Consider the following 144,179-nt stretch of genomic DNA (forward strand, 5'->3'; position numbering starts at 1 on the left):
CATTTCAGCCCGCACTGTAATCTTTACAACAAAAGTATCTCTCTTTTGAACACAACTTTCAATAAGCTTAATTTTCGCCAGCTTTGGAGCCATCCTAACATGGAGAAGGACAAGGGACAGAACTTGAACTCAGATGAGGCTGGCTGCTTGACAAATCTTAATCTTTGCCTGTTTGTTTTTAATAGTATCATTCTACAGAATTGTCATTTATTTTTTTCCCTGAGTATATGAGTATCAGTTAACATATTACAACATTACATTTGAAACATGAAGCAAACAGAAAGGCTCAGAGTGCTGTTAAATTCCTTTTGTGGAAAAAGTGACAAAATGTTTTCAAGTTCCACATTGTCCTTTAAATAAATCAGGTTATTATTACCTTCCAAAAATACATTTAAATTCCCATTCCAGTGTAAAGAGTAACACAAAATGTATTTATAATTATTGACAACAGGTTACCTTTATCTAGTTATAAAACATTAAATGATATAAATACCAACAAAATTTGTTATTTCTATATGAACCTGAAGCAGACTATTGCTACAATTTTAGTTTGGAGAATACCAACTTGGTAAAGTGCTTTCTTAAGCTTTACATTTTAAAGGATTTGTAGGGCTGGGGAGATAGCTCAGTTGGTAAAGCACTTGCCTTATAAGCACAAGGCCCCAGATTCAATCCCCAGCAGTGCAAAAAAAAAAAAAATGTTTGTATACGCGAAGAACGTGAATGTATCTAGTATATGAAGAAGCCAGTAGTGGTTAGTGTCACAATTGCACAGACATTCTTATGTTAATTATGTTTAAATTTTAAAGTAAAATTTAGAATCTATAGTGTATACTAATAATAATCACAGGGCTGCATGGTTTAGCAGTAATAGGAAAAATCGAAGGATAGACTTAAATCTCTAATACATTTAGGAAACTGTTAATGATCAGAAATTGACATAGTAAAATCAAACAGATATAGACAAAGTCTTCAGATGGCAGCATGGTCCTTCTATGTCACATATAATGTATAAAAGAGAGTAATTATTGGTTACTTTGCTGGTAAACATACATAAACTTTCATTTTACAAATTTTTACATAACACTTAGACAAGGCTCAGACAAACATAGTTCTAAGATGTATACGTATTTAAGGTCTCAACTATATTGTTATAACCTGAAATAACAGTTGTTTATCCAGTTATGAAATAATCATTTTAAAGACTTTAAAACAGGTACAAACCCTAATTCCTTTAAGACTTAATTTCCCCAAGTAATAAAACCTAACAGATACAAGAAAATTATTTTCATAGATAAGAGCACATCATGTTTCAGACTTTGCTTTGTATCAGTACATTAAAATTTGAATAACTGTGCTAATTATAGCTAATTTAATCACACACAAACTTTAAACTTTTTTTTAGTTGTAGATGGACACAATACCTTTATTTAATTTATTTATTTATATGTGGTGCTGAGGATCAAACCCAGTGCCTTACATGTGCCAGGCAAGTGCTCTACCACTGAGCTACAACCTCAGTCCCACACACAAACTTTTTGATATTTATCTTCCACAAAACTTCTGCAACATACTTAGACATTCTACAACTTGTTTCCATTCTTAGTTTTGTCCTCTCTTTCATCTTGGACTTTAGCACAAGAATATTACTTTACCATACAAAATACTTTCTCATCCAGAAACATCTCTTTTACCTTCTAATTTTCCAAACTAAAATATGTTTTCACACCTATAACTTTCTTATATCTCTTTTCTGGTTTCAGACCCTTTTTAAAATTCATATTCTGAAACAATTCTTATGAATATTTTCTATGCATTTAATTTACACACAAATTTCATCCCAGGAGAAGGATCAGACAATCTACATATAGAAAAACTGTACCTCAATCTTTCTTTTCTCCTAGGTTGCATTCAAGGGGTTGGAGCACAGGATATTTTTGAGCCTGACCTGTCTCTCTTATCATTATTACAATGCCATCAACTTTAAGTTCCCCACCATCAATTAATTGCACCCAGAGTCTCCTTTTGAGCCTTTTTCTTGTAGTAGGCACATTGATATGCAATGGAAGAGGCCCTTTCCATTCCTTTCTTTAGGCTTCCTTGAAGATCCCCTTGCAGAGGCTGCCAACAAAACAGGGTTGATCTTAGTTTCTGTGTCTTTTTCTTTCCTGGATGCAATTGTTTATCCTACCAGTCTCACCATGCATTTAGTTTGATGGGATACTGTCGTAGCAAGAATTGCTTTACCCCAGTGATGGGTATTCCCTAGTCAGATGGGGTGTCCTGTCAGATCTTAAAAAGTGAAACTAGGGCTGGGGTTGTGGCTCAGTGGTAGAGTGCTTGCCTAGCATGTGTGGGGCACTGGGTTCAATTCTCAGTACCACATATAAATAAATTAAATAAAGATTCATCAACAACTAAAAAAAAAAAGGGAATATTCCTGTCCCCAGGTCATAAACCGTGCTGGAACCTACTCCCAAGTCCTTTATGGCCAGCAGCCTCCACCCACCATGGGCAAAGGGGGCTGGAAGGCAGGGCAGAGACCAGGTTATCTTTGCCCATTTTTCTACAGTCTGGCCATTTTCCTGGTATTTTTTCCCTGGTGTCCTTGACCCACAAGGAGTTGATCTGCAGCTGCCTGGGGTCAGGCTGAACAAGAGTGCTGGAACTGCCAGCACTGGGTTAAAAAGATTTAAATCTTTTTTTTTAAGCCCTTTCTGCTGGTGTCCTTCTATCCTTGTATATCAGAGGCAGTGACTATTTTGCATGCTCAAATTAGTTTCCAGCTGTTCAAATTCCTTATCATGCAGTGGAAAAATGCCTGCACATACAGAATTTCTTCCATTTACTTTACCTCTGACACCAACTCCAACTGAAGATTTTATAATAATTCAGAAAGCCATTCAAAGACCAGATTGTCATAGTCAAACATCATTGTTTGCTAGCCTTATACCTATAGGTGGCCCAGTCAACCAAGATCTTTCCCAAGAGACTACCTATAGGATCAATGCAGTATTGCCCAGGTCCTGAAGGGCCAGTAACAGACACAATAATAAAAACACATAGAGGGACAGACAACCAGAAGGAATTCCCAAACCCAAGGCCATCAAAAAAGATGAGAATCTAGAACAGACAAGAAGGGAGTAAAATCCGTAGGTTCTCAAGTCCCACTTACCTATGACTCCTACACCATTGTTGTCACAGATGTTCCATGACAAGGAACCAGATGTGTGAAATCAAGAGTCTCTATGTACATACTGGGGGACTTAACAGCTGGCCAAGGGTTTCACAAATTTACTGTATTCAGTTTTCTTTTTCTCAAAGTATACTGACTGATACAGCAACTGTATAGTTCAGAGAGAGAAGGCAGGAGTTCCCTGAAACAAAAAGAACTTTGGCAGTTGCTGATTCAGTCCCTCAATCCCTCCCTTTACTCACAGGAACAGCATTTCCGGGTCAACTTGAGGCAAACTCACCCATCTCCTAACTCTCCAGCAGTGGGCTCTCACTAAGCTCCCTAGCCACCTTGCATCCTCAGCATGAAAGTAGGGTTGCTTGGAGCACCAGGCCTGCCCAAGAAAGCCAGAGTGGGAGCTACTATAGGTCCCATTTGATACCAAAACCTTGGTCCTTGTCCCCAAAACCAATCCAATAATAAGAACTTGGTTTTGAGAAAAAAGAACAAGATGTTTTTTGCTTTGCCTGCAAAGGAGAAACACAGGGGACTCCTGTCCCAGAAGATACGGTTCTGCCCATCAGGGGGAACAGGGGACTTTAAAGAGGTGACTTAAAGGAATCCTGTTTCTCTTGAGATGAGGGAGGGGATGATTAGGAGGAATTGATCAGGGAGGGGAAGAGTAGGTAAGAGAGAAAAAAATGTCTGTTTTACAGCAGCAAAAGTTTTATTCAAAGCACGAAGTAGACCATTATTACAGGGTCAGCCCAAGGTTTGGACTCTCAGCATCCCTCTGGGAAAGAGCTACAACAGTGATTATCCACAACAGTATGCATGAATGTCACTTTTGCTGTGGTATACTAGCTAATTGTAAGGGCAGCTCCCCCAACTGTATGGAAGTGTCCGGTCTCGGCCCTACACCTCTGCCTTTTCAGCTTGCTTACCTGACACAGTGGCCCCTGAGATAAGGATATCCTGTCCTCTCAGAGTCCCCCAAGTCAGTGGCCTACTGAAGTTCCTCCCTCTATAGTCTGTTCTGGGGTCAGTGTAGCCCACCCTTGGTCCAGAGGCTTGCATGGCTCTCCTTTTTATATTCAGACCCACAGTTCTCACAGCGTCCAGCACCTGTCTGGTGGGGACCCCAGTAGTTGATTCACTTCCTTGGGCAGCTGGGCACCTCTGACCCCCAGAAGTTAGTCTAAGCAAGTTGGATTCACCCGAGTACTGGTATTAACACTCGGTCAGGTTTGTAAGGCATGGGGGGTGGGGAGCCCACAAAAAAATAGAGCATAATGCCTTGTCTGGCTGTTACAGTGGGATTGCATGTTCTGAGTCCCACCACATGAAGCCTTCCAGGATCGATTTGCCAACTGATTGTCCTACTGACTGGGAAAACCCCATTCTATTTCTTTGATCATCACCAAATTCCCTTCCTTGTCACACTGTGTCGTGTGTTTGAGAATTTCAGATTGCTCAAAGGAAAGACTCAAACACATGAAGTTAGGGTTAAAGATGTCATTTTGTCAATGCTAGGACAGGCTGCATGAAAGGGCAAGCCTGTGACCTCAGGAGACAGTGGCATGGGGCCACCACCCAGAAAGTAAAGGAGGTAATGGAACTTACAGAGGAGAGATGGGTTAGAGATGGGGTTACATGTCTAGGTGGCATTGCTCAGCAGCAAGATGACGAATCTGTGGCAGCATCTGGGGGTGTTATGTAACCCCAGGTTTGTGTTTCTTCTGTGGATGGCAGATATTGGGCACAGTATGCAAAACAGGCAAGCTCTAAATGGCTAAAACTAATATTTGGGCTATATTTAAACAGTTGCAAGTGTAAGAGCTAAATTTGGCATCAGCAGACTTTGAGCTAATTGTTCCAGCCTGCTGTTAAAATACAGGACCATCTTTGACTTGTTAATGTAACATCTTTAATTTTTATAATGTGAAGAATATACCAAGATTATTTTTTTCCAGATGGAGTCAGTTGCTCAAGCATTATTTATTCCAAAAGACTATCTTTCTCCACTGAATTTCATTCTGGTCTTTGTGTTTGATCAACTGATAATCTCTGTGAGGGTCTGTTTCTAATTGTTCAATTTGTTCCAGTTATCTACTTGTCTGTCCTGTGCCAATACTTCACTGTCTTAATTTAGGTCTTTACATTGTTGAGTAGCATTTGTGATTTTCTCTACAGAGGTGTTACACATATTTTAAGCTTACCCCTACATAGTTTTTGCTTTATTACATTTCTTGTTGCTATAGTAAGTAGTATTCTAAAGTTTCATTTTCTAGAGTCCCTGATAGGTAGAAATACACTTGTACATATGGTTTTATGTATTGACATTTTATCCAGTAAATTGCTAAATTTACTCATAAATTTAAATAGATCATCTGAAGAGACTTTAGATCTTTTTACATTCATAAAAACATCATCTGCATAATTATGACCCTTTTATTTCTTCTATCCTTTATACTTTATATTTTTCAGTTTTTAAAAATTAATTTCTTGTGGATGTACATGATGGTGAGATTCACTGTGGTGCATTCATATATAGGAAAGTTAGGTCAGATTCATTCCACTCTTTCCTTTTCCTATCCCCGCTCCCTTCCCTTCATTCCCCTTTGCCTACTCCACTGAATACTTTATATTTTTGTCTTTGATTATTGCCCTGGCTAGGACCTCTCAGTCAATCCTAAGTAGCAATGGGGATAGTGCTAACAGATTTCCTTTCCTTGCTCTTGATCTAAAGGGAGCCTTACTCATTTGCCATTAACTATGATCTTTGCTGTAGGGTTTATGTAGAAGTCTTTTGTCAGATTACAAAAGTTCTTACCTATTTAGTTTGCTAAGGTTTTGTCATGAATAGAAATGTCCTTTCCATTCTCTTCATTCTGGTGGGTATACACTTTTTAAAAAAAATTAAGTGCAGTGTTTTTATGTCTTAGGAGAGAGAAGGCTAAGAAGTGCTTGTACTAAATTACTTTTAGTTGGAAACTTTAGATGTATTCTTATTTCTTTAAAATCCCTCCTGTATTTTTAATAATGTTTCCATTCCAGAAATTCCTAATGCTGGTTTTTGTTTAATTAGATGCCTTTCATGTGTATATAATTTAATATATTCTACTTATTTTGTTCATAAAAACTTATATTCTTTCAATTTTTTTTTGTATAATTGTGATAATGGGAATTGATTCAAGGAATTCCAGGGATGCTTTACCACTGAGTCCTTTTATCATTTATCTACTATTCATTCATTTATTTATTTTTTGGTACTGAGACTTTATCACTGAACCACATCTCCAGATCTTTTTATTTTTCATTTTGAAACAAGGTCCTAATAAGTTGAACAGAATATTACTAAGTTACTGAGGTTGGCCTCAAACTTGCTGTCCTCCTGATTCAGCCTCCTGATTCTCTGGAGTTATAGGTGTGTGCCACTGTGCCTGGCCCAATTTGTTAATGTTTTATACTTATTACTACTTTTTACATTATTGTGACTTATTTTACTGCTTTTACAGTAATAAATATTTTATTTCTTTCTAAATTTCACTTGTGATTTATACAGTAAATGCATTTTCCTTTTAATTTTTGCCACAACTTGCATGTTTTGATATTTAATGTGTACTCATTGTTCATTTCTAATATGTTCATAATTTCAGTTTTTCCTTTAATATAATAATAACTTAAGAGTGCAGAACTTTTCTGTATCTAATTTTATTGCATTGTGCCTGAACAAAATTCTCCTATGATCATTGGGGACTTTCTTTGTGATCTTCTATTTAGTCATGTATGTTTGTAAGTGTTCCTCCTGTGCATGCATTATTGGATTTAAATATGTGCATGTTCACCTATATCCACATATCACACATATATCAACTTAATAATTGTGTTATTTCAGTGAGTCATTGCATTTTATTCATTTACTCTGAGGAGTGTTAATTTCTCTAATTGCAGATTCATCACTATTTTTAACAGCTTTGTAGACTTTAAATTTATGCTATTGTGTGCATAAACATGCATTACCATCATGTCTTTTGATAAATGTTACCTTTTGTTAATATGCAATATCTTTTTTGTCCTGTTTAATGTTTTTCCCTTCAAGAAGCACAATAGCCGAACTATAGAACCAGCCTAGGTGTCTATCAGTGGATGAATGGACAATGAAAACGTGGTATGTATACATAATAGAGTTTTATTCAACCATGAAGAAAAATGAAATTATGGCATTTGCAGGAAGATGGATGGAACTAGAGACCATCATGTTAAGTGAAATAAATCAAACTCAGAAAGTCAAGGGTCATATGTTTTTTCTCCTGTGGAAGCTAGAGAGGAAAAAGGAAGACAAAGGTTGGGGTGGATCTCCTACAAATAAAAGGGAGATCAGTAGAAGAAAGGGACCAAGGGGTGGGAGACAGAGAGGTTGGGGGGAAATGCTGGGGAGGGATATTGACCAAATAATATTGTTATATTGTGTGCATGTATGAATCTGCAAATACCATCAATATGTACAACTATAACTGGACCAACAAAAATTAGAAAAAAATGTTGTGACCATTTCTCATTGTTTTGTTAGCATTTACCTAATTTCTTTAGTTTATTTTGAAAATTCTTATTTTTAAAATTATTTTTCAGTATTATGAAATATTTCAAACAGTCCAAAATGTATAGAGAAAAATACTTGGGTATTGTTGTGAACTGTGTTTGCTTCGCCTCCCCCCATTCATATGGAAACCCTGCTCCCTAATAGGATGGTGTTAGAAGGAAGTACTGATGGTGGAGCCCCCATGATGGGATTAGTATACTTATGCAAATAGAAAGAGACTAGAGCTGATTCCCTCAGCCATGTGGAGATACAAGAAGAAGATGCCATTTGCCAACCAATCTGCCCTCAACAGCTATCAGATCTGCTGGCACCTTTATCTTGGACTCCAAAGTCTCCAGAACTATGAGCAATAATGGTGTTTTTAAGCCCCAAGCCTAAGGTACAAGAGTCTCCCCTTCTCTGCAAGGGATAAGTTCCAAAGCCCCTAGTGGATGCCTGAATCGCAGAATGTACTGAGGCATTAAAATTTAATGCCTTTTACTTCTTAACTAAGTACTTGGCATACACCGTGGCCACAGCTTTTGCCAAATGAGGTGTAACAGCAAAACTAGCATAGATTACTTTGTCCTTCTTCACAGTTTCAGAGAGAAGATTCATTCTTTCTGTAGATTTTAACAACCTCAACATACAATTTTTTCTTATTAAAGAAAGCACTTCTGTCACTTCAGATGGAGCCAGCATGTGTTGTTGCAGGATCAGTGGCATTGAAGGATAAGGAAGGAAGGTGACTTTCAAAACCTAGATACAATTTCAAAAATCCCATATTCCCTAGGCAGGCCTGCCTTCCTCAGAGACCAGGCTGTGACTGTCCATATCATATCTCCATACACATTCCTCTGAGCAGGGTCCAGGTGCTGCCACTCCTCTCAGGTGAAGTCCCCATCTTCATCCTCCAGTATCACTTGTCTTGCAGCAACATGATGGTCCCAACCACAGAGGTCAGCCTGGGTGCTGAGGAAAAGTTGTCTGAGAACTTCTTGTTTCTGAAGTGCCAACTGGTGGCATCAGATCTGCTATTATTCTCCCTCCCCCACACCATTTTACAACCCAGATTGTCAGTCTGTGAACATCTCAGCCAGCTATTGGTCCACTCATCAGCCTGTGAACATTTTCAGCAGTCATTGGTCCAGATTGTCAGCCTGTGAACATCCTAGCCAGTCATTGGTCCACTCACCAGCCTGTGAACATTCTTGGCAGTCATTGGTCCAGATTGTCAGCCTGTGAACATTCTCATCAGTCATTGGTCTGTTATTAGCCTGCGAACTACTTAAGAATAGTTCCCCCACCATTTTCTCCCTCTCTCCTCCTGGCTCTCACTCTCTCTCTCTTCCTCTCATTTCTCTCTCACCATGCAGGGAGACACTCTGCCTGTTTGCTTATAAAATCTCTTTGCGTGAGTTCCCGCATCCAAAGGGGTTTCTGGGTGCTTTCACCAGCAATGCTCAGGGATGGAAGATTCCTCTCTCTCCTTCCCAGTAGAATGACCAGACCTGGCCAACATGGAGGTGGGCAGCTGTAGTGCAGCCCCTGAAGCTTCCCCTTTTTCAGCCATCAGAGGCCCCCAGCCTAAGCAGGTGACTTGAAATCTTGAATCATTTCTTCTTTCAGGTTATTAAGATCCCATATCAGATCTGATTTTCATGTTTGAGAAAGAGGAGCTTTGGATGGGAGGAAAATCTCAAGTCACTTAGATGAGTGGGCACTGTTAAGAGGAAGAAGTAGAAGATTTCAGTTGGTAAGAGGGAGGTCAACTCTTTTGCCACGTCTTCCTTAAAGGATGTGGGCCTCTGGTGGTTATTGCATGTGATGAGAATTCCTCCCATTAAAGGGCTTTCCCACAGCTGCCATTCGTGGCCTGCTTTTGAGAACTAGCCCTGCCTCCCTTCCTTTTCCTCAGGATCTGATTGCTACCCTGTTCAGCTGGAATAAGCGTTCTAGGATACCCTCTCCTTCCCACGCCGTCCTACTTTCCCTTCATCCAATTGTCATCAGCTATTCTCCTTAGGCATTCAGACATTTATAGTTTGATGCTTTTTCAATTTTGTGGGCTTTCGTTTCTTCTACATCCTTCTCTCAACCTTGAGAAAGCCCCAAACTATTTTCGTCTCGAGTTTTACAATCTGATTCCACCTTCCCGGATTTCAACTTCTTTCAAGGCTCACCATTAAATGACTCCATCATTTGCTTCTCTTTGTTCTCTCATGTCAAAAGGATAGAGTATTTGTTCTGATTGTTATTTTTAGAGGAAAAACAATTTATGTAGTTTGAGCTTATATTTAATAACCTTGCTAAATTCAATTATTCTAATAATTTTCTTATGGATCCTTTGGATTTGCTATGTACATCCTATCTGCAGAGACAAAGTTATTCATTCATTTCCAGCCATTGCTCTGTTTTCTTTTTCGTGCTTTATCACACTGCCTCACATGTTCAGTATTATGTTGAATAGATGTGGGCCTAACAGGCATCCTTATCTCTTTCACAGTCTCAGGAGTGAAGTTTTTTCCATTAAGTTTTACTACAGTTTTTTTATTATTATTATTATGTGTTTTGGAGTTTGAACCCAGGGTACTCTACCACTGAGCTCCATCCCAACCCTTTTTATTTTGAGACAGGGTCTAAGTTGATGAGGCTGGCCCCCAAATTGCAATCCCCCTGCCTCATCCTCCCAAGTAGCTAGGATTACAGGCATGTACCACCACACCCAGTCATTACTACATTAAAAAAATACTCTTTATGTGTGAATATTCATAAGGAATCCCACTATTATGTATAATTGTTATGCACCAGTAAATAGAAATATTTTTAAAACAGAAAAATAGCACTACCAGACTAATACTATTTCTTGTTTGATAATGTTTATATTGTGAATGGGTCTCAAATTTTATCAAACCTTTTTTTCTTTACCTTTATAGATCATTACAATGTAAATATATGATTATATTGACTATGTTATCAAATTTATAGCCATAAATCTTTTAAATAATTCCTATATTATCTTTTTTTGTGGGGGATGTACTAGGGTTGGAACCCAGGAGTGCTTTACCACTGAGTAACATCCCCAGCCCTTTTTATTTTGTATTTTGCTAACAGGGTCTTGCTCACTTGCTTAGGGCCTTGCTAATTTGCAGAGTCTGGTCTTGAACTTGTGTTTGTTCTGTCTCAGCCTCCTGAATCCCTTTAAATGCTTATACTATAGTGAAATGCACTATATCATAGACATTTGAAAATTTGTTTACTGTTTTTTTTTCCTGATTGGTCTGGTGTTTTGGAATTTTATTAATCTCTTCAAAGAACTAGCTTTGATTTTTCTATATTGTTTGTCTTCCAGAGGAAAAGGAAACAAGTAAGATGGATTGGGCATGGTGGCACACACCTGTAATTCCAGCAACTTGGGAGGTCAAGGCAGGAGGATCACAAGTTCAAGGTCAGACTTGGCAACTCAGTGGGACCCTTGTAACTTACCAAGACCCTGTCTCAAATAAAAAGGGCTGGAATGTAGCACAGTTTTAAAGCACCTCTATGTTAAAAATACCCCAGTACAAAAGAATGAAAAGAAAACCAAATGAAACAAATAGGGTGGAAGAGACTCATAAGGAGTGCTAAACATGGGTAGTGCCACACCACATTTTGTCACTTGTCTGCACTACCCTTCACTCCACTGTATCCACCACCCTCGGTCACTCACGGTGCCTGACATCACTGCAGTTACTCTATGCTGTCTGCATCACCAACATTCACTCTGTCCACTCAGTCTTATCTCCAAAACATTACCCATGTGCACCAGCACTCACTGTTCCTTCTCTAGTACTTCTCTCTACTGGGTATTTCCTGCTCCCTGCCCCACTCTCTTAGTCACTGAGAACAGGCCCTGTGTCACCCCATTTACCACACTTGGTCCCTCATTACCCTTCTCTCTGTTTCCCCTCACTCCAGTCCATTTATTCATATCTTGCAGTTCATCTCTGACCCTTTCCCTCTAGGCCTGTGCTGAATTCACCTCCATTTGCCGACATGTGGTTCATTGAGTTGTCATTTGTGTCCCAGGAAACAGGAGTCCAAGATTCATGGGAAAAGGCAAGATCCAACTCCCTATCTCTTTAGTGAAATCCCAAGAAGATGCTTCATCAGTAAGAAGATTGCTTTGTTTCCAGTGCTTTTGGGAATCTTCTAGCAGACTGCATCAGGAGCAATCCAGTCAGACCTACATTTCCTCTCCCTGCAAGGAACTGAATGGGATATGTCTAACTTACAGAATTCACTGGAAAAAAAAACCCATGGTTCACTTTTTATTTCTTACAGCATACTTCAGGGGAAAAAGAAGGTCTACAGGGCATAGACTGTCTCAGGTCTTACCCACCTGTTTTAATAAACTCAAACCTTGCCCATTCCTAGATTTTACATATGTTGGCTTGCCCATCCACCAGAGATGGCCCCCATGAGTAATTACATTAGCATGAGGGCCACAACTACAATTCACAAGCAGGACCTCTTGTTCTGGAGCAAACATCTAGTTATGTGCTTTGGGGTCATGATCATTCAGACCGTAGGTCTCAATCTAACTCTCACCCTGGAAAATATAAGCCATCAGCAGCAGTGTGACCATGGGAGCAGTAACTCAACCTCTCTATGAATTCATCTTTTTTTTTGGGGTGCTGGGGATCGACCCCAGGGCCTTGGGCTTGCAAGGCAAGCACTCTACTGACTGAGCTATCTCCCCAGCCCCTAAATTCATCTTTTATACCTCTTGTTAAAGGGGGGAGGGGGGCAATTTAAATCATTTCAAGATAAAGCAAGAGTGGTGAGCATTAATACAGAATCTTTTCACAGATGTCACTGTGCATACTAAATAAGAAATGTGTTCCAGGCTCAATTATTTTAGGTGTAGGTAGTATGTTCTCAGCTGGCCTGATAATCAACTATTTGGTACCCTCAGGAAAAGAATGCTTATGTGCCTTAGGAATTTAATGTTGTTCTGTGTGATTATTCAGTTTATCCACTCAAAATAAACTGAGCTCCATGTCTGGGAGTACAGATCAGTGGTAGAGTATTTGCCTCACCCTACTTATGGCCCTAGGTTCCAACTACAATGCCACAAAAAGAAATTCTACATTGAGTTTATAGGTATTAAACATTATGACTCCTGTATCTTGACTCAGACTTCATTAAAACAGAACAAATTATGCTTTTTAAAATTTTATTTGTTAATTGAAAAGGCAGTACATCCACATAATACAGTTTTTTAAAACTATGAAAGGATACACAGCTATCTCTCTCCCAGTTCCATGCCCCCAGCCACCCACTGCCCCTTCCCCAAGGTAATCAGCGTTACCAGCATCTTGCGTCTCTTTTCAGAAATTGTTTATGTATATACAATTATGTACTTACCATTTTCCCTTTCTATATACACACAGCAACATACTATGTTGCGCCTTGCTTTACTTCCCTAATAACTTGGAGGTTGCTTCACATCACTAACATAAATGATATACAAGTTTTCATTCTTTATCAGTTTTTTTCTATTTAGGAATCTGCTGTACAAATACATCACAATTTTGGGAAGCTGAATGTGGTGATTTCATATGGACAGCTTCCAATCTTTTCATAAACAGTGCATCAATGAACACCTCTGTGTGTTCATCATTTTGTCCATCTTGTAGTTGAACTGATGTCTTGAAAACCACTTGTGGTTTTGATTTTTTGTGAAACATTCTCTGAATGAAAAGTTTTTCCTGAACTTGCTATTTGCTGGAGGTTCATGTTGGGGAAGATCCCAGGAATATATTTTAGGAAGATCAGTTTTTCTAACAAATGTGATGCCCACACACACATTCATTAGTTCTTTCACTTTACTTTTCCCAAGTCACTAAACAGGAGATAATACAGGGTTCTTCACAAGGAAAAGTTCCTTCTTTTCTCCAAGGTGCCCCCAACGGTTCCTCCTATCAGTACAGGTTACTTTCTGCAAATAAGGTTTGTCTGAATATCTCCTTAATGAGGCCCCTGCCTGTTTCTTCTCAGATGCCAAATGGTCTAGAAAGCCTCCTACCTGCTCATGCCCTCTGTTACCATGGTTACAACTGCCTGTGGTGCTGTTCCTTGGAGTGTATCTCGACCCTCTGCTAAGAGTCCTAACCCATGCTACCTCTCATCTGTGGCCCTGCACTAGGGCTTGATTCCTCTGCCTCTGGAGGCCTCTGGTAGCAGCTGTCTCCTAATTTTGCCAAATACGGAGCTCATATTTCTGCTTCTTTTTCTCCTGTTACTCTTGGGTGAAAACTGAGATGAAAAGAAGAAAGGCCAACTTTACTTCCTGTGTTTAAACCAGAAGTCAGAACGTACATTTAAAATGTTAAATTGACACAACTTTCCTTCAGGGTACCTAACACTCACTTTACTCCCTAGTGTGCTGTGAGCTTTGACTTCCGGGTCTGGCTTCTCCCATAGGCCTTTTTTCCTGTATGGGTTCTCTGATGTACAATAAGGTTGGATTTTTGGGTAAAGGCTTTCCCACATTCTGTACACTTGTAGGGCTTCTCTCCAGTGTGCGTCCTCTGATGGACAGTGAATGTTGACTTTTCCCTGAAGGCTTTGCCGCACTCTGTGCACGCATAGGGCTTCTCTCCTGTGTGTGTTCGCTGATGGATTATGAGCTGGGACTTCTGGCTGAAAGCTTTCCAACACACAGGACATTCATAGGGTTTCTCTCCTGTATGAATTCTCTGGTGTATAATGAGCTTTGACTTTTCTCGGAAGGCTTTGCCACACTCATTGCATTTATAGGGCTTTTCTTCTGTATGAGTTCGCTGGTGTATGATAAGATAGGACTTCTGGGAAAATGCTTTTTCACATTCATTGCACTCATAGGGCTTCTCCCCTGTATGACCTCTCTGATGCAGCATGAGGTAGGACTTCTGGGAGAAGGCTTTCTCACATTCATTACACTCAAAGGGTTTCTCTCCGGAGTGAGTTCTCTGATGCACACCCAGGTTTGACTTTTGGGTGAAGGTTTTTCCACACACGTCACATTCATAGGGCTTTTCTCCTGTATGTGTCCTCTGATGCACAATGAGGGTCGACTTCTCATTGAAAGACTTCCCACATTCGGTACACTTATGAGGTTTCTCTCCTGTGTGAGTTCTCTGGTGTGTAATGAGGGTGGACTTATCACTGAATGTTTTCTTACACTCGTGGCATTCATGGGGTTTTTTCCCTGTGTGAGTACTGTGGTGTATAATCAGATCAAGCTTCTGGATGAAAGATTCTCCACATTTAGTGCATTCATAGGTTTTCTCTCCTGTATGGGTTTTCTGATGGACGATAAGGTTTGACTTCTGAGTGAAGGCTTTTCCACATTCATTACATTCATAAGGTTTCTCCCCTGTATGAGTCCTATAATGTATAATGACAGTTGACTTCTCTCTGAAGGCTTTCCCACACTCAGGACACTCAAAGGGTCTCTCTCCTGTATGAGTTCTGAGGTGTATAATGAGCTGAGATTTTTGGCTAAAGGCTTTTCCACATTCAGTGCATGCAAATGGTTTCTCCCCGGTATGAGTCCTCCAGTGGACAATGAGGTGAGACTTCTTGCTGAAGGTTTTCCGACATGCAGTACATTCAAATGGTTTCTCTCCATTTTTAATTCTCTGATGAAGACTAAGACCCTTCTTTCGCCTGAGGACTTTCCCACACTCTTTATATCCATAGGGCTTCACTACAGGATTTGATTTCTCATACTCAGTATGGAAGAATAATTTTGCACACCCATTATCATGTTTTTTTTCTACAATGCTCCTACCAAATAAGTCTACATTATCTACCATATCATTTCCAAATGATTCAAGTTTATGGGGTCTTTGTATTGGAATACCAAGGCTTGTACTCAGATGAAGTGTGTTTCCAAATTCATTATAGTCATGGCCATTCTTGATGGTCATTATTTTCTTGTCAGGGAATCCAACTTGCATCAGGAGACATTGATCTTGGTCATCCTGAGGCTGGCTCTCAAACTGTTCACCAACTTGGCAGACTTCTAGAAAGAAGTACAATAAATCATCTTGATACTGTAACATTAGGGAATAGAACTTCTTTAGAAATGCCCCACTCTATGACACTCTCACCTCATTTTAGCAAAGTCTCTGGAAATAATCTCTTACTCAACTTCTACCTACTGCCTTGTTTGTTGCCAAGATCCATCTTAACCCTGATACCAAGGTCTCTTACCTCAACTTGTATATCAGCTCTGGGGAACCTTATGGTCACATGAACTGTACCTGACTTATCCTGTTTCCATGTATTAAGAAAGGCAACAGCATGATTCTTGGACTGAAGTCTTATAACAACCCTGAGTTCAGATTCTCAGTGAATGACAGAAAAATCCTGAATAATTAGCCCAACAAAAACAAAACTCTAAAAATCTTTGCCCAATCTGGGTTTGCCAGTATATCCACCCAAACTTGTATTCAGTCCTTCAATCCCACCATCTCTACTCCTGTGTGAGCTATTGCCCCTAAAAATATACCTATTATTAATGCCAAACCCTTTCTCATGTTCCATTACCCACACAGCCCTGTTCTCCATATTTTGCTATATTCAAAATCTACATAACTTTCAAGAGGAAAGTCTATCTTTTCAAAAAGCTTACTCTGATCCTCCTATATAACTTAAATATTTAATAATTTCTAATATATTTGGTCATCTGTACCACTCATTTAGGTAGTTAAAACTGTAGAACCTTGCCTATATTTTCATACTTCATCAATTGCAAGATACACAATATTTCATTTATTTTTAACATGCCTGAATCCAGATAACACACACTTGCAAGCAATGATTAATAAGTGGCAATATTTCTTTTTTAGTGGTGTCTCTTAATATCAGTGGTATCTTGAAGTCACTAAAATGTGGTGTTTTTTGCACATCTATGTATTTTTAAATTGTTTTGTAACTTACTTTTCTACACTTTTCCCCAAAAACGTGAAAATTTTCAAGCATGGATAAAAGTTGAAAAAGTACAATAACTGCTCACATTACCACTAGGACTCCATAATGCTAACATTTTGTCATAACAGTCCTAAATTTTAAAATGGCTCATGCAGCTGTGGTTCTCCTTCCCATGACTTCCTTTCATTGGATAGCAAAGCACTAGTTCTTAGACAGGGATGAACACAGAATCACAGGAAGAGCCCTTTGTAAAATGTACTTAGAGGGACCCAAGCTCCACCCAAGGTCTGCAGAACCTGAACCTCCTTAGGGGGTCAGTATGCGGTTATAGGCTTAAAATAGACTTCTCTAAAATTAAATGCAACTTCCTGGTGACTTGTTTGTCTCCAAGATTAGAAACAGCCTCTTCTGATACAAAAGCTCCAAACTGTTATAACTTCTGAACTTCCTCACACAGCATAAAAACTCCCTCCGAATGAGGTCAGATTCTCTGGCTAACTAAATCTGCATATGTATATTTCCTGCCTTTGGTCCCACTTTGCCTCTTCTCTTATAAAAGCTTTCCTTACCCTTGAGCTTTCTGAAGATGGAGATTTGAGATATAAAATGTCTCTTCCTTCAAGGTTGGCATTCAATGAACCTATTTACCTGCCAGCATGACTCCAAGCATTTGTGGAGCAGTGAGTAGTAAAGCCCAGCCTCTTGCACCCAGCTCCAAAGTTTTGGTGAACTGCCAGCAAGGATCATGCCCTGAGGAACAGAGCTCAAACTGGCAGTGATCTGTAAGGAGGAGGGGACTCTATCATTCATGACTTGCCAAACCTACAGTTGGAATTTCAAGAAAAAATCCCAACAGCCACTTAGAGACATTTTTACATCCTGGGATTCTCCCCCCTCAATATCCCCTGCTTTCTTGCTATAGCCTCAACCACTAAAAAGAAATTTGTTGGAAGGGAAAAAAGGTTAGTTTGGCAAATGCCAAGTTCCTACTGGGTGTCCCCATCAGGGTGCACACTGAGAATTTTATTTTTACTCTTTGAGGCTTTGGACCTTGAATGGGTCATTTTGTGGTACTGGGTGATATGCAGTCCTTTGGGACTTAGATAAGCCATTTGGTCTCAGGGTATCTGTTGATGAGGTTAAAATGTGAAGGATGAAAATTTCCTGGCAATTCTATTGTTGGTTTGGAGAGCTCTTTTGGGTTTGGGTTTGGTTTGGAAAAAGATTACAAGATGGCTTATATATCTAAAAATGCATGCTGAGTTAATGTAACTGTTTTGTATATTTTTTACTTGATGATTGGCTTAACAGGCTAACACTCATGTCTGCAGCAACATATTTATCTACTAAAATAGGGAATTCCAATTCGGAAGAGCATATCCAGTTCCTGGTTTGGAAGGAATTATGGGCAGCTCTTTTGGAAGGTGCACATAATGTCCTGGTCATATTGAGAGAGATATAGAAGGGCTTAGGCCTCCAGGGCAAGATGGCAAGTGGGGAGGTCAGGGGCAGGTCTAGAACAAAGGAGCATGGCGAAGGTCTTCCAATGAGGTCAACTTCCTGCTTGTGGAAAGTGCTCCTAACACAAGCGGGGTACCCAATCAGACGGTACTTCTGTACTCAAGATCCTAAGGAGAGATCCAATAGATAAACTAAACAGACGTGATAAACTAAAACAGATCAGGGCATGATCCTTGCTGGGGTACAAATCTATAACAATGAGGAGTCCATGGTCAGGGGAGGAAATAAGGTAAGGAGGAAATTCCAGGGACCATAAAAATAACAGGCCAAAACTCCCCCACCGGATTCCCAGGTTGGGGACCTCTTTTCTTCAGAGAAGTCTGTATTTCTGTCTCCTTTACAATAAAACTACTTCTTGCTTGCTATCTCTGTGTTCTGTTCTTTACTTCTTTACTGAACAGAGACAACAAACCCAGCACACCCTAGATGGTAACAACCTCTGTACCTTTAGCTGCTCTGCTCACCCCTCTGTGTTTGGGGGCTTTTTTCCTAAGTACACTTTATTGACCGAAAATATTTCCCAAGCTCCTTGCATCATTCATCAGATAAGCCTCTATCAAAATTTATCCACACTTTAATTTGATCTCATAGTATTTTTCTTTGGTGAGTTTACTTTTTAAAATTCTGCATGCTTAAGTTGTAAATTTTTGCTTTGTTTGATTAAAGTTTTTAAATTTTATCTGAGGGTCCCTCAATCCCAGTAAGAAACTGGCTATTTAAATTCATAGTTCTGAGTCTTTGAGATGTAAATTTTCTACCTAGCCTCAACAAAAAATGCAAATTTAAAATCTGCAGACTGCTTAAAGCTATATTAGATAACAGTCAGACTTTTAAAATGGCAAAGGATAAATTTTAAATTTTAAGATTTTCTTGTGAGCACCTATATATTTAAATGCTTATGTATTGTTTGCATGATACTAAATTGGCTTATCGATAAGTAAAATAATTTAAAACCTGAAAATTACCCCAAATCCTTTTGATTCATACTTTAGTAAATCTGTGACAAATTAATTTGCACTTGTTGATAGTAAGGATGTTGTTAAGATATGGATATGATGTGTCCTCCAAAAGGTCTTATGTTAATGCAGGAATATTCAGAGGAGAAACATTTTGATTATGAGAGCTGTAACCTGATCGGTTCATCCCAATTTGAATGGACTAACTTCCTTTTAACTGTGCGTATATGGGGCATGCCTGGAGTGGGTGTATCAGTGAGAGTGTGCCCTGGAAGAACTCATCTTCCCTTAAGTCCCTTCCCCTTGCTCTCTGTTTCCTGGCTGTCAAGAGAGGAACAGTGCTCCTCAACCACGCCCTTCTACCATGATGTTCTGCCCCATCTTGGGTCCAGAGCAATGGGGTCAGTCCACCATGAACTGAACCACTGATACTGTAAGCCAGGTATTTTGGTTATTACAACAAAAACCTAACTAACACAGAAGTACATGCCAAGAAGTGGGGTTGTTGCTGTAACTACCATGACCAAGTGTTTCAGAAGCCTTTGGAACTGGTTTATAGAATAAATTCAGAAATGTTTAGAGATGCAGGCTGGAGAATGTTTACACTGACATTAAATATTAGACATATGTAACTTGCTTTTGCTTTTTACAGGGGCTCGCAGCCAAGAGTTTTTGAATGGACTAACTGCCTGTTAACTGTGGGCAGTTGGGGTGTGGCTGAAGTGGGTAGGTCACTGGAGTGTGCCCTGGAAAAGTTTATCTTCCCGGAAGCCCCATCACCTTGCTTTCTCTGCTTCCTAGCCACCATGAGCTGAGCAGTTTTCCTCCAGCTGGCCCCTTCTGCCATGATGTTCTGCCTCAGATTGCCCAGAGCATGGATTGGACAGACTGTGAAACTGTGAGCCACGATAAAAATTGCTACTGTAGGGTATTTGGGTCACAGCAACAAAAAGGTAACTAACATAGATGTCTTTAAAATCTGATACATCATTTTTTTCTGGCCTGCTAATCAGTTGGGACTTTTTCTCTAGATGGTTAAGATACAAGGTTAAGTGCTTTCTATGTCCATGGGTAATCTATAGATAGCTGTTAAGTAAATTATATATATATAAATAGGGCAGATATTTAGACGTTTGGGGTTTTAAAAAAAATCTTTGTTTGGCTGTAAAACCCCTTAATGAAGGCTTTTCTAAATAGAATTGATTAACAAACATGTTTGTTTATGTGACTTAATGCCAACTGTCTGACAAAAAATGGAGGAGCTTATCTGCTTCTTTGTAATAGATGAGCTATGCTATTTTACTATCCTTTGCTTAGATTGAATTCTTAAAAATGCAGCTTTTTAAATAATTTTCTTTTCATAAGGAAACCTGAATTCAGAATTTAAAATCTTGGGCTTTTCAAACTCATATATTTTGTTTTATTTTGCTAAATATGTAATTCTTTTATCTCCGTATGACATTCATGTTTTATCTAAAATATAAATGAATTCATCTGAAACTTCACAGGTAAGCCTAAGCATTAAAAATGTCTAGACAGAGTTTGAACAGAGATCTAAAAGATTTTAAATTAAGCTTTACTTAAATATATAGACAGAATTCTTAAAATTAAGGAATTTAATTTTATTTGGTAACACGACTTAAAACATTAATAATTTATGCATGGTTTCTAATTTCTGGAATGATATCATTTTATAAGGATAAATAAATCATGGGTGTTTATAAATCATGGGGTGTTTATTGATGGAAACTGATCATAAATTGTAGCAGTACTCTTAAAAATTAATTATTATCTATCTGTACCTTCATTTAGTAACCTAAATGTTATACATATTTCCCAAATTTATTATATTCTTTATATTGGATATGAAAAATAAAATGTTGGTGGTAAGTTTTTAGATATTTGCTTTTAAAACCTGTTTACCTCTTTTCAGTTTATTTTCACAACTTCCTTCTAAAGGTTCATGTTGATATCCAGGCCCTAAATTTATGATTATTAAAAATAAAACTGATGTTAATTAGTCTTCAGTAAAAACAGACTAAAAGCCTGTTTACAATTCTCTGAACTAACATTAGTTTCTTAGCTAACCTAGAGTTTTTGAGTTTATATGATGCTGCATATAGAAAAGCTTGGGTAATTTACATTTACATTTCTGTATTTCTGTACAAACTGCCTGAGATTCATATTTCTAATCAGCAAGATTTTTGTACTGTCTTCTTAAAGTGTCCCTCAAAGCTGTTAAAAGAATTTTACTCCATATCCAATGTCGAAAATCTAGTTTGTGCCAGTAAATGTTATAGAAATTTTTACTAAAAAGATTTAACAATAAATATAGATCTATATTTTTAATACATCATCATACCTTTTTTCTTCAGGATCTTCATTAATTTAAATGTATTTTATTTTCTCCATTTTTAATTATCTAAAGACACAGACAATAAATTTACTTTTTAAGTCAGAATTTTAACACGGAAGATGTTTTAGGCTTGATGTATGTCTCTTACAATATTTTAAAAACAATGAATAGCTGTGTGTGGTGGTGCATGCCTGTAATCCCAGTGACTGGGGAAGCTGAGGCAGGAGGATGACAAGTTCAAAGCCAGCCTCAGCAACTTAGCAAGGCCTGAGCAACTTAATGAGACCCCATATCTAAATAAAATATAAAAAGAGCTGGGGGTGTTGCTTAGTGCTTAAGCGCCCCTGGGCTCAATCCCTGGTACCAAAAAAAAAAAAAAAAAAAAAAAAAAGAATATTGGATTTAAATGACTGCTATTTTTCAAAGTAATGTTCACTAGATGAGAACTTGTATTCTATTAGATGGTACCAGAGGTCAGAGCACACCTATTTTGTTACAAATAAGCATATTTGATATGAAAATTTCTAAAAAATATAGACAATATTTTTCACTTTCTTGTTTGCTTGATTAATGTTTAAATTCTAGAGGAACTTAAAAGTATTTCTTAGAATAATAGCCCACTCTTAGCAAAGTTTACAAAGAACTGGCTTAAAGAACAAATATTTTGTTTTATCAGGATAATTTCCAAGGTTTTCAACTGTTTTTTTTTTTTTTTAGATTTCTGATTGCTTAAAAGAAAATTAAGTCTTATAAGAATTTGAGTTTAATCAAATCTTTTTTTCCTAGTTGTGTGGTACTTAACCACTGAGCCATATCCTCGGACCTTTTTTTAAATTTTGGACAGGGTCTTGCTAAGTTGCTTAGGGCCTTACTAAGTTGCTGAGGCTGTCTTTGAACTTGCTATCCTCCTGCCTCAGCCTCCTAAGCCACTGGAATTACAGGCATGAGCCACTGTACCTGACTCCTAGTCCCTTTTTGCTTTGTAAAATTAGTTAAATAAACTAGTATTTTTACAATGATGGGATGTTATGAATTATGATATCTTACCACATTGTAAAGAGAACTAAATTATTTTGCTAAGCACTCTAATAACACCTTATAGATTGTAGTCATACTGAGTCATGTCTCTAAAGTTGATAAAGGGCAATCCTGCTGTATTTATCCTTCATTTTAAGACAAATTTAAGGTTTAATATTTCAATATAGGATAAGTATAACTTTGGGCTATTTTAATTTTTTTCAGTTGTACTGTTTACATTGTGACTTATTTTACAAATAATACTTAAATATATATGTATTTAATTGAAATAATAACATGAATCCTTATAGATGGTTCAATATTCCTAGGGTTCTATGGAATGTATCTAAATTCTAGAGATGGGCTGGGGATATAGCTAACTTGGTACAGTGCTTGCCTTGCACGCACAAGTTCCTCGATTCAATCCCCAGCACCACACACACACACAAAAAATCTAGAGATGTTATGGAATGTAATGTTAAACTTTATCTAAATAATGATTATCCTTGATTTACATAAGAAAGAACAGCTATCAGATATTTTTCAGTACAGATATGACAGGACTTTTTTTTCTACAGACAAGTTGGTTTTCTTTGATTGGATAAACATTTTAGAACTAAAGAGGTTGTGTTTATTAGTACAAATCTATACAAACTGGATTATTAATGTTTGATATTTTTCCAACCTAAGAACTAATCTTTCCAAAAACCTTCCATTGCTTAAAATTGGCAAAAAAGGGGTCTTGTGACACTGACTCATAAACCATCTTTCCCCACCTACATGGGACAACTCAGATCAAATAATGAGACAAGACTCCTGCAGTGTGGGACAAAGATGCTTTGCAAGTAATCCCCAATGTCTTCAGAGAAAATTGTTCAGAGATGGTAGCAGGGGGCAAGTAGATCACATGGAGTCACTTGTCAAACCCCACCAAAAACAAATGGGTGAGGTTATAGAAAGAGAGTTCTTACACTCTTATGTGAGCTAACACTAAAGCCCTTCCCCTTGGCGAGGCTATTAAATATTTCAGACTGCCTGTTTCAGAAATAAGCATCTAACACCTTATGTTCAAGTTCCTTGATGCAATCTGCACACCAATACAACAATGGACTGCCAGCCAGATGGCATGGAGCCCCAGTTCTCTGAAGATTGAGGGATGAATTAATGGGAGATTTGAAATAGAATCCCTCTGAAATTAAGGGCAACTTCCTGATAGCTTGCTTTTCCTGCAGGATTTGAAACAGCCCCTTTTGAAGGTAAAGTTACAAACTGTTTTAACTTCTGAACTTTCTCCTGCAGAGGACAGATGCCAAGGAAGTTGAGACTGACAGGTTCTCTGGCTAACCAAATCTGCTTATGTACATTTCCTGCCTTTTTCTTTGCCTCCTCTCATAAAATCTTCCCTCACCTTTGAGCTTTCTGAAGACAGAGATTTGAGATGGGAAAAGTCTCCCATACCTTCCTTCAAAGCTGGTCTATTTTCCTGCCAATTTAACTCCTGCATGTTAAGCCTAGCCTCTTGTCCCCTCGCAGTAATAGGCTCTCTAGTCCCAGAGCAAATCCTAGCTTCAACTTTCACTTGAGCAGTGGCCTTAGGCAAGTGACCTAATCTATTTCTATCACTTTCCCACTTGGAAAACAAATTATAACAGTAATAATGGGAGGATTCAATTACATGTAAAATCTTGCACTGAACACAAGAATTACTTTAAAAGTTTTACTCCAACAACTATCATGATTATAAAGAACCATTACATTACTATAAAAAGAAATAAGGAGTATCTTTTTATATTTATCATGTTCTTGAATGTTGTGTGAAAAAGAAGGTGGACAAAACTGCATAGCATGCTACAATTTTTTGTTGTTGTTGTTACTGGGAACTGAACTCAGGGGCACTCAACCACTGAGCCATATCCCCAGCCCTATTTTGTATTTTATTTACAGACAGAGTCTCACTGAGTTGCTTAGTGTCTGACTTTTGCTGAGGCTGGCTTTGAACTCATGATTCTCCTGCCTCAGCCTCCCAAGCCACTGGGATTATAGGCGTGTGCTACTGCACAGTATGCTACCATTTTTTAAAGAAAGAAATGAATACAAAAGTATATTAATATATGCTCATATTATTAAAAATGATGGAAAGGCAAACCTTTAAATTTCACTAAAGGAAATGGAGGAAGGGAGAAAGTAAGATGGAGAAAGAAACTAGACTGCTCTGAATATACTGTGTTTTCTAGATTTGACCTTGGAACTAAGTAAATATTTTATAATGTTTTATAAAATCTTAAAGCAAAACAATATAAAATAATTCCCTAGTAATAGTAAATATCCTTTGTCTGTCTTTCCTAAAGAACAGGCTGAAATGTCTTGATTCTACTGGCACCAACATGATTACCTGAATTAATTTGACTCAGTATACCCATATAACATTCTCAGACTAATACTAACAATATTAACCATCAGATGTAAAATGAACAAATTAAAAAACTTAAGTCCAGAACTTTATTTGGAAGTATCATTTTCAATACAGGAGGTATTTTTTTCTTTAAAAATATTTTATGCAGGGGCTAGGGTTGTGGCTCAGTGGTAGAGCACTCGCCTAGCATGCATGAGGTCCTGGGTTTGATCCTCAGCACCACATAAAAATAAAATAATGGTATTGTGTCCATCTGCAACTAAAAAATATATATGTAAAAAATTTTAAAAATATATTTTATACATAGTTCTTAACTCTGTCAGTGAGAGGGCCTGGAAATGATTCCCTAACATCCATGCTGTGGTCTTAAAAACTAAAACAATCCAGGGCTCCTTAGAGAAATGACCAATTCCAAATCAGGGAATATACAAAATGAGCCATGAACTTGTAGCACCAGAAAGGAAAGACAATGCCAAAGGCTTGGGGGCCAAGTTGAAGGAGTTTCTACTAGCCAAACATGGGGTAGTTTGACTCCTAATAAGGATAATAAGGTTACTGATTAAGAAATAAAAATATTTAAATCCTTAAGTCCAAGAATGATACATAAAAAAGACAAATTTTTGTTCACCTTTGAATTAAGCTATAAAATCAACTCATTTCAAATTTAAAATATCACTTAGCCCATCCTTTATGTATAATATGTAGCTCATGGTAACCAAATAATATATGCAGGGCAGTTTCTCTATAGAAGCATTCCAGCAAGAAAATGACAAAATCAAAACATCCCTATTTGCAGCCATGAATGAATGGATCTGAACAGTAATCACCAATGACTAGTAGTAACAGACAACCATGCATAACATGCCTCCTGGTAGAAATTTTAAAAAACCTCCAAATATGATCCAGCTTCTAGATCTACCAACTTATAGGAATAACTGGGGAGAATGGATTATGTCAAATACCACCATGGGGTATTTAACAGAAAAATCCAGAATGTATAATACCTAGTTGCTTAAAAAAAAAAGGGAAAAAAGAGATGAAAGGGAATCTATAGGTAGGAGTGTGAGTAGTTATAAGCACACCCAGCTTCCAGTGCTTATTTTTAAATACCATTCCCACCAAGAGGAACAAAAGATCCTTGGAGAAGTTACTGAATCCATGTCTGAAACAGAAAGTACAAGGTTATGTGGAATGTGTGTTTGTGCTAGAAAGTAAGCAAGTGTTCAAAGAATGACTAGGGACATTGGGAAAGGACCAGCCACCCTGAAGAGAAGTCTGCTAGCCAAACACACTTTGAACAAGAAAATTAATGATGACAGTAATGTATGGTAACAGCAAAAACATAACCATCTTATTAATAACTGCTTCAGACAAGAATCATCAGCGAATATTAAAGCTAATGGGCAAAAGTTTTGAGGAAACACACAATTATCACAGGGTACAACAGTTCCATTGGTATGATTCTACTCAAATGAGATAATATATCACCACAAATATGTGCAAATAAATGTTATCAGCATTTTTCATAAGAGCCAAAAAGTAGAAACTACAAAAATGTTCAAAAAAATGAATAAACAATGTGGTTAATCTGTAAAATGGAACATTATTCCTGTGTACAAAATAAAGTGCTGGTCCATGCTTCAATACAGATGAACCTTAAAAACAGGTCACATGAGGGGCTTAGTTGTAGCTCAATGGTAGAGTGCTTGCCTAGCATGTGTGAGGCACTGGGTTTGAGCCTCAGCACCACAAAAAATAATAAAATAAAGGTATTTTGTCCATCTACAACTAAATAATTTTAAAAAAACAGATCACATGAAAGAAACCAGACAAAAAGGTCACATTTTTTGATTCCATTTATATGAGCTATCCAGAGTAGGCAAAACCATAGAGGCAGAAAATAGATTAACGGTTACCAGCAAATGGGGAGAAGAGGGAATGGAGAGAGTGGTAAGAATAGGGGTTTATTTTGGGGGCAATATAAATGTTCTAGCATTAGTGGTGATGGTTGTACAACTCTGAATATACTAAAAATCACTGAACATTTTAAAAGGCTGAATTTTGTAATAGTGAGTTTAATCTTATTATTTTAACAGATAATCAAGGAGCTCAGTGGTAAAGCACTTATCTAGCATGCACAAAGCTCTGGGTTCAAACCCTAAATACCACACAAAAAAAATTGAGATATTTTAGGAGATCAAGTCTGACAGGAAATATCTAAGCCAGACAAGAAATATGAACTCGAGAATCCAATCTGGAATTAGCACTAGAGTTCAGGCCTGTGACTAATGTGGTCCTGGTCTCAGATAAGTCACTGACGGCTGAGAATCATAGAAGAAGTAGGGCCAGGGAGTGATGGCGTTTAAAAGATACTTACATATAAAAGGAACTGGGCAGAAACTTGCTGGGGATTACCAATTTAACAAGAGTGATTTGGCATGTGGGGGACAGCGGCAGGGCTATCAATCTTATATCTGTGGTGTTTCCATCCCTGTCCAACAGTACCAACGGGCCATAATCTTATCCCAGGACATTCTTGGAAGACATTGCACAGGCATTTATAGGCTAGGATCTCAAGCTCATTACTTGGGTCAATCCTATTTACCTGGAAAGCTCCAAATTGGAATTCTGTCTTCCACTGGGCACAGCTCTTCCACCTCCAACTTGAGGATGAGGTCTGGTTTAGAAACCTGTTGCCCTGTTAATGACAAATGACAGATATCTTCTTGGTCTTCAGAGTCAAGGCAGAAGTTGCAGTTTGGTGGCAGCACAAGGGACCTGCTGCTTGATACAATGGTAAAGTCAAACCATTTAACCTGGATTTTTAGTTCACAAATACCTTTTCAGGAGAGCAAAGTGGGAAATTGAGAAACAAAAGATCCTTCATTGGATGCAGTAATCATAAAGAGCAAAATTACCTGAGGAAGCCATTCTTACCCACGGAGACCAGGTTGCTGTAGGTTTCTAGCATCACGTCTCGGTACACGGTCCTCTGCAGAGGGTTCAGGTATTGCCACTCCTCCTGGGTGAAATTCACAGCCACATCCTCAAATGTCACTAGTCCCTGTAATGACAGATTCCTTTTATTCTAAAATGCTGACCACTAGATGATGAGGATAGAACACAGAGAACTTCTAATTGAGTTCCCCAGTCATCATGATGACAATACAGGATATCTACTTTATATCAAGTTAGTGACCTACTTTGTGTGAAAATCACAAATCATGAGAGCAAAGCTATTCCATTAAGAAATAAGAGTTTTGTTTTTGTTTTAAATCAGGGATTTGGTACCAGGAATATAGCTTTAACCACTGAGCTACATCCCCAGTCCCTTTATTTATTTATTTTTTTATTTTGAGACAGTCTCATTAAGTTACTTAGGGCTGGCTAAGTTGCTGAGGCTGGTTTTGAACTTGAGATCCTCCTGCCTCATCCTCCTGTGCTGCTGAGATTACAGGCATGCACCACCACACCTGGCAATAGAGTATTTAAGACCATGTGGTATTAGGGCAAGGATAGACAGTCTGGTGGGACAAAAAAGAATCCAAACATGTATAGACAGCTGACTTATGACAGTGGCATAGTAAAGCAGTAGGGAGATGATGATCTTGTCAATAAATGTGAATGGATTATTAGATATCTATATGGGGAAAAATGAAGTTTATCCCCTAATCATACATACAGATCAGCTGCAGGTAAAATATAAATCTAATGTAAAAGGCAACAGAGTAAAGTGTCCATAAAGTAACTACAGGGTCACCTAGTCACCCCTCCCCTTTCTGTGCCTTGACCACTCTGTGACCCAGCTAGCTGCAGGTATTTCTCTGTAGGCTTAAGCTTGGGCTTAGCTGGGGCCTAGAACATTCCCAGGCACTGACAAACTGGTTTAGGTGGTTGCCCCACATCCTTAAATCCTCATATCCCCCTCACTGCACACATACCTAGGTAGGACATCCCTGTTTCTCACTGTCATCATGCTGAAGCACACTCTGTAAATTGTAACAAATGCTCAGGAATGAGCATCTGACTTTTTAGTGCCTCTTTCATTACAATCCCAACAGGCTCCATGGCAAGACAATTGGGGTACTCTCCTGGTAGGCCCTGCTGCCTTTTTTGTGGTGCTAGGTATTGAACCCCCAGCCTTGCACATGCTAAACAAGCACTCTACTACTGAACTACATCCCTGGAACCTGCTGCCTCTTTTGGGACAACATCAGCCTGTGTTCAGCAAAACAAAACAAAAATACAGAAAATATCTTCATAAGCTTAGGGGACACATTCTAAATCAAGATATGGAAAGCACTCATAAAAGGAGAGACTTATGAGTCCTGTAAGATTGAAAGGATAATAGTGAAAAAGCAAGCCACTAAGGGAGGGAGATCATCTGCAATACTCATGAACAGAACAACCACTGCCCCATCTGTAAGAAACACACAATACAAAAAAATGGACAAGAGAAGTAAGAAGGTACTTCCTTTAAAATGAGAACCAAATGACCTATGAACAGAAGAAAATGTACTTGCCCTTGGCACTCAGATACACTGCAGTGTACTCAATCTTATTAGCACTCAGGAAATAAAATTTAAGCCACACTGAGACACCAGTATGTACCTGCCAGAAAAGGTATAAGTAAGCAGACTAATGCACCATAATATTACACTGAAATGAGAATTATCATGCACCATTATTAGAAATGTAACCTGGTATAATCACTTGAAAAACACATGGCATTATTTACTAAAGTTAGTGATTTGTATACACTGTGACCCAGAAGCTCCTCTCCTAGGTACTCACAGAAAATTGTGCACATGTGCTCTAGGAAGCAAGTCCAGGGATGCTCACAGAAGCAGTTTCTAATATTAATTCATGGGAAAAATCCAAATGTCCATCATCACCCATTTATCCATGAATGGGTAAACTGTGGCAGAGTCATTCAATGAAATCCTGCATGGAGACCAAAAGGAATGAACTACAACTGCTTGTTGTATTGAGGATTCACTGTTCACTTGTTAACAACATGAATCAGGTGCAACCGTGCACACAAGTTACATGGAGTGGGATTATTCTTTAGATTGGTGGCAAGGGACAGTAGAAGCCTAGGATTCATTGTGAGTTGGTGCCGATCAGGGCAGATGGAGTCTTCAGCACATGCCCACTTGCACCATAGGTAACTGACCTCAGAAAATAACCAGTCCTGTGTTTTATATGTTGGGGCTAAATGAACCAATGAAAGACATCCTGTTTCTAGGAGGGGATTGGATCAGGGTTCAGGCTATTCTGGCCAACTCCCCCCTTATCTCAGATATTACATTCCCAGCACATTCTACAATTATTCTTTTTTAAAATTTTTTTAGTAGTAGGTGGATACAATACCTTTATTTTGTTTATTTGTTTTTTTATTTTGTACAGAGGACTGAACCCAGTGCTACTACTCAGTTCTACCACTGAACTACAACCCCAGCTCCTCTACAGGTATTCATAAGAAATATAAATAAGAGTTGGTGTGGTGGCACACACCTATAATTCAGCAGCTCAGGAGGCTGAGACAGGAGAATTGCAAGTTGGAGGTCAGTCTCAGCAACTTAGTGAGACTCTGTCTCAAAAAATATAAAGGGCTGTGGATGTAGCTCAGTGGTTAGGCACCCTGGGTTCAAATTCCAGTACAAAAAACAAAAAACAAAAAACTACAAATAAGAAAGAGGTGAAAACTAGTACAAGGCCACCAGAAGACATTCCTGCACACATCCAACAGATGAATGTAACAAATGTACTGATGAGCAAATGAAGCCCCAAATCAGAGTACATAGTCCATGTTTCTATGTATATATTGTAAGAGAACAAGCAAAGATAGTCCATGATGTTAGTAGTGAGGATAATAATTACTTCTGTATATGGCAAGGATTTAGGGAAGGGCATGAGATGGGTGCTGAGGTCCTGATTATGTTCTTTCTACATCTTAGCCTAGGTGGTAGCTACAGAGTATGTTCACATTGTAACACATCCAACCATATACTTATAAATCTGTGTATTTTATGTATACTATATTTAAATAGTTTTATATCTGTATTCATAAGAATTATTTGGAGTAGGGCTGGGGATGTAACTCAGTGGTAGAGTGCTTTGTCTAAAATGTGTGAGTCCTTGGGTTCAATCCCCAGCATGATACAAAAATATTTTCAACAAAAACAGAGGCAAATCAATGGGAGTTCCTATGTCAACAAATCATTCTGAAACAACTGGACATTTTTTTTGTGGTGCTGGGGACTGAACCCAGGGTCTTGTGCTTGCAAGGCAAGCATTCTACCAACTGATCTATATCCCCAACCCACACTTGGATATTTTTTAAAAGCCTCAATAACTCCGACATACATAAAATTAATAACTCAAAGTGCATCATAGATCTAAATGTAAATTCTAAACCTATAATATTTCTTAGAATAAAGTATAGGAGAAAGTCTTTTAAACTTTCAGTTAACCAAAAATTTCTTAGATGTGACACTAAAATTCAAAAGACATTGTTAAAGAGATTGAAAAGTCAAAGAATGGAAGAAAGTATTTATAGATCAAACATCTGGCACAGAACTTGTAGAGAATACAAAAAAGATCTATTAAAACTAAAATGTGAAGAGAGTTACTGGGGAATTTAATTTATCAAATTACATTATGTGCATGTATAAATATGACACAATGAATCCCACTGTTATGAATAATCATCATGCACCAATAAATATGGGGAAAAACCTAAAAAGTGAAGCAAAGTCTAGCAAAAGCTAGATAGCTTACCAAAGAACAAATACAGTTAGCAAATAAATAAATAAAAAGTTTCTCAACATCATTAATCATGAGGGAACTGCAAATTAAAATCACTGCAAATTATACACCACTGCACACCTATTAGAATGTGGGGGTTGACAATACAAAGCACTGGTAAGGATATGGAGCAACCAGACCTCTACTGGCAGGAATGCAAACTGGCCACGGCCCCTTTGGAAATGGTTTTCCAGTTGTCCATGAAGTTAAGCACATTCTACCCCAAAATCTGGCAAGTCCGCTCCCAGGTATATATACCTGGGTGAAATTAAAACTATATAAACCCAAAATCCTATAAAGGAATATATATATATATATATATATAAAGAAAGAGAGATTGAACTCAGGACCTTGTGCATGCTAGCCAAGTACTCTACCGCTGAGCTATACCTGCCAGTCCCTAGCAGCTATATTTTTAATCACCAAAACGTGGAAATAACCTAAATGCTTTTCAACCAGTGGATAAACAACCTGGATTACACACAATGTAATATTACTCAGCAATAAAAATGAAAGAAAGGCTGGGCTTGGTGGTACACACCTGTAATCCCAGCAACTCAGGAGGCTGTGGCAGGAGGATCCCAAATTTGAGGCCAGTCTGGGCAACTTAGCAAACCCTGCCCAAAATAAAAAATAAAAAGGGCTGGAACTTAGCACAGTGGTAGAGTAATCCTGGGTTCAATTTTCAGTACCACACACACATGGAGGAACTAACAACAGTGAATAACATGGATGAAACAATGTATTCTGCTACATCAAAGAAGCCAAACTCAAAAAGGACATTTTTTTGTATGATTCTATTTATATATATGGGGGAAAAGTGAAAGTGCAGAAAGGAAATACATCAGTGATTAGGAGTAGTGTGCAGGAAGTGGCTGATTCCAAAGATGACACATTGGGAGGTGACAGAACTCTTCTATGTCTTCCTTGTGATAGTGTTGGTAACATGATTGTGGGTTTGTCAAAATTCATAGAACTGTATACTTTCAAAAGAGCTCATTTTATTGTATGCAAATTTTACCTTGATTTTTAATTTTAAAAATAAGGAGCCTCCAGGTAATCTAGAATAACACATCTGTATAAATCCAAATCTCTCCATATATCCTTCAAAAGACTATATAAATCAACCCAAAGAGTATTCAAAACCACACATAATAAGTACCTTCAGTATAACTTATAGTACAAAACAGACTAATACAAATTTTTAAGTGCCTATAAGTAAAAAAAAATGTTTAACCTTTCCTGTAGTATGAGGAGGATCTGAACAAAACAGAACAAAGGAAGGGAATGGAGAGACTAGGGGTGAGCTGAAATCATGCTTAGAGAAGATTCACTGAAGTAGGAAAATACAGAAAAACTGGCCAGAGATATGAGAATACCAGCTATAGGGAAGGTGTGTGGGACCCAAGGAGATAGTCACAAAGCATGATTCTAAGGGAGAAAAGGATAAAAAGGAATAAGGAAATATCATTTAGAGATTGGGTGGTGATTAGAAAAAAAAACTAGAAATTTAGGATCATGTAAGAGAAAAAATGGCTAAAACAAAATCAGACCACACACAATCCCTCTCCAGAGTGCCAAAAGAAAGTCATCCATTAGGGATGCTCCACTCCACCTCACTGTCAAAACATAAGTGCTCAAGCAACAAGGACACGAAACAGTCTATACCAATTCAAAGTTTCTTTAAGAACAATAGAAAATGAGAAAACATTTCAGGAGACTGGGGTGCAACTTAGTAACAGAGCACTTGCCTAGCATGTGCAAGGCTCTGGGTTCCATCCCCAGCACTGCAAAATCAAAAAACTCAGGTGACAAAAAATTTACTCCACAATGAGAGCAAAGGGAGACTAGGCTGCTTCAAGTTCTCATCCTCCCCAAAAAATATAAAAACAAAAATAAACTATCAGAATCATCTTTGCCAGAACTCTGGAAAACAGCCAAAGATTTGTAGCAACCAAGCAAAGATAGAATAAAGAAAAAGGCAATTTGAAGATGGTAAGAAAACTTTGTAGAATTTTTACTTGCCCTTCTTTTCCAATCACAGTGTGATGAAACTAGAAATCAGTAACAGAAATGGATAATTTGTTAAGAAAATACAATTTAACAGAACTCACCCCAGCAAAGACAGTAAGCTTAAGCAGCTCTGATTACATACAAAGTAATCAAAGAACTAACTTCTGAAAGTTTCACACAGGAATTTTACCAAACCATCAAAGAGCAGACAATCCCAACACTACAAAAATTCTTCATGAAGACACAAAATGAAAAGCTTCCAAATTCTCTATGTGAATCTGTTAGAGTAGATAGGTAGGTAGGTAGACATGAGCAGGGGGAAGGGGGAGGGATAAAAGGGCTCACTTCATCTTAAGTGATGAAAACTCACTCCACCTTAGGTAACAGAAACACTGCCCATAAACCCACCTCCTTCACAGTCAGTTACTACCTTCTTAAAATAAAAGAACTGGGTGTAACCAGCTTAAGGAACTTTCCAACTTCTAAGCATGCACAGAACACAGAGGCACTGTCATTGGAGTGACCCTAATTCATTGTAACTATTACATCAAAGCTGTAAACCCCCACCCCTGTAGGTTTCCCTTAGGTAGTGATTGGAAATTTCCAACATGGTGAAACCAGTCACCTGGTTTGTTGAATCCATGGATATGAAACCCATGGATACCAAAGGCTGACTGCATCCACACACTGATATTCTGGTACACTCTTGATGAGAATATGACCTTGTTAACATTTTTAGAAGGGAATTTGGCAATTCCTCAAAAATTAAAACATTTTTAGTTGGTTATTTTACTTAAAATGATGCTCTTCAGTTCTGTTTTCCTGCAAATGAAAGTCAGGGGTTATATGTTTTATCTCATATGCACAAGATAGAAAGAAAAAAGGATGAAATGGAGCTCATAAACATAGAAGGGAGAGCAACAGCATAGAGGACCAGGGGAGTGAGAAGGGGAGGGCAAGGGGAGGTGCTGTGGAATGAAATGGATCAAAGTACGTTATGTACATTATGAATGTGCTACAACAAAACCCACTATTCTGCATAATTATCATACATCACTAAAAATTAAAACAATATCTTTACTTCAGAAATTTCAGTTATAAGAATCTGTCCTACAGAAATGTCCCCTCAAGAATATAGGCATTACACAGATATTCATTCCCTTCCTAACTTTCTAGATAGGATAAAATTGGAAGTAACCCAAAATTATATCAATAAGGGACCAAATAAAAGAAAAATTGAAGTACATAGCTGAATATTAATTGTTATGGTCTAAATTTCCCCCAATTCATATATTGAAGCCTTAATCCCCAAGGTGCTGACAGCGCCTTTAAAGGTAATTAAAATTAAGTGAGTTCATAAGGGTAGGACCCTAATCCAATAGGAGTAGTGTCCTTATAAAGAAGAGTAAGAATCACCAGAGACCAGCAGACTCCCCCTCCCACTTTTGAGGTATACACAAAATAAAGGCCATGTGAAGACATATACATGGAAGTCATTAGCAAGGCAAAGAGAAAGCCTTTACCAAAGAACAACCTTGCTAGCACCTTGACCTTGGACTTCTAGTCTTTAGAACTGTGAGAAAATAAGTTTCAGCGGTTTAAGCCATCCAGCCTGTGGTGTTCTGTTACAGCAACCTGAAATGACTAACAGATCAAATGCCCTTCTCCAAAATGCATGTGACGAGTGCTTCAGAGTTCAAACTTTTTGGGGGGATTTTGGAATATCTGCATATACATAATGATATCTTGGGGACAGGATCCTAGTTTAACCATGAAATTCATTTATGTCTCATAAATACCTTATACATCAGCATTAAGGTAATTTTAAATAATAGTTTTAGTTTATGTGCATTTAGACTGCAAACCATATGGGGTCAGGTGTAGAATTTTCCACTTGTGGTGTCAATGCTGTACTAAAAAAGTTTTAGGTTCTAGAGTATTTTCAGATTTCAGATTTTTGAATTAGGGAAGTTCAACCTATTTGATAACTGCATATAGTTATTAAGAAGGAAATGGTAGTTTTCTAGTCTGATGTGGAAAGTTCACTTTAGTTACTCATTCAAGAAGTATTTGTAAATTATCACAATGAGTGAAAACCACAAACTGGCAATCTGTATATTACATAATTTGTTTCTAAAGAAAGAAAAAGAGGGCTGGGGATACATCTCAGTGGTACAGTGCTGGCCTAGCATGTGTGAGGCCCTGGGTTTGATACCTACTACCACAAAAATAATTTTTAAAAGATATCAGATAATAATAATGGCATAGACTCCTCTGTTCCATTCTTCCCCACTAAGTACAACTGGAAGCACTGGAATTAACACAAGAGATGACCAAAAGAGGACCCTAAAAGAAGCAAGGTGACAAGAAGTCTGGTTAGGGTCCTCAGGACTTAAAAATAATAGCAAAGTATCTTACACCCCAACAACAGAAGGCCACATAAGTGATGTCTCTCTAAACTCCTAACCTAGCAACTGAAAGCAGCCTAGTTAGTCTCAGGCTTCCCCCAAATCAACAAGAGTCCCTCTAACAACACCAGACAAGTCTGGAACACCAGCAAAATAAAATAATCAAGAACTGGGAACCGTGCTGACAATAAGCAGGATGGAAAGTGCTCTTGTTCCCCACTGAGTCAGAGACTACCTGGGAGTCAGGATCCCCATATAAGAATCACCCAGCCTGGAAAAGTTCTTCATCCCTGCTGACCAAGAACTCCTTCTCCCTCTAGGAGATCAGGTACCATGCAGATTCAGCAAGGGGAAAACTGATGTAAGAGGCACCATTTTAAATATAAGTTGGAACTACTCAAATCACAAACAGGACTCAGTTACCTTTGATACTGTTTCCAGTTTTCAACTTCTTCCAGGTTCTTCAAAGTGGCTAATTCAGATATACCTTACACAACTACCTGCTAGTGACCACTCCCTGTGAGACAGCTAGATACAACCCCCACACCCTGCACAGATTGAACATATATGCCATAGTGACCACCTCTCAGTTATAGTGTGACTCTAAACGCCCTATTTAGAACTCTCCTAAAGAAAATCCACCTAGGTGATATACTAGACCCTAATAAAAGCTTCAGCTCACAGCTTCTTCCCTCTCTCTCTTTTGCCCCTCACCCTAGTTGAGCATGTTTTACCCCAGATGGCTCATCCCCTCCTGGTGGCCCTGAGACGCATTCTCTCTGGGGTCTATAAGTAATAAACTGTTTCTGTTAATTTTGTGGGTTTTGTCAAGTTGTCCTTTTTGTCTCAACTGACTGATACACTTGAACACAACTACTTTACCATTCTTACCTATCCTAAGAGTGGTTATCTTAGCAGGAATAAACTGGACATAGGACAGATAAGAACTACAGGGGTTCTGTCAGTATAAAGTGTCCTGTAAGAGGGTCAGTGGGTCACAGGACAGACACCGGGACTGGCATTAAACCATCCACCAGCATAAAGAAATATCCCAGGAAAGGCACACTGCAAACATCTGCCAAAATATTCCCCAGACCCTACCTCAGGGCAGGGCTGGAATTTATAACCACTCTTTTGAGAGACCTCAAAATCAAATTAGAAAACAAGCAAAAATACAATATCCCATGGTATAAAAAAGTAAACATTTGGTCTTTCCACAGTTGCACAGGGCTCCCCAAACTCTCGGAAATGTACTGTCCTTTGTATGCTAGTGAAATAACTCATTAGTGGCCCTAGAGAGATTCAGGATAGTCAACAGAAAAACTAAGCACATGTCAAGAGGGTTGAAACTTTCAGCACTACACACAGATCTCTGGGAAGGAGAGAGGAGCTAGAGATTCAGTTGATCATCAATGGCCAATAATTTAATCTTTCATACCTACATAATAAAACCTCCATGAAAATTCCTAAATTACAGAGCTAGCAGAGTTTCTGGGTTGGTGAACACATTGAGGTACTAGGAGAGTGGCACACCCAGAGAGGGCATGGAAGGAAGTTCTGTACCTCCTCATAACTTGCTCTACATAACTCTTTCATTTGGTTCCTGAGTTACATACTTTATAACAAACCAGTGATCATAATTATAAGTGATTTCCTGAGTTTTTGTGAATTGTTCTAGTAAATTACTGAACCTAAAGAGAATGGTATATGGGAACCCCGAAATTTGTAGTCAGTTGGGCAAAAGGGCAGGTAGCCATACCCCATTTATGGCTGGTATCTAAGTGGAGGCAGTTTTGTGGGACTAAGGCCATAACTTCTGGGGTCTACACAAATGCTGGTACATATATATGAATTTTGAGGGGACATAATTTACCCCATAACAACAAGATTTAAAGCAACTAATAAAAAAATGCTTTGACACTTAAAAATTCTCCTGCAACAAATAAAAACAGGAAATCTCAACAAATAAATAGAAGTTACAAAAATGAGAATCAAACAGAGTATAGAGCTGAAAAACACAATAAGCAAATTACAAACTCACTAAATAGGGTTGGGGATGTAGCTCAGTGGGAGGGCACTTGCCTATCATTCACAGGCACTGGGTTCAATCCCCAGCACCTGAAAAAAAAGTCAAAAGAACTATTTAGTGGAGATGGAGTCGACAAAGAACAGAATCTGTGAATCTGAGGATGAATATCAATAGAATTTACTCAATCTATTTCTTTTTGGTAATGGGGATTGAACCCAGGGACACTTAACCACTGTGTCACATTCCCAGCCTTTTAAATTTTTGTTTTTTAATTTGACACAGGGTCTCACAAAGTTGCTTAGGGCCTTGCTAAGTTGCTGAGGCTAGCCTTGAACTTGCAATCCTCCTGCCTCAGTATCCCAAGTCACAGGGATTATAGGCTAGTGCCACCATGCCCAGTCAGTATATTTTTAAAAATATTTTTAGTTGTAGAAGGATATAATACCTTTATTTTATATATATGTATTTTTAGGTGGTGCCAAGGATTAAACTTAGTGCCTCATATGTGCTAGGCAAGCACTCTACCACTGAGCTACAACCCCAGTCCCAGTCTATTTTTAAATCTTTTTAAAAATAGATTGAATTGGGTGGTATAATCCCAGTGACTCAGGAGGCTGAGGCAGGAGGATCTCAAGAAGGTCAGCCTCAGCAACTAAGTGAGACCTTGTCCCAAGTTTTAAAAAATGAAAAGAACAGGTCTGTAGCTCAGTGGTAGAATGCCCCCCAGTTTAATCCCCAGTACCATGAAAAATAAACAGGCTGAAAAAATGAGCGGAATCTCAGAGGCCCATGAGACTATAACAAAAGATCTAATATTAATATTATTGATGTCCTAGAAGGAGACTAGAATGTGGCTAAGAGTATTCAAAGAAACAATGACTGAAAACTTCCCAAATTTGACAAAAGTCATAAACCTACAGATTTAAGAAAATGAGCAAACCTATGGGTTTAGGATAAACTGAAAGAAATTCTTGCCAAGTATGTCCAAATTAAATTTCAGAAAACTAAGTACAAAGAAAAAAATCTTGAAGGCAGCCAGAGAGAAACAATGCATTACCTGTAGGAGTTAATAAAAACAATGTGAATGATAGATTTCTCACAGGAAACTAAGGAGGGCAGAAAGAAATGGCTTAATACTTTTCAAATGCTGAAAAAAAAAGCATTGTTAACTAGTAATTCTATATCTGGCAAAGTTATCCTTCAGGAAAGAAGGGGAAATCAAGGCATACTCAGATGAAGGAAAACAAAGAATTTGTCACTGACAGACCTATTTTTTAAAAAAGTGCCTATAATTCTTTTTTTTTTTTTGTGGTGCTGGGGATCTCGAACCCAGGGCCTTGTCCTTGCAAGGCAAGCACTCTACCGACTGAGCTATCTCCCCAGCCCAAAACAGTGCCTATAATTCTAGCAACCAAAACCCTGTCTAAAGAAAGAAAGAAAGAAAGAAGAAACCTAAAGGAAGTACTTCAAACATAAAAGAAGTGATAAGAGAATGAATCTCTGAGCATTAGATATGAAGAACAATGGAAAGAGCAAAAAGATGACTAATTAGATGTAAATATATGCAGAGAAGAAAGGGAATTAGAGGTAGAGGTGGAGAGGGAGAGAATAAACAATGAAAAAAATATATATATATATATCCCTCATAGTTAACCAAACTATGAGGAGTCCTCTCTGGAGGGTAATCAAATCTATCATGCCTTTTGATACTCACATCCTTTTTATATTCTTGACTAGTTTAGATTTTTGTAGGGTGCATCTGTTCAATTTTCAATGAGAAAATTTTCTAATTCTTTTACAAAGAGCAGCAGAAGAGAAAATGCTTGGGATCAGTGACATTTCACAATGAAAACAGAACTAAAAAAAATTCCTTAGCACATGGTCAACCTCCCCACTGCTTTCCACATCTGCCTGGCAGCTCAGAGACATGACAACTGCAGAAGTAGGAAGTTGCTGAGATAATACTGTAGTACAGTGCCATCTGGTTAATGCTAGGTGTTATGGTTTGGTTGTAAGGTGTCACCCAAAAACTCACATGTGAGACAATGTAAGAAGGTTCAGAGGAGAAATGGATTGGGTTTTGAGAGTCTTAACCTAATCAGTGAATTAATCCCTGATGGGATTAACTGAGTGTTAACTGGAGACAGGTAGGGTGTGGCTGGAGGAGGTGGGAATTGGGGCGTGGCTTTGGGGTATACACATTTGTATCTGGCGAGTGGAGTCCCTCTCTCTGCTTCCTGATCACCAATGATGTGAGCTGTTTCCCTCCACCACCCTCTCCCACCATGATGTTCAGCCTCACCTTGAGCCCCAAGGAATGGAGTTGGTCTTCTATGGACTAAGCCCTCTGAAACCATGAGCCCTGAAATAAACCTTTCCTCCTTTATAGTTGTGCTGTTCGGGTCATTTAGTCACAGCAGCGAAAAAGCTGACTAAAACACTAGGTATCTGAAACATACAGGTATGTACCCAGGGACAGTGGGCAGCAAAGTACAGCACAGCACTGGAGTATGTGGTCCCAAGTAAGATGGAGTAAGTACATTTCACACTGTCTCTCTTACTGAATACAAACATTAAACCTGGACAGAAAGCATTAAGTGGCAATTTGATGATTCTGAAAAGTAAAAACAAAAACACAAAGAAGCAGAAAGAAGCCATATGTGCTGGTGTACATCTGTAATCCCAGAGACTTGGGAGGCTGAGGCAGGAGGATAGCAAGTTCGTGGCCAGCCTCAGCAACTTAGTGAAGCCCTAAGCAACTTAGTGAGACCCTGTGTCAAAAGAAAATATTAAAAGAGCTGGGGTTGTAGCTCAGTGGTAAAGTGCTCCTAGGTTCTGTCCCTTGTACAAAAAAAAAAAAAAAAAAAAAGTAGCAAGTAGATTAAGGGAAAAGCCTAGAATTTGAAGTGCCATCATCATTGTGAGTTTGCCCCTGATTCTGTGGTTTTCCCTGGACCAAGATCAAGGCAGCATTGAGCCAAGAAAATAGTGTACAAACAGAAGGAGCTCAAGAGCCAGGCATGGTGGCGTGTGTCTATAATCCCAGTGACTTGGGAGGCTGAGACAGGAGGATCATGAGTTCAAAGACAGCCTCAGCAACTTGGTGAGGTCCTGAGGAACTCAGCAAGACCCTGTCTCAAAAAAAACAAAAAGGGTTGGGGATATGGCTCATCAGTTAAGTGCCTCTGGGTTCAACCCCCTGGTGGAAAGAAGGGAAAGAAAGGAAAGGAAGGAAAGGAAGGAAAGGAAGGAAGGAAGGAAGGAAGGAAGGAAGGAAGAAAGAAAGAAACCCAAGAAGCAGCTCTCTAGATTGGCTTGAAGAGTGGTAAAGGAGTTCCTAAAGCTTAGAGAGTGAGGGGGAAATCAGTTTTGCTTTTCCCCCCTTTCTCTCACACACTCTAGGCAGCAGAAAATCCAGCAGTAACAGCAGCAATAGCTATAGCAGGACCTGCAGTACTGGTAGACTCTGGCCATCACCTAAAACCCAGACTCTGATTTGATCTGATCCCAAGAGAAACTTCATTATTTTTTTCCCTAAAACCCAGACTGATTTGAGGCACTTGGTCCCAAGAGAAACTTCATTATTTTTTTTCCTTTGTATCTGCCACTTGTGTCCATTCACGGGCACAGCTGAAGTAAATGTGCAGTCTAGCAGGGTAAAAGTACCATTTTTCTATAAGACAGAAAAGGGGAGACAGAGAACTAGAAAGTACACAGAAAATCATGGGGAGGAAGAGTTCAGGAAAGAGACCCCATAAAATCATGTATCAATTCCTGGGCTCATTCTCTAACTGTGCATGTGTGTGGATCTAATCTAAAACAGAAAAGCAAACACTTTTGAGAACTGAACTAAGGGACAGACCACTGCCTACATCCCAGATTGTCTGTCATCCCAGAAAGGAAGCCCAAATGAAATTTCAGAGGTTTAAAAACTAAACAAACATGGAAACCACAAACTACGCAAGACTGATTAGAACTTGTAGCCTGAACTGGCAAACCAAAACATCGATCGACATTCTCCAAGTGATTTAAACAAACCAAGTGTCTCATAATATCACATTAAAATGTCTAGGACATGATCCAAAATTACACGGTACACACACACACACACACACAAAAAAAGAAAATCTCACAGATATAAGAAAAGACAACAGACACCAACATCAAGCTGACACAAGTGTTGGACTCATTTGAGAGTCTTTAAAGCAGCTGTTATAGAAAACACTCATGCTGGGAATATAACTCAATGATCAAGCAGTTTCCTACCATGCATGTGGCCCTGGGTTCAATCCTCAGTAACACACGCACATACACAAAACACCCAAGAAGTAAGAGCAAACCCTCTGGGAACCACAAGAAAAATAGAAAGTGTCATGAAAGACACAGAAGATCTAAAGAAGAACAAAATGGAAATTTTAAAACTGAAAAAGAAAATAACCAAATAACCCCCTAATAGAAAGGGCTAAGTGGCCCAATAGAGATAATAGAGAAAAGAGTAGGTAAGCCTCAAGGTAATAATACAAATTAACCAATCTGGAAAGCAAAATATCCTGAAAAAAATGAACAGTGCTTCTGAGACCTGTGAAATGACACAAAATTCAGGTTATTAGAGTTCCAGAAGAAGAAAAAGGACAGTATTTGAAAAAACAATTCCTGACCACTTCCCATATTTGGCAAAAGACATGCATCTGTAGGTTCAAGAGACTCAGCAAGCCCCAAACAGAATAAACCCACAAGAAATGCACAACCAGCCACATCACCAAACTACTAAAAACTAAGACCAAAGGACTACATATATAGTAACAGAAAGATAACCAGAAAATCACTAGACACTTGGAAATTAAGCATCATTCTTCCAAATAACACATGTATGAAAAGTGAAGTATTAATGAAAATTAGAAAACAATTTGAACTAAACAAAAATGAAAATTTATAAAACTTTGTGAGACAGTTAAAGCACTGCTTAGAGGAAATCACACAGTATTAAATGCATGCATTGAGAAAAGTTTTAAATCAATAAAACAGCCAAGACATTGAATTAGCCTAGGTACCTGTCAACAGATGAATGAATCAATCATATATACATATGTGTGTATGTTTGTATGTATAGAGATGAATATATAAAGTATATAATTAATGCAAAATGGATCAGAGAACAAAATATAAAACCAAAAACTATAAAACTTACAGAATAGGAGAAAATCTTCAAGACATCAAGTAAGGCAAAAGTTTTCTTAGATATGATACCAAAAGCACAATCCATAAACAATTTATAAATTGGATACTTTCAAAATAAAAAAAAATTATTGCCCTGCAAATAACACTGTTAAGAAAATTGAAAGGACAGGTCATACACTTGGAGAAAAGTCTTAAAAACCATGTGTCTGGCAAAGGGCCTGTAGAAGGAATATATAAAGAACTCTCAAAACTCAATAGTAAGGGCTGGGGTTGTGGCTCAGTGGTGGAGCACTTGCCTAGCATGTGTGATGCACTGGGTTCGATTCTTAGCACCGCATATAAATAAAATAAAGGTTCATTGACAACTTAAAAAAACTCAACAGTAAGAAAACAATCCAATTTTAAAAAGTAAAAAACCTTTTAAATAGACACATGATCAAAGAGGACATACAAAAAAGTAAAAAAGCATATATAAAAATGTTCAATATCTTTAGGTATTAGAGAAATGCAAATAAAACAATGACAAGCTACTACTACATGCCCACTAGAATGACTAAGATTTTTTAAAAAATACTGAAAATACCAAGTGCTGGCAAAAATGTGCCAACTGAAATTCATACACATTGCTCATGGAAATGAAAAATGGGTCAATGGCTCTGGAAACCCCTTTAGCAGATTCTTAAAAAGCTTACTGTATGACCAAAAATTCATATTTAAATGAAAACATGTTTGCAAAAAACCTGGATGTTTAAGTAGCTCTACTCATAACTACCCCAAACTGGCAATAACACACATGTATTTCAACAGGTGAATGGATAAGTAAGCTACAGAACATCTATACCATGGGCTCAGCAATAAGAAAAAAAGAACTAATGATACCTACCACAATTTGGGTAAATCTCCAGAGAACTGTGTTGAGTCAAAAAAAATAAATAAAATCCCAAAATATCTTGTACTATATGATTCCACTGAATTCTTTTTCTTTTTTATGTTATTGGAGATTGAACCCCAGGAAGTTTTATCACTGAGCTACAGCCCCAGTCCTTTTCCTTTTTGAGACAGTGTCTCAGTAAGTGGCCGAGGGTCTTGCTAAATTGATTTTGGCCTTAAACTTGCAATCCTCCTGCCTCAGTCTGCCAAGTTGCTGGAATTACAGGCATGAGCCACTGTGCCAGGCTTATATGATTCCATTTAAATCATATTCTTGAAATAATAAACCTTCTGAAAAAGAAAACATACTAGTACTTCCCAGGAGATTAGGAATGGATATAAGGACAGAAGGGCTGTGAATATGGCCTTGAGGGAGCCTTGAAGTAATGGAACTGTTCTGTGCCTAATCATATTAATATTAATATCCTGACTGTGATATTATACTTGTTTTGAAATATGTTATCATTGGGGGAAATGGGAAAAGGTGCACAGGACCTATCTATGTTATTCTTTGAATTAGATGTAAATTAATCACCTCAAAAGGAAAAGTTTAATTTAAAAAAAAAGGTTGCATTAAGCTGGGCATGGTGGTATACACCTTTAATCCCAGCTAATCCAGAAGATGAGGGAGGAGAATCATCAGAGCTCAGGAGTTCAAGACCAGCCTGGACAATATAGTGAGATCCACCTCAAAAAAACAAAAAGGAAAGAAAAAAAGGTTACATAGCATACGGCCCCATTTAAATGACACTCTTGAAAAGACAACACTATAGTGACACAGAGTGATCTGTGATTGCCTGAGGTTATAGGCAGGAGAGGATATGACTATAAATAAGTAGCATGAGGCATTTTTTTGGAGTGATGAAACTATAACCTATAGATTAATTACACCAATCTGCATGTATTAACACTTACCAACTTATACAAAAGCAAAATCAATTTTAAGTTAATTTAAAAGATAAAAAAATAAAAAATGAAAGGAAAATGGTAGTAGATTATGACTTTGTGTCTTGGCCAAAAGAGAATTCAAAGTTCAACTGAGAAAATTTCTTCAGGAAATTCATTTGAAAGACAGTCAGGTTCCTTAAGAGATTTCATTCCTAATTTATAATCTGACCATAAATGGGAAATATCTGCAGGAAATCAAGGAGTTTATTTATCACCAGGTTGTGATTAAAAATAATTCCCCATGACAACCCAGCAAAGAAATGCCCTGAAAAGCAATTCCAAGAAATCCTGGCTTCCCCTGAGGCCTTGGTATGCTCTCTCCTGATAAATAAGATGAGTCAAGGTACTGGTTATGTTTCCCATTGGCTGCCAGAAGGCTCAAAGTGAAACCAGCAGCTCAACATTAATACAGATGGCCCCTGACTAAACATGGCCTGACTTATGATTTTTCGACTTTACAGTGATGCAAAAGCAATACATACTCAGTAGAAACCAAACTTGGAATTTTTTATTTTGATCATTTCCTGGGCTAACAATATGTGATACAATACTCTCTTCTGATGCTGGACAGCAGCAGCGAGCCGTAGCTCCCAGTCAGGCATGTGATCAAAAGGGTAAGCAACCAATACCCCACAGTGTACCATGTTGCCAATCTATGATGCTCAGTAGGTTAGATGTATTAAGTGAATTTTCAGCTTGAGTTTATCAGGATGTAATCCCATCATAAGTCAGGGAACATATCTGTATCGGTTACCCTAAAGTTCAAGTGTGTACATTCTCATTGGCCATGATCTTCTGTCTCTCATTTTCCCTGATCCTAGTCCTCATTCACAAATAATTTTCTATTTCATGGTAAAGGTTCCTACAATCTCATCACATCTATGGTAAAAAACAGAAAGGAATAGACAGACAACATACTTACCTGGGGTTTGGCCATTTCCTGCTGTTCTTGGGAAAAGGCAGATATGTGTGAAAATTGAGCTGGAATAAGTAGAGAAGGGTAGAGCATATGAGGACTCCATCAGGCTTGCAGTAGTAGAATTATCTCCTAGAAATCCCCTAGCTAGCAATGAAGCTGCTCTGTGGAAGAGTATATTGTTTTAATAATGACCTGTATATTTTTTACTTTTTTGTGTGAAAATTGAGCACAAAGGGTTTTTATTTTATATATATATATATAAAATAATATATATATATATATAAAATTATGCCCTGACCCAGAAATCGTATTTCTAGGTATTTTGCTTAATGAGATAATGTATCATGATGTATAATTTCTCCAAAAGTAACTTCATCTTGGCATTGATTTTAAAACCAAACTTAATCCCATGTGACCCATAATAAGAGAATAATAAGTAAATATTAGTAATGAAACGCTACACAGTTGTTGAAAAGGTTATATGGAAGTATGCACTTATCTGTGTATGTTGTGGTACATATATCTCAAAATTTTTAAAAATGTTATAGAAGAAATCTTAAACTGAATTACAATAAATTTCTAAATAAAAAAGTAGATTATAAAACTGCAGGAACCTATTTTAAAACTATAAATGTTTAAAAAGGCATAAACATACATGTTTAAGAATGGGCATTTAAATGTGACGGGGGGAATGGGAAACCAGTTCTTATTTTGCCTTTCCTCTATTTCCCAATTTATCTGTAATTCAAAATGTTATTTATTAAACGTCAAAAAAAACCCCACTAAACTTTAGGACTACCTATTATCCAAATGACGTTTTACCCCCATCCCCCTCAGATCCCGCAGCACCAAGCCCCGCCCACCCCTCCCAGCCCCCAAACTGTGGAGAAGGCTTGCTGTCAGGTAAGTCTTCTCAGGTGGCTCTTCTTTCTTCCTTCTCACCTCACTGGGATCGTCTCGCCCAGGACCCGGAAAGAGGCCTTCAGGTGCAGGTCACTTCTCCTGGCGCTTTCACACCAGGCCCCTACTCAGGGATTGGACGAGGGGAGAGGGACAGAGAGGGAGAGGCAGGGCGTGCCTAAAGAGGGGCCTGAGGGATACACAAGAACCCTAAGTACAGGTCCCTGTACTGGAAAATGTGTAAATGTCAAAGTTTAATAGACCCCACTCAATCCTAACTAGCCCCATAACTTTGTCCACCAATGAGCCCCCAGACCCTCATTCACTGACCTCTCGGTCCCACATCTCTCAACCCCTAAACCCCCGTATTACTGATCCTCAAAAACCCCCCTTTACTCGTCCCCCAGAACTCCCCATCACTCAGCCCAAGACCCCCGGCAAACGTCCGCTCAACCTCACTCTCTCTCTTTCTCGTCAACAGATTTTCTGCTTGCTGTTGAGGAGACCGTTACAAGAACTGGCCCCGACAAGCACTTCCGCTTCTGAACCGGCTCTCTAGCACCGCAGCCTATAAAAGCTGCAGCGACCGGTTCTGCGCACGCTCGGTATTGCCTTTGAGACCACATCTGCCAATAGTCAACATGGGGCCTCGAAGGTGTTGGGGTCGCAGCGCAAGCGCAGAGGGAAGGCGACTGCACAGGTGACGTCACTGTTTCAAAACGAGATGTTCACGTCTACTGCGTCTCCAGGTTGGCGTTGCAGAGAAAGTGTTTACTTTTTTCTGCGGAGGCCTGCATTCCTAAGATTTCAGATGCACTTATGGAAGGGCAGGGAGGAAAAGTGCCCAATTAAGGAAAAGATTCTAGCGTGCGGGAATTTTGTGTCTTGTATTCAAAGGTCAGCAACGGGGTTGCAGGTGTAATCGCAGGATTCAGAGCAGAATGCTCTGTGTACACAAAGACTGAGAGGGTAGGGAAAAGCCATTGGCTCCATCCAGTGGCTAGGGCTGGAGTTTACATCTTAACGTTTGAAGAAGGTAGGGCAGTATGCAGACAACAAGCTGAAGAATAAATAGTGCTGTGGGACGCAAACATACACACACCAGCGGTGAATGGGGTGTGTTAGTGACTGACAGGTTGCTTTCTCTGGATGGGCGGAGGCACCGTTAGTGTGTTGGGAGTGCGGGAGGAGTGGGCGGCGGCTAGGGATAGGGCTTATAATCTCATACTGTAGATAATGGGGAGACCATAAGCGGGATCGGATTTTTAAAAGACCAATATGAAGCAATCTAGCCTTATATTTTAAGGTTAAAATTACACACGTATACTTCACTCGTTTGTTTATTGCCCTCTTAGAATATGACCTCTACAGGGATGTGCCTAAGCACCTCCTGTGTGCCAGATAGTGTTCTAAATATTGGGAATATAGCAGGGAAAAAAGAAATAACATGATGTGGGCAGCCTGAGTTCAAACCCCCACCTACCAGCTGTGTGACCTAGGGCATGACTCTTTACTTCCCTGGGCTGTCTCCTCATCTATAAAATAAGGATAATGACAGTGCCTATCTCATTAAGGCTGTGGTGATAAATGAGTTGATATCGTAAAGGGTTTAAAACAACACTTAGCATATAACAAGTGCTATGCCAGTGTTTATTATTACTATATAAATAAAATCAGATGTGTGTATATAAAACTTTTTAAAAAGGAAAAATAAGATGATTTGCAAACTGCTTTGTGAACAGACTGTAACGGGCAAGGGTGGAAACAGGGAGATCATTGAGGAGGCTCCTGGCAACAGGCACAGCAAAGGACCTAACTCATTATTTCTTGTATGGTGGGCATGGTGTGAAGTGCATGACATGAACTGCCTCAGATAGTTATCACAACAGTACCATGGCTCCCACTTGTGAGATAAGGCAACTTTGTCCCAGAGGTTAAGGTCACACAAGTTCTCAAAATCAGATCTATAACCTCCACCTAATAATATTATTCTTTTGTTTATTCAATATTCCACAGAATTTACAGGAGGTATCTGAGGAGCCTCATTCTAGAACCAGTAAAACCAGTCAGGTAATGATGCTTCCTAGCAAACAAGGGCAAAGAGAGGAAGCAGGGGGAAACTCAGATTTCTTGTTTGAAAGATCAGCACCTCTGGTATAAACATTGTCCCAACTCCTTTAACACATTTAGAGGTGGAAAATAGGGAGGGCTGAACCTTTAGGACCCATCATAGTTTGGTCCCTTTCAGCCTGAAACACCACCTTGCATGCATGAGAGCGTGTACACACACACACAATGCAAGAGGGGAAATCTTTTGGGGTTGGTGGAAATTGAGGTGTGCTGAATGCCAGCTCCAGAAATGTTTCTGAGCCAGTGATACTGCTCCTCAGAAACATTCTCAAGGTCCACAGTGCACATCCACAAGCTATGTGAGGCCAGATTTCCTGCTGCAGAGCCAGAACTCCCACTCTATCTTCATGGCACCCTCTACCATCAGTCCCTACAGATGCAACCTCCTCATACAGTAGTCTAGGCAGCAGATTGACAAGTAAAGGGTATGGAAGATTGACAGGTAAGTGGTCCTACCACAGGCTCTGCACAATGTGGCGCTCTCACCCAAAGACAAGGAAAAAGGCCCTCCACTTGGCTGGTTAGTCATTATTACAATTGCTCTTAAGATACATCTTATTGGGGCTGGGGAGATAGCTCAGTTGGTAGAGTGCTTGCCTCGCAAGCACTAAAGCTCTGAGTTCGATCCCCAGTACTGCAAAAAAAAAAAAAATACATCTTATCAAAACTATGAAAGTGTTGCCAATTGTTAATAGTCATTTTGGACCAAAAGGAAGCAGGTGAAGTTGGGAGAGAAACAGCACAGAAGGACCCAAGTCTCTGGTGACCTTAGAGTCAACAAATTAGCATTGAACTACCTTGCCTCCAAGAAAGTAATCCCCTTACCTCCTCTTGAAGTCATGGGCATTTTTAATGGTGTTGGTTCCTGCAGTTAAACCTAATCCTGAACAATATATCAGACTTTTCTGTTCAGCCAATATGAGTCAGAAAACAGGATACATGGGACTGGTGGGCTGCAATGAACAATAGTGAATGAAAGGCAACTTGGGAGTAAATGAAGAACAAGTTGGGAGTGAATGGGGGCAAGGAGAGGCAAAGGGTAATGGAATGAAAGTGAATGAGCAGCAGAGAAGAGTGTATGGGTAGGGGAGATGTGCGTAGAGTAAAGGAATAACCATGCACTACATTGTGAATTACTTTGATATTATGGATGAAACTGAATATGTGATGATACAATGAGGCATAATTTAAGTAAAGAAAGGTAACTGTGGAAGCAGACTGAGCGAATGCGCAATGAAAGGTGGTAAATGTGAATAGAGTTGACAGAAATGCTAAGGATTAGAGTGAGACACAATATGAGTGGAGAGGTGAATTTAGAGGAAAGTAGGAGTGAACTGGGGTAATGTGGGACTCAGAGGGAAGAGTGGGGTGAACAAGTGGAAAAATAAGAGGGACTGGAGTCGAGTTTGAGTGGAGATACTATGAGGGAGAAGGAAAGTGACTACAGGTGAATGGGGAAGGCTGAAATTAGATAGGAGTAATGCAAGGTAGTGACTCGGGAAATGTGGATACCTGGATCCCAGTGTGAATAAACAGATGTGAATGAGCTGAAGAGTATACATGAATAGTGGGCAGAATGAGAAGGAATGGAAGTAAAGAGCAGAAGGTAAGTAAATGTGAGTAATGTGAGACAAAAAAAAAAAGAAGATAAAAGTCACATGGCCCACCCAGGGTGAGTAATCAGGGTAACATGGGGCCCAATATGAGCAAAAAGTGAATTCAATACAAAGTATGACTGAATGGGGTTACTGGGGCGGAGTGGGAGCAACTAAACATGAATCAAGAGCAGAAGTGAGAATAGGGTAATAGGGGTTACAGTGGAAGTGAATTTAAATGAATGAGGCAATGAGAGTAAGTGGAGCTAATGAAGAGGAAATTGAAAAACAATGGAGATGACTGAGCATAGAGTGAGTTCATATGGGTAACCTGAGCTAGTGTTTGGGAATAATACGTGGCAGAGTTCCAGCAAAGGGGGCTGATGGGGGACAGCATCTTGGAGGATACAGGTGAAGAAGGGGCAGAAAGGGAGTGAATGAATGGAGGTGATAATGAGGCCAGGAGTCAATGAACAATGCTGAAGGATTGGCCACCAAAGTGAACAGGAGTCACCTGGTATGGTGTCAGGAAGTAGAGGTGAAAATAGAAAATGAGTCTGAGTGAGAGTGAATGGAGATGAAGAAAGAATGTGATGTGAGAACATTTGGCCAATGATAAATAGATGGCTAGGGAATTGTGGTAAAAGGAGGCCCAATGAGAGTGAACATAAGTAGATGAGAATATAAGTGAACTGGGAAATAAAAGGTAGACCGAGAATGAAGGTGAAAAAGCAGTTGAGTGTGAGGATGTTTATGTAATGTGTCATTTGTAATATGTGAGGAGGGACAGAGTGTGATTATGATGTGGGGGAAGATTCTAGTCAATTAAGATGGAACCACACAGTGAATGCAGAGAGGTGAAGAAAGTACCAAGGATAAGTGTTATGGTTTGAACATATCCCCTCCAAAATTCAGGTGTTAGAAACTTAATCCCCAATGCAACAGTGTTGGAAGGGGGGTCATCTGAAGAGGTGTTTAGGTCATAAGGGCTTTGCCTTCATGAATGAATTAATGCAGCTATGAAAAGGGCTTTCAGGAATGGTTTCACTCTTTCTGGACCTTCATGCCTTCCACAATTTGAGGATACAGCAAAAAACCCTCACCAAATATCATTGCCTTGATCTTGGAACTTCCCACCCTCCAGAATTGTGGATTTCTGTTCTTTTTAAATTCCCCAATCTCAGTTTTTATGTTATAGTAGCATTAACAGACTAGGGCAATGAGTAAATAGAGGTAATGGGGGTATAGGGAGAGCATGATGGTCATATTCTGCAGAGCGAGAGAAATCAGAGGTGGTAGTAGGCACAGCGTGATGAACACCACTGATCAGTCAGCAGAGTGAGAAATGGAGGTGATAAGGATCAGAGTGAATGGAAATGGAGGTAACCAAGTTGTAATGCATGGTTACTGAGAGCAGAGTGGGACAGTATTAAGAAATGTAGGGAGGGGCTGGGGCTGTAGCTCAGTGGCAGAGCACTTGCCTAGCATGTGAGAGGCACTGGGTTTGATCCTTAGCACCACATAAAATAAACAAAATAAAGGCCTACTGCACATCTACAACGACAAAATTATTTTTAAAGAAGATTTTAAAAAGAAATAAATGTAGGGAATGTGGACCCAGTGTGAGGTTTAATATTCAAGTTTGTCTGTCTTTGGTGTGCCCCCAACCCCTCTCTCCCTGCATCATTCTGGGTTTCTCTGTCTTTGTCTCCTTCCATTTTTGTCAATGTCTTTATTTTCCCTTATGTGTCTCTTGGTCTCTAAGGGAGCTGGCACTGGGGAAAGTAGTGAGGTGCCCAGACCTCTGGCTTCTATGTTCCAGAATATATCACTTAGACCAGTCAGTGCTCATAGAGCCTGGAGTTCCAGAATGCCCCTAATTCTGAAGACCACAGGATGAATCTGGAGCAAGGCATCAGCTATAAGAGCTTGTGGGTGTCATGATGCTGGCTCGGGGCACTATGTTAGTGATCTGGGCCACATTGATTGTTGCCAGCGTGGATGCCAAGATTTATGAACGTTGTGAGCTAGCAAAGAAGCTGGAGAAGGCAGGACTCGATGGTTACAGAGGCTACCACATTGGAGACTGTGAGACTCTATTTGCCCTAAGTCCCATCCATACCTCCAAGCCATTAACCACACTCAGACCCAGGCTTCCCTTGTCATTTTTCACCTCTCTGGTTTAGGGCCTGATCTTTAGTCACTACCTGACTGTGATGAGTGGTTTAATTAAACTCTAATGTCATCACCTGTCAGTACCTTCACACTCAACACCTCAGTCTCTACCATCAACAAGATTATTTCTGTCCATATCATCACCACCCCCATCACTGATCTCTCACTCAGAATCATCAACATCAACACCCCACTACCAAACCAAGATCATCAATCTCACAACTAAGATGATAATCATCCCCATTGCAACCCCCATACTAGGCTTTCCTATTCCCAGACCCTGTCTACCTCCTACTTCCTCTCTCTCTCTCTCTGTCCCAGGGCTATGCATGGCACACTATGAGAGTGGCTTTGACACCTCTTTCGTGGATCACAATCCTGATGGCAGTAGTGAATATGGCATTTTCCAGCTGAACTCCGCCTGGTGGTGTGACAATGGTGTCACACCCACACAGAACCTCTGCCACATGGATTGTCGTGGTAAGGCAACACTAGGGATACATGGGATCCCTAGTGCCTATCCCCACATGCCACACACAAAGGCAAGGTTATCTAAGTGGTAATCTCCAAAAGCAGAAAAATGATGGGGAAAGGAAAAAAGTTGCCGCTGTTGAGACACCATCCTAAATTCTTAATCAGACTACACTGACATATTGTCAAGGTCTAGAGAATGCAGAGCCTCCAAATCTCACCCAGAATGGAAGCTGCAGTTTTCTGAGACTCAAGAAACAGGCAATTCAATGCCATGTGAAATAGAGGGAGAGACTATTCTGATTTGGAGTTGAGGTTGTATAGGACCTGAGGGAAGAAACAGATGATTGGAAGTAGGAACAGAAACTACCTATGTGTAGAAATTAGAGAACTTCCAGATGAGAATGTTGTAGTGGTGAAGGCAAAGCAGAATAGCAACGAAGTTGTTCAGGGTTTTCCTGAATGATGGATGAGGTTGTGCAAGACAGGCCAAAATGGAGACTAAGTTATTTGGAGCCAGCCCAAATGGAGGTTTAGGTTGTGTTAAGTCCTGTCAATATAGCAGAAGAGGTCACCCATGATTGACCAGATTAAAGGTTGAGATTGTCCAGGACCAGCCACCATAGAGTCTGAGGTTGTCTAAGACAGAGTAATTAATAATGAAAATGTTCAAAGCTGGCTAAAATTAAGGTTAAGGTTCTGAGTGACAACACGGAAATTGAGGTAATCCAGGATTAGTGAAAATGGAGGTTGAAGTTATTTATAACTAATCAAAATGGTAGTGGAGATTGTTTAGGATGGTCAATATGGCAGTTGAGATCATTAATAACTAGTTAAATGGGAGTTAAAGATAATCCTGGTCCAGCCAACATGACAGTTGAGATTAGCTAGGACAAGGTACCATGGTGGCTGAGGTTGAACAGAACTAGCCAATATGGAGGTTGGGGTCATTCATAACCAGTCAAAATAGGATTTGAATGTACCTAGGACCTGACAACAAACTGTTTGAAGTCACTAGGAGTGACCATCATGACAGTTAATTAGCTTCCCACTCAGCCAATCAGCTGGTTGAGGTGATGCCAGACCAGCCAGTATTAAACTTGATAACGTTCTTAATTGGACATAATGACAGTTGAAGTCATCCAGACTTGGCCAATGTGGAATTTGAGGTTGTCTGGTATGAGCCAATATGGTGACTAAGGTAATTCATAACCTGCCAACATGATAGTTAAAGCCAACCAGAGTTAAGGTTGTACAGAACCAATCAACATGGCAATTGAAATAATTCATAACCAGCTAACAAAAGGGTGAAGGTCATTCACAATCAGCCAATGTAGTGGTTGATGTAATTCAGGCCCCAAGGAATCCAGAAACCCTGGGCCCTTCATATGCTGTCACCCTGTCCCAAGTGTACCAGATCATCATTTTCCTCTCTTCCCCCTAGATCTGCTCAACCGACATATTCTGGATGACATCTTGTGTGCCAAGCGGGTTGTGAATGTACCAGGAAGTATGAAGGCCTGGTAAGTTCAGGGGGATGATCTGGACCCTGGGCAGCCAGAGATAGTGGTATTGCCACATCAAGTTATCCACTTCATCCTTTCCCCGTCCCTTCATTTCCCAGGGATTCTTGGACCCGGCATTGCTCTGGTCATGATTTATCTGACTGGCTCAAGGGGTGTGATACGTATGCAAAAACAAACCCAAGGAACTTCCATCATTATCCCTTAAGTTCACAGGGATAAAGATTTTCTTTTCCTGTCTTTTTTTTTCTTTTGTGGATTTAATAAAGATGTTATACAAACAGAGTCATTGCCTATTCTTCATTTTTCCGATCCCTGGAGGTACCGCCTTTCAATCACGTCCTCCATATCTTCACAACTGTAATCAAGAGATACCAGATGACTTGGGATAGGAGGAAGGATAGTGTAGTGATTAAGAGCATAGGTTCTCCTTGAATCAAATACCATTTCTACCATTTACTGGATATGTTGCCTTAAAAGAGGCACTTAATTTCTCTGTGCCTCAGTCTTCTCATCCATACGAGGATGATAATGATGTTATTGACCTTGTGAGGTTATTGGGTGGATTAAATGAATTAATGTTTGTAAAGCACACACAGTGCTTGGAACAAAAGACAGTTATAGGTATGGAGATAGAGGCAGGGTGGAAGGATATGGAAGTTGGTTTCCCTGAAAAAGTATCAGTCTCAGCTGAGGTCACTACAGGGTCTTTATTTTTGACAGATACAGTCTTATCAGGGGAGAATGGGATTAGACTCAGTTTACACAGGAAGCTCAGTGGGGCCTGGGGAGTTTAAAATATTCACATTCTCCCACATCCTCCCACATATCATCATTCTAATATTCAGTCCCCCATCACCTCTTTTATAATCAAAATCCTAAATTGCAAATGACAGACTTAGAATTTAAGAAGGAATTCAATGGGTGAACAGGTAATAATTTCTTTTTACAGAATGCCCAGGGTTCAGTCTGTGCCTTGAGCAGAGCATTTAGGAATTTGAACTTACCATTCTTTTCTTTTCACTGGCCAGCCCCATTGGAAGAAACCACTCCCACAAAGAAGCAGTTCATCATGTCCTTTGTACTCTTTGGTTGGGGGTGGATTCTCCACTACCGAAAGCCTTGCTTTCAATATTCACCACATCCAAGAGCAGATGATCATTAAAACAGCTAGGGGCCACTGCATGCCAAGGAAAACTCAAGTCCCCTTCCTTTAAGGCCATTTGGATTTCCCCTGTGCTCAGCCCCAACCAACAAAGAAAACCAAGGTTCACATCTCCCTGGGCGTCCATAAAAGGTGCTTTCACTCTGGGCACTGACTTCTGAATGTGATAGTGATTCATCAGAAGCAACAGAAATAAACTCTGGTGATTTTAAGTCAAAAACGGATCTTCTAAAAGCCTGTCATGCAGCTTATAGTCTTTCAGGGAAGGCTGTAGAATCAGGCTCAGAGAAGGGGAAGGTCCACACAGAGAAACATAGCCAAAAATCCTTCCCAACAGGCTGAAGTGGAAATGCTGGTATTATCAAACGTTGCTACCTCTGGAAACTGGATTTGATGCTGTAGTGTTGTTTTCTTTACATTGTTCTGATTATGCATCCATTCTAATAATGGAACATTTATAGTATGTTCTTCATTGTTTTTCCTTTAGTAGTTATCTTTAATTATGCAATTTTATATCATTTGGTAAACCCTGTTTTTCTTGGATAGCATTTATTACCCATTATGAGAGATGACAAGATGTGTGTTCTTATTAATAGATTTTCTTAATTTTTTCTTTGAGAGTTCAATATTAAATTTGGAAACATATTTCCCTTGTTTCGTTTTCAAGGAAATATGCTTATTGAAATTAATCAAATTGGGTTTCCCTTGATATCTTTGCCCAGATTTATGGTGAGGTTTGGCTTCCAAATGATAACTCTCATAGATTCAAAGCTTCAAAAGATTTTAATGTTGAACAACCTCTTTGGTATAAAGTGGTCATTCAATATACACCCATGATACAAGCCCAGTTTTTTGCTTCAGGATCTTGGCTCTTGTTATTTCTTCTGCCTGGAACGCTCTTCCCCTAGTATGGCCGGTGCTTTCTTTTCAGATCTAAGTTCAAATGTCATGTCCTCAGAAAAGCCATCCCTGGTCACCCTAAAGCAGGATTCCCCCACCTCACTTTTTCTTTGAATTTCCTACGAAGGGTTTTCTATTTTCAGTTCTTTGGTCTCTCCTCTCTCTGAGTTCTCTAATCCATGCTGAGCTTTGACTTCTAGGTTTCTCTCATATTCAGGACAGTCATAGGGCTTCTCTCCCATGTGAGTTCTCTGATGTACAGTGAGTTTGGACTTCTCTCTGAAGGCTCTGTTACACTTATCACATTTATAGGGTTTCTCTCCTGTATGAGTTCGTTGATGTATAATGAGATATGATTTTTGGGAGAAAGCTTTCTCACATACATTACACTCATAGGGTTTCTCCCCTGTGTGAACTCTCTGGTGAATAATAAGATATGATTTCTGGAAGAATGCTTTATCACATTCATTGCATTCATAGGATTTCTCAAATTTTTCTCCTGTATGAGCTCTCTGATGTAGCATGAGATATGACTTCCGGGAGAAGACTTTTCCACATACAGTACATCCATCAGTTTTTTCTCCTGTATGAATTCTCTGATGAGCACTGAGGCTCAGCTTAAGGGTGAAGGCTCTTCCACAGTCTGAACACACATAAGGTTTCTCTCCTGTATGAATTCTTTGATGTCTACGCAGTGTTGATTTCTCTCTGAAAGATTTGCCACATTCATTACATTCAAAAGGTTTCTCTCCTGTGTGTGTCCTCTGATGTACACTGAGGTGCGCCTTTTGATTGAAGGCTCTCCCACATTCTAAACATTCATAGGGTTTCTCCCCTGTGTGAGTTCTCTGATGTATGATGAGCTTTGTCTTCTCCCGGAAGGCTTTGCCACACTCATTGCATAAATATGGCTTCTCTCCCGTATGAGTTCTTTGATGTATATTCAATGTTGATTTCTCTCTGAAGTATTTGCCACAATCACTGCATTCAAAAGGTTTCTCTCCTGTGTGTGTTCGCTGATGCACACTGAGGTGTGCCTTCTGGTTGAAGGTTTTCTCACATTCTGAACATTTATAGGGTTTCTCTCCTTTGTGAGTTCGCCGATGTATGATGAGCTTTGTCTTTTCTTGGAAAGCTTTGCCACACTCAGTACATACATATGGTTTTTCACCTGTATGAGTTCTTTGATGTATATGCAAGGTTGATTCCTCTCTGAAGGATTTGCCACATTCATTACACTCAAAGAGTTTGTCTCCCGTGTGCATGGTCTGATGTATACTGAGGTGTGCAGTCTTGTTGAATACCTCTTTGCATTCTGTATATTCATAAGGTTTCTCTCCTATGTGAGTGATCTGATGAACAATAAGGAGTGAATTTGTGCTGAGGGGTATTCTACACTCAGGACATTCATAGGTTGGTTCTGAAACTTGAGTCAGATTATGCTGAACAAAGTTAAGACTATGACCTTTCTCATATGTATTATAGTCAAGGGGTATCATTCCATTATTTTTTTCATGCCTGCCATGAATTAATAATTTCCCACATCGATTGCATTCATAACATTTCTGAGCAGTCAAGCTTAGACTATTAGGAGTGAGTAAGCCAAAATTATCTTTAAAACTTTTCCCATATGAGTCAGTTATATAGGGTGTGTGTCCTGAAGAAACTACCCATGTGCTCTGAGGAAGTGGGTTTACAAAGCCATCAAATTCATGAGCTCTTTCCTTAGACACATTTTTTTCATCAATGGATATAGCTTGCCTCAGGTGTCTGTTCTGGTTTTCCTGGCGGTTCTCCAGCTGTTCTTCAGCTTGTTCATCTTCTAGAAAGAATAACAAACCATATTCTGTGAACATACCTTTGATAGAGGCAGGCCTCTGATGGGGTTGAATTTTAATTTCTTTTAAGTCTAAATACCAGTCAGAAAGAAATTCCAAATATATATCTCTACACAGAACTCAGGGAGAGAAAAAGAAAAACAAGTTGATCCAATAGACATTGGAACAGAAATAACAATAAGTGACATGACTGTTTAAGAAAAAAAGCTTAAAACTGGGGAGAGAATGTAAAAATAGTTTAGGGAGGCATGAATAGGAAAAAGGATATGGTAAGGGTAGAAGATCCAGGATCTGGTGAGAAGGGGACTCTAATTGCAAAGTGCTTTTCAGAAAGGCTAAAAACAATTGAGGTTGCTGAGAGGAGCAGAAGAACTAAGTCAGAATATAATCCAGTTTCTCAACATCTTATTCCAAGATTATTGTAAGACAATAACTCATAAAACTAACAATCTGGAATAAGCACCAATAGTGTATATTCTTTAGGAAGATATTTCAGAACATCCCAAGATGGCCAGCATTCAGAAATCCTAAAGAATATCATGCTCATCCTATCTTATCTCTCACTTCTTACCTGTACAACTTGAACTTGGAATTTCTCTCTTTATGATCCCAAGAACGCCATTCTCCAAAGAGGCAATCACGTCTGGTTTGGTAATAGGATACCCTGTAATGGGAAATGATACAAGATTTGGGAGCCTCTGTGTGGCCTTCAGGGCTTCAAAAAATTAGGAAGGTATATTTTCATGAGGGTAAATTTCACATGGGAGGTGAAAATACAAACACCTTGATCAGTTCAAAGTGAATAAGAATCTTTAATCCCTACAACCTGAGTTCAAAGAATTGAAGTACTTCAGAGATGGAAAGTTATTCTGCTGGGGACACTGTAAATTACTCAGGGAAGCCATCCTCACCCAGAAAGACAAGATGGCTATAATTCTCTAGCATCACATCTCTGTATAGGGTCCTCTGAGTAGGGTCCAGTCGATTCCATTCTTCCTGGGTGAAGTCCACAGCCACATCCTCGAATGACACTGATCCCTGTAATTGCATACTTTTGTTCAATCAGTTTGATAAAAATTAAAGTGATGGTACTGTTCCCAAAATATCAGTAAATATTTATTTTTAATGTTTTTTTGTAAATTGACACATACTAATTGTACATATTTTTGGGGTACATTATGATATATCAATACATGTTTACAATATGTAGTGATCAGATCAGGGTAATTGTAATGATTTTTTTTTTAAGGTAAGGGTAATATTCTTCAGAGACTAGCTACTGTTTTAAAATTAATCATTTCAAAAAAGCCTTCTTGGGGGCTGACCATGTAGGTCAGTGGTAAAATATTTGCCTAGTATATGCAAGGCCCTGAGTTCAATCCCCAGCACTGCCAAAAAAAAGTCTTATACAAGATATTTATAATACCTAAGGACTTTTACACTATAGGAACTATAAACAACTCCTATTAATCAATAAGACAAATATAGATAATCCAACAGAAAAACTAGAATAAAAAGATTTGAAGAGATACTTCACAAAAGAGGCTCTCCAAATGGTCAATACACAAATGAAAAAGTGCTCAGTGTCATTATTCATCAGAGAAATGCAAACCTAAACCACAAGGAGATACCAATATATACAAATAGAATGGATAAAATTAAGACCAACAACCCAAATGGTGGCAGGGATGTGGAACAACTGAAACTCTCAAGCATTGTTGATGTGAGTAAAGTGGTATAGCCACTTTGGAAAACAACTTGATAGAATGTAGTAAAGCTACTAATTAGAACAAATTTTTAAAAAGATGAATAAAGATTGTAGTAAAGCCAGAAATAACCCTAGCCTAGGACCTAGCAACCCCACTCTTATAAATATATATATATCCAGTGGAAACGCACATGTTCACCAAAACATGTATAAAAATATCCATACTAGTATTATTTGTAGTATCCAAAATGGAAATATTCATTAGCAGTAGAATAGATGAACAGTTTTGACCTATTTATACAATGGAATAGTACACAGTAATGGAAAGAGAACACACAATTGATAAAATAACAAGGGTTAAACTTAAAACGTTATAATGGGATTGGGGTATATCTCAGTGTTAGAAACACTTGCCTAGCATATGTGAGGCCCTGGATTTGATCCTTAGAACCACAAAAACAAAACAAAAAAATTAATTTAAAAAAATTATGATGAGTGAAAGAACCTGGGCCCGAAAGAATAATAAAGTATAATTCCATTTATATGACATCCAAGAACAGGCCAAAATAATCCACAGTGATACAAATTAGAATGTGATTACCAGTAAGTCAAGAGACAGTGATTGGAAGTAGAATGTAGGCTAATGGGAGGCCTGTCATTTCTTCCTTTTTGGTCCAGGTACTGGTTATGCAGGGGTTTTCAATTTGCAGAAATTTTTTTAAATGTATACTTTATATATATCCTCTGCATATTATGTTTTAATAAATCAACCCCAAAAGATTTTTTCTGGGTCATGTTTCCATAAATGTTTTAAAAATAGTAAGACAGGACCAGGGATATGTAGCTTTGTGGCAGAGGTTTTGCCTAGCATGCACAAGGCCCTGGGCTTGATCCCCAGCATGGTAAAAAATAAAAACAAAAAATGTAAGAAAAAGGGGCTGGGGTTGTAACTCAGTGGTAGGGCACTTGCCCAGCACATGTGAGGCACTGGGTTCAATCCTCAGCACCACATAAAAATAAATAAAAAATAAAGGTATAAAAATTTTTTAAAATATAAGACAAAGATTCAAAAACTACAAAGGAAAAAGAGCAGTATACATAAAAGAATTCACAAAAAAATGTTAAAAAGGAAAAAAATATTAAAAGATGCTCACACACATTTATAATTAAATAAACAGAAATGAAAAAAATTGACACTTTCAACTGACAAGGCTTAAAATTATGACAAGAGAATTCAAAAGGGTATTTTCATTCATTATTAGTGGAGGTGTCAACTTGTGCTAACATTTCAAAAGGCAACTTGGCAATGTCTATGCAAGTTCAAAACGTGCCCACCTTTTGAACCAGACATTCTAGAAATGTTCATCACTGAATACAAAGATAGATGACAAGAGAGATCACTGCCACACTGAAACAGAAATTACACAGAAGTCCTTCAATATGGAGCTGATTAAGAAATCATGGTGCATGCATTCAAGAGAAAAATGCAGCTGTTAAAATATCTCTGTGATCTGGGGTGGTAGCTCAGTGGTAGAGCACTTGCCTAGCATGCACAAGGCCTTGGGTTCTATCCCCAGCACTGCAAAAAACACAAAACGACAACAACAAAAAATTTATATGCCCTGATATTGAAACATCTTCTATCAACAAGGCACTATCCACACTGTAGCAGTAATCAGCTGTGCCAGTGATCAGTTGCACAATCCCATGCCACTTATTTATACACTCTGGTACTCAGTTCCTCATCTGTAGGATATGAATGATAATGGTACCTAATTCATAGAGTTATTGTGAATTAAAGGTGGCCATTCATATAAAGTGCTTAGTACAGTGCCATGCATAGTGTAAGCTCACTACAAATTGGCTCTTGTTCTAAGATATTTCAGAGATGAGACCCAAGTCTATACACAAAATCCATTTATGTTTCATATAATACCCTATAATCATAGACTGAATGCAATTTTATGCCATATTTTTGGTGTACCTGCATTTTGACTGTGACCCATCACATAAGGTCTGGTGTGGAATTTGCCACTTGTGACATTATTCCCCTGTCACAAAAAGTTTCAGATTTTAGAGCTTTGTAGATTTCAGATTTCCAGATTGGGGATGTTCAAATTGCACTATATCATTCTGTAAAGGGAAAGCAGAGAGTTGCAATATAGTATCACCTAATGAACAAATTGCAGCAAAAAGAAGATATACACCAGGTATAGTGGCATATGCCTGTAATCCCAGCAACTCAGGAGGCTGAGGCAGGAGGATAGAAAAATTTGAGGCCAACTCCAGCAACTTAATGAGACCCTGTCTCAAAATAAAAAATAAAAAGGGGTGGGGATGTAGCTCAGTGATAAAATGCCCCTGGGTTCAATACCCAGTACCAAAAATAAAGAAAGAAGAAGACATACCTTAACTATATGTTTTAAGTGTACATAAATATAAGGAACAAGAACAAGGGAGAGAAAGAGGGGTGTACAGGCACAAATTAACCAAATTCACCCTAGAATTGTTATCTGGAAAGAATGGTGATATGAGATCATGAGATAGTTTCCATTTTTAGATTATACATTCCACAAGAGTTTGAATTTTTGGTGCCACTCCTATCTCACTTCTGTAGGAAGAGGAAAAATGACAAAATTATTTCATATTTTCAGACTTTTAAAGAAGGGCGGAAAGGAAAGAACTGATCAGGGATACCATGAATTCTGAGCCTAAAAGGAAAAGGGCATCCCTAAGGATTTCTCCGGCTATACTGAAATCACAGATAAGAGAAAACATATTAGAAAAGAATTTGAAGGGCATGAGGTTTATTGGTTGTTCCTGAATATCAAAGTTTTAATCCAGTGTTGATCCAGAACATAAGGCAGCTCCTTGCATAGACATGGCTTTGGCTTCCTGAAGAGTCATATTCCTTACTTCTGTTCTGGCAGGACATATTTGGCTAACATGAAGATATATTTTAAGTCACAGTAGAGCAATCCTAACCCTGTATTCATCACAAGATTGTTGATGGGGACTTGGATGATCCATTAGAGAACTATCTAATCAACATCAGGAAAACTTTACTTCTGAGGAAGTAGCTCACTTTCTCTGATGGTCAAGATAAATAAAGCAAGTGAGTGTGTTTCCTTCCCTCTATATTGTGGCTTCCAGATAGCTAGAGAAGTAACTAGAGCTTCATAAATGTGTAGAATCCTATGATCTATATATACACATTTCAACCTTGCCTTGGACTTGCTCTACTTCTCTAATCCTAACCTTATATTTTTATACATATCCATTTTATGGTATAAATAATAATACAATAATTAACATCAAGCTCATATATAAGGCATATTATGTAGATACCAGGAATTGTTCTAAACACATGTTAATTCAATTGATCTTCACAACAACCATACAAGAAAGGTATTATTGTTATTGTTAGCATCATCATCATCCCCATTTTACAGTTAGGAAAACTAAGGCACAGAGAGGTTAAATGGCTTGCCTAAGCTCACAAAGCTGTTAGGAGTTTAAACCCAGTCTTTAGTCTTAACCACAGTACAACAGTGCTTCCTTGCTTCTAAGTATCCTTGCTTCTAACATGGGTAGGGGGAGGGGAGAAGCAAGTAAGAACTTACCCGGAACTTAGTCATGTCTGACTGTTGTGGAGAGAAGGCAAAGGCCTAAAAAGGCAGAGCTGTTGAGAGGGAGGAGAAGAAAAGAAAAGAGTTGCAGATGGCAAGGAACACCCAGATTGAAAGTTCACCAAATCACCAGATCAGAAATACACAAATGCCAGCTGGTAAAATGGCCACGAAATGGCTAAGAAAAAAGGAAAAGGACATTTGTTTCCCCCACGGATCCCCATCACTCAACAACACAGCTCTATCATGGATCTCATAGGCCATCCGACACTCACTACCACAAATTTCCCATCGCTGACCGGAGACCCCCATCACACATTCCACAGTGCCCCTCAACATTTACACTACAATCCTCATCACTCACTGTACAGATCCCCTCATCTCGCACCCCAAATACTCCCATCATTCACCCCGCAGTCCCTCCGTCACCGACTCCACAGACTCCATCACTCATTCCACAGACCCCCATCACTCCGTTTACAGATCCCTCCCCAGACACTCATTACTCATCCCAGAGCCCCTCCCCAAGTACTCACCGAGTAAATCGCGGCTTTAGAGTCCACACTCGCCGGCGTCACTCCGCCTGCAGACTATCAGCCCTTTCACTTCCGCTCTGAGTGAACTCTGCCCTCCTTCATCCCCTGCTCTGATCTTAAAATCCGAATTCTTATTCTGGCAAAGTCCCCTTGATGTTTCCAAAATCAGTCATAACTTCCTCCGACAGCCACTTTTTCGTCCTTTACCCCGCCTTGGTTACTGTCAGTCACTATACTTGCTCATGCGCAGTAGCCCTTCCTGAAGCCATCGGTGCTAGTAGCCAAAATTATTTTGGTTACCACAATGATCGTTATTTGGCTGGCAAGAAAAATGGCCGCGCCAATAAGTCGGGTTGTCAAGGGAGCAGACATTTTTACAACCTTTACCATTCCGTACAGTGGGGAAAATGGTCCTCTTAAAGTTTGGAAGAGATGGAATTTCGTGAGGAATATGGAAACTTGGCGGTAAGAGGGGGGCTCTTTGTGCAAAGGCAGACTAATGATTGGTGAATCAAATGCGTGTTTTTTACAAATTTAGACCTGAGAACCACAGCCCCCGCCGCTACCGCGCCTCCGCCGGGAGATACCACTGCGAAGAAGGGGTAGGGCCTGGAATGGTACAGTTCTCCCTGGGAACTATTAGCGGTGAGAAGAGAATCGGAGCAGAGAACGATACATTCCTTTACAGATCCGTACTACTGTAGAAATGCGGAGGAAGTGTGGAGGTGTAGACTTCTTGAGGAAATAACACTAGGTAAAAAGGTACTGTTGGGCTACCTATGAAGAAAACACGAGTTGGTATAGTCCTCTGTGGGAGATACCAACGTGCAGATGTGGGGAAGGCCATGGGTGATACATTCTGGCTCCAGAAAAAAAAAGACTTTTGAAGAAAGTGACACCAGTAAGCACAGGTGCAGGGAGAGTCAGAGACAGAAGCCTAGGGAGAGAGGAGACTGTGCGAGAAGGGATATTAGTCAGAGACTAGGGGAGAATCCACATGAACCTGACCGTGACCCCGCCCTGCCCACATTCCTGGGAACCTGCTGCAGAGATTCGAGAAGGCCTAGATGCCAAGGTTCCACTCCTATCAGGCCCTTCTCAGAACCTCTTCGAGGCATGGAGGAATTAGCAGGAGACAGAAAGTGCTCAGATTCTGGACTTCCAAACACCCTACGCCATTAATTACACTCTATCACTTGACAATGTGAAAGACAAAATGCACAGGACAACTAAGGAGATGCTTCTTTTCAGGCTATTGCAATAGGGAAAACTTTCATTAATAAGAAACTTCCCAAAGACAAGGAAGGGGATCAGGATTTTATAGAGGCAATTCAAAAAAGGAATCATTCCGAGTCATGAGGGAGTATGGACACAGGTCTTTTCTCAGAATGCGCAAAAGCACTGGGAACTGCTATGAAATTCTGTCCCCTCCCAAATTTTTATGCTGAAACCCTAAACCTAATGTAGTGGTATTTGGAGATGAGGCATTTGGGAGGTAATTAGGGTTAAATAAGTTCTTGAAGGTAAAGCTTTGATCTCATAGAATTAGCGCTCTAATAAGAAGAGACACTCAAGAGCTTGTTCACTCTACATCTGCAAAAAAAAAAAAAAAAAAAAAAAGTTCAGAATAGAGCCAGAAAGAGATCCTTAACAGAAACAAAAGCAGCAGGCATCTTGATCTTGGACTTCCCAGCCTCCAGATCTATAAGAAATTAATTTCCTGATATTTAAGTCAATCAATCTTATAGTTTGTTATGGCTGGCAGCCAGAGCTGACTTAAATAGGGACCTGTGCAGGTATCCCTTTGCTGGAACCCAAGAGTGGGATGGGGGGGGTGGTTCATAACCATTACTGCTTTCCAGAAACACAGGACTCACTCAGATATAAATAACACTGTCACTTCCATTTCAGCCTACTCTGCTCTTCATGACTGTCATTACTTTCTACTCTACCAATCACTCAAATCAGTTCTCTTCCACTGAGCCCCAATTGTATCCCCGTTCAATCACACTTTTAGTCACTTCCATTGCCTGAGCTTCATATTCACCATTCACAAATACTGTTCCCCATAGGAAAACTTGGGGCAGGAACTGAGGTAGAATTCCTACCTACCATGTGCAAGGTCATGGGTTTGATCACCAACCCTGAAATAAACAACTTTTTTATTGTGGTAAAATACATGGAATGTGAAAGTTACTATATTAACCCTTTTAAAGTCACAATTCAATGTCATCTACTACATTCACAATGTTGTGCAACAATTACTACTATCTAGTTCCAGACCATCTTCATCATCCTAAAAGGAAACCAATAGCCATTAAGTAATCATTCCCCATTCCCCTCTGTTCCCAACTCCTGGACACCACTTAATATACTTTCTGTCACTGTGGATATGCCTATTAGGGATATTTCATATAAAAAAGACTCAAATACTGTGTGGCCTTGGGGCTGGGGATATAGTTCAGTGGTAGCACACTTTCCTAGTATGCACAAAGTCCTGTGTTCTATCCCAGTACCACAAAAAAATGAAAAATATTATGTGACCTTTTGTCTCTAGCTTCATTTATTTGCCATAGTGTCTTTATCTTAATCCTTGCTGTGCTACTATAACAGGATACCACAGACTAGATAATTGATAAACAATAGAAGTTTATTTGGTTTACAATTCTCGAGACTGGAAAGTCCAAGAGTGTAGCCCCAGAATCTTTCCAGAGTCTTCATGCTGCATTATACATGGCAAAAAGACAAGCAAGCATGATCAAGTCAAAGCTAGAGAAATTAGAGAAATCCATCCTTTATGTAAATCAGGAAATCACTCCCAAGATAATGACATTAATCCATTGGTAGAGCCCTTCTAACCTAATCACCCCTTAAAAGTCCCACCTATTTTTCTTTTTCAGTTTTGATAAAGCACAATTTCCCGATGGTGTCCAATCAAGTTTTTCTTTTGGTCTTTATGCTTTTGTTATCATATCTAAGAAACCATTGTCAAATCAAGTCCAAAAAGGGGCTCAGTTTGATCTGGAAGATAAAAGGATGCAGTGGTTAATACAGTAATCCTGGGACCAGGCTACAACTGCAGGTACCAGAAGTAAAGATGATCCATAAAGACCAACAGTGGCTATACCTTCAATTCCTAAGAAAAAGATATAATGGATTCTGCCTTCATCTGTTATAAAAGTGCATCAAAGATGGCCTCCACCTTGTTTACTTCTTCATACAGGTTAAGCCCCCTTAACTCAAAAGTCTGTTAATAGCAAATAAATTTTTATACATCCAATTATTCTATGAATAGCAAAGATAAGCAGATTTATAGATTTTTTAGAATCTGCCAGCTTTTCATACCCTACAAAACCTGAGCCTACATCTTTTTGACAATAGATGAAGACAACTCCAAGCCATGAAAGGCTCCAAGCTGCTGCCTTTGGAAGCTGTCTAATCCAGAAACTCCATATTTTGCTGATGAGTGACATCACCTGGAAAAATAAGCCTCCTTTCTGAGTCCCTGCAGTTCCCTTGTACTTTGCCTCTTCTGAAGAGCTGGTACTTGTCCATAACTTCTGTTCAGACTCCTGCTGTGAGGGACATCCACTGCCTGCAAATCTGTCAAAGCATCACCAATAAAGCCTATTGTACTGCCACCTTGTGGTCAAAATTTTTTTCATGGGCTTGCAAATTATTCCAGTGGTAACAAGAAAAAAGTGGAGGATATCTGGAAATATTCCTGAAACAGAGTACCATTCAGTCAGTAGGACAATCAACTAGCAAAATGATCCTGGCAAGCCTCAAGTGGTGGGATTCAGAATCTAGAATCCCATTGTGACAGTTTGACATGGTATTGCTTTTTTCTGTGTTGCACTCTAATTTTTGTGGGCCTCCTGTTCTGCCTGGACAAGCAGTAACACTAAAATTTGAGTCAATCCACTTCATTAGGACTGACTGTTGGAGGTTCCGAGGTGCCCAGCTTCCCAAAGAAGGAGGCCAACCTGTGTCCCTATTAGGCAGGTGCTGGACACTATGAAGCCTGGGGGCTTAAACACAAAAAGTTGAGCCATGCATGCTTATGGACCAAAGGTGGGCCACCCTGACCCATGGACAGACTATAGTGGGAGAATCTCCATGCATAGGCCTCAAATTTGGGAACCCTGAGACAAGTATAGCAGATAAACAAAATTATAAGGCAGAGACATCAATCTGAGGCTGGACCTCTAAGCACAGTTGGAAGAGGTGCTTTTATAAATAGATAGCATGCCTCTGTGGTTGTCATACTTAAATCTGCTGTGACAGATGGTATCTTTCTAGTTCCTTCCCAGAGACATATCAAGACGTCAGATTTGGGCTGAAATGGATAAGTCATTACTTAAAGTGACTACATAAAAACAAAGAAGCTGGACTTGGGGCAGAGCTCAGTGGTAGAGCATTTGCCCAGCATGTGTGATGCTCTGGGTTTGATTCCCAACTCCAAAAAAAAATGGGAAGTTTATGTTCCTGCCCCTCCCAGGACCCTGAAGAAGGTGACTGCCCTATTGAATCCAACCCAGGAGACCCAAGTCTGGGTTCAGCTCACTGTTGCCTCTCACCACAGGCTACCGAGAGAGGAGGTGAGAATCCAACCTCCAGACACCAGGTGAAGGACAGGACCCTGGGGTGGAAGAGTGGTGCCCTCTAGAGGAAGAGTGAAAGCAGCACAGTACCACCATGACCCTGGCCACGATGATTTACCTACTCCTTTGCTGGTAACCAATGCAAGGTCAAAAGGACAAAAGTAGAGGGTCACACAGAAGGTGCCATTTCTGACTTAGAGGAGGGGATGACCTCTCTTGCACTGAAGTCCAGTGTCTCCTGTAGAACCTAGTCCAGGAACCAAATGAAAAATGGTGCTGCCTGGCTAGAGAACCTGTATGTAAAATATATGACAAGCTCTACCTGACAGATACTGAAGTTACACCCTTTGCTGCCACAGAGTAGAACAGTGACATGCCTACTAAAGCATTCTGACGATCAGCATGGAAAGTGGGCATGACACTCCACCCCAGGAGACTTTGGGCTGAAGTCTGCCCTCATCTACCTCATAGGTGAAGATCCCTGTGGCTTACAGAGCTCCCACCATCCATGAGGCCTCCTAACCTCCTGGTGGACTGTTCACAGGAAATGACAGCTGACGACAAAGATTGCCTCCATCAGCAGGAAAACCCAGGTGGCCTTATCAGGTGACAGATGGCGGGTGGCATGATGACTTGGAGAGTCAAAGGGGGCCAAGTGAATCCAGAGTCAGCACATTTGATTTCCAGGGTCTGTCATGGTTACTGTCCATGGTGGCTAACTCTGAAACATTTTCAGAGGCAAGAGCTGCACTGAAATTCACAGAAACTCAGGAAAGATAAATGCACAGGCAAGAGTTGCCTGGAACTCTTTAAACCATGCCCCTCGTGGCCTAAATCAAAATCACTAGCAAGAGCTGGTCCACCTGACTGCTCGTCCAAACAAATTGGCCAGAGCCGGCCCCTGCTTCAGCATGAGCCCCTAGAGGAGAACAGGTGAATCACTCAGCACCAGTCTCCAGGGCAACAGCCAACAGCATGGAGATAGATGGCTTAAAGGTACACGTGATTTCCTATAAGGACTCTGTGCAAGCAGTTGCAGAGGTGGACAGGTCTCAAGACCTGCAGCTGGAGACCTTGTTCATCTTGGGGTTGATGCTTTGGAAGGACCTGCCTGGAGGTGGTTGACGTGTTGATGGCTCACTTCCAGCCTGAAGGCCAGCAGCCCGGGGACCCAGGCAGAGCTCTTAGTCCTTTAGTTTGAGTCCTAAGGCCATAAAAAAGCAATATGCTGGCTCAAGCAGTCGGGCAGGAGGAGTCCCTCGGCTCAAGGCAGGGTCAGTCTTTTGTCCCACTCACCTGCAACTGACTGAATGGCCCCCACACTGGGAGGGCCAGCTGCTATCTTTCTTTTTAAAAAACATTTTCAGTTGTAGATGGACACAATGCCTTTATTTTATTTATTTGTTTTTATGTGCTGCTGAGGGTGGACCCAGGGCCTCACATGTGCTAAGCAAGCACTCTACCAGGAAGCTACAACCCCAGCCCAAGCCGGCTGCTTTCTTCCAATTCAAATGCTAATCTCACTCACACCCCTCAAAGGCACATCCAGAATAAGGTTTGATCAAATGCGTGGGCACCTCATGTCCCAGTCATGTCATGCATAAAATTAACCATCCCAGGTTATATCAAACCCTAAGGAACAGGAGAAGCCCAAACTGGATGTTCTCTGGTAAGTCACTGCAACAACACAATACTTTCTAGCATCGGGTCACAGCCCTGGGAGGCTCCCTCTTTAGGGGCAGCTTCACCTTCAGCACCTGCCCCTGACCACTGCCAGTGACAGGGACCAGCCCCCACCAGAGGGATCCCGTGGCCACAGAGGCAGGCACTCCCTTTCCCCATATTCAGTGTGGCTGGCTCCATTGGTCACAGGTGTTGAGATCTGATTCCAGCAAGCATTCATGCATTAAAGGGTCCTCTCTGGGGCTGACAAGATTAGGAGGAAGTCCATAGGGTAGGTACCCACTTAACTATTAAACTTGACTCCGTTTTGCGAAGAGATGTTTCTGTCCTAGTTGTTGTCCCAATTGTCCTTTTCTCATCAATGGTACAGACCCACTCAGTCAGCAGGTCACCTCATGGAATAAGCCTGAGGCTTCTGCACTATTGGGGACAATTCCTGTGGGGGCCAGTCAATCATCCCTTCCCAGCATGGGGGTAAATGCAGGCAGCAGCAGCTAAGGCACAGCCTGTTACAGCTGATGTATTTAAAGAAGGGGGACAATTTCCTACCATGTCACCTAGAAATTCTGCATTCTGGTCTGTGCCTAAAGTCCCTGATGAGAGGGGGCAAATTGCAGACCATGGCAGGTGAAACACACCTTCCCTTTAGTGCCAGACTCGTCATTCCACATGTGAAATGCAAGATGACCCGAGTAGATGGAGAACAGATCCGGATGACCTGTTCTCTTCGGTGACAATTTCACAGGAGGGCCATTGCAATCTCCTTCCCCTTGGAGGGTCAAAAGACCACTCTTTTCAGTCACCTCTGGGGTAGGGACCTCTAAAGCCTGGTGAATGCACATGGGCTCTGCCCTAGGCTGGCTGCTGGCCCACCACCAAGTCAATGGAACGTGACTATGTCCCTGAGGAGAGATAGACAGCCCCACCAGCTCTGTTCCATCCAGGAGCTTCATGTGGAACTCAGAGGGGCAACGTGTTCAGATCCTGCAGAAGACAGGCTCACCGGGCTCCAACTCCCACATGGCTAAGGAGGCCATCACGTGGCCATGACGTTGTGTTGGGGCCAAAACTTTCCTCTCCCTGCTCCCCAGCCTCCATGCCCGTTAACCCCATCCGCTGAGTCACCCATAAGTCTTCCACTTTTCAGTGGGGACCTAAACCATAGGAACTACATACACCAAAGGAGTCTGTCACTCCTTCCTCCTGCTAGCTCCTGAGGGCAGGAATTTGAATCAGAACTTTCCACCATCATGTAATTCGCTTCCTGGACCCTCTTACAGAATGGGCAGAGCCTATTCATGGACTTCACCTTGAGCAGCTCCCAAGCTCCACCCACATGCACTCGCCCCTGGAAGGCGCCCCCTGGTGGTACGTTGGACACTAATAAAACGGAAGCCACTACTGAGAGGAGCCAGTTGCCCTACATGCCAAGACTCCTATTATACTTGGCTAAGGAAGATTGCCCCCTCCACGCCCCGGTATCAGCTCATCCACAGAGACCCCCTTAGTAAAACAGAAATGTTAACCCAGGTCCAGCTACATCTGTCTCTATGGAGTATCAGAAATCCATGAGGAAAAGCCACAAACTCTGCCAGTGGAGGTAATTCCCCAAGAACTAAAGAAATGTCTCTTCCCTGGTGCAGTGGGCCAAAGGGAGGGTGGTCAGCACCCTCAAAACAAGAGAAGCAATGGTCTTTCATTACACACACAGTAAACTCCATGCATAAGAGGGTCAGAGAACGGACAACACAGCCTGACACTGAATCAGACAGTCCAGTTTCTATATGGGGGACAAAGTGAGGGTCGAACCATATGCACTCCTCCTAGAAATAGAATATGCCACCGACAGACATTTTCTCACTGTCTTTTACTGACTCCTGCTCAGTGACTAATCAGTAACTGCTCAGCTGGGGCTTTGGTGAAAACATGTCTGGGAAATACACAGCAGAGTTACATGGGATGAAGACACATGGGGGAAAACATCACCAAACTGGACCCTGCTCTGTCCAACCTGGTGAAGCATACATCTGCTGATGTGAAGCGAGACATGATGGTGGCACTGTGCAAGGCCAAAAATGAACTATCCAAACCGCCAAGGTAGGGAAAGCTTAAAGGAGGAGTCACCAGACCACAGGAACCAGCACTTTACCCCTCCCATCACTTGAGAAGTCAGGGTACTTGGGCATCGTTGGGCTTTAAAAATAGATTTCTATTAGAGGAGTTGACCCAGCAGAGAGACCCTTACACAAAGCCATTAGAGACTGTACCAAGTGCGGGCATCTTGACATTGGGACTACCACACGGGAGGAAAACTTTAGAGAAAAGGGTCTGCCTCAGACTGCCAAGTGTATCTCACTGGCTTCTTCCTGCAGCAGAAGGAGCCATTAAGCGTCCTTAACAGAGGTCTGTAGGCTTATCCCTTCTAGTATCAGCAAGGGGTTCTCACAGATCATCTTATGGCCTTTCCATGGCCCCAAGGCCTCCTCACATCCAGGCTCCCGATGAACCTCAAAGCAAATGCTCCAGTGAGCATCACAAAAATCCCTTGACTCTGGTTTCCCAGCTAGGCTGTTGTTTTAGTCACATTTGTCACCACTATGACCAAAACGACCTGACAAGAGCAAATAGAGGAGGAAAAGTTTATTTGGGGCCCCAAGGTTTCAGAAATCTCAGTCCAAAGATAGCTAGCTCCATTCCTTGGGGCCTGAGATGAGGCAGGACATCATGGCAGAAGTTTATGCCACAGGAAAGCAGCTGGGATCATGGCACTAGGAAGGACAAAGAGAGAGGCAGAGAGAGAGAAATTCCCCTCACCAAGGACAAAATATATACCCCTCAATTTCAAACTCCCAACAACCCACCTCTTCCAGCCACACCCTACCTGCCTGCAATTACCACCCAGTCTGTCCCTATGGAGGGATTAATGCATTGATTAGGTTAAGGCTCTCATAACCCAATCATTTCCCCTCTAAGCTCTCTTGCATTGTCTTGCACATGAACTTTTGGGGGACACATCCTATCTAAACCATAACAGCTGTCATCGTACAGCACCAAGTATCACAGGAAGACAGGCACAGTAACAGGCTTTCCAAAACAAGGGCTATTGAGAAACCTGCAGGATGGCCACTCATGTGGTCTAAAGCTCTGTCCATAGTCTTGCTTATAGTAATTCTAATCCCTATGGAATGAACGCACCATACTGAGATTCATGACAAAGAGGACACCAACAGACATGCTGTGACACACCCACACCAGGCACACACCACTGCCACTTTTCACAGACGTGGGAGCCCTGACAATGGCATGCAAGGCAAACAAACTTCCACCTGTGACTTTCACCTTTCCCTGATCCCTCACAGGTAAACCAGAGCCTCGTCCCTTCACCTCAGTCCTGAAGCAGACCTGACGTGGACCACCCACCCTGCAACCATCCCCAGCCTGGGCACAGTCACTCAGCACAGGCCAAGAAACCACCCAACCATGTCTGCAGAGAGGTGTCCCCACTGCCACCCACATGCTGTGCACCACCAAAGGCTTTAGGCCACAAGGGAGGACGTGCTCCTGACACCCAGGACATGGAGCTATCACCCCTGGACCAAGTGACACCATCTGGGAGATACCCAAGGAACAATCATCCCCTCCTGCTGAGCTCAGATGACCTCCACCCTTAAGCCTCCTCTGTGGCTGTGCTCATGGTCACCTGAGGGACTCCTTTCCTCATCCGTGATGACTACGCATCCATTGGTGGGTCACCCTACTCTAATGCTGACTAGGTGTTTCTGGGACCACCGTGCCACATGCACACCATGGGAAGACAGTCGACATGGGCCAGAGCAGGACAGCAGGAAGCAAACCGCTGACCCTGGCTTGGTCCTTCCTACTCACAGGACCAGAAACCAACACTGAGGCCTGCTCTCCTCCTCCTGCCTCTGCTACCACAGCCAGCACCATCCAGGCTCAGCCCTAGCCCATCTCTAGGATGCAGCCTGTGACTCACAGGGCCTTCAATGTCCTGCGGGTCAACTCTGATCACACAGCATATCAAACTGATTACTGTAAATCAATCAGTGCCATCAAACAGAGCAATGGGCCACACTCGTGGAGTCCCTTTTAAGGCATACCCAGGTGCCCAGGGGTAGTATACGCCCAGCATTACAATCAGGATGCTTTTGATTGGTACAATGAAAATAAAACCCCTGCAATCCAGAGTCAATCCCAACAAATCCTGCGGGATTACAGAGATGTCATTAAAGCCCTTATGAGTCCCTGTGGAGATGGTAGATGTGAGCCCTGCCAACAATGTTCACCCTTATGATGACTGGCCTCGTTTTCTGATTATTATGATGCTCTCTCCTCCTCCAGTAAAACCCCACTTTTTGAGGCAGAAAGAAACCACAGTAAGCAAGTGGCCAGAGGCTGCTTTCCACTGACCTCCTGGCCTCCTCAATATATCCAAGGAAAGCAATGGCACGTCATATGAAGCGCACCAATGCATATCTGAAACATCCGGGTTCCAACCAGCTTGGGAATCTTCCCTAACCCACCTTCACCACAGCAAGGGTGGCTTTTACATCATGCTCCCTGGAAGTGAGCTCTGCATCCTCAATGATGGCTGCCCACAGGAAGCCAAGCTCTGGGTGCTTATCATAAGCTTCATCTCATTCAACTGGAAAATTTCCTACATTGAGTTGACTCAAAATTATTTTCTTTCTTTTTATATTTTTCATAACTGTATTTTTAAATTTATTTTTATGTGGTGCTGAGGATCAAACCCAGTGCCTCACATGTGCTAGTAAGTGCTCTACACTAAGACACAATTCCAGCCCCTCTCTTTCTTTCCCTTTCTTTCCTTCTTTCTTTTCTTCTCTTTTCTCTTCTCTTCTTTTCTCTTCTCTTCTCTTCTCTTCTCTTCTCTTCTCTTCCCTTCTCTTCTCTCTCCTTCTCTCTCTCTCTTTCTTTTCTTTCTTCTTTTTGTACTAGGGATCGAACCCAAGGGCACTTTATCACTGAGCTACAACCTCAGACTTTTATTAAGAAATTTTTTTTAGTCATAGATGGTCAAAATACCTTTATTTTATTTATTTATTTTGATGTGGTGTTGAGGATTGAACCCAGTGTCTCTCACATTCTGAGTTAGCACTCTACCATTGAGCTACAAACCCAGTCATATCCTGAGTCTTTTAAATTATGTATTTATTTTTATTTTGAGACAGGATCTCACTAAGTTGCTTAGGGCCTCACTAAGTTGCTGAGTTTGGTCTCAAACTCGCAGTCCTCCTGCCTCAGCCTTCTGTCTCTGGGATTATAGGTGTGCACAGTGTGCCCTGCTAGGACCTTTTTATTCTTCCTATGCACAAGACTGGTTCAACATTCTAGTCGATTTTCACTTAGCAGCAGAATCCCCCAAGGACTTTCCCTTTAAACCACACTAACTCTAACTCTAATGGCACAAACTTTCCCGACATCTTCCTGGTACTAACCACATTAGAATCACAAATTGGAATGGGAACACAAACAGTAAGAAAAGCATATGTTCAGGACACCACACAGCTATTTGTAAAGAAATGCAGGAGCTGGGGGTGTAGCTCAGTGGTACAGTGCTTGCTTAGCATGAGCAAGTGCAAGACCCTGAGTTCTATCCCCAGCACCATAAAAAATGATAATAATAAAGGAAAAGAAAAGAAATGCAGGTAACCACGTCCAAAGACTTATCTACACAAATTAAACAACCCACCCAAGAACTGAAATTGTTGGCCAAATTTCAACAAACTTTAGGACCGTTGTGTTAGATACCAGCATAGCCCTCGTTTACATACTGACTGCTGAGATAGAGGTGTCTGTGCATTTGTGAAAATAGCCTGCTGCATTCAAGACCAACAAATCAAGACTTAGGAGAAACTTTATTTGATTTTTTGGTACTGGGGATTGAATCCAGGGGCACTTTACCACTGAACTACATTTCTGGTCCTTTTTATTTATTTTTTTTTAATTTTGAGACAGTCTCACTAAGTTGCTGAGGCTGGCCTTGAACTTGCAATCTTCATACCACCTCACCCTCCCAAATCTCTGGGCTTACAGGCATGCACCAATGCACCCAGCATGGTGATACTTTCATGTTAAAGATCATTGTAAGTCTGGTGCCATGGTGCACACCTGTAATCCCAGCAACTCAGGAGGCTGAGGCAGGAGGATCACAAATTCGAGATCAGCCACAGCAACTTAGCAAGACCCTAAGCAATTTAGTGAGACCTTGTCTCAAAATAAGAAATAAAAAGGGTTGGGGATGTAGCTCAGTGGTAAAGCACCCCAGGGTTCAATCCCCAGTTACAAAAGAAAAAAGAAAACCAAACAAGGATCATTGTAAGACAGGGACCATTGTAATGAGAATGCTCTGAACATAAGGTCTTCAAGGGTCTTAAAATCAAACAAAAAAAGTTATTTATTTAATACAGTAAAGAAGAGGCAAGCAGAGATCAACAAAATCTTCAGAAAGGAAGCAAGGAGAAATGACCAATAGAGTCTGACATGACGGGGCGGCCCCATCGTGGTCAGCTGATTCCCAGGAGAAGCTGAGAACAGGACATGTTTCACTTGGTGTGTTTTCTCAGGCTTGAGAGGCAAGCAGGCCCCAAGCCTGTAGGAAAGAAAGAAATCTGGCTCGTGTTTGACTAAAACCAAGCAGAGGGTTTGTAGTGGGCAATTGTGAGCATTTGGCCTGTTTCTGATTTTGTTTGGGGGACTTATTTTCTTTTCACTTAAAATTTTAATTACCATATCTAACACATACCTTAAAGTTTTGGGGGTTCTTTTGTGATGTTGGTGATAGAACCCAGGGCCTGGCACATGCTACCCAAGCTCTGCCACACCCCAGCCTTTCCTTCTGTTGTTCAGAACACATGAAGTCTGTCGTGAAGCAGTGTTAGGTGTGGAATCAAAGTAAGTACAAAGTTGAATTTGCTCTAACTCGTTTTCATGGGTATGTTAGTCTTCTTGTTCTTGTTTCTGACAGAGGACTGTGCCAGCAGTTGAGCATACTGCCAGACTGACAGTAGTCAGTGACCCTCAGAGATTATGCATTTAGCCAGAGGTGTATATACCTGAGAATCAAATAAAAATAATAGCTATTAAAGATTGAATAAGGGGGTAAAACCAAGATTTGAGGTCTGGAAAGAGTCAGCCAAGAAGACATTAGCCTGAAGCCTATTCAGATAGTGGAATAAGGTGACAGGGGCAATCTGATGGATTTCCTGCTTTACCATCTGAATTTTAGTGATGACATTGACATCAGGGAGGTTTCTGGGAACATATGCATAGTAGCCACCTCTGACTATTCTTCGAGTACCCCCTCAAGAAACTAGGATCAGGGTTTGGGATGTAGCACAGTGGCAGAGCACTTACCTAGCTTGTATAGGGCCCTGCATTCAATCCCCAATATCCACTCCCCCCCCCAAAAAAAAGAAGCTAGGAAGGTAGGATTATGTTCTATCCCAGATGATTTTGAAGGACTGCTAGCAGGAGTTCCTGTAGTCCTCTGGAAATGATATTGGTGGTTTTGGCGAGATTTGTTCACAGTCATAGTCATTTCGTGTAGCAGAACCTGGAAGATGCAGGAGTTGCAGTGAACTTCTGAATGGCCTACACAGCAGCAGCTCAGTCAAGGAGATTGTCATGGGCTGAGTTTGTGGCTCAGTGGTAGAGTGCTTGCATCACACGTGTGAGGTACTGGGTTCGATCCTCAGCACCACATTAAAATACACAAATAAATAAGGGAAGAAAAAGAAGGGAAAAACGTAAGGGAAAAAAGAAGACTGTCACATGTGATCTGCTGCAGCAGTCAAGTTTTTAGGTTTATTTCCAATCTCTTAGGCTCTTGTTCTAAAGTTTCCTGAGAGCCTAATGAGAAGGCCCTCTCTAGGACTGGGATTTGTCCTAAACTTATAGTTGCAACATATTTTTGTCGACTTTTTGGCTCATTTGGAGTCTGGAAATTTTAAATCAGATTTATTAAAGTAGATAAGGTTTAAAAAAAAGAATGTAGTATAATTAAGCGTATATTGTCTCTTTTGAAAGGTTTTGAAATTAAAGGAGGTTCCTTTTGAAGTCTAGGGAGAAAAGCTAGAGTCCCTGGACAATAACAAAAGGATGCCTTTAAATCTCAAACAGGTATAAGAATTTTGCAGAAACTGGAGGCCTCCAAATGAAATGGAGGATATAACTAGCAATTGAAAGTAGGACTGTGGGCTGGGGATGTAGCTCAGTGATACAGCACTTGACCAGCATGTAGGGTTCATGGGTTCAGCCTGCAACACCACAGACAAACACAGTAGATTTGAGAGACTGAGGCTGTGAGATGAGTTCAATGAAGAAATGCCATAAATTCTGGGGTTCTTGCAGGGATGGTAGAATTGCTGAGTGAGAACAACTTGGGTCAAGGAGAAGAAGAGATGATACAAAGCAATGCTCATTGTGGAAAACTGTGGTTATGTGAATAGCATTGATGATGCTGAAAGGGATATAGAAAAGGAGGACACAGCAAAGGACAGTAATATTTATGAGAATTAGGGCCAGGCATAGTGACAGACACCTGTAATCCCAGCGGCTAGGGAGGCTGAGGCAGGAGGATCTCGAGTTCAAAGTCAGCCTCAGCAAATAGTGAGGCCCTAAGCAACTCAGTGAGGCCCCATCTCTAAATAAAATAGAAAAAATGGCTGGGGATGTGGTTCAATGGTTAATTGCCCCTGGGTCCAATCCCCAGTGCAGAAAACATAATTTGTGAGAATAAGAAGTAGGCGAGGGAATCCTAAAAGTAATATTTCAGCATCACCTCATGATGTCATCTTCTTGACCAGAAGTTCCTGGGAAAGCTGTCTACCTTGTGCACTGTTTGTTTCTTGGGGTTCTTGATATACTCACAGTTGGAAGTCTCCAGTTGGAACAGACTTCGGCTTAGCATAGCTTTTAATGTCTTTTCAGTTGAGAAACATCAATCTAAGGTTGGATCCCCTGAAATTTGACTGCAGTGGTAGTGATGTAAAGAGGATAATGCAGGCACCCTTTAACAAGATTCAACATTAGTTTTCTGGTGATGTTGCCTTTGGAGAACTAGTTCTCCAATTTTCAGGTTGTACAGTGGTTTGGATGAGAGAACTAGAGAAATATCAATCTTGACCTGTAGAAGGTAAGTTTGGGTATGATTACTAATTCCCTTGCAGTATTTTAGAATGTTTACATTGATAGGGTTAGAAGTTTTTTTTGTTTTGTTTTGTTTTTGGTGCTGGGGATCGAACCCAGGACCTTGTGCTTACAAGGCAAGAACTCTACTGACTGAGCTATCTCCCCAGCCCGGGTTAGAAGTTTTGAGAGGCCAATCAGAATAGGGAGTTCTCCTGGGCCGGCCAGGTATTATTTATATAGGCACATTTTGTGTGACCTAGCAGGAGAGAATCAGAAAATATTCAGTATTGAGAGTAAAACCTTAGGCGTTGGGACATTGAATTCTGCCATCAGTTTAGCAAGCTTTAACTGTAATAGCCATTAGTGCTATCATTCCAAATGAGTGAAGGGATGTTAAGGACAATGTATTTTTTTCAAGATAAATTCAAAAGGTGTATTATAACAAATGCTATAGGAAAATGGGTAAAAAATAATACATGAACACGTTTTAAGAAAAAAATTTACAGTACATTGATATCTATTCAACTTATCAAAATAAAATCCTTTCTATTTCTCTTAATGGAGCTTTAGTAATAACAAATCCCAGAATTTTCTTCTTTTTTAGAAATCACTGAAATTTAAGCATATTGCAGTCTCCCTTCTAAGACATATGGTTCACAATTTTTTTTGTGTGATGCTGGTGATAGAACCCAGGACCTCACACATACTAAGCATGCGTTCTACCACTTAACTACACCCCCGGCTCTGGTGCAACAAATTTTGACATTTAAATGTTAATGTTCTGAGGGAGCTGTTTGATTCAGACAAAAATTATATTAAAACATCCTCTCCCCAAGGCACAATAAAAAACAAATGGTTCACATTAACTAAGAGAGGCAAAAGATTGTTTCAATTTAATGATGAAAGTATGCATGAACAAAACACTCCCAAAAGTACACTTTAGTGGAAAAATCCAGACAGACACTTAAGGATTTGGGAGTTGCTTTATATTTATTATGTACAACCAACTCTAGTGAAGAACCTACAAAGCTACATACTAAATTTTTATAAATTTCAAGAACCTAATTGGAAGAACCCAAATGACAGCTTAGTATCCTTTAGCAAGTGGGGAATTTTCTTCTTCCAAAAAAGTTAATTGTGAAAACATAAGTATCAAAAGTTGCAATGTGTAAACAGCAATTTCATGGGGTGTGAAAAGATTATAGTTACTTTCATTAAAAAAAATAGTAAATTTCAGAAAAATGGATTGAATTCTGTACAAAAAGTTATTTAACACTAAAATAAAAATAAAAATAAAATACTTTGAGATTATGCACAAATATCAAAGCAACACTTAAATATTTGCTAAGGATAATGCATTTTTTTGTGATAAAGGAAGAACTAGTTGGATTTCAGGGATGACTTTACTGGGAAAATGAATCCCTCCATTACTTAAAATTGCCAGTAGAATTCTCCACATGCGGAACACTTGTTCTGAAAAAGTGAAGCAACAATAGTGGCATCAATCCTCTTACAAAAGGGAGTTTTAAGCTAGACATAAAATGTATATATGATAATAAGAACATATTTGTGCTGGGTGAAGTGATGCACATCTCTAATCCCAGCGGCTCAGGAGTCTGAGACAAGAGGATCACAAGTTTGAGGCCAACCTTGGTAATTTAGTGAGGCCCTAAGCAATTTATCAAGAACCTATCTCAAAATAAAAAGAAAAAGTGCTGGGAATGTGGCTCAGTGGCTAAGCACCCATGGGTTCAATCCCCAGTACCTCCCACTGAAAAAGTACATATTTATAACCATGAGAATTCAGACCTGAAGAAAAGGTTCATCTTTATATTAATAAAACTCTCTAGGTAGAGCTGGGCACACTAGCACATGCCTGTAATCCCAGTGACTTGGGAGGCTGAGGCAGGAGGATCACGAGTTCAAAGCCAGCCTCAGCAACAGCAAGGCGCTAAGCAACTCAGTGAGACCCTGTCTCTAAATAAAATACAAAATAGGGCTGGGGATGTGACTCAGTCGTTGAGTGCCCCTGAGTTCAATCCCCGGCACCAAAAAAAAAAAAAAAAAGCCCAACTCTATAGGTAAGTACTGTGAATCCCCAATTGGAAACCACTAATGCAGAATATACGGGATTTTTAAAAATTGTAACCAAATTAACATTTTAAAAATAATTTAAATCACGACTGAAAACTTTTTATGTTATTTCTGTCTAATATAATAAAAACCAACATGAGAACTCTAATAAATAAAAACATCTAATGAACACTAAGAGCAATGATAATTTCTGTACAAATGCTAGGTAATTTTAAAATATTTATATTAATAACATTTTACCCAAACAACATTTTATTTTTTAGTACTGGGGATTGAACCCAGGGTGCCTTACTACTGAGTTACATCCCCAACCCTTTTTTAAAAGTTTCATTTTGAGACAGGGTCTCACTAAATCACTGAGGCTGAGCTTGAACTTGCAATCCTCCTACCTCAGCCTTTCCCAAGCCACTGGGATTAGATGTGTGCCACCACACCCAGTTTACCCAAACAACCCTAATCTAGGGAAGTCTAAGCATTTTTAAAGAACATTTCCCATATAATTTATATATAATTAACTAGGCCTAATTATTTTTAGTACCTCTTTTTACGAGGTGAAAGAACAAATGCACTTATGATTTTTCTGAAGAACTTCCCAGGAATTTAAAGTTAGTTTTAGGTGCAAAAGTTATCATTTAAGGGTCTGACTCAGTGATAGAGCTCTCACCTAGCTTGCTTGAGGCCCTGGATTCATCCCCAATACTAAAAAAAGGAGGTCATTTAGGATTAGATTGGGGGGCGGGCCAAATGCCAGAGTTATCAGGATGTTTGAAAAATAGGTTTAAAAGGATCATGGGTTACTGAGAACCAATGCTTGGCTACACATTTAGTCAAAACAACATTAAACTATTTTAAAAGTAAATACAGACAGCAATATGATGTAAAAAAAATCTAGCTACTTAAAAAAGTAGAAAAATTTGGTTCTTTTAAATAATTCAGGATATTTTAAAGTTAACATAAGCTCAGGTATAAAGAAATCGGAAAAGCCTAGTACAGTGGGCACATGTGTAATCCCAACAGCTCAGGAAATTGAAGCAGGAGAATCACAATTTCAAAGTCAGCCTCAGAAACTTAGTGAGACCTTGTCTCAAAATAAAATAAAAACAGCTGGGGATATGGCTCAGTGGTGGAGCACCCTTGGGTTTAATCACCAGTACCAAAACAAACAAAAAACAGTAAAAATGTGTTTTTTCCTTTTGTCACACACTGAACATTCACTATTTCACCTCTGGTCGCCAAAATGGGTGTGCAAATTTTTCCCACCAGTAACCAATGCTCCATCAGATTTTCCCACAGACTCCAGGGGAGCGACCTCCAATTCCATTCAATTCGGACACTATCAATCTGGAGATAGTATCAGACCCCACAAGTTGAGGGTCAGTTCCATAAGATTGCCCCCTCCCCACTTCGGATGCCAGTTGCCAGTATAAGTTGTGACCTTTGCTTCTGACCCACAAGTAATTAATCAATTGGAGTTCCCACCACCCTCTTCTTAATTTCCCATAATTTGCTAGAGCAGCTCACAGAACTCAAAGAAACACTTTACTTACATTTACTGGTTTATTAATACATACAAACAGCCAGATGGAAGAGACATACAGGACAAGACAGTTGGAAAGGGGTATAGAGCTTCCATGCTCTGGTCACCCTCCAGGAACCACGATGTGTCAGCTATCCAAAAACTCTCTGAACTCTGTCCTGTGGGGTCTTGTGGAAACTTCATTAGTGGGCATGATTGATTACATCTTTGGCCATTGGTGATCAATTTAACCTTCAGCCCTCTCCCTTCTCTGGAGGTTGAGGGGGTGTGGAACTGAAAGTTCCAAGCCTCTAATCACAGGCTTGATTCCCCTGGCAACCACACCCCATCCTGAGGCTATCCAGGAGTCTGAGAAGGGTCACTTCATTAGAACAAAAGATGTTCCTGTCACCCAGGAGATTCCAAGGGATTTCAGGGCTCTGTGTTGGACACTTCTATCACTGGGAAAATTACAAAGATCTTAAGAACTCTGTCAGGAACTGGGGGTAGATACCAAATATAGAAGACAAGATTCTCTCTCTTAGCAACCCTATCTACAAAGGTTTTACGAGCTCTGTGCCAGGAACCAAAGGGCAGAGATCAAACATGTATTTCTTATTATATCACAATATCACAACTGGAAACTCAAATATGACACAAATCTTGAATTCTAAGTAAATTACTCAGAAGGTAAATTTAAACCTTTGCAACCTCTCTGTTTCTTTCTTTCTTTTTTCTTTTTCTTTTTTTCTTTTCTTTTTTTTTTTTTTTTTGATACCAAGAATTGAACTCAGGGTCACTCAACCACTGAGCGACATCTCCAGCCCTATTTTGTATTTTATTTAAAGACAGAGTCTCACTGAGTTGCTTAGTGCCTCACTCTTGCTGAGACTGGCTTTGAACTCTCAATCCTCCTGCCTCAGTCTCCTGATTCGCTGGAATTATAAACATGCGACATCACGCCTGGTTATTTCTTTAATCTTATAAATGAACCTATCCAGTTTTACCCAGGGTTGACCACAAGTAATAAAATTCTCTCTGGTAAATCTTCTGCAACTTTCCATATTCATTCAGATTTTGTTCTACACTTTCCTCTTTCTCATTTTGGAATAAATTGTCATTTTCCTTTAAAACAAAATTACTCTTTTTCCTTAACTGCTTTGGAGTGGATAAGTGTCCCCTAAAGCCTCATGTCTTAAAGGCTTGGTTCCCAGCCCATGGCACTATTGGGAGGTTGTAGAAACTTTAGTGGGAGGTCTCCCAGTCATTGGTGGCATGCCCTTGAAGGGGATATTAGGACCCAAGCCCCTTTCTCTTCTCTTTCATTTCTGACCATGATATGAGGGCTTCCTCTACCATGCTCTCACCATGATGTTCTACCTCACCACTGACTGAAAAACAACAGGCCAATTAACCATAGACAGAAACCTCCAAAAGTGTAAGCCAAAATAAGCTTTTCCTCTTTTTAAGTTGACTACATCAGGCATTATGTTACAGTAATGGAAAGTTGACTAACACATTAACAAAAACACATTTGGCTAGGTAGGCTTACGGTTGTGATATCAGAGGTGAGATGGCCTAAGGAGGAGACAAAACTCAGGGGGAATGAAGTGGAGGGCAGAAAGGACCCTGGCAGCCAACGAATGAGGGCTGATATCAGAAAATGACACAGAAGTCACAGTGGAGAAGCCTCACAAAGGAAAGTGGAGCTGCAGGTGGCCCTAAAGGCCAAAGGTCAGCTCTGCCCACATTTTCCAAGACCTTGTACCTACAAGTAAAAGCTCCAGTGGAGTGCTTGGTGCAGTGGTCAGAGATAGGCTTTGAAGCTGCATGAATGGCTGAGATCCTGACTTAGTAAGTAGCCTGATCCCTGCAAGTCGCTCTTTCATCATCTGTCAAATTGGACCAGTGCTTCATTCCCCTGAGATTTTCATGAGGACCAAGCAGGACTGTGCTAGAAGCTATCAGAAGAAAGCATTTTTATCTGGTAGAAAAAGTACATCAGCCTTGAGGTCCAAAATCCTGGGTTGCTGTTGCTCATATGCTACACACACATAGCAGTTGACCCCTGCAAACTGAGACTAGCCAGATCCGAATGACTGTGTTTATGTGAAGTTTCTACAGCTAGTTAAAATAATCTATGATGAGAACAGTCAGAGTGTTGCTTGCCTTTAGGGGGGTGGCAGCAACAAGGAAGGGACATAAGGAAACCATCTGGAGTGACTGGAGTGATGGTGATGTTTAGTATCTTTTTTTGGAAAAAAAAACATTTTGTTTCATGTGGTGCTGGAGATTGAACCTAGGGCCTTGTGCATGCGAGGCAAGCACTCAACCAACTGAGCTGCTATATCGCCAGACCCCCTAATTTTTTTTTTGTACTAGGGATTAAACCCAGGGGTGCTTCACCACTAAGTTACATTCCCCAGCCCTTTTTTTTTAAATTTTGAGACAGACTTTTGCTAAGTTGCTTAGGGCTTTGCTAAGTTGCTGAGACTGATCTTGAACTTGCAATCTTCCTGTCTCAGGCTCCTGAGTCACTGGGATTACAGGTGTGCACCACCAAACCCTGCTTTTTTGATGTCTTGATTGGGGTTTGCATTTGACAAAATTCTTTGAATTAAGAGCTGGGGATGTAGGTCAGTGGTAAAGTGCTTGCCTAGCATGTGTGAGTCCCTGGATTCAATCCCCAGCACTACAAAAAAATCTTTGGAAGATACACTTGAGGTTTGTATATCTCAGTATGTGCCAATTTTATTTGAAACTGTAAATAAATATTGAACTCTAATGATATGTATGCTGATTATTTAGGGATTAAGTGTACTGAAGTGAGTTTTATATTCATTGCTTTGAATTCCACCAAAAAATAAGATGGATTGATGGACAGAGGGATGGATAGATGCACGGATATGGGATAAATTGAGGTTAGTAACATCTAACAGTCAGTCTGGGGGAGGATATATAGGTGCTTACTGAACAATTCTTCCTTTTATTCTGTATGCTTAAAAATTCACAATAAGATATTGAAAAAAACATATTTGACATAACTTACATACAAAGTTCTTTCCCTTTGCCATTATTGCTTCTAGTATTTTCATTTACTTATAATGATTCTAATTTTTAGCCACTACTAACTTTCATTTTGCAGAGAAAACTAGGGAGTAGATTGTGAACTGTCATATAACAGCATTTTGTAGCAGGTTGCCAAGTCTTATGAATATACACCTTATAATTTTTATTTCTTTTTAATTTATGTGGCATCACTAAGCTACATCCCCAGCTCTTTTTATTTTTGTATTTCGAGACTGGTCTTGCTAAATTGCCCAGGTTGGCCTCAAGCTTGGATCCTCTTGCTTCAGCCTCCCAAATCAGGTGGGATTACAGGTGGCACCACTGTACCCAGTATGTATCCCAGTTTTTTTGGTTCCAAGACCCCCGCTTCAGATGCTCAAATCTGTGGATGCTCAAGTCTCTTATATAAAATGGTATAGAATCTGCATAAAACCTATGCACATCCTCTGGATAATTTAAATCATCTCTAGATTACTTATAATACCTGATACCATGCAGATGCTATGTAATAGGTGTTGTAGTGCATAGTTTAGGGAATAATGACAAGGAAAGAAGTCTGTACATGTTCAGCACAAATGCAATTTTTTCCTCATACTTTCAATCCTCAAATGAATCAACAGATGCAGATCCAACAGATACGGAGAGCAGAACATATATTTCCTTAAAATACAACTTCTCAATATGACAAACAAAACAAACATGGTTATTAACAGCCACAAATATATCTAGCTTCTCTAAGCCAAATAAAAATAAGAAACAAAAAGTATGTAAATTTGAACTTCTGCATAGGAATTAATGTTTCAGTATTTTATCTTAATTAAAAATAATCTAGATATATAATGACTATTACTTATCTTGTCATAAATCTAAGTCTTTAAGTTACCAAAACATTCTGAAAACAATTTTTAAGCAGACATATTACAAAACATATAATACATATATTTTTTGATACCAGAGTTTGAACACAGGGGCACTCTATTACTAAGCTACATCCTCAGTCCTTATGTTTTATTTTGAAACGGGGTCTCACTAAGTTGCTTAGGGGCTCACTAAGTTGCCCGGGTGGCCCTGTACTTTCAATCTTCCTGCCTAAGCCTCCAAGTCACTGGAATTACAATCACCCTCCACCATATCCAGCTAAAATATATATATTTTTAAAAATGAAGTTTGTCAGAATAATGATTCAATTTGACCAAACTCAAATGTATGTTTTTCATAATCTTAAACATCTAGTAGATATAATATTAGCTTGTTTGACTAGTAAACCTGTAACATGCTTAGGAAGAATATACCGAAGTAGAATAAAAATGCATGCTTGTATTATTCTATGCTGATAACTCAGAAGGCATAGCTGTTTTTAAATAAACCAATAATATTGAGCTAGCTTTATTTGTCAAAGTTTAACTGAAGCATGTAATTTGAATTTAAAAAACATTCGTGTTAGGTTTTAGAGAATGCTTTTTTTTCTATCACATTGAAAAGTTTTCATTTTCATTCCTAAGGGTTTTAGGAATATTTAATTTGTATAAGTGTTTACTTATCTCTAAGCCAATTAGAATAAAATTCCCTTATGGAATTTAAAAAATTAATTTGGTAATACCATTCAGAGGCAGAAAATTTCACACATATATAACAAACATAAATAAACAGATATAAATAAAGATATTCTAGTTTTTGCTCCAAAATTTTAGCCACAAGACAGACATAAACACATAAATAAGACTCAGTGCTTGATATATCAGAAATGGCTATTGTCTTTGCCCCATTTTGTGTTTTTTCAGGGTTGTGTTTTTGGCAGCTGGGACAAGTTGATGTCACCAGTATAAGGGTTAAATATCTGTGGAAGAGACTTAAGATTTTTCTTATGCCTTGATGTGTAATTTCATGGAGGCTATGAGCTACATTTTTGGTGATGGACTGAAGAGACACAAGCAGTCATCTGAATATCTGCAAAGACCACCTGGGTGGATAAAATATCCAGTCTGTTTCCAGTTAACTTTTTCAGCCTTAGGTAGTTGCTTTTGGATTCCCTGAGCTCCTTGAAAGTCCCCCAGTAGGTCAGATGCAGTGGTACATGCCTGTAATCCCAGCAATTTAGGAAGCTGAGGCAAAAGGATCACAAGTTTGAGGCCAGCCTTGGCAACTTGGTGAGACCTCATCTCAAAATAAAATTTTGAACAAAACCTGCGGATGTAGCTCAATGGTAGAGCACCCCTGGGTTCAATCCCCAGTACTGCAAAAAGAAAGGGGAAAAAAAGCCAAGAAAGTCCCCCATGATTGGCAAGGAGACTAAAGCTCTAATGACTATAGGTGGTGGAGTGGTTGGAATGAGAAACAAAGAGCCTGGTGAACTGGGCAGAGGGATAGAGTGGGTAGGGGCTTGAAGGGGATATATCAAAGGATTCAAAAGAGTTAAAGGGAAGATGAAAGATAGTAAGAGAAGGAAGTAGGAGCAGAGTAGATGGGAAGAGAAAGGCCTTAGATGAATTAGTTTACATAAATCTCAATTTTTCCAAAAAGGCCACCGAAGTTCCAAATAGCCTTTGGTAATTTTTTCCTTTTTATTTTTTGAATAATTTAAACTGTATCAGTGCCATAATGGTGAAGCATGTAGGAAGGAAGGAAGAAGAAAACGGAAGATGCCTGACAGAATGAGTTCCCCATGGGAATCACAGATGCTTAAGCCAAGATCAGAGAGCAGAAGGAAAGCATCTTGCAATCTCTAGGGCAGAGAGCTTGTGAGCCTGCATTCTTAGTAAGCACTCCAGATCAGTCTTCTAGTTCCCTAATTCTCTTTTTAGCAAGTCTCATCTGCTGTTAAACTTATCTATGAAGAGTTTACTTCCAATTATTACATTTTTCAATTTTATAATTTCTGTTGGACTCTTTTTAAAATCTGCTTGATAATTTTGCATTCTCTTGCTCTTTGCTTATATGTTCTATTCCTATGCTATGGGTCAAATTGTTTCCCAAAGCATTCATAGGTTGAAATCCTAACCTTCCCATTACCTGAAAATGTGATATTATCTGAAGATAGGATCTTTACACAGGTAATCAAATTATTTTTTTGCAGAGGTTGTCAATCTAAAGTGAGATATTAGTTTGGGCACTAATCCAATAAGAATGGTGCTCTTATGAAAAGGGGGAAAGTTGTACACAGAGATGCATGTAGGGAAGACTATATGAGGAGGCATAGGGAGAAGATAGCCATCTACAAGCAAGGGATAGAGAGGCCTGGAACAGATCTTTCCCTAACAGTCGTCAGAAAGACCCAACTCTGCCAATATCTTGATTTAAGACTCCTCATCTCTAGAACTGTGAGACAATACACTTCTGTTATTTGCAACCCAACCTGAAGCACTTTATTACAGCAACCTGAATAAAATACTATCTTCTTGTTACCTTAAATATATACTTATTTTATGTTTAGGTTTGATAATTTCAATATCTAAAGTTTCAAGGTTTGTTGCTGCTTATGAACCTTTCTTTTTTAATAATTTATTTATTTTGATTGATTACACACAAATGGGGTGCAACTTGTTTCTCTGGTTGTACACGAAGTAGAATCAGACCATTTGTGTAATCATACATGTACATAATGGTGTTTGTCTCAATCCGTTATTTTTCCTTCCCCCCACCCCTCCCACCCCTCTTTTTCCTCTATATAATCCATCCTTCCTCCATTCTTGTCTCCTTCCCACCCCCCCATTATGTATCATCATTCGCTTATCACAGAGATCATTCATTCTTTGGTTTTGGGGGATTGGCTTATCTCACTTAGCATGATATTCTCCAGCTTCATCCATTCACAATAGCCTCAAAAATAAAATAAAAATAAAATTGGCAGATTATGAATCTTTCTAATAGTGTTTTGTGTTTTGTTTCCTTGTGTGCTTTGTAATTTTTTTCCACTGTGGACTCATATCTTTGAATATCATCTGAATGGTGGAAAATACAGGTAGACATATGTTCACTTGTCTCAGGCATCTGGGGTCACTATGACCTGGGTAAATCCTTGAGGTGTTTTCGGATGACATTGGAGTTGTGATCTGAGACTGCAAGGAAGCATGATGGCAGATATTCTTCTCCCCTGGGATCATTATACTTGATGTCCCTTGTCCTTCCTTCAAACATTCACTCACTTCCTTCAGATCTCTGCTAAAATGGCACCCTCTCATTGAGGCCTTCTCTGCCTACCCCTACATTCACATATCCCTTGTTCCCCTATCTTGCTTTTTTCATCCATAGCACTGAAGTATTTACCATTAAAGGACAAAAAAGTATAAATCTCTATATTGTATTTTGACCATCCATGTCTCCACGAGGCAGAGACGTTTTTGTCTGCTTTGTTCACTGCAGAATCCTCAAAATCGTATGTGCCATGAAGTACATGCTCAATAAAATTTTTTAAACATGAAGAAACAAAGTTCGTCTGCACACTAGGACATTTTTTAGGAAATTTCTCAATGTTGCTGTGGCTTGCCAAAAGGTACTGACTTCACAGGAAACCAGACCCCAGAAGTTGGCCATAGCAACTTTAGCAAACACAGAAACTCCACGGTCTTAGCACTCTCAGGATGCTATAACAAAAATACCATAAACTTGGGAATATATACACAACAAAAATTTATTTCTCATAGTTCCAAAGACTGTCCAAGACCAACATTCAGTGAGATTCAGTGTCTGGTAAGGACCTGTTCCCATAGACAGCATCTTATTTCTGCATCTTCACATGGTTGAAGTCACAAACAAGATTCCTTGGACTTCTTTTATAAGGGTACTAATACTGTTAATGAGGGAAGAGCCCTTATGATTAGGTTTCAACATATGGATTATGGGGTCACATAAACATGCTGACCAACTGGACAAGGTAGCCAACACCTGTGATTCAGCTACTCAGGAGGTTGAGGTAGGAGGATTCCAAGTTTGAGTTCAGCCTGGGCAATTTAGTGAGACCCTCACTCAAAATAAAAACTAAAAGGGCTGGGGTTATAGCTCAGTGGTGTAGAATCCCTGGGTTCAATCCTGAGTACCATAAATAAATAAATAAAGTAAATATGCAGGCCATAACATCCAGTATCACCTCCCCTATACTTTGAGAGTGTCTGCCAAACCAAGGTTGCTTAAGCTGCAGTTTTCAAGAGCATGGCCTGCTGAAGGTAGGCAAAGACCCCTAACAAAAATCAGCAAATAGAAAAGCTTCACTGTCTGTGACATAAACTAAAAACAAAACTACTTCTGCCCAAGGGACTGGGCTATGGTTTAAATGTGTCCCTTCCAAAATCAGGTGATAGTATTAAGAGATGGGGCCTTTAAGAGGTGGTTAGGCTGGGCATGGTGGCACATGCCTGTAATCCCAGCAGTCAGGAAGCTGAGGTAGGAGGATTACAAGTTCAAAGCCAGCCTCAGCAACTTAGTGAGGCCCTTTCTCTAGATAAAGAAAAAAAAGGGCTGGGGATGTGTCTCAGTGGTTAAGAGTCCCTGGGTTCAATCCCCAGTATGGAAACAACAACAATAAAAAGCAGGTGATTAGGCTGGATAACAGGTACACAGTCAGATGGTAATAAGCAATTCCAGTGTCCTACGAAACACAGTGGGGGTACTAACATTCACAATAACCTATTATGTATCTTATAAACAACTAGAAGAGAGGAGTTCCAAAGTAATGATAAGGAGATAGAAATGTTCATTACCTTGATTTTATCAGTAAATACTGTATACATGTACCTAAATAAATCACTATACCCCTTTAATACATATAATTATTGTGTCAGTCAAAAATTTTTGAACTGTTTAAGGAGATAAAAATGTTAGCTACCCTAATTGTTAAACATTGTGTTGAATGATCATACTGTGTCCTGCAATTTGTACAATTCAAGTAACATAAAATACTTTTTTAAAGGTGGGGCTGGGGGTATAGCTCAGTGGTAGAACAATTGCCTAGAATGTGCAAGGCCCTGTATTCCATCCCTAGGACTGCAAAATCAGGTAATTAAGCATTAAGGGCTGATCCCTAACTAATGGGATTAAAGCCTATTTACAAGAGATTTTTACACTGAGTTTGGCTAACTTGATAGCTTGTTAGCTTGTCTATGTATCTTCTATAATGGGAATACTCTGCAAAAAGACATTTCCAGGCCTGGAGGTGTGGCTCAGTGGTAGAGCCCTTGCCTAGCATGTGCATAAATCCCTGCAATCAATCCCCAGTAAGGTGGGGGTGGTCCTCACCAGACCAAATGCTGGCACCTTGATCTTCGATGTCTTATAGACTTCCTAGTCCCTGAAACTGTGAGAAATAAAGTTTTCTTTTTCATAAATTACCCAGTCTCAGGCATTCTGTTGTCAGAGCACAAAATAGATTAAGACAGACCATAACGGAAATTGTTTTTCTAAAATCTTGGCATTGGGTAGAGAGGTAAAATAGGCCTCTGAATATTTAGAGCCACAACCTTGCCATCACACTTCTTTGCAGCCTCAAATCCCATCTCCTAAGGTTAGTCATCCATGAATGGATGAGCAAGGAAAGGACATCAAGTTGGGTGCGATGGTGCACACTTGTAATCCCAGCAGCTTGGGAGGCTGATGTAGGAGAGTTGTGAGTTCAAAGTCAGCCTCAGCAACTTAACGAGGCCCTAAGCAATTCAGTGACACTCTGTCTGTAAATAAAATATAAAAAAGGGGCTGGGGATGTGGCTCAGTGATTAAGTGTCCCTGGGTTCAATTCCAGGTACCACAAAAAAAAAAAAAACTAAGACAAAAGACAATGAAGGGCAACTGAAAACCACAGGAGCCTTATCTGAAAGCAAGTACCTGCAAGATGGCGACTTGGTATCTTAAAAACTCCCCCAGCTGTAATTATATCCCTTACGAAAAAAATGGTGTTTCAAGATCATATCATACCCTTATCAGGTGGCCTGGATCCTCTCTTGTCATTGTAACTATTACAACCCCCAACTGCCCTGGCAAGCAAAACATCAGGACCTTCAAAAAGGAGGTTTGCTGAGAGTTATTCAAGGAAAATAAAGAAATTGAGGCAAAAACAGGGGGACTCGATTTCCTTAAAATTTCCAATCTCTGTGTGCACCACACCATCTCTTCAAAGCAGTCTGACCAGTTCCTATGCTGTCAGTCAAGTCAAAAGGTGGACCTGGGGGGCTGGAGTTGTGACTCAGTGGTAGAGCACTTGCCTAGTGTAATGCCCAAGTCGACGAGTCCCGCAAAGACCACCAGGGAGCCAGAGTCCGATGCAAGCACAAAAGGACCAGTGCATTCAAGCAGCTGCTTGGGCACTCGACACAGACCAGCTTAGCAGTCAGTGCCGAGTACCCCGAGCACAAATTTATAAGCTGTTTTATACACTTCAGACAAAGGGACTCAGTTTCTCTTTTACAATTGGAGCGTTTGTGTCCTTGTTTGCATATCAGGATATGTTTTGGCTGCCAAGTTTTAGTCATCATAGTAACCACTCTATATGAGGTCAGCAGTGAGGTCAGCTTGACCGCAGTCAGGGGGATCCCCCATTACCCTAGCAACAGCCTAAATTAGCTGCCAAGGTCATCCTGTTATCTAGCTTGACTGACTTCAGCTCATCTGCAACTTTTCATTTTTAACCCCTTTTTAGCATCAGCAGCTCTGGCAACTTTTTAAGTTAACTCATGGGCTTTATACCTAGCATGTGTGAGGCATTGGGTTTAATCCTCAGCACCACATAGAAATAAATGAATAAAATAAAGGTCCAACAACAACTAAAAAAAAAAAATTAAGGAAAAAAAGTTGAACCTGGAAGGGATTCTCTGGAAACTTCCCTGGGATTCCTAATAAAACTGGTGGGCAAGAGGGACAAACCATCCTTCTCCTCTCTGAGAGGACCCACTCTCTCCCTTGAGTGTTCACTTTTTCCCTTTTCCTATCCCTTTTAATAAATTCATGCCTGTCATTATGAGTGACATATCTGAAATATTTCTGGCTTTATCCCAAAAGTCAGTGTGAAGAAGGGCCTGCATGGCTGCCTCAGGCCAGTGCACTATAATACCATGTATTATGACTATCGGGATTATACTCACTTCCTAAAAATCCTTTGGAGGAGTTCCTCCCTTTGCTATGCCCTGGAACAGAAGGATCATACCCAAAATAGTACAAAGAAAAAGAGGACATGATAAAAAGTGAAAAGCAATAAAAACAGGATGAACAACAGAAAATATGATGGGAGATCTAAGACCAAATAGTTTTGTGATTCCTACAAACAAAACTTGACTAAAGTCAAGTGTGGTGGTGCACACCTGTCATCCCAGTGGCTCAGGAGGCTGAGACAGGAGGATCACGAATTCAAAGTCAGCCTCAGAAACTTAGTGAGGCCCTTAGCAACTCGGCAAGACCCTGTATCTAAATAAGCTACAAAAAAATAACCACAGATAAAATGAAATTCATCATGAGAGACAAATTTGTTCAAAATGGTGCAAATATATTAAGAACCTTGAGGAGATAAATGATTTTAAAGAAAATGACAAGAAGTCCATATATCTTACACCTATACACTGACACACCAATTTAAATACATATATAAACAGAAAAATATAACATAAGAAATACAGAAATATGACAAAGTGATACACTTCAAATTATGTACTATGTTCAAATAACATCACAGAGTTCTATAAATATTTTAGGACCAGACAACACCAAACAAGTGCTAATTATTCCAGATACACTGATTCTGTGAAGGTGGTTGAGATCATTTGAGGGTGCTATAGTTTAAATCTCAAATGTTCCTCAAAGGCCCATGTATTAAAGGTATGGTTGGAGCCTATGATGCTATTGGGAGGTGGTGGAACCTTTAGGAGGTGGGGCCTAAATGGAAGAAGTTAGGTCACTGGGGGCATGTCCTTGAAGGGGACACTGGGATCCTGGCCCCCTATTGTCACTCTTTGCTTCCTGGCCACTGAGGTGAACAGGCCTCTTCTGCCACATGCTCCTGTCCTCCTGTCATGATATACTCTGCTACCACAGACCCAAAGCAACAGGGACAAACAATCATGGACTGACCCCTCTAAAACTGTGAGCTAAAATAAAACTTTCCTCCATAAAAGATGATTATCTCAGGTATTTTATCACAGTAATACAAAGCCCACTAACAGAGGGTGAGTAAATCAATTCCATATTCATAGTGTTAGAAACACTCTGAGGGTCTAACAGGACCACTCTACAAAAGGATAATTAAATATATGAGGAACATATGAATCTATTCTACACTTGAGGAGTTGCCACATTTTTTCATGTCCAACCTATCTATAGTCTGAGTCTTCCCATGCACAATGTGTTCTAATTCTCATGATCAGTAACTATATATGGTTTTACTCCTATATGGATTCTGACATTGAGAGAGGTATATATGCTGGCAGAAAGCCTTTCCACAGGCACTTCACTTAGAGGGTTTCTTCTCATTGTGTGTCCTCTGATATGTGACCATTTGTGATCTCTGGGAAAAGGTTATCCCATACTCAGCACACTCAGAGGATTTCTCCCTAGTGTGGGTTCTCTGATGTATAATGGGTGGAGACTTCTCAATAGAAGGCTTTCCCATGCCCACTATATTCATATGGTTTCTCTTCAGTGTGAGCTCTCTGATGTATAATGAGATGTGACTTCAGAGAAAAGGCTCTCCCACATTGGGGATACTCATATGGTTTCTCCCTTGTATGAACGATGAATAATGAGGAATGATTTCTGTGAGAAGGTTTTGCCATAATATGTACACTGGTAAGGTTTCTCCTTGTATGATTTCTCTGGTGTATAATAAGAGGTAATTTTTTGAGATAAGACTTTTCCACATTCAGTACACATATAAGGTTTTTCTCTGAAGTCTTTGATGACCAGTAAGATGTGATTTCTGGGAAAATGCCTTTCCACAATCAGTATACACGAACAGTTTCTCTCCTGTATGAATTCTCTGATGCCCTCTGAGGTGGGACTTCTGGCAAAAGGTTTTCCCACATTCATGACACTTATAGGGCTTCTCTCCAGTGTGTGTTCTCTGAAGTATGATAAGCTGTGTTTTCCGAGGCAAGGTCTTCCCACATTCAGAACATTCATAGAGTTTCTCCCCAGTATAAGGGATCTGGTGTACAAAAAGATGAGAATTCTCAAAGAAGGTCTTTCTGCACTGAGTGCATCCAAAGGGCCTCTCTCTGGTATGAACTCGCTGGTGTATAATGAGATGTGACTTCTGGGAGAAGGCTTTTGGACACTCAAAACACTCACAGGGTTTCTCTCCAGTATGGACTCTCTGATGAACAACGAAGGGTGACTTCTGGGAGAAGGCCCTCCCACACTCTGTACATTCATAGGGTTTCTCACCAGTATGCATCCTCTGATGCACCATGAGGTGTGATTTCTCACTGAAGGCTTTCCCACAATCTCCACATACATATGGTTTCTCTCCTGTATGAGTTCTTTGGTGTATAATGAGCTCTGACTTCTTGATAAAGCCCTTCCCACACAGATTACAAACATTGGGTTTCTCTCCAGTTTGAACTTTATTATATTGAATATGGGCTTGCTTAGGACTGAGAACTTTCTCACGCTGCTTATCTCCACAGGGCTTCATTCCAGTATGAATGATGCCTTCATTCTCTGGCAAAGAACAGGAAGCACTATACCTAGTTGGCTTTCGGCACCCAAATTTCTCAATGGAGGTCTTTCTTACATAGTTCCTATGACAACCTAGTGAGTCTGAGTTAGATTTGAAACTCTTTTCACATAAATTGTAATTATGGAGTTTTTTACCTGAAGGATCAAGTTCTGTGCATCCGCTGAACAATTTTTCCCAATGTATTATATTTGGGTCTGTCTCCTCAGTCAATGTCTTATGAGTGATGATGGTGACTTGCCTCAAAACTCTATCTTGGATTCCTCAATATCTATCTATCTGATCATCAATATGCCAGACGTTTCAAAGAGAGTACAATGAATTATCCTTTGGGGCTCTTTCAAGTATGTCCCTTTGAAATGAAATTTGTCTGGAAATGAACTGTGGGAAAGACGCAATGCTTTTCTTCCTCTCTGAAACAATAAATAAGAGGTAAAATCAAACAGACACACAAGAAAGAACAAAAAACAGGTACCAATGGACAGAAGTGTGAGAAAGGTGGCTGTTGTAAGATGAATGTTTTAAAAAAGACCTTATAATTTTAAGGAAGAAAGGAAATTATTGATGGCAGGGGTGTCAGAGAAGAAGAATCCCTCTTGACTACACTATTCTCACATACCTGGGTAGATATATCTGGCCAACTCACTCTCTATAAACCATGGGTCCTCTCTGTGTTCCAACTTGAATATGACATCTGGTTTTATACTTGAACACCCTGTTAAGAGAAAATAATTGGCAGCTCAGAAAATTCAGGAGGTAAGGAAGCAATTCCATGAGTCTCCCAGCAAAGATGGATCCCTAACTTGCACAATACACAAACATAAATTCCAAATATAACAAAAATGTAAACATGAAAACCCAAAACTATAAAAACTCCAATAAGGAAAAATTGTAAAGGTCATAAACTTGATAGCTCTGATGGACAAGTTAGGTTTGATTTATTGGTACACAGGGAATCTGCCCTTACCCACAAAGACAAGACGGCTATAGGTCTCCAGCATCACATCCCTGTGCAGGATCTTCTGAGCTGGGTCCAGCTGCTGCCACTCTTCCTGGGTGAAGTCCACAACCACATCCTCAAATGGCACTGGTTCCTATAACAGTGCATTCCTGTACAATCTGCTCATTCTGATATTTTTTTTTAACCAAAGCAATATATTCAAGAGGCCTACTTTACACTTCATCTGATACACTTTATGAGCACAACAATGTATAATTATACCATTAGCAAGAATAGTTAGTGCAATAGAGCAGTCTAGAAATAGATGCAAATAAAAAAGGGAAATGTAATGTATAATAAAGGTGGCATTTTAAATAAAGGTGGAATGCACAGTGGTGTATGCCTGTCATCCCAGGAACTCAGGAGGCTAAGACAGGAGGATTCCAAGTTTGAGGCCATCCTGGACAACTTAGTGAGGTCCTAAGCAACTTAGTGAGATCCTGTCTCAAAATTTTAGAAAATTTTAAAAGGGTTAGGGATATAGTTCAGTGGTAGAGCACCACTGGTAACAATCCCCAGTACCAATAAATAAATAAATAAATAAAATTTAAAAATAATAAATAAATAATGGTGAGTAAAACAGATTATTCAAAACTGGAGCATTATGAAAAAATTTGATATTGCATTTCCTATCTCACTATACACATCAAAATAAATTGAAATTATAACAAAATTTAAACAAAGAAAAAGAGAAAACATAAAAACAAGAGAGGGTTGGAGTGTAGTTCACTGGCGGAGAGGTTGCCTGGCCTGCACAAGGCCCTGGGTTCCATCCCCTGCACAACAAAAATAATAAAATAAAATAAAGACAGGATTTTTTTTTTAAAAAAATCATTTTATAATGGATAAGAGTCTTACAAGCATGCCTCAAAATCCAGATACCACCAAGAAAAACACTGATAGATTTGACTCCTTTATTTATTTCATGGCAAAATAAAGAATAAATAAAACAAGATTGGGCATCATTTGTGTAAGTACAAAATCCTTCACTATAATCTCTACTTTTTGTATGTTCAAAATTGAAATTTCCGACAATTCATAGTGGCACATACCTGTAATCCCTGCAACTCAGGAGGTTGAGGCAGGAGGATCACAAGTTCGAGGCCAGACTCAGCAACTTAACAAGGCCCTAAGCAACTTAGCAAATAAAATAAAAAATAAAAAGGACTGGGGATGTGGCTCAGTAGTACAGTGACCCTGGGTTTAATCCCCAGTATCAAAAGAAAAAAAGAAATTTCTTAGGGCTGATGAAGTAGCTCAGTGGTAGAGCAAATGCTGATCACCAGTGCTACACATGCACACATTAAAAAAATGAAAGTTTCCATTAAAAAATGTATAAAAGCTACATTTATTTGGCACATTTTATCTAAAAAGTAACAAAAGGAAAGTGCGGAAAAGTAGTGTATATTTTGTATGTGTGGTAAGGAAAATTACATGACAATAATGAGATAATTTACAATTGCACATATACATTTATAGGCATAGATGGAGTTATACATATAAAGAAAAGAATCTGGAAGGATTATCCCAAAGTAGATAGGATACTTCTGATAGGATATCAGATACTTCTGATAGGAAAGGAAGAAGAAGTTAGATTATAAAGATATTTCATTCTCTTATATTTTCTTTGCTATACTATTTACATTATTTGCTCCATGTACAGATTACTTTTGCTGGGAGAAAAACAAAAAGACTAAAAATGGGAGCAGTGAAGGAATTGGCCTTGAGTTTAGTCATGCATGACCCCACAAACTCTGAGATGACAGCAAATGAGCCATGGAAAAATCAGGAAACCAATCCACTCCCTGCAGAAATCTCTGCCAGAGAATTTTAGCTACAAATAGCCTCTTTAGAACAACTATTGATACCACCCTATACTGAAAACCACTAGCCCTTAGGGAAATCCAATAATAAAATTTATTAGCCTAAAATTTTTTCTACGCTAAAATCCCAGGAAACTTGACTTGCCGAGGTGCTAGACTGATTGCTATTCATGAAGAATGCAAATCACATAATTGATCATGTTGCCCTTTTCATTGTGGCTGCCAGGAAGCTCATTGTCAAAATATTTAGTTCTGTTTACATGAAGTAAGTTGAGATAATTTGTGTGACTTCATAGCAATTTTGCATGTGTGTTTTGATCTTCCATTCTCTCTAAATTTCTCTAAATACTAATTTCAACTAATTTTCTTTTCCACTCTTTTGTGGGGAAAACAAGTGAGAAGAAACAACTTCCCTTAGATATAATCATCTTTCATGTATCTTTGGAAAGCAATTGGGGGCAGTTAGTGTGTAGAAGTCTTCAGAGATCAAGCTGGGTTAACCACCCTTCAATGACTGGATGTGAAAAGGTGTTGCTTGTTAATTCACTGATGACTTGTGTTTCTCATCTGAGCCAGGAAATTCCATTTTGGGAACTTTGTCCTAAAACAATAATTTTAACTAAAGGAACCTTCAACATACTTTCTTTTAAACCATAATATTGAAAATAATCTAAGTGTCTGGCACTGAAGACTGGGAAAATAAATTAAGGAAGAAAGGCATTCCCCCATTCAAAGAGACATTCTAACTTATTAAAAGAAGTTTAGGAGAGGCTGGGGGTATTGATCAGTGGAAGAGTGCTCACTTAGCATGCATGAGGTCCTGGGTTGGATCTCAAGCCTCACAAACAAAACAAAGAAACAGACAAACAAAAAATCCTCCCCACACACTTTGCTGAAAATGTGGTTCAGTGGAAGAGCACTTGTCTCTAAATAATTAAAAGAGACACAGGAAAGTCTGGACATGGTGGCACATGCCTGTAGTCCCAGCTACTAGGAAGGCTGAAGTAGGACTCCAAGAGCCCAAGAATTCAAGGCCGGCCTGGGTAACAGAGCAAGAGAGAGAGAGAGAGAGAGAGAGAGAGAGAGAGAGAGAGAGAGAGAGAGAGAGAGAGAGAGAAGGAAGGAAGGGAAAAAAAGAAGAAAGGAGGGAGGGAGAAGGAAGGAAGGAAGAAAGGAAAGAAAGCTCAACATAGCAACCAAAGTATGGACCTTGTCAGGGTCTTAATTTGAATGGATAAAAATATCTGAAATAATCATGATAATTTGAACCCTGACTAGATATTTGATGACATTATAGAATTTTATCACTAATGATCTAAAGATATTATTGTTAATTATTTTACTTTGGGCAACAGTAGTGATCTTTTAAAAGTTCTCTTCTCTCTCTCTCTCTCTCTCTCTCTGCAGTGCTAGGGATTAAATGCAGAGACCTACACATGCTAGGCAAGCACCCCACCACTGAGGAACATCCTCATCCCCAAACCTTCTTATCTCTTACAGATTCATAATGTAGTATTTGTGAATGAAATGATGTTGAGTAATAAGGACTATGTATATAAAAATTCATTGAGCTATATACACTTAATATTTGCACATTTTTTACATCAGTAAAAAAGAAAAACACTTGGAGGAAATGATTAGGGAGTAGAGAAGGGCACTGGCGAACTTTGACTGTAAAGGGCGAGAGAGTAAGTATTTTAGATTTTGTGGTGTCTGTGGTCTTTGCTGCATCTCAGTTGAATACCCCTATCTATAATGTATGGGACCGGAAGTGTTTCAGATTTCACTTTTTTTTTGGATTTTGGAATATTTGCATAGACTTTACTAGTTAAGCATCTCTAATCCAAATATCCCAATCCAAAGTACTTTAAAATCCAAAAACCTGTGAGCATCATGTCAGTGTTCAGTTTCAGATTTTAGAACATTTCAGATTTTTGATTTTCAGATTAGGAATGCTCAACTTCTATTTGGCTCTGCCACTGCAGGTTGAAAGTAGCCATAGAGAGGAATAAAAGATAAAAAGCAGCTGTAGACAATACATAAACTAACGGTACTCATTGGCTATGTTCCAAGAAAACATTATTATGCATATTGAAATTTGAATTTTATGTTATTTTTCATGTGTCACAAAATATTATTCTTTTAATTTTTGTTCAACCAATAATGAATATGAAAATGATTCTTATCTCATGGCTGTATTAAAAAAGCAGCAGACCTGGGCTGGGGAGATAGCTCAGTTGGTAGAGTGCTTGCCTCGCAAGCACAAGGCCCTGGGTTCAATCCCCAGCACCGCAAAAAAAAAAAAAAAAAAAAAAAAAAAAAAAAAAAAAAAGCAGCAGACCAGATTTAGCTCACTGCCCATAGTTTCCCAACCCCAGGTCTAGATGAAACAAAATTGGCCATAAATGATGATTGATAAGACCAAGTAATGGGTCTCTTAGGGTTCCATTATATAATACTCTCTGTTTGGGGAATTTTGAAAATTGCCAGAAGAGACAGGTTTGTAGTTAAGTATTATCATAGAAATAAATTAAGTAATACTATAGAAATAAACTTAATGGCATGGAAATGTAGCTGCAAAATGAAAGAGAGGCAGATCACAAGAACATGATCCAAATTGTTTAATAATAGACAAACGATGGTGTAGATCATGCACTCTTAATTTTTTTGCCCCCCCAATGGGACAAAAATTGGTTCTTGGAGAAAAAAATCAACTCATACATTACAATGATTGGAGGCCCTGCAAAGCTCAGTCCTACCTGACAAAAACTTATTCATTTTTTAAAAATATTTCTTAGTTGTACATGGACACAATGCCTTTACTTTATTTATTTTTATGTGGTGCTGAGGATGGAACCCAGTGCTTCACACATGCTAGGCAAGCACTCTTCCGATGAGCTACAGCCCCAGTCCTTTATTCACTCTTTTTGAATTTCTTTCACTGAATTTTCTAGGATGTCACAAAAGCAGCAGTAACATTGAATTCATGGAAGATCTATGTAATATACACAAGACCACTGCTACAAAACTACAGCAAATAGATAATAATCAGGTATTAACTCATTTAATTCTCATCCCAAGCCTCACCGGGTTGGCTCTGCTATTATCTTCATTTCAGAGTGAAGAAACTGAAACCTAGAAAAATTGTGACATGTCCAAGATCACATAGCCAGTGATGAGAGGGTGAGGTGGTTGAAGAACAGAGTAGAGAACTCCTCTAGCTGTACTGACATCCAAAAAACAATTTTAAAAAAAAATTTTGGAACTGGGGATTGAACCCAGGGGCACTTTACCACTGAACTATATCCCCAAACCTTTTTGAGACAGGGTCTCACTAAGTTGCTCAGGCCTCGTTAAATTCCTGAGTCTAGCCTTGAACTTGCAATTCTCCTGCCTCAGCCTCCCTAGCTGCTGATCACAGGCATGTGCCGTTGTCTCCAGCCTGGCATTCAAAATTTTAGACATGCAACTCAGCTAACTCCTGGATGTCCTACAAAATTAATCCTCCAACATTAAGAGGATAGCATCTGTTTTTAAACAATTTACATTGTGTTTTACAGTTTAAAATTAACCTAAAACTTTTTTTCATTGCTCTGCTAAGGATCAAACCCAGAGGAGCTCTCGTGCTAGGCAAGCACTCTACCACTGAGGTACACTCCCAACCCTTAACTTAAAATCTTCATGTTCAAAGCCACAATAAAGAAAAGAAAACAGGGCTGGGGGCTCAGCGGTTAAGCACTTGCCTAGCATGCCTGTGGTCCTGAGTTCAATCCCCGCCCCCACCCCCACATACAGTTGTATTCGGCTCCTCCATAGGAACGTTGACGACAAAAGGGCACGAATTTGTGTGTGTGTGTGTGTGTGTAATTCACGGATGTATTATTGATTTCAACAAAATCCCAACACTGACCCCACACATTCCCATTCCTATCCGCACAGACCCTTATCCCCTCCCCCATTAACTCTCACCCTCACCCCACAGATTCCCCTATCATTCACCCCATGAACCAGCATAATTAACCCTGGTCTCCCGTCACCAGAAACCCAAACACTCACCCTCTAACTCCTGATCGCATAGCCGACACACCGTTACCCCTGGTCTCACACATTCCCCTATCTGTTCTCCACATCACTCAGTCCAAAGGACCCCTCCTTAATTCTTCCATACGACTGTCCATCACTGACCACGGACCAGATGTTCTAGGGACCCAAAAGCTCCTCAAGGTGCACTTGGCTTCCCGCCTTGTCCAATTGCTTTCTACATCCCGCGAAATGCCTTTTCGCTTCCAGCCCTCCTGGATGGGTCCACACGACGCAGTAGCTTATCTTTCTCAAGCTCAGAAACTGTCGCGAAGCTGAACCCTACCGGTAACCAAAAATAGCGCCATTCAGTCGCCGGATGGGACCTCACACCGCTAACTTCTCAAGGCTGCCATTTCAGCCAGAGGAAATATGCATTTAGGGGACACAGAAATCCCTTTGATATCTTCCAGACAGGTTATTCAAAATTGGTTCTACGAAGCAACGTGGGGCTTGGAAGTACCGCAACTGTCCTGACTTCCAGGAGAGGCGGTGTGGGATCTGGGGGAAAGTGGTTAAGACCGGATGGTAGAAGCACAGTCTGGGAGATTCCTTTGCAGAAGCTTCGTTTCTAAAACTTCTGAAGAAAGTGAGGCGGCCTTTAACACTAAATAATCACTTATGGGGCTCACACGCACACCACGACTGCCACTAACGATCTGGCGTCAGCGCCCTCCTACCCTCCTATTATTCCTTCTAGGCAGCAGGGCCCGCCCCTGTCTGTCACTCACAGCTCATCGGACTTTCCATTGGTCTTTCGAACACAAAAGGGCCGGTCCTTACCTTGTCATTCACAGCCTGGACTTTCTTCCCACCTTAAACTGGCAGAAGTAGCTTTTTACAGCCCAGATCAAAGCTAAAAGACTTAACAGAGGCAGAGACTCAAGGTAAAACCTAAGAGGCATTTTGTGTGTGTGTGTGTGTGTGTGTGTGTGTGTGTGTGTGTGTGTGTGTGAGATATTGGGGATTGAACCCGGGGGGGCTGTACAACAGAACTATACCCTCAGCCCTTAAAAAGTTTGTTTTTTTTTTTTTTTTTTTTTTTTTTTGAGACAGGGTCTCTCTAAGTTGTCCAGGCTGCCCTCAAACTTGCATCCTCCTGTGTCAGCCTCTGGAATCGCTGGGGTTACAGATGCTCACCACTGCTAAGGATGTAGGTCAGTGATAGAGCTTTTGACCAGCATTACAAGGTCCTAGGTTCAATCTCCAGTACCACAAAAAGGAAGAGACAGGATTGGTGGTCAGTCCAGAATGGGATTACAGAGGTAACAAAGGTTAAGAATTCTGTATCTACAAAACCAAGGAGCTCTGATGGTATAATAGTTTAAAAAATGTCTTACCAGAGTACCTCTACCAGAGTACATGGAAGAAGAAACAATTAAGGAAAAACTTTTTGAAGGTAAAATGGAGGGTGTCACTGTTGTGCAATAGTGGCCAAGTTCCAAAGCCATTCCAGAGAGTATTTTTTTTAACCTTGGATTGAACCCAGTGCACTTAACCACTGAGCCACAGTCCTTTTAATTTTTTTTTATTTTGAAACAGGATCTCCCTAAGTGCTGAAGACCTTGCTAAGTTGCTGAGGCTGGCTTTGAACTTGAGATCCTCCTGCCTTAGTCTCCCAAGCTTCCAGGATTACAAGCATATACCACTGCACCCAGCCCAAATCTTAGACCCAAATCCAAGTTACAGACCAGAAAAAGCATTAATGATAGTGTAATTAACAAAGACCCACAATTCACAATCTATACCAAAGAGGCAACGATGGTAGAATTGTTAAACAGAGCTTGACTTCAAGATCAAACCAAATGGGCATTCATGTTAAAAGCCTTAACTGATGACTGGGGTTGATAAATGCAGAAGGGGCACAGATGCTGGAAGCATTAACACAGGATTGCTTTTTCTGCACACACAAAAGAGCATAGATAGGGAGAATTTAACTGAGACCTGCAGTCAATATACAGACCTGGGGGGAAAGAGTTAAGCAGACATGGCACAAGATTCACAAATAAATTGTCCTGATGGTGGAAAAGTGAACAGATCTTCAAGTTTAATACATAGACCCTGAGCCATTGCTAATTTTCCACCCTCAAAACCCTGGATTCTATACCTAGATCAGAATCCACTAATGCCAGAACAGATAACAGAAATTGAGTTTAAGATAAAATCAGAGAGCTGGGCCCAGTGGTAGCAGATGCCTGTAGTTCCAACTACTCAGGAAGCTGAAGTAGGAGGATTACTTGAACTGAATAGTTTAAGGGCACCCTGGGCAACAAAGCAAAAGTATATCTCAAAAAAGATAAAATTAGAGGTTGATATAAGTTAAAGTTATTAGAAGCCCAGGTTGGAGAGCACAGATAAGGGATTTTTCATAGTGGAATTTTTAACATTGGTTGGAGTCTGCAGTCACATCCAAAGGACATAGACAATGGAAGAGTTAAGGAGGCCACGGTTTAAGTATAGACTAGATGGGCCTTGATGGTGGAATATTTTAAAGGTGTCTGTACTCATTTGCTATTGCTGCTCTAACAAATAACCACAAACTTACTAGCTGAAAATAACACAAATGTGTCATTTTAATATTCTGGAGATCAGAAGTTCAGCAGGGCTGCATGTCCTCTAGAGACTCTAGTGGGGGATTCTGTTTTCTTGTTTTTTCCAGCTTCTAGAGATCACCTGTACTCCTTGGCTTATGGCCCCTTCTTCTATCTTCAGAGTCAGTGATGTAACATTTTCAAATCTCTCTCTATGACCTTCTACTTCCATCATCACATGTCCTCTCTGACTCCGACACTTCTTCTCTGCTTCTTATAAGAATCCTTGATTACACTGGGCCCTTCTGAATAATCTGCAAAAATCTTCCCATTTCAAGTCACATCTGAAAAGCCTCTTTTTCCATGTAAGGTAACATTCACAGATTCCAAGGATTGGTATGTGTACATCCTTAGGGGCCATTATCCTTTCTACAGAGATACTCAAATTGAAATCAAACCAGAAAATTAATGGTGGTGAAAGATTTGATTAAGGCACAGTTTATTAATAAGACTCTCAGATCCGAATTAAACCAGATAGAAACCAATCAAGGGTCTGGGCTATTACGTCAAAATTGTTTCAAAGGTCTAGGTTCAAAGTCAGAAGAAAGGAAATTGATGAAATCTCAACAGATATCCTGGACCCTGGATTGAAGTCACAGGAAAATTGACAGTGGAAAAGTTAATGGAGGCCCAGGTTTAAGATCTAGAATTTAGATCCATTCATGGTGGAATCTTAACATTGTCCTGGATTTATTTGTAAAGCTGAGGGTCACTGATAGAAGACTTAACTGATAGCCAGATTCAAGGTCAATAATGAACACTAATGTCCCAAGATCTGAGTTAAATATATGGATCAGAGGGAAAAACTAATAGTGTTAAGAGACTTGGATTCGATTCACAGAGCAGAAGAGGAATTTGTGTAGCAAAAATAAAAGAGATCAAGTTTAGCCAGGCATGGTGGTGCACACCTGTCATCCCAGCAACTGGGGAGGCTGAGGCAGGAGGATCTCAAGTTCAAAAGCCAGCCCCAGCAACTTAGCAAGACTTTAAGTAACTTAGCAAGACCCCCCTGTGTCTAAATAAAATATAAAAAGGGTTGGGGATGTGACTCAGTGGTTAAGTGCCCCTGTATTCAATCCCCAGTACTGAGAGAGAGAGAGAGAGAGAGAGAGAGAGAGAGATCAGGTTTAATTTTCATGCCAAAAATGAATTGATAATGAAATAATTATTTAACAGAACCCTAAGGTCGATGCCCTGACATATTCATGGCTGAAGTATTAACAGAAGCCAGGTGCAAGGTCAGATCTAAGTTTCAGTGAGGGTGGAAAATTTAACAGAAAGAAGACCAAGATTAAGTTTCAACCCTTGTGAAAAAGGAAGATACACTGGCAATCTCCGTCTCTCCACCATGTAAGGACACAGTAATAAGAAGGTGGCTGTTAGCAAGCCAGAAAGAGAGCCCTCACCACAAAACGACCCTGCTGGCATCTTGATCTTGGACTTTCCAGCATCCAGAACTGTGAGAAAATAAATGTTTGCCTATGGTATTTTATAATGGCAGTGTGAGCTGGCTAATACAATAGCTATGTACATCTTTACGAATTCTCTTAAGTCAGGTACATTGGTGCATGCCTATAACCCCAGTAACTCAGAAGGTTGACACAGGAAGATCACAAGTTACAGACCAGCCTGAGCAACTTAGCAAGGCCCTGTCTCAAAATAAAAAGGGATGGAGATGTAGCTCAGTGCTAAAGCACCTGTGGGTTCAATACCAGTATTCACTCTCCCCGCTCAAAAAAAAAAGAGTTATATTAAATATGTGAGAAACTAAGCATGACAGAAACCCTGGAAATAAGAAATTTTTATGAAATTAATATAAAAGTGCTTCTCAAGTTGTTTGTTTGTTTTTGTTTTTTGTTTTTGGGGGGTTTCTGCTGCAGTACTGGAGATTGAACCTAGGCCCCAGGGCCTTATGCATGCTAGGCAAAAATTCTACCACTGAGCTACATCCATAGTCCTTTTTTAAATTTTATTTTGAGACAAAGTCTCCCTTAAGTTGCCCAGGCTTACCTTGAATTTACCTTCTGAGTCACTGGGATTACAGGCCTGGGCCACTCAACCTGAGCAAATACACTTCTGTTGTTTGCAAGTCTGTGGTATTCTGTTATAGTGTGGAAAAAAGACGAAGTCCTATACACCAATGTGGTTATATATAGTCAATGTCTCTAGAGCAAATGCTACAAGAATAGGAAATATAAGTTTCTAGGAATAGCTTTTCTAGCTAAAACACATAAGTTAAAATGTACCTTTAAGGTACATGGTGACATGCACCTGAATTCCCAACTACTCAGGAGGCTGAGGTGGGGGGATTACTTGAGTCTAGAAGTTGGAGGCCAGTCTGAGCAAGAGTGAGACATATCTAAAGAAAATGACCAAACAAACAAAAGTTTCCCCTCTAAATAAAATCTGTTTACTTAAGGGGAGGAACTAATTTTTTCACAAGAACAATAAGCTTGTAGCTATCAGCAGAGGGAAAAAAAACATTTCAAATATTCAAAGTCCCACTGTCCCTCACCATCATGGCAACATTCCCAGTTAACTATCAGGGTGCTCTACACCTTGGTACAGGCGGGCACCTCTGTGAGCTCACCTGGAAGCCTGCACAGACCAAGAGCATGTGGCCCAGGACACTAAGGTACAAGCAGTTCTGGACCAGCTAAGGGCCTTCAGCAGCTCCAGTGTACCAGGTTGGCTCTGCAGCCTGTGCAATAGCTGCAAAATCTGCAGTGCATAGAATTATTGCTAGAGTGAGCAGCTGTGCAGCCTACTGACCTGGCGCCTGCACATCAGTCCTGAAAGATCTACATCAACTACCATGACATCAATGTGGCCACTGTGGGCTGGATGCTACACCTTCACCTTAGGGCCATGCCTGCCCAACTCACCCACACTAACCAGGTTCTTAGCCCCTCTGTCCACAGTGTCCTGTACCTGCCCACCCTTTAGCAACCCCCAGCTCCCAACAGCAAGAAATAAAGACTTTAGAGGCACGAGAGAAGGTCAGACAGACTGCTGCATTGGAAGAAAGGAGTTGAACAGATTGACCAGGTCCAGGTCAGGACCATTGATCTGAAATGTCATGATGATGCCCATGTTGGAAGTTCTTCTTGATCCCCCTCACTTCCAGCCTGGAGGATGGTGCCACATTTCCAGTGGTAGTTTACAGTGACTTGTTTCATTCAAGGCTGGAAGTGGGGGCTGGGGTTGTGGCTCAGTGGTAGAGCACTTGCCTAGCATGTGTGAGGTACTGGGTTCGATCCTTAGCACCACATATAGATAAAAATAAAGGATCATAAAAAAAAAAAGGCTGGAAGTGGACAATACACAGGTGACCTCAGCAAGTTTTGGGTCCCTGCTAGGATGCTCCAAGATGTGATAGTGACAAGTACTTAAAAGCAGATGTCACTGACCACATTAGTAGTTTTGTTAGGGCTTGGACATAGGCTAGAGATGAGGCAGTCAATACCTTCATTTAAGAGGTGAAGAAGAGAGAGTAATCAGGGAAAGGAGAGGAAAATTTGAGAAAATGTAATGATGATAAATCAGAGTTAAGCAGACAAAAAGCCTAGACCAAGTGGGCCACCTGGTGAGGCAGGAATGGAGAGTTTCCTGCCCACAAAATAGCTACTCATTCACCGGCAAAACTGGAGGGGAATCAATGAGAATCAAAGTCAGCAATCTGGCTACCCTAGCCTCTCTCTGGAAGAGCCTTTGCACTATCATCTGTCCCACTGAGTCCCTACTCCAGAACAAATTTACATGTGCTGCAAAAAACATGGAGAAGCTGGGCACAGTGGTGCACACCTGTAATCCCAGAGACTTGGGAGGCTGAAGCAGAAGGATCACAAATTCAAAACCAGCTTCAGCAACATAGCAAGGCCCTCAAACTCAGCAAGGCCCTCAGCAACTTAGTGAGACCCTGTCTCAAAATAAAAAAATAAAAAGGGCTGGGATGTGACTCAGTGGTGAAGCACCTCTGGGTTCAATCCCAAGTACCAAATTAAAAAAAAAAAAAAAACCATGGAGAGCACTCCCAAGGCAAAAGACCAGGAACTACAGGCGGATGCCTTCTATCCACTGGACAGGCCTAGAGAGAACTGGAGATCAACTAACGGAAGCAAAGAAAATCAGGGCAAGAGTGAAGGACCCACATTTGATGTCTCTGTGACTGGGCTACAGAAAGCACCCCTTCCTTTTGCTGTACGTGCCCAGCAATGATTTTTGTCAAGCTGTCTACCTCCAGGTAGCCTCTTTATATGACATATCAGCCACTCTAGTGAGTTCATAGGCCTGGAGGGAACCCTCTGTCCCAGGACTCTTGGAGAATGACCTAAACCATTTTGCTTTGAAGTTCTGCGGACTGAAAAAAATTATACCCAAGGTCTAGAAGCCAATGGGACCATGGGAACTTCTGGGCTAGAGAAGGAAGAACACTTGATGAATTATTCAAGATATGAAGAGCAGTGGGTTCTGGATTTGGCTACCTGGAGGCAATCAGGATCTCCACATCTACCTGGAAAGGGTGCTGAACCTGAGCATCAGTGCCACTCTTAAAGGGTACTATGCTTAGTGGTCTTCCTGGCTTGGGCTGCTGTCATAGGGACTCAGGTTACATAGTCCCATTATTAACACATCTGTTCTGCCAAAGGCTCAGACTGGACTGGGCCATCATATAGACATTAAGTCCCCAGCTGCCAAGAAAGCTGATGCTACAGGGAAAGGAAGGGCAAGGTCAATGCAAACAGAGTGTTTAAGCCATGGATGCTCACAAATTGGGACCTTCATTCAGCTCACCTTGCCCATCCTTCAGAGGTTCAATCAAGAAGCTTTTTACCTCCACTCCCATTCCTACAGTATCTGGAACAGCCCTATTTCCCAGAAATATCTCTTAAAATTGAGAATATGATTGCACACCATGAATTTATCCTTTGATCGGGCTAATAGTGCTAGGAACAAACCTGCAAACTGACAATGTCAAGTTTATTGACCCTTGCAACAAGGAAAGCTACATGTCAGATGGACCATGGGATGTCACACCAAAGGAAACAAAATCATTACAGGATTTGAGAGAAGGATGAAATTTATGTGAAATGTAAAATGAACCCTCACATACATCATGCCGTCTGCATAAGTTTATTTATTGTGAGGAGCACATCTGTGTATGTATCTAATGGATAATTTCTTAACCTCAGTGTGTATGACATTTTGGGCTGAGTAATTCTTCGTTGATGTCTTGTGCATTGTAGGATGTTTAGCAGCATCCCTGGCTTCTACCCATTAGATGTCCCAATTGTGACAAAAATTTCTCTGAGGGCTGGGGTTGCAGCTCAGTGGTAGAGCACTTGCTCAGCACATGTGAGGCACTGGATTTGATTCTCAGCACCACATAAAAATAAATAAATAAATAAATAAAATAAAGATATTGTGTCCATCTACAACTAAAATATATTTAACCATTTCTCTGAATGTTGTTGAATGTCCCTTGGGAAGTAAAAGCATGCCTGCTTGAGAATCACTGTTATAATGATTTATTGATAGTGGTGGTGAATACTAAGTAAAAGGTTTTGTGAAATTGTTTCAGTTTTCATTGTTCTGTACTGAATTTTAGGAAAAATATTAAATGAGGGGCACCTTAAAATGACAAATCTGTGGGGCTTTTGTTTTTGTTTTTGTGCTGGAGATTTAACCCAGGGGAACTTTACCACTGAGCTACAGCCCCAGCCTTTCTCTTTTCCTTTTCTTTTCTTTTCTTTTTTATTTTGAGACAGAATCTCACTAAGTTACTTAGGGTCTTGCAAAATTGCTGAGACATGCCTCAAACATGCGATCTTCCTATCTCAGCCTCTGGGCTGCTGGGGTTACAGGTGTGTGCCATGATGCCCTTGGTTAAAGGCAAGCTCATTGCTAAAATAAAAAATAAGTTCAGAGAGCTGGGCATAGAGCTCATTGGTGGAGCATTTATTTGCCTAGCATGTTCATGTCCCAGGGTTCGATCCTTAGAATTGCAAAATAATAATATAAATAATGCTAGAGATGTCATAATCATCTATATAGGAAATGTAATGGAATTTGTTTAAAAACTACTAGATATAATAACTGATTTTAGTAAGGTGTTGGGGTACAATATTGATATAGGAAAACCAGTGAATTCCTACACATAGCAATGAACAGTAAAAATTAAAAATACGAAAAGCACAACACAGCAGTCACACATTTGAGATTGGTGAAGAAATAACTGTGAGCATGTACATGTGTGTGTTGTCCGAAAGTACATCCTGGTGCTATTTGTTAGAAAATCCCAATGTCTCTCAACAATAATGAGGTCAAATATATATTAACCAGGTTAAATATATATTAATCCTATACAGGTGTGTAATTCATAGCAAGATTTTTGGTAGAAACAGAGATGATTGAAAATTCATATGAGATGCAAATGATCTAGAATAGCCCAAACAACTCTTTTGTGTGTGTGTGTGTGTGTGTGTGTGTTGCTGAGATCAAACCCATGCCCATGCTAGGCAAGCACTCAACCACTGAGCTACATCCCAGCCCCAAAACAACTCTTGAAAAAGAAAAACAAAGTTGAAGGACTTAAAACTACTTGACTGAAGAGTTATTATAAATTTACAGTAATTGACACCATATGGTATTGTTATAAAGACCACACAAAGAAACCAAGAGCCACTGTGGTGGCACACGCCTGTAATCCCAGCAACTGGAGAGGTAGAGGCAGAAGGAGCACAAGTTCAGACCAGTCTGGGTAATTTAGTGAGACCCTGTCTCAAAATAAAAAAAATAAAAAGGTCTGGGGATGTAGCTCAGTGGTACAGAACCTCTGGGCTCTGTCCCAGTACAGACAGAGAAAGAGAGAGAGGGAGAGAGAGATCGAACCAATAGATAGCAGGGCAAGATGGTGATCCTGCAGTCCCAGCTACTGGGGAAGCTAAAGCAGAGGATTGCTTGAGTCCAGGAGTTCAGAGCCAACCTGGGCAACATAGAGAGATCCCCATCTCAAAGAAAAAAGATCAAATACTTAAATAATAGATAAATGAAACAAAGTAGAAGACTCAGACATAAACCCACACTTAAATGGACAGTCAATTTTTAAGATGTGAAAGAAATGTGGTGAAGTAAATGATGCTGGAGAATTATATATCAATAGGAAAAGGAATGCACTTGGGGTTGGGGTACAGCACTTGCCTGGCATGTGCAAGGTTCCGTGTTCCATCCCCAGCACTGAAAAAGAAAGGAAGGAAGGAAGGGAGAACAGAGGGAGGGAGGGAAAGAGGGAGGGGGGTAAGGAAGGTAAAAGAACATACTTGGATTCATTTTTCTCAACATATACGAAAATTAATTTAACCTGCATGTGGTAGCACACACCTGTAAACTTAGCTCCTAGGGAGGCTGAGGCAGGGAGATCACAAATTCAAGGCCAACCTAGGCAATTTACTGAGCTCTGTCTCAAAATTTTAAAAAGGTTGTGGATATATAGATCAGTGATGGAGCACCACTGGGTATAATTCTCAGTACTGCAAACACAAACACACACACACACACACACACACACACACACACACACAAATGGGCTGCAACCACTTTGTGAAATAGTTTGGCAGTTTCTTAAATATGTAACCACATGGTCTGGGCATGGTGGCTCAAGCCTGTAATCTAGACTCAGGAGGCTGAGGCAGGAAGAGCCCAAGTTCAGTGCCAGCCTGCTTAACTTAGCAAGGCCCTAAGCAGCTTAATGAGAGCCTGTCTTAAAATTTAGGGGAAAATAGGCTGGGGAGATAGCTCAGTTGGTAGAGTACTTCACTTGTAAGTACAAGGCCCTGGGTTCAATCCCCAGCACTGCAAAAAAACAAAAAAAACTAAAATTTAGTGGGAAAAAAAGAGGGCTTGTGATAAAGCTCAGTGGTAAAATATCCCTAGGTACAATCCCCAGTACAAAAAAATGTACCCACATACCTACTAGAGGATTCGTCTATTCAACTCTTAGATTTTTCCCCAGGAAGAAAGCCCATACAAAGACTTGTACCCAAGTTTGCAAAGCAGCTTTAATCATAATAGTCAAAAACTGGAAACTATCCAACATCCATCAACGGGTGAATAAATAAATTGGGTCATATGTATGCAACACAACATAGATAAACCTCAAAATAATTGTGCTAAAGGAAGCCAGACAAATAAAGGTATATACTATCTGATTCTATGTATATAAAACTTTATAAAAGGCAAAATAATCTTTAGTGGCAGAAAGCAGATCAGTGTTTGCTCAGAGATGGAGGAGGAATGGAGTGGGAAGGAGGGAACAAGAGATATGTTTACTATCTTGATTGTGGAGAGATATCTATCTGTATATCTCTATATCAATTGTACACTTTAATATGTGCAATTTATTGTATGTCAATTATACTTCAATAAAACTTTTTTTAAAAAAATCTCTCGAAGCCGGGCACAGTGGCACACACCTGTAATTCCAGCAACTGGGGAGGCCGAGGCAGGAGGATCAAAATTTCAAACCCAGCCTCAGTCACTTAGTGAGACACTAAGCAACTCAACAAGGCCCTGTCTCTAACCAAAATATTAAAAAGGGCTGAGGATGTGGCTCAGTGTTTAAGCACCCCTGGGTTCAATCCCTGGTACAAAAACAATAAACAAAAATCTTTGATGGGGCTGGGGTTGTGACTCAGTGGTAGAGCACTTGCTTAGCATGTGTGAGGCACTGGGTTCGATCCTCAACACCACATAAAAATAAATAAATGAAATAAAGATAGATCAAGACAGAGAGATACATCTAAAACAAAAGTGTAAAAGTACATTTAAAAGTATATCTTTAAAAATCTCTCATGCCAGAAACCTATGCAGGAAAGTCTAAGATATTGAAGTATAAAACTGGCAGATAGATTTTTCTTATCTCACAGTTTACAACTGTGGTTTACCTTAAGTAAAGTAACAGCATCTCTCTCATCCTGGGTCCCTCACTTTTCTCAGTTGCTGTAGTTGTGTATTGTGTGAAATTCCATCTTTATGTATGTTATAACTTGGATCTGAAATGTTCCCTAAAGGCCATGTGCTAGTGGCTTGGTTAACAGCCTGTGGCTCTATTTGGAGGTGGTGCAATTTTTAAGAAATGGAACGTAGTTAGAGGAAGTTGGTCACTAGAAGTGGGACTTTGAAGGATATATTTTGTCCCTGATCCCTTCCCATCTCCATCTTCCTCTCTCTCTTTCCCTTTCTTTTTTTCTCTCTGTTCCCACTCCCTCCAACCTTCCCAGTCACCATGAGGTGAGCATCTCTGCTCTGCCACATGACCCCACCATGATGTTGTGCCTCACCAAAGGCCCATAGCAATGGGACCAAGTGACCATAGACTCTGAAACCGTAAGCCAAAATAAATTTTTCCTCCCTTTAAATTGATTTTCTCAGGTGTTTTGACACAGCAATAGAAAGTTGATTAACGCAATGTAATGCTTCAATATAAAACTTACATTTTTTCTTTTCTTTTTATACTGGGCGTTGAACCCAGCCACACTTTACTACTGAGCCACATCCCCAGACCTTTTTATTTATTTATTTTTTTATTTTGAGATAGGGTCTCACTAAGTTTCTGAAGGCCTTGCTAAGCTGCTAAGGCTGTCTTTGTTTTTTTTTTTTATTGTAAACGAATGGGATACAACATGTTTCTCTGGTTGTACATGCAGTAGAGGCATACCATTTCTGTAATCATACATTTACATAGGGTAATAGTGTTTGATTCATTCTGTCATTTTTCCTTCCTCCCCCACCCCTCCCACCCCTCTTTTCCCTCTATACAGTCTCTCCTTCTTCCATTCTCACCTCCCTCCCACCCTACCTGAGGCTGTCTTTGAACTTGCCATCCTCCTTTCTCAGCCTTCTGAGTTGCTGGGATTACAGATGTGCACCACCACACCCAACTTAAAACTTACTTCTTTTGATAAGAGAAAAGGAAATACAGGACAGAACAAAATAATGAACTCATTGAATGGGTTCAATGAACGATGCAATCATGAAAGTCATTAGAGGAAGACAGAGAGAGATTTGACACAAACAGAAGAGAAGAAGGCCACATGACCACAGAGTCAGATATTGAAGTAATGCAGCCACAACCCAAGGAATGCTGGTCGCCAAAAGGAGAAGGAAGAGGCAAGGAACAGACTTTCTCCTAGAGCATTCCAAAGGAATGCAGTCCTATCAACCTTGATTCCAGTCTATTGAGATTGATTTCAGACTTCTGGTCTACATAATTGTGCATTTCTGTTATTTCGTGCTATAAAGTTTATGGTAATTTGTTACAACAATTCAAGGAAATTTGGAGTGATTGTGCAGGATCATGTAAATTATGCTGTGCTTTTCATTTTTAAGATTCATTCAGTCAGTCAATCAACACACAAATAATTGAAGCAGTATACTAGAATAACTAAAAGTAAACTCTGAGTCTGGCATCATAGATCACACCTGTAATCCCAGGGACTCAGGAGACCAATGCAGGAGAATTGAAGGTTCCAGACCAGCTTCCTAAACTTAGCAAGACTCTGTCTTAAAAAAATAAAAAGACCTGGGGATGTGGCCCCATAGTAATGTGCCCCTGGATTTAATCCCCATTACTGAGGAAAAAAAAAAAAGTAAAAGTAGACTTTGGATTCAATTCAACTTGGGGGCAAATCTGCCCCCCCACCAGCTGATTAGGAGACCTTTAGAAGATTGCCTAATTCTCTATGCCTCAATGCCAATATCTTCACAATCAGAATAGTAACAGTACTTAAGAGAAGGTTGTGAAAATTACATGAGAGTTGGGGATGTAGCTCAGTGATAAGAGTGCTTGACTAGTGTGCTCGAGGCCCTAGGTTCCATCTCCAGCACCATGGAAGGAAGGGAGGAAGGAAAGAAAGTCACTGAGAACTTGCAAGGAAAGGGATTTGGAAATTTGCGATGGATCCAGGGGTTATAACCCTCCCTGGGCCATAAGAAGGTTCTTTGTCATTCTTAGAGGGACAATTCAGAGACATCAGGGCTGTGGAGGTCAAGTTCAGAGGGCATTGGGGCCCCATTTGAGGCACTGATGGGAGGGGTGGTAGGTGAAACTCCCTAAAGGAAGTGACTTGCAAGCCCCCTGAAGGACTACACAGTAAAACGTGAAAACATGAATACTGTTTTTTCTGTTTTGTTTTGGTACTGGGGATTGAACCCAAGGGCACTTAACCACTGAGCCACATCCCCAACCCTTTTCATTTATTTATTTAGTTTTATTTTGAGACAGGGTCTCACTCAAGTTGCAGAAGACCTTGCTGAGTTGCCCAGGCTGGCTTTGAACTTGTGATCCTCCTGCTTCAACCTCCGGAGTGGCTGGGACTACAAGCGTGGGACACCATCCACGGCACGGATACTATTTTTAATACTATTGCTATAAGTGTAAATACTAAATTGGCTTAAGTTATTACAGAGATCCTAGGAAAGATCCCTTTACCTAAGAAAGTCGAAGACTGATGGGAAGGATTCGAGAGGATATCTTGTTATTCACACACACACACACACACATTTGGGGTTAAAACTAATAAGCGGCGCTGGGGTTATGACTCACTGATAGAGTACTTGCCTAGCGTGTGTGAGGCACTGAGTTCGATTCTTGGCACCACATATAAATAAATGAATGAAATAGAGGTCCATGAACAACTAAAAAAAATTAAAAAAAACTAATAAGTGCACAGTGGTGGGTAGGAAGATAAAGGATAAATGTAAAAGGAACATCTGAGCAGGTGGACTAATAGGCACTTGGATCAACAGATGCTACAGTAGCCAATCCCAGAGGAGAGTGAAGTGGCTTCTTCTGATCGAAAAACTCAGAATTCTTACCCTCTTTGGGGGAAAAACCTCCTGCCCTTGAAACTTGGACGTACACACCCCATTTGTGCCTCACTTGACCCACCCACTTTGCTCACCTCTGATTGGCTAGTTCAATAGTCTGACTGCCCTGATTGGTTGATTGTCGCTGGGCGGTTGAATTACCACATTTCGTCTCTTTGTAAAACGCCCCTTCACCGTCGCTTCGTCTCTGAGGTAGGTTCTCTGAGAGCGGCATCCAGGACAAGTTAAAGGTGGGCAGATAGAAAAGCTGGGAGCCTCTGTAAGTCACGCAAGTATTTGTGCCTTTGCTCTGCCTTCTGAGATCGTCAAGATTAGTTAAGACTGAGAGTTGACTAAAGCCTTTCAGGGCGATCCCCGTCGAACAATGATAAAACTAAAACTATCTTCGTTCTATGAGATTCCTTAATTACTATTAATGAGGGAAGCAAAACCACTGAAAGCCTAAGAAACCTCCAAATCAGCCAAATACCCCTAGATTTTCTCAGAGTAAATGCCAAGCAATCTGCCTTAGGGACTACTTTTTCACCTTCTCTAGGATACAGCGGGAGTAATCTTGACCCAAAAGACTGCTAAAAGTCCAATCCCTAAAATATCCCTAATGCCTTCCGTTTGAGGAGGGGAACCTCCCAGACTGATGCATCATTTATTATAAAAAGTTTTTTCCTTTTTTTTTTTTTCCTGGCGGGCATGGAAACCCCAGTGGCGATTTACCCCTGAGCTACATCCGCAGCCACCCCCCTTCTTTTGTCTTTTTAATTTTGAGAGAGTCTCGCTAAATTGCCCACACGTGCCTTGAACTAGCAACCCTCCCGCCTCAGCCTCCCTAATCACTGGAATTACAGGTGTGCCACCTCAGAGGCCCAGATTGGTGCATCTTGAAACACCCCACACTCCCTTAACGTGAGTGGTGGCTAGTCCTATCATCTCAGACATTCTAACTCGCTTCATTCAAGTAATTCCTGAATTAACCCAATAGTAGCTCCTAAATTCACTCAAATTAGCAACCCCCATTTCTCTTCAACATAGCAGTACCACACATCTTTTCCCTGACATCCCAACCCCATCAGTCAGATCAGATGACCTGTGGGACTCTCACCGCCACTTTACCTAAGAATACCCCATTCATTAAAAATTCACACTCACTGGTGCATATGCAAATTACTCTGATCTGATAACTACACATGTATATTCGAATTGACATATCACTACCTCACCAAAGTAGAATTTTTGTCAATTGAAATTTTAAAATTTTTAAATGAAATAAAAGGCTAAAAACCTATAAGAGAAAAATATAGTTCAATTTTTGTTTTGTCTTATAAAAACTTTAATTTTTTGGGGGGGGAAGGCTTTAAAGAAATAAATTTTAACCTCAAAAACAACAACAAAAATGCAACTGTACACACAAGTCACTGCTTCCTCAAGGATTTTTTTCTGACTTTTTAAAAATTTTAATTGGCATATAATTGTACATGTTTATGGGATACAGTGAAAATTCAATACCTCTGTATAAAGTGTACTAATCAAATGGGGATAATTAGCATTTGCCTTTCCTTAAACATTGAGAACCTTCAAACTCCTGTCTTCTAAGTTTTTTGTTTGTTTTTGGTACCGTGGATTGAACCCAGGGTCACTTAGCCACTGGGCCACATCCCCAGCCCTTTTTATTTTATTTTTTATTTTGAATCAGGGTCTGCCTAAATTGCTGAGGCTGACCTTGAACTTGCAATCCTCCTGCTTCAGCCTTCTGAATCGCTGGGATTAAAGGTGTGTGCCACTGCACCTGGCTCTTCTACTTCTTTATAAAATATATAGTCAATTGTTGTAAATTTTAGTCTCCATCAAAACCGAATTTATTCCTGTTTTCTTAACTGTATTTGGTACCTGTTCTCTCGCCTCCCTCCGTCCCCCTCCTCCCCTTTCCAGTCGCTAGTGACCACTATTCTGCTCTTCTTTTCTATGAAATCAATTTTTTTAGCTTCCACATGAATGAGAACATGCGTTGTTTGTCTTTCTGTGCCTGCCTTCTCCAACAAACATCTTTCTATTTTGCCTTCAGTTTAAGACAAGCTCCAGGGGATCTACTATCAACAGCAGTCAACCTGCTCTCAGAGACGCAAGGCTGCTTTTCTCATGCCCAAAGAAACCTGTCATTCCTAACCACTACTTCTCCCACACCCTGTTCTCACCCGGCTTTCCCCCTATGTCCTTACTCAGGGACAGATAAGACCAGGATGGAGAAAAGTAGAACCTAATTCCAGGTGACTGGCTGAGTGTGGCCGTCCCTCCATGCTTTCTCCCTCCACAGGACCTTTGGTCTTGTGGCTGGAGGGAATCAGGCTGTCCCTTGGAGATCAGACTGTTCCCAGTGCCATGAACAGAGACAGCTCCTTTTCAAAGAGCCTCAGGGAAGATACTCAGAAATCAGAGAAGAAATACAAGGTGAGGTAATCTGGAGGGGGCAGAGGATTAGCCCAGGGGACAGTGTAGGGTGACTAGATTTTTCAGAAGGTGAGAACAGAGGCACTGGGGACAAGGAGCAAGGTCTCAGGAAGTGATCTAGAGCCTTCAGAGATTCCCACCCACATTCTGTCTTCCCCCAGGCTCCCCAGACAAGCCTCCATTCTGGCAGGTGGGAGGAGAGTAAGCCATCAGTATTAAGCACCTATTGCATGCCAGGGGAGAAGCTAGGCAGTGTTGCCCCTGTTCTCTCAATCATTACAACACCCAGGAGGGATTATCTCCAATTCCCAGATCTACTGCAGAGGTCCTGCAGCAGAGGAAGCAGCCCAGGCTGAATGGCACCTGTGTCTACCTGAGTGGCTGCCAGAATTTACTTTTCCTTCTTTTCTAGGCCTTCAGGGATATTTCCAAATACTTCTCTAAGAAAGAGTGGGCAAAGCTGAGCCATTCGGAGAAAATTACCTATGTGTATTTGAAAAGAAACTACACCACCATGACTAGTCTAGGTAACAGGACAAACCTGGGTGCAGACAAGCCTGGGAATACGTGAGCATCCCTTGTTCCCATCCCATGTTATGGCTTCTTAGGTTGTAGTGAGTGCTCCCCTTTTCCTTTTGTTCAGGGAGAAATGTCAGGGCAGTATTTGAATATCCTGCTCTTTTATATCTTGTGCATGGATGAGGGCAGGGTCTGACCACCTCGCAACTCAGACCTGAATCCTGCACATCTCTCCCACTGGCCTTTGTTCTGGTGTGCTTTACTGTCTGTGTGGCTTCCCAGCAATCCACTCCCCCTTTATTCCTTCTCTCAGGTTGACTCTTAAGGAACAAACAATTTGCTTCTTTCTAGGTCTTAGAGCTACCCTTCCTGCTTTCATGAGTTCTAACGGACAGATCACAGAATCTCAGAGCGATGATTCTGATGAATATCGCAACCGTGGGAGTCAAGGTAAGTGGAGAGGAAGGAGCTGCAAAGAGTCTCCACCCAATTGCTTTTCAGTCAAGCTTCCTGGGAAAGGTTCACAGGCACGTTCTTACTCCCTCACACCTGTCAGGGCTGAGTGAAACGGGTTGCTGCAGAAGGTTAAAGCACGGGGGACCATTCATATGAAATTCTAAAACATGCAAAACAAGAACAAAAACTAAGGGCTAGGGCTGTAGCTCAGTGGCAGAGCACTTGCTTAGCATGTGTGAGGCACTGGGTTTGATCCTCAGCACCACACAGAAATAGACAAATAAAAAAAAGGCATGCTGTCCATCTTACAGATACATGAAAAATTTTTTTAAAGAAGAACAAAAACTAAGTGGGAGTAAAACCCATCAAATTCAGGAGAAGGGCTCTAAGTGGAGAATGAAGGATGACAGGGATTGGTGGGGACTCTATAGACAGCTTCAGCCGTAACTTATATTAATGAGGTGTTTTTATAATTTGAATAAAGAAATCAGAGAAATCAGAAGCAGTTTTGAGATAATTTTGATATCCCACTGAACCCAATATTATTTCTCATCATTTTTGTACATTTGAAGTTTTTAAAGGATATACTGTTATTGATAAACACTGTTAGTGAATCAAAAGATAATTAAGAAAATTATAATTAAAGGATCAATCCCCCAAGAACATGAGTCAACTTTATAACACTGCATAAGAGAGACAGTGATGAATACTTTGTGTAATGCAGATAGTTATCATCCTATACTTTATTTATTTATTTATTTATTTATTACAAGGGATTGAATCTAGGAGCACTTAGCCACTGAGCCATATCTCCAGCCCTTTTTATTTTTTATTTTTTATTTGAGACAGGATATCGCTAAGTTGCTTGGGGCCTCACTAATTTGCCAAAGTCAGCTCTGAACTTGGGATCCTCCTGCCTCAGCCCCACAAGCCACTGGAATTACAGGCATGAGGCACTGTGCCTGACTTTCCCTGTATTTTATATTAAAACCAAAGTGTGGCCAGGTGCAGTGGCACATACCTGTAATTCCAGCAACTCAGGAGGCTTAGGCAGGAGGATTACAAGTCAAGGTCAGCCTCAGCATCTTAGCAAGACCCTGTTTCAAAATAAAAAGGTCTGGGAATGTGACTCAGTGGTAAAAAATGTCCCTGGGTTCAATCCCTGGTACAAAACAAAAACAAAAACAAAAACTAGCCCAAGTAATAGTGTTCTCACTAACAAACCTGATTCTATGTGTTTGGCTTAGAAGACAGTTTTTTGCTTGTTTGCTTATGTTTTCAGAGAGTCTCTTGCTATTTTGTCCAGGCTGGCTTCAAACTCTAGGGTTCAAATGATTCTCCTGCAGCAGCCTCCTGAGTAACTGGGACTTCAAGTGCATGCCACTGTACCCAGTGGAAGAATTGAGAGAGCTATCCCACCCACCCACTCCCATGTACAACCCAAATTTTACCACTTGTGTATGAGCAGAGACAGCATGGGATACAAAAAAAAAAAAGGATGGATTCTAGAGCAGAAATCCTAGTGCATTTGAGTATTGTGTGCAGTCATCATAAAGAGGACAGGATGTACTTAATTGTTCTTTTGCTCTAACAGTGCAGTTATAACACAGGGTTAGAATGTCCAAACATTCTCCACAGACCTGTTCCTCCCCAACTAAACAGGCCAGGTTCTACAAGTTCCCACAATCACTGAACATCTCGGAAAATTCAGGGCTTGAGTACAAAGTTTTTGACATTAAAGGAGTATCTTTACACTAGGTAGATTCCAGAATTACTGGACTGAATCCACACTCTCACCTTTGGTGCTGGGGGTTTACTGGAGATTTAACCTGGAGATGCTTTACCACTGAGCCACATCCCCAGCCCATTTTTCATTTTTTATTTGAGACAGGGCTCACTAAGTTGCTTAGGGCCTTGCTAAGTTGCTGAGGCTGGCCTTAAACTTGTGATCCTCCTACGTCAGCCTCCCAAGTTTCTGGGATTACAGGCATGAGCCTCTGCACCCAGTTCTTCCTCACACATTTCACAGCATAATTGAGGTATAACCAGCATACTGCAAAATTCACCCATTTAATGTGTACAGTGATTTTTAATTGTCACACATCTTTAAGTACATACAGTTCAAACTCTCAACCAATTTAATTTTGTTGGGAAAAAGCAAGAGATGTGTAATGGAATAGAAGGAGACTATGATACATTTAATCCATGTTTTTATTTATTTATTTATTAATCCACATTTTTAAATCCATCATAGGGAATCTTCTGAATTAATGCTGCAAATAAATTCCCAAAACATTATTAAAGGTAATTCAGAAGCCATTCTTTTTTTGTACTGGGGATTGAACTCAGGAGTGCTCAACCACTGAGCCACATCTCCAACCCTTTGAAAAATATTTTATTAGAAACAGGGTCTCACTGAGTTGCTAAGTGCCTCAGCCTCCCAAGCCACTGGGATTACAGGCATGTGTCACTGCACCAGGCTCAGAAGCCATTCTTTAAAAAATCCTCCACAATGGGAAAACTCATAACCCTATGCTCCAACGTTCCCTAACACTACCTGAGTCTGGAATTTGGAAATATTTGCAAAGAAGGAAAAATTCTGATTTATCACCCTCTTTTAGATGAATCGCCTGAGAGTGCTTCTGGCATACTACAGAGAAAACGCCAGAAGGTGAGTGTCTCTCAAATATAAAGGACCAGAGCACCTTTGTCCTTCCATGGATGTCAATTTTGGTAAGAGTGGGGAAGTATTGAAAATGTCTTAGCTTTCCCTCAAATCTTTTTCTTTTCTTACTTTTTTCCCCTTCACATCAGGGTTTGAACCCAGGGCCTTAAACATACTAAGCACATGCTTTATCACTAAGCTGCATGCACAGTCCCTCCCCATCTCTCTCACTCTCTCTCTGGTGATATTTTTTTCTTGGTGCTGGGGCCTGAATCCAGGGCCTTCCACATGCTAAGCATGTCCTTCTCCACTTAGCTACATCCCTGACCCTTCTCATGACTTTATCACAATGCCTGATACAGCATCCATAGCTTAATAACACTTAAGAACAACTGTGGTCACTAATACTTATTTTGTTTTCACAGTCATGCCAGATGCTATTTTAAACAACCCACATGGATTAATTTATTTAATCCTTAAGAAAACATCTATGCCATTGTTTCTGTTATGATCTCTAAATAATAATGAGGATTTTGTGTTTTTTTTTTTTTTTTTTTTTTTGCAGTGATGGGGATGGAACCCAGGGCCTTATCCAAGCTAGGCAAGCCTTCTACCATTGAGCTACTCCCATAGCCCCCTCTATTCTCTTTTTCCTTTTCTTTTTTGGTACTGGGGATTGAACCCAGGGGTACTTAGCCACTAAGCCACATTCCCAGCCCTTTTTATTTTTTATTTAGAGACAGGGTCTTTCTAAGTTGCTTAGGGCCTCCCTAAGTTGCTGAGGCTGGCTTTGAATTTTTGATCCCCCTGCCTCAGCCTCCAGAGCTGATGGGATTACAGGTGTGCACCACAGCCACTTACCCCTCTATTTATTTTTATATTTACTCTCCAGTATCTGTTTACAAGCTTATATGTGATCCCCTACATTTTTTATAGAAACCCTTCCTTTTAGATATTATGGATTTGTAGAATGCTTTTCTTCCCCCAAAATTCTGCATACCACAATCCTAATTGCATGGAAACTTTTTCTGTTTACGAGAGTACCGTCTGGATAAAGCATGAAGATAAGCATCCTAGTCCTGGAAACACCATTCATTTAGGCCATTCCTTTACCTTCTAGCCTCCCAGGTTCCTCATAATTTAGGTATGGATAATAAAATGATCTTCCAGAGGTGATGAGAACATTAATTAAGGTAATGCTTGTGAAGACATTTTGTAATCTATAAAGCACTAGAGAATTGACACTGATAATATTTATATATGACCTTCACATTTAAAAAGATGCCCAAGAAGCCAGCAAGGGAAGAAAATGATCCGAAGGGAGTGCCAGAAGCAGTTGGTTCAGAACAGGCTCAGAGACAACTATACCCACTGGGAAAAGCAAGTACTTCTGGGAATCAAAGTGAGAAGGTATCAGGTGAGAGGAAATGATTCAGGAACAACCACTCTGGCTTCCCTGACTCTGTTCAAGGGCATGGTCTGGATGTGTATCATGGACCCTTGACAGGCCTGAGTTCCAAGCTGAGCTTAGGAGCTTACCCAGTGCCAGCTGAAACATTAGAACTTGACTTCAGAATCCCAGATTTGACTTGTAATGCATATAAAAGCCAGACTAATTTGCAGCATGTCTTCTAAATTCTCTGAGCTCCAGATTCTTGTCCATAAAAAGAAATTAAAGAACCATAATTCACGATTGCTTGAAAGCCTCACATTAAATCTAGAAAGCCTCACAACTTGAAAGTTGCTCAGGTAATTCTATCCCACTTGATAACCTGGGAACATATCTTACTCAACTCAATGCCTGACACACAATATACCCTTCACAGAATACACTGAATGAAACGAGCGAATGTTCTAGTGAGGGAAGAGTTTGGGAATCTAAACCTATAGGTGGGAGTGATCAGAAGCTAAAACTTGAACTGGGATTTAGTGTGTATTGGTGCAGGTCTAACGTCCCAGCCTTGCATATAGAGTGATGGGGCACTTGGGAGGGAGGGGACATCTCCTTTTGTGACAAAACAGGCTTACCACTCCCTGTGTCACCCAACCTTCATTAACCAACTCTTCCCCATCTTAGGACCCAGGAAGAAGAGTGTGAGTATCTGGAGTCACAGGTTGCGGGAAAGGAAGTATCTCGTGGCATATGAAGAGATTAGCGACCCTGAGGAAGATGACTGACCCTGTAAGTGACCCTTTGACACATCTCCCACACCCCTGCAAATGTGCTGTTCTATTATGGCACTGGTATCCCATCTGGTCCCTTGTTCTCCAAAATCATTCACTTCTCATAATCCCTTGGAGTACAGCATTGAGGCTAAGATTTCCCATACTTTTCTACTCTCTACTCTGTGTATCTGAGGACCTTTCCTATCCAGGATGCTTTGGGCTCCCAAATCCCAGGTCAGCTGCCAACATGCAAGCTACATCTTCTTGTAGCCTAAGAATTCATAGAACAGGACAGGTGAGGGAGTCCCTGTGGCCTGAGCAGAGTGCTCACCTGGAGGAGTAGAGGTCCTGAGCTTGGAAAACACAGAAGTGTGTGGGCTCTGCAGGTCAGGAGGAGGAGTTGGCAGTGATAACTCACTGTCACTTCTTTTCTTCTCTCTTTTCGCCTCAGCTTCAGGGATGTGACCTGCCCATGATGAGAAGCAAAACGTGGTGACCTTTTGCAGTCAAGGGCATGACTCTGAACTCCTGAACTCCCGACCATCAGGTGTATTAGCAAGTGAAAGGAAGAATTTTGCAACATTAAAAATTTAAGCATTTGTTCTTACTATATGCTGTGTATTCTGTTAGCATTGTTCTTGTTATGTGCTCAGCAGTCTGGTAGATATTGGAGTTTTGTTGAGCAAGACATATACCTAATGCATATGTCTGTCTGTGTATCCATGTGCCTATTTTCAAAAACAAATATTGTCAGATATTCTCAGCATTGAACAGCACTACCTTTCCTTTGCTCCTGCTGAGACTACCAAAGATGTAGATGTTTAATTCCAGACTTTTTTTCTCTGTATTTACACACAAGCATACACACATAGGGTATCACCATGGGCATCTCTCATCTGCTTTGCCCCACTACTAAGTTAACTGTCTGGACAAATCCTCCTCAGTCTGTTTCCTGTTCAGCACAAACTCCGATCCTTCATTTACCCTGCATCTGTCACCAACGATTAATAAACCTTCGCAAGTATTTCCTTACCATTGGCTCCTCTCATTCTTTTTTAATATTATTGACGTTTTTGGTGTGTGATTTATTTATTTATTTATTTATATGTGGTGCTGAGGATTGAACCCAGTGTCTCACATGTGCTAGGCAAGTGCTCTGCCACTGAGCTACAGCCCCAGACCTCCTCTTCTTGTATACACAGCTCTGTGCATGTGTGTGAGTGTTTTTTTAGGATAGATTATTAGAAGTATAATTGCTGCATCAAAGAAAGCATTCATTCAACAAACACCTAATAAATGAATACTGTGTGCAGAGCATTGTCCTAGTTCCTGGAGAGACATTAGGGAACCAGCCAACCAACATCCCTGTCCATGTGGAGGTATTCTAGTGGAAGATTTTTACCAGTTTTTATATTGATAGACACTGCACCCCAGTCCTAGGGTGGTATTCTGCAGTAGATGGTTGGGTGCCTTGGTCTTTGCACTCTCGTTGATCTTCAGGTTCATGGGCAGAAACAGTCTCTTGGGGAGTGTGTGGAAGGAGACAGATGAAACCATCAACTGGAGAATGGAAGGAACTAGGGATAAATTTCTACTGTGCACAATGTGGTGGACAGGAATAGAAGGGTCAACTTGGTCTTGATGCAGGGGAGCAATAGATGGAAAAGTCTACTGAATAAAGGCATGAGACTGCCCATCTTGGGTCTATTAATGTATCACCCAGCTGTATGACCTCCAAAATTAGTGATTTTTAAGTCAATTCAGAGAAAGTGAGGCTATAGGGCTTGTTTAGTTTTTTTCTACTGAGGCTGGGAAGTACAGGGATATGCAGGATGAGTAGAAGAGGGTGTAGGCAGAGAAGCAAGGGAACCAGGGCAAAGTGTGGGCTATCAAGGCCACCAGAAGCTGGGTGCAGAGGCACATGTCTGTAATCTCAGCAACCCAGGAGGCTGAGGAAGGAGGATTACAGGCTCAAGGCCAGTCTCAGCAATTTAGCGAGGCCCTAAGGAACTTGGTGAGACCTGTATCAAAGTACAACATAAGAAAAGGACTGGGGACATGGCTCAGTGCTTCCTGGGTTCAGTCCCCACTACAAAAAAAAAAAATAAGCCACCAGAGAGAGGGGATGTATGGAAGGAAGTTGTGAGTGTGAGCAGTCAACTGAGTCCAAGAGCAGTGGTTCCCCAGAGCTGCCCTTCCTGGCACTGTAGGGAGAGGTGGGTGCCACCTGAGTATACATGGTCATGGCTCTACCTGTGTCTCAGAGGAAACAGTCTATCTCACCCCAATATAGTGTCATATTACACAAATGTAATGTTCTGCTACTAGAGACTGAGTACCTTATTCTCCATGCAAATAGGAGATACTGAAGGATTTGAGTTTTCTTTCTCCTTTGGGAAGATGGAATCCATGGTTGGATCACTGCACATGAGACAGAAGTAGGGAAGTGTGGGTCAAAGATTCTGAGTCATACCAGGTTTGTGGCACACGTGTGTAATTCCAGCAGATTGGGAGACTAAGGCAGAAGTATCACAAGTTCAAGGTCAGCATCAGCAACTTAGTGAGACCCTTTCTTTTTTTATATAGTTTAATGTATTTTAATAGCAAACTTACAGGAACAGCACAGAAGACAGACAACATTAAAAGCATGTACTTGCATGTAGGACAACTCAAAGTACAGTGAATGGATGGAAGCTACTGTATGATAAAAATGCTACAAACACCACTTAGTTGCTGTCAATAAGAAATTTACTTGTTTTAAAAAATCCAAATGCTGGCATTGTCCAGAAAAATTTAATGGTTTTATTTATAATTGTTATAAAGTTGAACTGCTGAAACTTGTTCACTGAAAGATTTTGACTTACATTAATGCTTTACATCCCTGCATTTATATTAAAAATTCACATACAAATGAAAATGGAAAAACAGTCAATACCTGATTTCTGTCCCCAATTTTTCCACTCACAATTATATACTTAGGTACCCTTTGACTCCATGGAAAAAAATATATATAACGTTCAGAACTACCAATAATAGGAAGAAGAGAAAAAACTTTTAGAACGAAATATTTTCCATCATAGTGAGTTCATAAGCAGGTTTGCCACATATGCAGTGTGCCAGTTGGATATCTTTTGGCATAATTGTTACATGTTTGACTGGATAGCACACAGGTTGGTGTCTTCAAAAAGGCCAACCAGATAGGCCTCATTTGCCTTCTGCAAAGCACCAATAGCTGCACTCCGGAAGCCCAGATCTGTTTTGAAGTCCTGAGCAATTTCTCACACCAGACGCTGGAAGAGGAGTTTGCTAATCAGAAGCTCAGTGAACTTCTGATGACCTCTAATTTCACAGACTGCCACAGTACCAGGCATATAATGATGAGGTTTCTTCACCCCTCCAGTAGAGGGCACACTCGTGTCAGTGGTTTTTGTAGCCAGTTGTTTCCTGGGTGCTTTACCACGGGTCAATTTGAGGGCACTCTGCTTTGTAGGAGCCATGGTAGAAAGACCTCTTTACTTACCCAGCTTCTCCTTCAGCTGGAGCTCGGGGAGCTAGAGGCAGTGTTGGCATTAGAAAGCGACAGTGGCACAGCAGTGACTGTGAAGACAACCTGAGACCCTTTCTTAAAATAAAAAATATAAAGTGCTGGACATGTGCCTCAGTGGTAAGATTCCAAGTCATGACAACATTTTCATTAGGATCTTTAGGGTACATAGAGCAACCTGTCCACCTTCTTCTCTTTCTTCCTCTTCTTCTATTCCTCTCCCTCCACTTCCTGTGCTTCCTGCCATGTGACAGATTCAAATTTTGTAATGCAGTGAGACTCTGGATTTGCTTGACTCTATAAACGACCCTCCCCTCCCACCAAGCCTGGGGCCCAGTATGCATGGATATGTCTTTCTTTCTTTCTTTCTTTCTTTCTTTCTTTCTTTCTTTCTTTCTTTCTTTCTTTCTTTCTTTCTTTTTTCTTTCTTTCTCTTTCTCTCTCTCTCTCTCTCTCCCTCTCTCTCTCTCTCTCTTTTGAGACAGGGTCTCCATAAGTTGCTCAGGGCCTTGCTAAGTTGCTGAGGCTGGCCTTGAACTTGTGATCCTTCTGCCTCAGTCTCTCAAATGACTAGTATTACAGAATGTGTTCTTGTGATGAAGATCCAAATTTTTTTTTCTTTTTTATCTTCCAGTCTTAGTTTGTTTTTCAGTCCTTTTTAGTTGATTCTAAAACTAATCCCTGTTCTCAGTAGAGAACAGAAAAAATGCAGGGTAAGTGAGAAAGGACAGTAGATTTCATCACAAGAGTTCTGAGCCAGGCATAGTGCGACATGTCTATAAACCCACCAACTGGGGAGGCTGAGGCAGAAGAATAGCAAGTTGGAGGCTAGCCTCCATAGCAAGGCCCTGTCTCAAAATAAAAATAAAATAAAAATGGCTGAGGATGTAATTCAGTGGTAGAGTGCCCCTGGGTTCAATTTTCAGAAAGCTGGAAGGGAGAGGGAGAAGGAGAGGAAGAGGGGAGGGGAAGGAGGAGGGGAAGAAAAGAATTCTGAACTTTGCTCACCAAAAATACATTCAGTAAATAATATATTTTCCTAACCCTATCTAAAGGAATGCTATCTTAATGGAGAAACTTCAGGCATCTGACAGAGGAGACATCTCTGTAGGAGTAGGCACATAGAAGGAGGGCACAGTTCTCAAGACTGTCAACTTCTCATTAAGTACCCTCTTCACCTTTTGGATAATTGACCATGGATTAGACAGGCTGAAGATAGGCCCTTCACTACAAATGTGTGTTTCTCTCCATTTTGTTAGCAAGGAACTGAAATTTCACCCAGCTCTGATACACTTCTTAAAATTCCTCACCCCTAGGGGTCCTAATCAGACAGCAGGTAGGAAATTAATCGCAATGTTAGACTGTTGTCTGCCCAGTGTAAGGACAACAGTGCTGACAGTTCAACTAGCACCCTTTAGAGTATAGTTTGTAGCTGGGCACAATGGCACACACCTGTTTTCCCAGCATCTTGGGAGGCTAAGGCAGGAGGATCACAAGTTCAAAACCAGCCTCAGCAACTTAGTGAGTGAGGCCCTAAGCAAATTTGTGAGACACTATCTCAAAATAAAATAGCAAAAAGGGCTGGGGATGTGGCTCTGTGGTTAAGTAACCCTGAGTTCAATCCCTGGTACCAAAAAAATAATAATAATAATTCTAGAGTATAGTTTTGTGCTTTTTTTTTTTCCAGTACTGGGAATTGAACCCAGGGACTTGGGCATGCTAGACGAGTTATCTACCACCGATTCTTACTCTTCCTATCCACTTACCCTATACTCAGAGTTTCACTAGATATACTCTTCCCTTCTTAGTTGTTCCCTTCTTTTCCTGCTTATATTGCGTGTGTGTGTGTTTTGTTTTTTGTTCTTTGTTTTGTATTTTGCAGTGCGGGGGATAGAACCCACGGCCTCTGCATGCTAAGCAAGCACTGTACCACCAAGTTACATTCCCAGTCCCTCTCCTGTTTGTTTTGATTTGTGATTCCCTTCACCCTCGTAATCTCATCTGAGTTGCTTTCTATTTTTTTTTTTTTGTGGTACTGGGGATTGAACCCAGGGCTTTGTGCTTGCGAGGCAAGCACTCTACCAGCTGAGCTATCTCCCCAGCCCTACTTTCTATTTTTAAAGAATTCTTTACAGTTTATGATCCTCGGATGGCACCCTCTCTTGTTTTCAGTATTTTATGAAATCTTTTCTGACTTTTGAGAGAATTGGTGAGGACAGAGACAAGATGGCCTGGTTTTTTGGGCAAATTTGTACTAGGGATTGAACCCACTTCTACCACAGAGCTACATCCCCAGCCCTTTTTTAAAGTTCTTAGCAAAATTGTTAGTTTGATTGCGTCATGTTCATAGAATGTCACTTGTCATTTTTCTATATTTGGCAGAGAGATATCAACATTGTCCAGCCACCCAGGCATAGTTGGCACATAGCTGTAATATCAGTGAATTGGGAGTTTGAGGATTGCAAGTTTGAGGCCAACCTCAGCAATTTTGCAAGGTCCTAAGCAATTTAGCAAGACCCTTTCTCAAAATAAAAATAAAAAGGGCTGGGGATGTAGCTCAGTGGTAAAGGTACCCTAGATTCATTCCCCAGTACCAAAAAAAAAAAAAAAAGATTTTTTTATAGGCTGGGCGTGGTGACACATTCCTGTAATCCCAGCTATTTGTGAGATGGAAGCAAGAGAATTCCAAGTTCAAGATAAGCCTCAGCAATCTGGGGAGATCCTGACTCAAGATAAGCCTCAGCAATCTATGGAGATCCTGACTCAAAATAAAATAAAAAGCGCTGGGGTGTAGCTTAGTGGTAGAACACCCCAGAGTTAAATCCCTGGTACCACCACGACCAGCAGAAAAAAAAAATTGTACCCGTATGGAGATCAGTAAAGTAGAGCAAGCAGCTGGGGGGAGAGGGAGAAGGGGAGGGAAGATGATTGACTAAATTATGTTATATGCAGGTACAAATATGGCATAATGAATCCCAGGATTATGTATCATGATAATGCAGCAATAAGCAATAAAACTTTTAAAGATATGGCCCTTAGGGTCTAATACACAATCAAATTTTTCTTGTTGGTTAAAGATTACGCTTAAAAAAAAAGAAAAGAGTTTACCTTATAGGCATTAACTCTGCCACACTGCCACACTTCTAGATTGCTTCATCTGCCTTTTTGGCAGTTATCTGGGAAGCCAGATTCCACAATTTGGGTGTAATATTTCAAGCAATCCAAAACTGGCAAGAGGAACCAGAAAGTCCAGGTATGCAGCTCACAGGCCTGTCTGCACAGCAGCACCTAAGGGGAAAAACTAAGTACTCCCACCCAAGTCCTAAATTCACCTGGAATTTGGAGTGGTTTTCTGGAGTGGTTAATTTCCTTTGTCTGAAGAAAAAATAAAACTACTATCTTTGTAACAAGCAGATGCTGACAAACTTGAAGTAAGTCACCTAGGCAAAACTCCTCTGGTGACAATCAGACAAGGGCACTATCCTCCTTGATTTTCATATTTCAAAGAAATGGCTCCAAGGTCCTTAAGAAAGTCATTCCAACTAGGCAAGACTGTAATCCCAACTACTCGGGAGACTGAAGTAGGAGAATCTTACAAGTCTGAGGCCAGCCTCGACAACTGAGACCCAGTCTCAAAATAAAAAATAAATAGGTGATTTAGCTCAGTAGAGCACCACTGAGTTAAATTCCCAGGGCTATAATACTAATGTTAATACTAATAATAAGGTAAATTAGTTTAATTAAAAATAAAAACTAAAAAGAACTGGAAGTGTAGCTCAGTGGTAGAGTGCTGCTGGTTTCCAGCATCAAAAAAAAAAAAAAATCCTACAGCCAGGCACAGTGGCACAGGTTTGCAAATCCCAGTGACTTGGGAGGTTGAGGCAGGAGGATCACAAGTTCAAAGCCAGCCTTGATACTTTAGGGAGACTCTGTCTTAAAATAAAAATTACAAAAGGGCTGAAGGTATAGGTCAGTGGTAGAGTGCCCCTGAGTTCAATCCCCAGTACTTAGGAAAAAAAAAAAGAACATGTACACCATGAACAGGTTGGTTTCATTCCAGAGATGCAAACCTGGTTCAACATATGCAAATCAATAAATGTAATACACCACAAGTGGTGCTGGGAAAACTGGAAACCATATGTGGAAGAATAAAACTCAATCCCTATATATTATCCTGTATAAACAACAACCCAAAATGGATCAGAGATCTAACTATAAGTCTAGAAACTGGACCAGGGAAGTAACTCATGGGTAGAGCATTTCCCTAGTGTGAATGAGGCCCTGGGTTCAAACCCCAGTGCTGCAAAACAAACAAATAAACAAAAAACAACAGAAAGCTTGGAACAGAAGAAAAATAGGGGAAATGCTTCAACATATAGGTGTAGGCAAAGACTTCGTGAATAGGACCCCTATAGCTCAGGAAATAAGAGAGAATCCATAAATGGGATAGCATCGAATTTAAAAGCTACTCTAGGGCTGGGGAGATAGCTCAGTCGGTAGAGTGCTTGCCTCTTAAGCACAAGGCCCTGAGTTTGATCCCCAGCACTGCAAAAAAAAAAAAAAAAAAAAAGCTACTCTGCAGCAAAGGAAACAACAGAGACAACCAACAGAATGGGAGAAAAATTTTGCCAGCTACTCTTCCAAGACAGGATTAATATCCAGAATATATAAATAGCTCAAAAAACTCAGCATTAAAAAGTAAATAACCCTATCGATAAATGCAGCTGAACTAAACAGACACTTCTTAAAAGAAGTACAAATGGCCAGCAACTGTATAAAAAAAAATGTTCAAAGTCTTCAGTCATCAGGGAAATGCAAACGCTGAGGTTCCATCTCATTCCAGTTAGAATAATAATCATCAAGAAGAATACAAATAACAGTAAATGCTGGCAAGGTTTTGGGGAAAGAGGAACTACTAAAACTGTTGGTAGGAATGTAGATTAGTACAACCATTATGAAAAGCAGTATCAAGAGCCCTCGAAAGCTAAAAATAGAACTACCATATGACCCATGCCTTGGTATTTATCCAAAATAATTAAATTTGCCAGGCACAGTGGTGCACGCCTGTAAATCCCAGTGGCTCGGGAGGCTGAGACAGGAGGATCGTGAGTTCAAAGCCAGCCTCAGCAACTTAGTGAGGCACTAAGCAACTCAGGGAGACCCTGTCTCTAAAGAAAATACAGGGGCTGGGGTTGTGGCTCAGTGGTAGAGCACTTGCCTAGCATGTGTGAGGCACTGAGTTTGATTCTCAGCACTATGTACAAATAAATAAAATAAAGGTCCTTTGACAACTACAAAAATATTTTTAAAAAAAGAAAATACAAAATAGGGCTGGGGATGTGACTCAGTGGTTGAGTGGCCCTGAGTTCAATCCTCCTGCCCAACCCCCAAAAAAAGAATTAAATTCAACTCACTTTATTTTTTTTGTTACCTGTACACACACACACACACACACACACACACACACATACACAACACACACAATGGAGTTTTATTCAACCATCAAGAAAAATGAAATTATGTCATTTGCAGGAAAATTGATAGAACTGGAGATCATAATTTTGAGTGAAATTTGTCAGACACAGATAAAAGTATCTTGTTTTCTCTTAAATGTAGAAGCAAAAAGGAGAAAAATAGGGGGCAGGGTGGGACACTCTATTAGGGTAAAGGTAGGGGATGCAGGAGGGAGGAGAGGAGAGTGGCGGTACTGGGGAATGAATATGTGACAGTCAAACCCACCATCCTATATAATTGAGATGCATCAACAAAAAAGTTTTTAAATTTTTTAAATGGTGTCGTATTTGCATAGAACCTACATACATCTTCCTGTATAGTTGAAAACATATCTAGATTACTTATAATAACTAATACAATGCAAATGCTATATAAATAGTTGCAATACTGTTTAGGGAATGCCAATAGGAAAAAGTCTGTATATTGTGATGGGTTGACATATTTGACTCCATGGAAATGTTATAGACCAGGCTATATGGGCAATGACTAAACAGACTCCATTTTACCCTGAGACTCCATGTCATGTAGGAAATGCTTCTCCCAATGGCACACTCCACCTCTGTACCCATCGACAGTTGCTTAGCATAGCATGTTTTGCAACACAAAATGGCAATTCTTATATAATGTAAAATTGTTCTCTTTTTGGTTCCTATTTTTCTTGGACAATGTATTGATGTACTGACTGATAGTATAAAAACTGCAATCCTACACTTAGGGCTGTTCTCCCAATAGCCATTTTGGGCATTGTGTGAGACAGTCGGCTGGCTGGTTAATAGACTCTCAAATTTGAACTTCTCAATGGTGATCGGTCTGTTCTTAAGTTGTGCCCTACAACATATATATTCTGTACAGACACATTTTTTTTTTGCGGTGCTGGGAATTGAACTGAGGACTTTGATGCTTGCAAGGCAAGCACTCTACCAACTGAGCTATATCCCCAGCCCATAGACACATTTTTATTTATTTATTTATTTATTTATTTAATTTTTTATTTTTGCAGTGCTGGGGATTGAACCCAGGGCCTTGTGCATGCAAGGCAAGCACTCTATGAACTGAGCTATCTCTTCAACCCCCAGACACATTTTTATTTATTTATTTATTTATTTATTTATTTATTTATTTATTTTATTTTTTATTTTTGCAGTGCTGGGGATTGAACCCAGGGCTTGTGCATGCAAGGCAAGCACTCTATGAACTGAGCTATCTCTCCAACCCCCAGACACATTTTTTTAAAGAACATTTTCAATTAGTGGTTGGTTGAATCTGCAGATGTGGAACCTGAGGATACAGAAGGCCGACAGCTACCAAGTGACTAATGAGTGGGTAGGGTATAGTTCATGGATATACTTGACAAAGGGATGATTCACAGCTGGACAACATGAGATTTCACCACGCTACTCAGAATGACTTGAGATATAAAACGTAGGAATTATTTATTTCTGGAAATTTCCATTTAATATTTTCAGTCTATGCTGTATTGCAGATAATTGAAACTGTGGAAAGAGAAACATTGGATAAAGGAGGACACTGTAATAGTTGCCTTGGTGGGGAAAAACCTTTAAACATCTCATACTAATGGTGAATGGTTAAAGGAGATTCTTGGTTAGCAATGTGCAAAAATTTTCCTTCATAATACATTAATTTTACTGTCATTTTTCCTTATTGCTTGTGCTTTTAACAGAAATTCTCTTCTTTAACCAAACTTGAGTCAGGCTCCTCTGGATCTTCTTTCTAACTAGACTCCAGCCTGGGTTCTGTCCTTAGTCCAGTGACCTTGCCTGCTTAGTCTAGTTTTAATAAAAATCTTGTCTATCAGTTTAGCCAGAATCCCCCTTACCCCAATGTTTCTTCCCACTAATTTTTCATCCACTGACCATCTCTCCATTCTGTTCGTTCACTATAAATCCCCACTTGTCCTTGCTGGAGTCAGAGTCAAGTCCAGTATCACTCCCCCACTGCAAGACCCCATTCCGCTGCTTCCCATACCTATGCCAGGTGACCTGCCTGCAGCTGTGCTTAGGCACGGCCTGCTGTGGCCTTGGCTTCTCCGCTTTGAGTAAACTCTCCTTTACCATCTTTAACAATTATCCTAAATAATAGTTTTTTAACATTTCTCTAGATCTTAAACCTTCTGTAGCTTTATATGCTTGACCCTGTCTTTACTTCACTCTATATAAAAGTTCTTTTCATTCCTTGCCTTCATGCGGTATTTGAGAGGTCTGATGTTAATGAGTCAATTATTCTTCCTTCTTTTCTTTTTTTTGAGGAGGGAGTAGTGTGGTACTGGGGATTGAGCCCAGGATGCTCTACCACTGAGCTAAGCCCCCCACCCTTTTTATTGTTATTTTGAAACACGGTATCACTAAGTTGCTGAGACTGGCCTTGAACTTGTGATCTTTCTGCCATCTCCACAGTCGCTGGGATTACAGGTGCACACCACCGTGCCCAATTAATTATTCTTCCTTTCTAAGTAACTTGCTATTTCTCTCTGGAAGTTTTGGGTTTTGGTGCTAGGGATGGATCCCATGGCCTCTGACATGTTAATCCCAGAATTTTCCACTGTGCTACATCCCCAGCTCTCTCTGGAATTATTTATTTTTATATATTTATTTTTAAATTTATTTTTATTGTAAACAAATGGGATACATGTTGTTTCTGTTTGTACATGGAGTAACAGCATACCATTTGCGTCATCATACATTTACATAGGGTAATGATGTTTGAATCATTCTGTTATTTTTTCCTTCCCCCCACCCCTCCCACCCCTCTTTTCCCACTATACAGTCCCTCCTTCCTCCATTCTTGCACCCCTCCCACCCCCCATCTCTGGAATTATTTAAAATAACTTTTCTTCATTTGTCACATTTGTCATAATTTTAATTTCACTGTACCTAGGCTGTGTGTGTGCACATGTGTGTGTGTGTGTGTGTATCTGGTTTAACACACTATGATCCCCTTAGATCTGAAGTTGGTTGTCTAAATCTGAGAAATTCTCATTTATTATTTAGTATTCCCTCCTTTCTAATTACTGTATTTTCTTCTTATGGGACTGCTATTCAATGGACTTTGACATTAATAATGCTACTCTCCCTATTAATTAATTTTCCATTCATTTACTCCATTTCTGATTACTTTTCCCCCAATACTGGCAACTGAACTGAGAGGAAACCCTCAACCATGAGTGATATCCCTAGCCCTTTTTGTTTTGAGGCAGTCTCAAAGAATTGCTAACACTGACCTCACTCTTGTGATTCTCCTACCTCAGCCTCCCAAATCACTGGGATTACACACAAAAGACTCCATGCGCAGCTTTGATTTTTCCCACTAGTATTGAAGTTTGAACCTGGTGCACTCTACCAACCCTATTTCGCATTTTTATTTAGAGACAGAGTCTCACTGAGTTGCTTAGCACCTTGCTGTTACTGAGGCTGGCTTTGAACTCGTGATCCACTCGTGACTTAGTGGAGCTACATCCTCAGTCCTTTTTATTTTATTTTGAGACAGGGTCTCACTAACTTGCTGAGGCTGATACAAACTTGCAATCATCCTGCCTCCGCTGGGATTACAGGTGTAATCCCAATGCCTAGCTGCCTTGATGACTTTCATAAAAGTCATATATATATATGTTTTTCATATATATATATATATATATATGCAATATATATATTGCATCTAACATGTTATATATATGTTATTATGTTATATATATGTTAGATGTATACATATACATATGTTATATATATGTTAGATGCAATACCTTTATTTTATTTATTTATTTTTACGTAGTGCTGAGGATTGAACCCAGTGCCCCATGCATGATAGGCAAGCACTTTATCACTGAAACACAACCCCAGCCCCATAGACTCTTCTTCAATCCCATAATTGGTTTTCAACTGCATCTATTTTAATGTCCAATTTTAAGATTCTTTTTAGTTATACATGACAGTAGAGTCCATTTTAACAAAATTATTCATGCATGGAATATATCTTATTCTAATTAGGGCTCCAATCTTGTGGATGTACATCATGGTGGGATTTACTATGGTGCATTCATGTATGAACATAGGAAAGTTATGTCTCATTAATTCTACTGTCTTTCCTATTCCCATTCCCCCTCCCTTCCTTTCATTTCCCTTTGTCTAAACCTCTAAATTTCTATTCTTCCTCTCCCCCCTTATTGTGGGTTAGCTTCCACATATCAGCGAAAACATTCACCCTTTGGTTTTGGGGATTGGTTTATAATTCAAATTGATTGAATTATTTATTTGAGTATTTAATTTTTTCATATCCAAAATCTATAATAGTTCTTGTATATAACTATTTGTTCCTGGAAAGATGTGTAAGCCCAGACACTCTGTGTGAGTTCAAGAGATAGGGGTTGGTATTTCTTAGGGTAAAGAGCCTCTGAGCTGAGCACAGCCAATCCTGTCTCTTCCCTAGTTTATGATTCCTTGGGGAAGTTTCCAGGACTTCTGACTTTAGCCACCAAGCAAGAGTGGATAAGGATTCTTGGGATGAGATATTAATTTTAATTGCCTAGCCTGGAGAGTAGAAAGTGTAGTGGGAAAGGAATAACTGGCCAGTCTTGGAGGACTACAACTTTTTTTTTGGTAGCAGGAATTGAACTCAGGGGCACTTGACCACTGAACCACATTCCCAACCCTATTTCGCATTTTTATTTAGAGACAGTCTCACTGAGTTGCTTAGCACCTTGCTGTTACTGAGGCTGGCTTTAAACTCGTGATCCAACTGCCTCAGCCTCCTGAGCTACTGGGATTACAGGCATGTACCACCGCGCCTGGCCAGTACTGCACTTTTTATGAGCTTACAAACCCACTACAACTTAATGATGCCAGGCCACCTTTGGCTGCCCTGAGCCAGCCCTGCCAAGTTTCTGACTGATATTTTCAAGACTAGTAAAGAACCTTCCAGAAAACATGAGGGGAGGAAAGGATGCAATTTGGAGACCTCCACCTCAGTTGATCCTCCCTCCATGGTCTCTGAGTTTTTCCTCCCTCTAGGCCACCTTATCCACTAGTGGGGACTAAACCATCAATAGTTTTCAGAGCCAGGTGTGGTGGCCTGGAATCAGGAGGCTGAGACAGGAAGATCAAAAGTTCAAGGCCAGCCCCAGCAACTTAGGATGGCCTTCCTCAACTTCATGAGATCCTGTCTCAAAATAAAAGATAAAAAGGAGTGGGAATGGGCCTGGGGTTGTGGCTCAGTGGTAGAGCGCTTACCTAGCACATGTGAGACACTTGGCTCCATCCCTAGCACCACATAAAAATAAATAAATAAAATAAAGGTATTTTTAAAAGGCTGGGGATATGGTTCAGTGGTAGACTGTCCCTGAGTTCAATCCCCTGTACAAAAAAGTTTTGTTGCAAGAAAAGGATCTGAAATCCAACCAGCTCCTCATCTCTTCCGCTGCATCTGCAGGGTTGGGTTTGGGAAGAAAACCAACGTGTATTGTTGGTTCACCATTTTCATCTGGAACTAGATATGCCTTTATACTTTAATAGGAATTTTAAACTGGGCATGGTGGCACATGCCTGTAATTCCAGTGACTTGAGTCTGATGCAAAAGAATCCCAAATTCAAGGCCAGCTTCAGCAACTCAGTGAGACCTCAGCAACTTAACACGACTCTCTCTCAAAATAAAAATAAATAAATAAATAAAAAGAACTGAGGATATAGCTCAGTGGTAAAGTGCTCCTAGGTTCAATCCCCAGTACCATAAGCAAATAAATAAATAATTGATAGGCATTATAAGTCATTATGGACAATAGCTAAAATATATGTAGCACTTACTAGGTGACAAAATGCTACTCTAAGTGCTTTATGTGTATTAACCCATTTACTCATAACAATCAAATGAGTTCATAGTGTAATTATCCCTATTTTAGTAGACTCAGACACAGAAAGTTCATGTGACTTACATAGCTAGCAAGTTGAGAAGTCAGAATTTAATCCCATGTGCCAGGCACAGTGGTGCACGCTTGTAATTCCAGCAACTTGGGAGGCTTAGGCAGGAGGATCACAAGATCAAAGCCATCCTCAGCAACCTTGAGGCACTAAGCTACTCAGTAAGACCCTGTCTCTAAATAATATACAAAGTAGGGCTGGGGAAGTGGCTCAGTGGTCCAGTGCCCCTGAGTTCAATCCCGAGTACCCCCCACCAAAAAAGAATTTGACACCATGTACTCTGGCTCCCAAGGTTAAGCTGTAAAATGCCAGTGCTTTTCACTATTCTGCCATGAACTTCTTTCCCCACATTTTTTGAGATTGGGGTGTCACTCTGTTGCCTGGGTTGTCCATGAACTCCTAAACTCAAGCAATTCTACTGCCTCAGGCTCCTGAGTAGCTGCGACTACATGTAAACACCCTCTGACACCTTTCAGGATTTTATCTTTTAAAAAAAATTTAGTTGTAGATGGACACAATACCTTAATTTGATTAATTAATTTATTTTTATGTAGTGCTGAGAATCAAACCCAGTGCCTCACATATGCTAGGTGAGTGCTCTATCACTGAGCCATATCTTCAGTCCTAATTCGTATTTCATTTAGAGACAGGGTCTCACTGAGTTGCTTAGCACCTTGCTTTTGTTGAGGCTGGCTTTCAATTCGTGATCCTCCTGTCTCAGCCTCTGGAGCCACTGGGATTACAGAAGTGTGCCATTGTGCCCAGCAGGTAGTCTTCTTTACAGTCTTTCTATTCTGTCTGGAATTCCTATTAAATGAATAATGAAACTTCTGGGATCTATTTTCCATTTTATTTTTTCCCTTTCATATTTTTTATTTCTAGTATTTTTTTCTATACAATGAACTAGTGTCATCTGAACACATTTTCCCCCCATTGGGTTGCACAGTTTCTCTTACTGAAATGAAATAACTTTGTTATATATTAGGGATAGTTTATTTTCATTTGATGCATATTTCACCACTTTCCCCCAAATTTTCCTTTTAAAATGGATATTTATGATGTCTTTTGACTCAGATGACACTGTTTTTTAAAGAAATCAGACACATTTTATTTAGTAATAGGGTTGCAATAGGGAAAAGATCAAGCATGACCTGAACTCATGACCTGAACTCAGATCCTTGAGAGCAAACCTGGAGATGGACTCAGATGATACTTTAATCTTTACATCTTTAAATATATCTACTTTATTGCTCTTAGGCTTTGTGTAATGCCAAGAAGTGCCTATGCCAACATAAAATTTATTATAATATTTTCCTAAATTTCCAAGCAGTTTCTTATGTCTTTATATTTTCACATTTAAACCTCTAATTTTTCTTTATTATTTCATGTGGTGAGAAGTAAGGATTTAATCTTTTGTTTCAGATGGATAGGCACTTGTCATACAATCATTTGTCATACAATCCATCTTATTCCCACTGTTTGAAAATGCAAGTTGAAGTTTTGTATGTAAATTAGACTGTTTCTGGACTTTCTATTCTATTTCATGAACAGATCAGTTTCTACATGTATTCATATTTTACTGCTGCTATACCAAAAGGCTTAAAACTACACAAATGTATTGTCTTACACTTCTGTAGGTCAGATATCCAACAATGGGCTGTAGATGTAGCTCAGTGGTAGAGCACTTGCCGAGCATGTGTGAGATCCCAAGTTCCATCCCAAGCATCTCCAAAAAGAGCAAATAAATAAGATTCCCAACACAAACCTCATTGGGCTAAAAGCAAGGTGTTTGCAGAGCTGCACTTCTTTCTAGAGACTCTAGAGAAACCATTTCCTTGCTTTTCCTTGACCACATTCCTTGGTTCATGGCTTTCTTCCTCCATCTTCAAAATCAACAATAGAACATCCCCCTGGTCTTGCTTCTGTCATCCTCTTTCTCTCCTCTGCCTGGCTTTTATAAAGACCCTTGTGATGATACTGGACCCACCAAGATACAAT

At 40.2% G+C, this 144,179-nt stretch overlaps 5 protein-coding genes across 14 annotated transcripts; 2 read left to right on the forward strand and 3 right to left on the reverse strand.

Annotated features, from left to right (window-relative positions):
• Nucleotides 1-12,999: 12,999 nt before the first annotated feature.
• On the reverse strand, nt 13,000-56,133 carry Znf182 (zinc finger protein 182). Of its 5 annotated transcripts, none has more exons than XM_047535633.1 (6): nt 47,579-47,896; nt 47,162-47,309; nt 46,223-46,281; nt 27,922-28,048; nt 27,590-27,682; nt 13,000-15,810 (listed from the first exon to the last, which is right to left on the reverse strand). In XM_047535633.1, exons 3-6 carry the CDS (start codon nt 46,235-46,237, stop codon nt 14,180-14,182), a joined length of 1,866 nt encoding a protein of 621 aa, XP_047391589.1. In that variant the 5' UTR covers nt 46,238-46,281; nt 47,162-47,309; nt 47,579-47,896; the 3' UTR covers nt 13,000-14,179. The 5 variants fall into 5 exon arrangements, with proteins under 5 accessions (XP_047391589.1, XP_047391588.1, XP_047391587.1 ...); XM_047535632.1 differs by having other exon boundaries at nt 47,574-47,896; XM_047535631.1 differs by lacking the exons at nt 46,223-46,281; nt 47,162-47,309; nt 47,579-47,896 and adding an exon at nt 56,021-56,133.
• LOC124971803 (sperm acrosome-associated protein 5-like) lies at nt 52,624-55,290 on the forward strand. The gene is made up of 4 exons (XM_047535637.1): nt 52,624-52,932; nt 53,341-53,499; nt 54,935-55,013; nt 55,115-55,290. The coding sequence occupies exons 1-4, from the start codon at nt 52,785-52,787 to the stop codon at nt 55,233-55,235; spliced, it is 507 nt and encodes a 168-aa protein (XP_047391593.1). The 5' UTR covers nt 52,624-52,784; the 3' UTR covers nt 55,236-55,290.
• On the reverse strand, nt 55,714-65,166 carry LOC124971800 (zinc finger protein 182-like). 6 transcript variants are annotated; one of them, XM_047535628.1, is made up of 7 exons: nt 64,790-65,163; nt 64,248-64,306; nt 62,609-62,757; nt 61,960-62,032; nt 59,828-59,954; nt 59,488-59,580; nt 55,714-58,900 (listed from the first exon to the last, which is right to left on the reverse strand). In XM_047535628.1, the coding sequence occupies exons 5-7, from the start codon at nt 59,859-59,861 to the stop codon at nt 57,198-57,200; spliced, it is 1,830 nt and encodes a 609-aa protein (XP_047391584.1). In that variant the 5' UTR covers nt 59,862-59,954; nt 61,960-62,032; nt 62,609-62,757; nt 64,248-64,306; nt 64,790-65,163; the 3' UTR covers nt 55,714-57,197. The 6 variants fall into 6 exon arrangements, with proteins under 6 accessions (XP_047391584.1, XP_047391582.1, XP_047391581.1 ...); XM_047535626.1 differs by lacking the exon at nt 61,960-62,032 and having other exon boundaries at nt 64,790-65,166; XM_047535625.1 differs by lacking the exon at nt 61,960-62,032 and having other exon boundaries at nt 59,828-59,967; nt 64,790-65,166.
• A 31,094-nt stretch (nt 65,167-96,260) lies between these two features.
• Nucleotides 96,261-119,168, reverse strand: Znf630 (zinc finger protein 630). Its single transcript, XM_053743330.1, is given in 11 exon segments — nt 96,261-96,494; nt 96,496-96,631; nt 96,633-96,699; nt 96,702-96,735; nt 96,737-96,782; nt 96,784-97,987; nt 98,194-98,289; nt 98,542-98,668; nt 109,659-109,666; nt 111,863-111,936; nt 119,029-119,168. Coding segments are annotated over 11 exon segments (2,166 nt in total).
• Nucleotides 119,169-121,324: 2,156 nt separating this feature from the next.
• Nucleotides 121,325-127,211, forward strand: LOC124972511 (protein SSX1-like). Its single transcript, XM_047536946.1, has 6 exons — nt 121,325-121,393; nt 121,806-121,920; nt 122,264-122,362; nt 124,990-125,039; nt 126,315-126,450; nt 127,111-127,211. Exons 1-6 carry the CDS (start codon nt 121,325-121,327, stop codon nt 127,209-127,211), a joined length of 570 nt encoding a protein of 189 aa, XP_047392902.1.
• Nucleotides 127,212-144,179: the final 16,968 nt, after the last annotated feature.

The sequence above is a fragment of the Sciurus carolinensis genome, chromosome X (genome assembly GCF_902686445.1).
Source record: "Sciurus carolinensis chromosome X, mSciCar1.2, whole genome shotgun sequence".
Classification (NCBI taxonomy): domain Eukaryota; kingdom Metazoa; phylum Chordata; class Mammalia; order Rodentia; family Sciuridae; genus Sciurus; species Sciurus carolinensis.

What these genes read in the sequence shown, in the direction of transcription:
- LOC124971803 (XM_047535637.1), top strand. Translation starts at nt 52,785, where the DNA reads ATGATGCTGGCTCGGGGCACTATGTTAGTGATCTGGGCCACATTGATT. An exon ending in AGGCTACCACATTGGAGACT is followed by an intron (nt 52,933 to 53,340) that starts GTGAGACTCTAT and finishes TCTCTGTCCCAG; the next exon opens with GGCTATGCATGGCACACTAT. An exon ending in CTGCCACATGGATTGTCGTG is followed by an intron (nt 53,500 to 54,934) that starts GTAAGGCAACAC and finishes TCTTCCCCCTAG; the next exon opens with ATCTGCTCAACCGACATATT.
- Znf182 (XM_047535631.1), bottom strand. Translation starts at nt 56,050, where the DNA reads ATGGGGCTGGCCAGTGAAAAGAAAAGAATG. An exon ending in CCAGTGAAAAGAAAAGAATG is followed by an intron (nt 28,049 to 56,020) that starts GTAAGTTCAAAT and finishes CTGTCATTACAG; the next exon opens with GGACTAGTGACATTTGAGGA. An exon ending in CAGCAACCTGGTCTCCGTGG is followed by an intron (nt 27,683 to 27,921) that starts GTAAGAATGGCT and finishes TGTCATTAACAG; the next exon opens with GGCAACAGGTTTCTAAACCA.
- LOC124971800 (XM_047535624.1), bottom strand. An exon ending in TAGCCATCTTGTCTTTCTGG is followed by an intron (nt 59,581 to 59,827) that starts GTGAGGATGGCT and finishes TTCCCATTACAG; the next exon opens with GGTATCCTATTACCAAACCA. An exon ending in TCCAAGTTCAAGTTGTACAG is followed by an intron (nt 58,901 to 59,487) that starts GTAAGAAGTGAG and finishes TATTCTTTCTAG; the next exon opens with AAGATGAACAAGCTGAAGAA.
- LOC124972511 (XM_047536946.1), top strand. Translation starts at nt 121,325, where the DNA reads ATGAACAGAGACAGCTCCTTTTCAAAGAGCCTCAGGGAAGATACTCAG. An exon ending in AATCAGAGAAGAAATACAAG is followed by an intron (nt 121,394 to 121,805) that starts GTGAGGTAATCT and finishes CTTCTTTTCTAG; the next exon opens with GCCTTCAGGGATATTTCCAA. An exon ending in TACAGAGAAAACGCCAGAAG is followed by an intron (nt 125,040 to 126,314) that starts GTGAGTGTCTCT and finishes ACATTTAAAAAG; the next exon opens with ATGCCCAAGAAGCCAGCAAG.